The sequence below is a fragment of the Anomalospiza imberbis genome, chromosome Z (assembly GCF_031753505.1).
Source record: "Anomalospiza imberbis isolate Cuckoo-Finch-1a 21T00152 chromosome Z, ASM3175350v1, whole genome shotgun sequence".
In the NCBI taxonomy this organism is placed as follows: Eukaryota; Metazoa; Chordata; class Aves; order Passeriformes; family Viduidae; genus Anomalospiza; species Anomalospiza imberbis.
Window position 1 is genome coordinate 58,070,840 of NC_089721.1, and position 144,179 is coordinate 58,215,018.

The 144,179-nt window shown below is 42.2% G+C and overlaps 1 protein-coding gene and 2 long non-coding RNA genes across 3 annotated transcripts; 2 read left to right on the plus strand and 1 right to left on the minus strand.

Annotated features, from left to right (window-relative positions):
* Window positions 1-55,033: 55,033 nt before the first annotated feature.
* LOC137465168 (uncharacterized) lies at window positions 55,034-84,170 on the plus strand. The gene is made up of 3 exons (XR_010994581.1): window positions 55,034-55,186; window positions 55,550-55,709; window positions 83,015-84,170. It is a non-coding gene; the product is annotated as an uncharacterized lncRNA (long non-coding RNA).
* Window positions 84,171-87,500: 3,330 nt separating this feature from the next.
* Window positions 87,501-91,651, plus strand: LOC137465167 (uncharacterized). The gene is made up of 2 exons (XR_010994580.1): window positions 87,501-87,883; window positions 91,111-91,651. It is a non-coding gene; the product is annotated as an uncharacterized lncRNA (long non-coding RNA).
* Window positions 91,156-113,694, minus strand: CORO2A (coronin 2A). The gene is made up of 12 exons (XM_068176985.1): window positions 113,473-113,694; window positions 108,264-108,380; window positions 103,378-103,527; window positions 102,683-102,862; window positions 101,754-101,870; window positions 99,457-99,561; window positions 98,984-99,080; window positions 97,202-97,314; window positions 96,020-96,110; window positions 95,119-95,390; window positions 92,137-92,428; window positions 91,156-91,812 (listed from the first exon to the last, which is right to left on the minus strand). The coding sequence occupies exons 1-11, from the start codon at window positions 113,671-113,673 to the stop codon at window positions 92,297-92,299; spliced, it is 1,575 nt and encodes a 524-aa protein (XP_068033086.1). The 5' UTR covers window positions 113,674-113,694; the 3' UTR covers window positions 91,156-91,812; window positions 92,137-92,296.
* Window positions 113,695-144,179: the final 30,485 nt, after the last annotated feature.

Here is a 144,179-nt window from a genome sequence, read left to right on the forward strand (position 1 = left end):
CTGTGACTGCCGCACATTCTGCCTGCAGACGAAATTATGCAAACACGCCTGAGAGATAGCACAGCAATGATTTCTATATACATATTTTATACACACACACACACACACACACATATATATATGAAAATATAAAATACCAATATTCATTTGATTGTAAAAAGCACTGTGTTATGTAACCTGGATCCAAATGTAGAGAGAGAAAGTGGAAGGAATCCACAAACCTTGTGGAATTTTTATTTATTTATTTATTTGAAATTTCAACTGTCATTGAAATTTCTCATACACTTTGCCTTCAGCTGAAACTGTTTTGTATTTTATATACAAATTTTTGCCATTGTTATTCAATTCTTGACTTCAGAGCCCTGTAAATAGATGTTCAATAATAAATATTTCTTTTGTTGTTGTTCATGTTGCTTGAAAATTAGTACACCATCAGCCTGTTTCTCTGATGTTCCACACCTGTATAAACACCTCAAGATACTGCAAGGCAAAATCTAACACCCAGAACCTTAGTGATATGGAGATTCTTTGTTTCCATTTATTTCTTTGAAAATAGTTTATTAATACTTAGGGATATTGGTTCTTACTGTACTGATTTGAATCCAGACTAATTTTCAAGTGATTCATGTAATTCCTTTTTTTTAACTTTTTGGTTTGTTATTTTTATTAAACTATAAGATACAGCTCATGAAGAGATTAAATGAATGCAAGAGAATTACAAATCTTGTTCAAATTTCTCAAATGTGCCAAAGTGAACTTAGAAATGTAATTTGTGCAGGATCTCCTCTCAGCTTTCCACACAGGCTCACATTAATATAAGAACCCCTGTATTCACCTGACAGTGTTCTGTGTTGTTACCATACTCTTTGTTAGATCTATTACAACTGAGTAATCCTAAAAAACAGGTCAGACAGGAGTCTATTTGAAAATAACTAGTATGGAAGTTATAAATAAGATTTGTTGATGCTTATAAAGAAGCATCAGATTTCAAAATAAAAAAAATGTTATGTTAATTTAAATGAATATCATAATCTATATGCAAGAAAACACAACTGAGATGATGTTAGAAATTCTTATCAGTCTAGAAATTTTGTCAAATCCTTTGTCACAGTGTGATCCTTTCTTTTTCTAGTAAGGATCAAGGTTCCACTTTCACTGGACCTCATATAATCAGAAACACATCTGGAGAATTTGCAGCATGGAAATAAGAAAAACGAAAACCAACAGAATTTTCCTTGCTTCCTTGGAACAGCTCTTTGACATTAAACTGTATTTTTTTTTGTATACTGTTCACCCCCAAATTCACCTGTAGACTTCCTTTGGAAATTGAATGAACTCTGGATCTGTCACCCTGCAGCACTGCCTCATTCTGCCACCTTCACAGACATTTACACCGAGACACCTGCTCAGTGAAGGCTGTTAGATAGTAACTGGCTCATAGTAATCTATAGTCATTCACGCTCTGCCAGATGGCAGCGTCAAAGCCATAGTGAAAATAAACCTTTTAAACTGAAAAGTTACTTCCCCTCCAGAGCTAGTGATTATTTTTCAGAGACCTTGAGGCATGTGTCTTAATTTAAAGATGTGCAGTGCCCAGGGATTTGGTAGTGAAAGATATCAGTCGTAAATCACAAGTCCAAACCCTTTCACAGGGCTACTGCCAGACTTGCATCGTGATCCAGAGAGTGTTTCACAACCAGGCAGATGAACACTGATGCTCCCAATGCACAGGCCAATGCTCAAAGTGAAGGAGAGAAGCAACAGTGTTTACTTTTCTTGCTGTGCAGGATGCTGCATCAAAGCAGGCAGTTGTTGCCTACAGTCTACACAGCTGTGCCCCACATCTAAAAAGAACAAAAACAAAGTAATCCAGCTTTTTTTTCTGTTGGTTAAATGGTCTGTGTGATTCAGGGAAAGGATAGCACTGTGTCTGTGCCAAACTATCTTCTTTGTCATGAGATGCATGAAGATGCAGCTTGTCTGCAGGGTAAAGTAGTGATGGAAATGTATTCTTGAAGAGCAACATAGTGCTTTGGCTCCAATTTTGATTCCCATTATAAGGTAATGCTGTGGCAATGTTCTGTTAATACAATGCATTTTGGCAGTGTTTTGCTTCATTGCCCTTTTTAATAAAATAGAGGGTAAAATAGTTGTGATAGATCTGCTTAGTGAGTTAACTCAGGTGGCAGTCTTATTTCCCATATCCTGATCACAGAAGAGCCCTCTTGACCAGACCTTGCACCTGCTTGTACTTTGTGACTTCTTCTGTTCCCTGAAAGACAATCTGATCTGCATTGCAGATGATTCTTTAATCCCCAAGTCCTACTGGAGCATAACATTGCAAACAGCTGGCTTGAGAGCTACAGGCTGTTCTGCATGATTTGAGGCTGTGAATACACATCATCTCCTAGTTACAAGTGTGTCTACAGGTTGCTGCCCCTCTGCCACCCCTTCTTTGTGTCACTGCCTTCCTGCTCAAACAAAATTCTTAAACAGGAAAGAGACAGGTCAAAGCAACTCTGAAGAAAAATACTAGATTGTACAATAGCAGTTGATTTCCTTACCCACTTTTTCTGCCTCAAACCAATTCATAAAGTCATTTACTGAACCTAATTAGCAAATTACTTGGTAGGTATCCCTAGTGCAAGGCTTTATTTAAAAATCAGACATACGTGGGCAAAATCAGCAGCCATTTATCAATCAGTTATCTCTCTAGAAAGAGAATGTAGGGCTATGACTGTCCTCCAAATTTTATTATCTTGTCTTTCCTCTGAAATTGAGTTAGACCACTGAAGGTGAGGACTGCTTATCTTTGTCACATATCAGCCCTATTTTTCAGCCAGGCTGCCACTCTCGCAGCCCTGAAAGCAGTATAGCAAAAGATTCTCATGTTTTTTTAGAAATCTTGCATAAGAATGAAATCCATCTTTTGACTCCCTGGTTCTCTCACACATGGTCAAAATATAAGAGAAGGAAAATCAGCTCAGAGATTTTGTATGGGTCACTTAGCAACCAAGTAGTGAGCACAGAATCAGTTTCCATCTGGGACCAAACACCAGGTGTCGAAGAAGAAACGTAAAGAGAAAGATCCTTTCAAATTTGTGGTAGCTTTGGTAAAAAAACGTTGCAGTGTTTTCCTGAGATGAATGAGGGAAGCTTCTTCTTTACTTTAAACTTGAGTTAGATACTGAAATGAGTCCCAGCAGAAAGAACAAAGTGCTATCAAATAAAGAAGTTTCTATACCAACAGGAAATTTCTGCTGGTTGCAATGGCTGGGGAGTTTAGATTAAGGTCTTTTTTTCTGAGAGTCACAGTATTTGTTCTTAATCTTGTCTTTTTTGGGCTCACAAGTGCAGCCTCTGATTGGAGGAAAAAAAAACAGAGAAAACAAATATGGTTAGTAAGATGGATAATAGCAAATAAGAAGTGAGAAACATTGTGCAAGAAAGATATCACTCAAAGGAGCTCCTGCGAGCTCTGAGAGATACAGGTCTTCTTTACCCATCCCTGCCTCACTGCACTCCTGCTTTTGTAGTTAATTAACTTCTCTAACCACTGAAATTTCACATTAGCAATTCACTTAATATCAAGTGAAGTGTGTGAGTGGTGCTGCTGAGAGGGGCACAATACCAGAGGTTGCTCAATCACACTGAAAGGTTGTTTTAATATGCTGCTTGTTTACACTTCCATAATTGCCTACAAATGGCTACAGCAAGTGGACTCTAGCGCTAGCTTTTTGGGACACCCTGGATGAATCAAACATCCATCAGCTCTGCAAAAAAAAATTAGATGCTATTGCTGCAGAGTGACCCTTTTAGTTCACTAGATCCTTGAAGAAAGTTGATGCATGTGATCTGATTCAAATGCATGTCACAATTTTTGAAGATCCACATATCTCTTACTCTGTTGAGAAACAAGAGAAGAGGCACTAAAAGAAAAAGATACATTTAATTCTGTTTTACCAATATATCATCATCATTTTTAAGCAGCTCTCTGAGTAATCTGAGTAATTTCATAATCTAAAAAGCTTATTTTAATGCATGGAGCCTTTGAAATTATTTCCCTTTAGGGAATAACCTTTATTTTTCTAGGAAAAAAATAAAGGAAAAATGTTCTCTTTTTTTTCTAAAATAAAAACCTGGTTTTCTTTTTTTTACCCTGTGATATTATGTTCAGCTGCACTCTACATCCATAATACCCTTGATAAAACATTTATTTCTGAATTTATTAATATATTTCATTTGATACTTCCTAAAAAAGAGAAGAAAAATGGAGACAAAAATGTATTCAGAGAAATTAATGTTAGGGAAAGGCATTTAATTAATATTTTTCAACTTTAATGATACAGAGCCAGTTGAAATTCAGGTAGCAACAGAAAATTATATCTGCCTCACATTATTATCTCCAAGCATAACTTTTATAATTGTGATTGCTGGGAATGTAATTATTAAATCCAGAGATCTCATCACCATATCTGAATGAATGTATTAGGCTGCCAACTTTAAATATTTTTAGTTTTATAATATCCTGCCAACAAATTCAGTTTCTGTAAATATGGTCAAAAACCTCACAGACAACTGTGAGTTATAAAGCCTGAAAAGACTTATAGGATTACTTGTAGCTTAAATCTAGATTTTTATAATTCTGACTTCAAAGGATTTCATGGATTATAGAAAACTATTTTTAATCAAACCACCAAATCCCACTTATTGAGAGATTTCTCCACCATTATCAGACCACTCAGGATTTACCCCAATTATTTAAAAATATAAGTGTTTCCTTAAAATTAGTTTTAAATCTGTAGTGCCATAATTAGCATGGATCCTCAAAACACAGGTGAAATACTCAATGTATATGCTGTCTGCAAAAGATCACTCATCATCACCTAATGCAAACTACTCATCTGAATCCTGAAAAGGGAACTCAAAGGAAAAGTTTGCACTAGCTTTCTCTGGGCATTAGCTTAGGCATTACCTACATCTGTAGGGTGCTTCAGTTTAAGAAATATTACTTTAAACACCATCTACACCAGAACTGCCATTCTTTGGAACTGGATTGGTAACTTTTGTTATTTGTCAAACAAACTAAGTTTGTTTCCAGCTAAAAGTTCTTCTCGGAAGATACATCTTGGCATCTTCATGTTATTCATTCTGTAACATCAAAACTTCCAAAGTGAGATGTCCTCATGTCTTCCCCACAACAGAAAGGCTAACACATAGGTAGCAGAATTCTCTAGGAAATAATAAAAAAGCCACAGATGAGTAATTTTGACTAGGTTTTCTTCTTTCAAGTAAAATCTAGCTATGTTTTGAAACCAGCACCTCTTCCAAAATGTCAATTCCGAACACTGACTTTTCAGGTCCTTTTCCTAGTTTTTTCACTTCCCCATATCTTCATCCATGTAAAAACTTTTGAATCAGCTGAGGTCACTGCAAAACTGTTTCTCAGCAAAAGACAGCTGCCTGCATTTTTTTTGTGGTTCTTTACTAAATCACACATCAGCTTGATAAGTGTTTCTCATTATCTGTCCCAACACAACTGCTTGCACAGTTCAGTAGAGAGAGATCATTCTGTGTATATTTCCCACCTTTGTACAGAGAGTTTTATTTTATATCCAGTAAAGAAAGTGCTGGCAGATCATTTTATATGGTAATCCAAATAAACCTCATCAGTTCCTGTTGGGTTGTGCATGTGCTCTCCCACACCTCTTCTCCCTTGTAAACAGAGAAGGAACAATGCAATCTGGTTCAGGTAACTTTAGCCAGTCACTCTGAGCTAACTCCAGATGGTATTTCTTCTACTAAAAATAGATTGGATTCAGTGCCCCGTGGGATCAACAATTAATCCAAAAGAATACTTGCTAGGGGAAGAAAGAGTAGAATATTTATTTGACATAGGTATGATCAAGAGGTCTGAGGCCAGGGGGATAGCCAAGATCTCACAGTGGCCAATTCAGCTTCTTGCGCAGTCAAAACTCCTTTGTTTCAGTTTTGCAGCCTCTGCAGCAGACATGATAGTTACTCACTGCAACTATTTTACAGGTCCACTCTGAGAATAATCAATAGCTGTAAAGTCCTTTGAAAATCAAAATAGCCATGAGAAAACTAGGGGCCAGGATGACAAACAGACCTTTTCAAATACAGTGTTGTAGCTGAATGTATTCCCGCTGAACCTGGTGGCATTTTTATTTTCTGCCCCAAATCCATTTCAAGGAGCCCAAGCAATTATTATCATGTAACTGTGGCACTGAGACCAATGGCATGACATAGCTGAATTTGGCCCAGTGTGTAAAATCCTGGAGAAGACCTCTAAAACTATGCACAAATCCTATTCTATCAATGTTATCTTGCCATTACAGGCACAACCTGAAGTCTTACATCTGCTGAGCTCATGTTTTACAGTCTCTCCCTGCCTGGACTCAAAACAGTAAATTATGCAGCCTTCTTTGGCTGTGGCTTGGAGGATGCCTCGTTGTATGTTGCCCCACCATCTAAGAGCCCACGTAAGAATGTTACACAACACTGCACAAGAGGTGGCAAGCTGACTAGCAAGTCATAACCCAAAATGTATGGAGTGTTATGCCATCAAACAGACATTGAGGAGTTCGGCCTGCCTGCTCTGTATTGTGAATGCACAGGTCTGCAATTATCAATACCAGTAAAGACACAGCACCAGGTGAGAACTGTTTGCTGCTTGGACTGACTCACAGCTGCAGCACTGGACACTACATTTGAAAGCCAAACGATGAAGGCCTGACCCAAAGATAGCATCTAAAAAGCATTGGATGGATCCTTGAAGCAAGGTAGAACTCTCTCTTTGCTCCTTGCTCCTGTGACTCAGTGCTGCTCAGCATCCTTCCAGGAGTGCTCCTCACTGCTCCCTTGACCCCAATCACATTCATTAACTGACCAAGACTCAAGCTGTAAGTAACAAACTTCCTTTTTTCTAAAGCAATGCCTTTTGAACTGAATAGCACAACACACATAATATGTGCAGCTATGCCTCCCATCCATGTTTCCCTTTCCCTCCCTTTTGGCTTAACAAGGCTGAGCCCAGTGCTTTTTGTCATATGGGATCCGATCCCATTGGATCGGATGAAGGATTGAAGGTCTCAGAGGAAAAAGAAAGAAAGAGATACTTTTAACTTTAGTCCTCTGACATCACACTTATAACTGTAATGAAATTTTTGTCTGTTAGGATAACAGGGCAGCGTTTTAATTTAGAACATTAGTCACACAGTTTAGGTGACAAAACAGTGAACAAATTGTATTTTGCAGAAGAAACAAGGGGATTAGACAACTGCTACCAGTGAAATAAATTCTAGCTATTATTTCCAGATATCAGATTTAACACAGGTAAGGAAGTCCTTGACCACTCATAGGTAAACTATTTTATCACTGTATCCCTGTAAAATGAAAAAGGTTTCTTGCTGCAATTAAATTCCCCATCTCAAAGCCTAACCAAACAGTGCATTACATTGGCAATGTAAGGAAACTGGTCTCTGATTATCCATGAAAATAATTTGGCTCATGGTAGCACTTTTAGGAGCCCTCCTGCAAACAGTTTGCCAGCTGCTGACATGCCATATGCACTGAGAAAATTAGCCTAATTGCTTTGTCTGCAGCTGATATAATTCCCAGTTAGTATATGTGGGTTTGTGGAATGCATGTGTAATTTAGGCTATGAGGATAGATGTGAGCACAAGATATTTATTTGGCCAGGCTGACACCTGAGACTCTTGCTCCTTCTGCAAACCAAGTCTGTTAACCTTAAGCCTGTTCTACTGCCCCAGCAAGACTCGGGCTACATGTGATCTTAAGAGCCTGGGTCTTTGTCACACTATGACCCATTTGGCAAAAGATTACACCGCCTCAGCAAAAGCCCTGCAACACAAATTCTGCACAGTGCTCACTCCAGATACTGTAGCAAGCCCGAAGGTGACCTTGATTCCTTTTTCATTTACTCACTAAGAATTCATTATACAAGGTATTGGTATGCAGGAAACTGTTCCTATGTACTGAGGAACACAAGAGCTTTATTAACATTTTTCAAATAAAAATCTGTGTTGTAACACAGGACTTAGCTAAGAAATATACAGAACAAGATATACAATGTCCAATATGTATTTCCTTGGTGAACGAATAAGCAATTATTGAATACTATGAAAGCATTACAAATGCTACAAGTGACCCTACAGGACCAGTGAATTTGTTTTCAAGGGATGCAAACTACTACTTGTGAATGGTCCCAATCTCCCTTCAGTGGAGGATCTCTGTAAGAAGAGGTTCTGTCTTTTGACATTGCACAAACCTTCTCCTTCTTCTGACCTCTTCATTCAGCCAGTGACTCAGCCTGATATCAGTCGGCAAACACTTACCCGATGAGATTGTCCTGCTGTGATAATTAAAAATCATCAAGTGCTTTTTGTAAGTGGAGGTTTGTTTCCTGGCTAAATTGCACTTCAGGTAATGGCACTCTTAAATCACCTTAAATCACCTCCCTGGCTCAAACAGAAGAGTTTCATCCCAGGCATAGTTTCAACTGGAGATAGACACCTTCACTTTCTCTTCTGCTGGGATCATCAGCATATTCAGCCTTACACAATGTAGAATTTCCCCTCAAAGGCTGCAGAATTTCAAGCCACCTGGCTCCAATCCCGTTTCACAGCTTGTGTATTAATTAATGAGACCCTGTTACTCAGGCCAGACACTGACGGGTTGGGGCTGGCACTGTGGTGATCCAAAGCTGCGTGGTCTGCAGGAAAGTTGAGTCAGGCGACCAGGGAGATAATTTTTTTCTTCTTAAACATACCGGAAATGGTGCTGTAATGACTACTTTAAACTAACTTAGAAGGCTGCAAAGTACGTGCCAGAATAAGGTGATATGATTAGCCCTAACTTCCTGCCACTAGCTGCAAAGTATTCTGGTAAGAAGGAAAGGTAGGATTTAATCTCACGGTCTTTCACTGGGTTGCTACAGAGGCCCCCAGTAGCAGTGTTACAAGCAGTGTGAAGGCCTGGAGAGTTATTGCCCATATTCATTTTGACAGAACACAAGACGGTAGCCGTAGCAGGCTCTGCCATCAACATCAGCTAGCTGCTGTAAGACACCAGGCTGTTTAACTGTTGCTTGACACAACAGGGATGCTGGGACTCTGAGGTTTTTTATGGTCTCTAGTAATAAGCACATTGCAATTGCTCAAAGCCATCCCTATTCCTGTGCCACCAGATCGTCTCTGTTCATCTTAATTTCTGACTTTTCTTTGTCTGGTATCTTTTTCTGTCTTCCTTGCCAATCTTCTGCTATGACATACTTTTTCCTCAACAGCCCTAGGATTTTGTGCTTCTGGTCCTCCTCTGCTATGTCCCACATCTACTTCATTTCGTCTCTCAACATTAAGACTTCCATTAACCGCACTAAATTTTTCCTGGGTGTTAGCATAGGAAGCACTTCAAAACACAAGGCAATACATTCACTTCTACAAAGACAGGTCCAGAGAATGCACACAGCAATAAGTGTGGTGTCTCAGTACGAATAGCAGAGAACAATTGCATCGACATCCATGGAGAGGATCCTAGTCATCCTCTTGTTGCAGAAAGCAAGTCGACCTACTCCAGGAGCTGGTGTCCAGGACCACTTCAGGCAGACCTTACAGTAGCTTGTCTGGAATTGCAGATGTGGAAATAACAGCCCTTTGTGTTGAACTTCATGACCAACACTGGATACATGGGATACATACAAGCCCTCCCAGCTGCCCCACTGATACATAAAAACCACAACCAACCATCTCTCTATGCCCGCTTTTAGATCTAATGATGAGTCATTCTTAGAGTGGATTGTCAGCAAAAAGCTGAAGGTGTAGTAGTCTCACCACTGACTTTTAGCACCAAAGTGAATGGCACTTTCTAAACAATTTTGTGCCAGATGAAATAAATCTAAGCAATTTGTCTTTTCAATGTCACCTTCTTTCTTTGTTGCTGACTACTTTTACTATCCTGCTTCATAAAGCCCAGGCAAAAGGATTACAGAATCACAGAATACACTGAGTTGAAAGGGACCCACAAGGATCATCAAGTGCAAGTCTTGACCCTCAGCAGGATCATCCTCAAGAGTCACACCAGGTGCTGAAGAGTATTTTCCAAGAAAATGCAGAATTATTTCATTTGATCCTGCTCTCCCCATGCCACAGAATTACTTCCTTTGCCAGTAGTCTGGAGTGCTTTGGGCCCAAAATCTCTGAAGGAAAGCATCAGAGCAGTCTGCCATGGAAAACACAAAGGTCATATGTCAAAATATCATGGAGGAATGTGAGACTTCAGCAGGAGAGAACAGTGCTGCTCCTTTTACAAGACCCACATCAGATCACCTCGTGTAAACAAAGCCAGCAAGGGTTTTCAGAAGGCAAACATACCTGTTATTCACTTCATGTGGGATGCAGGTGTTTTCCACCAAAGCTATACCTGCAAGGTCTTTTCTTATCTGGTGGAAGGGAACGAAACCCAAATGGTGTTTTAACTGTGAGATGCAGCATTTCTTTCATCTTCTCCCAAGTAATATTGCTTTCTGATTTATGTCCCATATATTAAATAATTTACAACCAAGGGACCTGCTGGGCTTGCTGACACTCATCTTTTTGCCAGGCTCATAGCACAGAATATTTGAGTTTCTTTTTTTCTTTGTATTACTCTAAAGAGAAAGGGATTTGATCCAGTTAAAGAAGTACTGTGGTTTCCTGCTTGAGCTTTCATTTGTTTGGGTATTTTGTTGCTGTTTTTTTATTGTAATTAGGGATACACAGTTTATATTGCCTTTAATCACAGCATATGCACTCTGTAATTACTCTGTAAATACATGCATATGAATTGTTTATATGTGTGGAGGTGGGAGAGCAAGAAAGTGGAGGTAATTATGTGTATAGGGAAATGTAATGATTAATTATCTGGAGTACATAATCTTACCAAGAGGCTTGATAAAGTGCAAGCGCAACTGTCTCTCCTGTGTGTTAATTACTTAAAGAGAGTTTGATCCAGCTGTTTCTACTCATGGAAATTCCCATTCCAGTCTATCTGAAGGGGAGTTCATAGGCTGAAACCTGTGAGTGCTGTCCCTGAGCAAACAAATCACAACCATATACATTCACCCTAAAATGTGTGAAGCTGCTATTAGGTCATGGGGCTGGTTATGCATTTAGCCCAGTTTAACCTTTCAGTCTTGCATCAACAAGGAAGAAATGAGGTGCGTTATCACTGCAGTTTGTCAGATTCAGGGGAATCTGACAAAGATTCACACAGAATCTCTTCTCTCACAGAAGAGAGCTGTTCACACTTGAAGAGATCTAAACCAGGACGTCTGAGTAAGCACATTTGTCATTGGTCTCTGTAACAACTAGGTACGTGAAAGAAATTTGCTTTTTGCATCAATGACAGAGGGAACTGAGCCAGATTTTCACACCCTTCATCAAGGCAGTTTTCCAAAAGAGCTCCATAAACAGTGAGCTGCTTTTTTTGTTCTTGAGTTCAATGCATTAGCAAATAGTACTTTGCCAAAAATTGCAGCATGACTTAAGTTTGGCAAATTTCAAGGGAAATGCCACTGTGTTGATGAACCAGGTACCACTACCCTCAGGACCTGGTGGCCAGTCGAGCAGTATGGCTCATCATGGTGTGGAGGTGCTGCTTTGCATCAGGGAGCAGAGAAGAAGCAAAGAACCCTTAAACTCCCTGACTCTAATAAGTTTGTGCTGGCCAGGCATGGCATGATGATACCAAACTGACATATATGATTTCTTACTACACACAAACTAGTACAGGTCTTTCCTTTGTGTTTAGCTAATTTTAGCACAAAAGTCTTTCTTTTCTAGTGTTGTGAAAAACACATTTAATGAGTCCCCAAATTGGGCTCTCAAGCAGCAGTACCTTTCTCTTTCTCATTCTTGCTCTCTCCAGAGGCCTCAATTTGCCACCAGTTGTGGTGACAAGCAGAGTTGATACAAGCATGCTCTGTTGTGAGCAGGGGAAGTCCCAGCTTAGATCATCACATTCATAACTCTTGCTTCTGACTTTGGGGTCAATAAATGTCTATTCATGATGGCCTTTTTCTCCTTTAACTACAGGCCTCCTCTCCAGATCTCTTCTCCAGAGGTACTGGTTCTGACACAGCTGCCATGGTAAGCCTGACCTGTCTGCATGCACGTGTTTCCTCACAATTCTCTGTTTTTCCTCTTAGTGACCAAGCCCATCTATCATTTCTTGCATGAACAGACTACATGAGAAATTATGTTTTAAATGTTCTCTTTGGTTACTGCAGACCTGGACCTGTGGAGATGCAAGTGTGAACAGCACAACTTTTCCTAATGCTCTGCTCCTGTATATTCATTCAACATTCCAATAAAATAATTCCAATAAAGCGAAACAGCCTAGCAGGAAAATAATTGTAATGGGACTTGTCGTGCTCAAGGACAGATGTAAGAACTTGAATTCTGCACCAAGGACATGCTTCTGCACCAAGGACATGCTTCTGCTTCACTGCAACAGTCTGATTCAGGAAACGGGATATAGATACTCATCTTTCTAACATCAGTTCGGATATAAGTGTTTTTATGAAAATATCATTGCTTACTTTGCCTGACTGAATGCAGTTCTGATTTTACAGGGAGCTTATTGGATTGCAATTATCCCATTTTGTTGAGTTTCACTCCATTTCTTTCTTAGAACATTCCAACCTGTGCTCTTACAGTTCATGTAGCAGGACACAGTGTAATCATTGTCTGCTTAAAATTATCTCGACATGTAACTGAGATAATTTTTTTTTTATTATTATTACAAGCCCAAGCATCAGTTAATTCCAGTCCATTGATTAATGGATCACAGAGAAGATATCCCAAGAATGTTTATTGTTGTGGCATGTTTGGGGGGACCCTCTGGGGTGTCCCCAGGGGGCCCCTTAAGCTGTGAGTTCGCTGGTAGCAGCAGGCAGGTAAGGAGATTCCACACAGCTTCTGAGGGTGCTCATTAGATGAGGGTTTATTGGGGGTCCTACCCCCGGGAGGCAGCATGGTTTCTGAGGCAAAATACTTTCCCAGACACCATTTTAGGTTATCACTCAGAACCTACTGAGGACAGCATAAACCCAAAAGCTATTCTGGTCCAGCAGTCTAATACTATCTGAACACTCGCTATTCAAGAAATAATTGAAAACTGCTTCTCGTTGGATCTACCCTTGTGACCTGACAGGCCCCTGCTTTCTAAAACTGCAAACAGGACAGACAATCTGCAATATGAACACACACTTGAACTAGAAAAGCATAATTGTAAAAACTACTTCATGGGGATGGAGGGGAAATGGAGAGAAGACAGGTATGGGATAAGAATGATAAAAAGGTTAGAGGGTTTTAGGATAAAAGTTCTAGCTGACGAGCTCTTTTCAGCTAGAACAAGTGGATAAGGATTGGGAACTGGGGAGGTTACAGGGAGCCAGGGACTCTGTGAAAGAAAAATATTTTCAGGGTACCCTGCGCCCTCAAGCGGTTTGCTCCCGATGAACTAGCCAAAATTCTCGGAACTCACCCCCGGTTGGGGTGAGCCCGGGATGGTGGAAAAGTCTCTCCTCCAACCCATGTCTCCAAAGAAAGACTCAGTAGTCTTCAGTCGTCCGGTCTCAAGGTAGTTTATTGTATGTTATCTAAAAGATTTCTCCCTGAGCTGCTGCGGTCCGTTCAGCAGTCAGGCAAGGGCACACTCCGACACCCAGGGGGCTGGTGCCCTCTTTTATATCATACATTACGTATCAGATGTTTACAGTTTTTCCCCAATGCCTATCACCTATATTGAATAGTGACTTTCTACTCTAAACCAATCTGTGAGTGCCAACATCACCAAGAACATGGAGGTTAGGAAGAAGAAGGAAAAAGGACAGGGCACACCCAAGTCCCTCCATCTTAGAACCTCTGACCCCCATGTACAAAACTCAGACCCCTCTGTACAAGGCCTAAAACCCCCCTGTACAGCACTCAAAAATTCTTCCTTTCACTTTGTGACTACTTCTACTATAATATCTAAACTTTTGTGATTTCTTGTTCTTCCTGCAAGGTTGGTAAATTGTTCCATGGATCAGGTTCAAAGCCACAGGGGTCTGCGGCTGCATTCCAGGGTCTCAAATGCTTCTGACCTGGGCCCGGAACATCCAAGAGTGTCCAAGGGACATTCTGGGTTCCGACACAAAATAAGGAAAATAAAGGGTATGGATTGCAGAGAAGGATATCATCCTGCTCTCGAAATAACAGGAAAAGGAGATCATGAAGTACAATTTATAATTCAACTAAATATACAAGGCTGTTAAAACTGTAATTACAAAATTATTTTAGCTTTGGGTTTTGGTTTCCCAGGAGATGTTGTGGTGTGTTTTTGTTATATTATTGTTTTCTTTAAGTGGTTTTGTACCCCCACCTCCCCTGAGGCATTAGTTCAGTCCCTGCTGTCAGTCCTCCCTAATTCCCACCCCTTGTTCCAGAGGATTCCCTGTCATTTACGTATCCCTCAATGCCCCATTGATTTAGTTAAACTGTTCCACTCCCCTCGAACTCCCTATTAGTTTAAAAATTGTAATCCCCGCCTTATGTTCCTCCCCTGTTATTGGTTCTCTGTTATTGGAACTCTGTTATTGGTTCCTAGTCCCAAGCTCCACCCTAGTCCTGTCCCTTAAAATCCACTGCCCTGTCTGTGTTGGGGTCCTTGCCTCTGCTGTATATTCAAGTTATGGATGCTTTTTGTTTCGCTGTTTTGGCACAATAAACGATCCTCCGATAAGCAAGCAAGGCCCATCTTGTTTTTTCCATGTTGATCGCTCGGCAACTGCTTAGGAGATTCGGGGTCCCAGGGGAGACGTCGCACCCCCTTCTGTTGCTCACACCCAGCATGCCACTATGTGCTATTGCTGCACCACAACAGTTTATAAAAGAGTGTCAAGTTAATTACAGCTGAAGCTACATTAATCCTTATAATTTCATTCAACTTCTAAACGAAAAGGAACACTTCAATGTCTTGGTCAAGCTGTACTGCAATATTGTCCTATCTTTCCATAATTTCTTACCTTTCTTGTAGCAGAGAATAGGTATAAAATTATAGTCTAAGGCTTCTGCAATTCTTAGTTGCTCTTCATTATATTGAGGGTAGTCTCTTTTTCAATGTTTCTTCCTTCTTTACAATCCATTCTGTAAGTCAATGACATGAATATTGGAAACATCAATAATTATTAAAAATTTGATAGCAATGCTATTTCCCTTTTTCACAGTGTTAGAGAATTCATTTATCTTAATGGTGTTGGTGGCATCCAGAACAATCTCAATCAATAGGCAGAATCTAATTTCACAGCTCTGATCCCTCCACAGCCAGATTGTCTCAGCTGCAGTGACACCTATCAAAACAGTGTAAGGTCCAACCCTCAGTCAAATGCTGTTTTAATGAAATCAAGCAGAGCACAACTTTTTCATGCTCCCACTTCTAAAAAGAGCTACAGAAACAGGCACATCTCTGAAAAAAAAAAACAGTTCTATTGATACAGGACTCAATGTAAATCAGTGAACTTTGGCTCAGCCTTGGCAGTATTGAAAAAAAAATGCTGCACGTTCATAGTTTGATGTGACAGTTGATAGCTCCATTACTTCACTCATGCTAAGTACATGTCTTGACACTGCAAGGGACTTGGCCACAGTAACTACCATATGCAAAATGTCCAAATGCCTAAGAAACAGACTATCCAAAAAATAGTGTTACAGATAAATATAGACTAAATTTTACTTTACTTTTCTATAAAAAATTGCTTACTGCCATCCTTGCAAAATAGGTGATGATTCACAGTATCTCTGCCATTATTTAAGTTAGAGGACTCAAACACAGCACAGTTGTTAAGGCTTTAGGTATGAAAGACAGTAGAACTAATTCCAGAACATGGAAAATCCAAATAACTTGTACAAACATGAGATCTTTCAAATTAAATTTAGCAAATTTAGCTTCATCAAGCACTTTCTTCCACTCCCAGAAGAGTGCACTAACTAAATATGTGGTGATGGTCTATAGACGTGGCTCCTGATTTTCCAAGTTCCCCTTCCCCATCCAGAGAGCACAGGAAGATCAGCTCACAGAGTAAAGAGGTATTAGATACAAAAGTTCTTCCAGCTTTTTGGGACTACAGAATTGCATTGCACAAATCAAAGTATAAGCTTTAATTGTGTAAGCCCAAGTGAAAGCTTGTTTAAAGAGACATCATAAGAGTTCCAAATTCTTAAATAATCAGCAGGAACTTACTTGATATTAATAATCCATAGGTAAATAATGACCAAAATGACAAAAACTTCAGTGAAGTTGATGTCCTGGCTTCCAACATTAAAGGAGGTTTTTCATACCTTCAAGGGTTTTTCATACCTTCAAGTGGTTCCTTACTGCTGTAGCATTAACAATTAGCATCACTTTTTAAAGAAACTTGGGTTATTTGATGCATTCTGTACCTCCATCTGACTAGCAATAACTCAATACATAATTCAAAGAATGTCAGGAGCATTAATAGTACTGCAGAAATGTTGAGGATACCACAGTAGTCAGACACACTAGAAAAAAAATAGAGACCTCTAAAGTGGAAAACCATGAAGACTTTTGTCCCACAGCTCCTTCAGGGGGCAAAAGAAATGCTGATCAGTCCCATTTTTACAAAAACTGCCCATTAAGGAGCAACTCCAGCATTATGGGGAGCCACACCAATCTCTGGGGTAAAACCAATCTTTCCAGAGTTACACCACCCAACTCTGCACACACCTACTTCTAGTTATGGATCACTGCTTTATGTGCAAAAGTCAAAACTAAGATTTGCCACTCTCACTGCTATTTTACATGTTGTTATCCCATTTATTGATAAAGGAAAATTAACCAGAATCACAGTATTTTTCTGTCAAAACTAGTCTACTTCATGACACCTTGTGGTTGGGCCACTGTCTTTAAAAGAAGCAGAGAGTAAACATTCCCGCATCCTCTTTCCTCAAGTATAAATGCTTACAGACGGTGGGGGTAACCAAGAACAGTGTCCAGTCCTATCACATCTCACAGTTCTGAGATATTTAGAAAGTGTTTCTATAAAATGCTCTTTTCCCACTGGTTTCACTGGGTTTGCACTGATAAACACTAACCCACATCCTGGCCATCTGTTCAAAGGAGCAAAGTACAAGAGTTTCACGATGTATTTTAATCTGCTCTGTGATCATATTGTATTATTGAAACATGATAACCTGGAGAAAAAAATATAAAATATAAAATATAAAAACATAGAATAGAAGGCAAATAAGCATTGCGTTCCACTGCTGAGTAAGTGTAACTCAATTAGAATATACATGAAATAAAAATTTCAGTTCCTAAAAGCAACTTGTTTTAATTCAGAGTTGCAAGAAATTCCAATACCCAGTGCAGAATATTTGTGAGCATTCTCACTACTGAATAAATTAAAGGTACTAACATATCAGATCAAGGAACAAATATTGTAAAATATAAAATTATGTCAAGGAAGTAGAAGCCCATTAAATAGAAATTATTAGAAGTACAGTTCCAACCTTGAGCACTGTTTAACAGAAAATTTTTCTTCTTTTGGAAAAGGTATAGACATCAGAATAGGTTGCCCAGAGAGGTGATGGAGTCCCCATGCCTGGAGATGTTTAAGAGGCATCTGGATCTGGTGCTGGGTGATGTGGTTTAGTGGTTCAGGGCTTACAGTGGCAGTGCAAGATGAACAGTTGGACTGGATAATCTTAGAGGTCTCTTCCAACCTTGGTTCTGTAGTCACAGCTTACTTTGGGATCCTTGCTGTCTTTCAAATTTCTTTCATTCAGTTTTAAAGCATCCTTTGACTTTGATGGCCTTTGAATCAAGACTCACAAGCTGCAGGCACTGTAATTAAATGCCTCCACTTTATAACTGGCATGACTATTAGTGAATCAAATGAAGTTAAGTCTGCAGAGCATGTCTGCAGTAAAACAAGTCTGGAGCAGATCTTAGACTTACTACAAAGCATCTCTGCAGTTGAAAAATTCCAAGCTTTTTTCTGTGATAAAAATCACTATAGATATTCATGATGTTATACTTTTTCAGAATGTGAGTAATTGTGATAATGACTGGACTAAGGCCTCGATTTAGTTCTGCCCTCTTTTACTGTTCTATTACAAAAGTGTCAGCACCAGGACCCAGGACATTTATGCATTGCCAGCCTGGATTTTGGAAAGGGGAAATGAGGCAGACTGGGGCAATTGTTGGTGCTTTTGGCCAAGGCAGTACTCCATTATTTGAAATCAGACACATTAGCATCAATGAAACTCTGCAGTTATGGCCTGTAGCTCAGTTTGAGAAGATTCACCCTGGCCCTCTTTCACATCTGCTTTAGCAGCAGAAGTGGAGAGAAACATACTGCAGCATTTCATCTCTTGTGTTTGGTACTCCGCTCTGCAGCCAGAACCCTGCACTAGGTAACACTTAAAGGGGAAGATGCCTGAATGAGTTTTTGAGCTGTTTATGGGATGCTAGAGAAAAAAAATATTGAAGCATCTACTACAAGCTGTTGTTAAATATCTTACTGCAACATGCTCAGATTTGTCTTTCAGTGAAAACTTAAATAACAATTGTTAATGTGCGTTTGAATCTTGGATGCTGAGAATTTTAAACTTTCTGTACTGAAAGGCACAGACTTGGAAGAAAACACTGCATTTGACCTGAGGCTGTGGAGAAGATTTACAAAATTGATTAATAGCACTGGGATTAAGGGTGTGTATTTGGCTAGAAGTGTGTAACGTCACAGGGTGGAAAACTTAAGAGTTTAGGTTTTTAGAATATAGTAATAAATATGAAGCAATTTGGAGGTTTTAGGGTAGAGGCAGGTTGTTCTTCTTCTCCTTCCTTCTTCTTCATGGGTTTGGGTGGTATCTTGTAATTGGGCAGAAAAGTCCGCATTGCACGTCTAAAGGGATTAGTTATTGGGTTAAAAGGGAAAATAATCTAGGTGTCACTTCTTAATTGGGTAGTTTAGTTTTAGTTCAGCCTTAAAAGACCTTGAAACTGTACATCTGGGGACATTTTTGTGCTGTTTTCCTGCACGCAAGGTCTGGTGCAGATGGCATGCTGAAATTTTGATAAGCTAACATTAAAACAAGAAGCTGAAGACCAAATATGTCCTGTGCGGCTCCTTTTCCTGACACAGAACCACTCCACGAGGGCTTCCCCCATTAGGTGAGCCCCCAGGGAGAAGTCTAACATGGGGCCAGCGAATCGATAATTGTACTTTGTGGAATGACAGCCACACTCTGCAAGAACATCATGCCCCACAGGGCCTCAGCACTGCAGTGCACTACACATGCACAGGTGGAAGGCTCTGTGAACAAACTGAAAACGCCACAGAAGCAGGAGCAGCCTTTGAGAACAGAGCATCTGATATGGGCAAATAAGCAAAGCCATGAAATGAGGTGGGTGAGCAATCACAGGTGCCACAATAACAAAGTAGTGGAGCAACCGATCAGTGTCCATCCCCTCTTGGCTGAGCTCTGGTTGTCATTTCCCTGCTGTCCTCCCCAGCCTGTGGTTTGCTTCCCACATGGATGAGTAATCTAGCTTCAGTGGGGTTGGAGAGGTTGCTCACCCCAGCACCTCCTCATCCTGGTAACTCGGATAGTGCTTTGACCTGCAGGAGCAAAATATCTAGAGCCCACTTGCTGAGGAGAAGGATTTCATTGCATGGGAAAAGAAGTCATGGAAACCTCATATGGAAATACACCATGGACAGGAACCTAGCACCAATCTTTTAAAATAGGCTGTATCTCAGGTTTATTTTCTAACTTAGAGGAAGGATATTTGTGTGAATTATTGTGCATCCATACTTGAATGCAACATTCTATGTACAGCTGCCAAAATTTAGAAAATATTTAATTATTCTTTAACATCTTGCCTTTTTTTATGTTCCTTTGCACAACAGTTGCTGCCTAAGCAAAAAGCTGGTTTGGGGGTTTTTAAATGTGCTTTGGGGGAAGAGTCTCCAAAGCAACATTCATGTGACAGAATTACTAGAACTGCCTGACAATCTTTGAATTCATGCCATTTCAATTAAAATGGTTTAAAAAAACCCATCATTTACACAGGAGCCTTGTTCATTGTAGCCATAACACAAAAGAAACATCCACCATGTTAATTAAATAAGAGAGAGGGGAAAAGAGAAAGTAGAAGTTAGGAACTAATTAGCATAACATAGATAATGGGTGAAAGAACCCCTAGAAATATAAGACAGGAGAAAAGTAGGTTTTGCTAAGGACAGGATGAAGAATAATATTTTATTCCCTGCTAAAAATACATTCTTGGCCATTATCATATTTAGCCTTTTTCAAAAGTGAAAAGTAAATATAGATTTTTCTATTCCTCCATGGATTTACAGGATTTTGGGGGAAAGATGAATGGGAGCTGCTAAGAGAGCTCTGTAAAAAGCAACAATTTAATATTTTTTTTAAAAAAAGAAAAGCCTTTGCATGCAAAATAAATAAATCTTACTGGTCTTACATACATACATAATTCAGCAACCATGAGACTGCTGTTTGACCAAGGATCTTGGCTGGTTGGCTACCCACTGCTTCAAGGTGTATTATGAGGGACTCTGTCCCAAACCTACCCACAAACACTTTGTATCATCAGACCAGAGAACCCCAAGCTGCTGCCTTCTGGAAAGCTGTGCTGCACCTTTAGTGTGATTGGCATCGGTTTAACTAACTGGTCTAACCACATGACTGAACAGATACGGTGGGCCCATTCTTAAAAGCTGCTATTTTTTATGTGTCTTTTATGTGATATTTCATGCATGTTTATTTAGTAGCTCATTTGGATACTGGCCAATAATCTGCAGGTACACTGAGATTTTGATTTATTCTAAGGCAGGGCATTTGACAGGATAGAGAGGTGTATTGTACACCATGTTGTGTTACCAATAAAACCAGCACACCACCTAAATTTAATATATAGTATTAGACACACTATCATTTTTCCTGCATCTGTTTCTTCAGCAGTTTGAGGAGTTAACAGGCAAATTAGGCTATAGAGCTGATCCCTCTGCTCAAAGGAGCAGAGCGCTTTGACTTGTTTTGACAATGGTTTGGTTCATTTTATCTCATCTCAGTAGGGAATAAAGTTCTCTGCAGAAGGGAAGACATAACAGGAAATCACAGCCAGGATTATAAGCACCAGTTTATGGAGGGGAAATGATTAATTCTTGTCATTTCTCTTGAACCTACTTGTTTCTGAGATGGGGAGTAGGCTCTGAGTAGAAGCTGCATGGGAGACAGGCAGGAGCTGGAGCCATAGTCCCCAAAACCTGCATCAATTACAGCACAACCGTTGATCAAAAAATACAACTGTCCTGAGCAGTGATTGCCATTACATTTGCAGCTGACATTTTATGAGCTGTTCCTGCTTCAACTCAAGAATTAGCTTGAGAGTCAGCTGCATCCCACAGAGCAATGTGTTAATCACTAGCACTGTAACTACAATAAAGGGGACGTTCACTGCCTTTAGCGTATGAGTTGTCTCCACTGTGCTTCATTCATTAGGATCAGCATCTTCTGATTAGCTGCAGGGACACCCCCTGGAATCACATTAATCCTGTCAATTCAGTCAGTCTCTGCTGCTCTGCAGGATATGGCTGCAATCTGCAGGATCACAGAGATGCTCTTCTGCTTAAGTTCAGCATGGGTCTCAAGGCAAAAGCTGCAAACACCTTCCCACATGTGCTCTGTGAGGAAAGCTGCACAGAGATCTAGCAGGGCCTTCAGCCACACGAGTAGCATCTCAGCAGGTGGGTGGCAGGACAGAGGGGATGTCACTCAGGAGCTGGAATGGTCATGGCAGAATGCAGTATCAGCAGCCTTCCACTGAGATCACTCCTGTAACCAGTCACCTTGGGTCCGCTCACTTGGTTCCCGAGGTGAAGAGCAGGCGCACCCACACACCAAGGAGGACTGCAGTATTCAGGCATGAGTGCTTGCAATAACCACCCCAGTGGAGGTCCCACCAGTATCAGTCCTGTGTGGAGGGAGGTCCTGTCTTCATCCCTTTGGGCACTCAAAGAGGAGATGCTGCACAGACACCCTCTGCCTATCCTGACCTGCCCTGAGAGGTGGCTATCTGGGACTGCCTTACTGCCTTCACAAGGTGTCTAAGGATAAGCTGCTCTTTTCATCTCCACATCTCTGAGGAGGTGCTCCAAGACCACCATGATAAGTAAATAGATGGCTAAATGACATCTGTTAAAGTAAATTAACAAGAAACAATAGCTGGGTGGGAAAGATTTCCTTGGCAGTTTTCTTTTTTTGCCTCTGTTCAGCTGTGGGCAGCATGAGCTGGGACTTGTATTGATTGTTATGCTTGTAATTTAGCATAAATGCAAATGCAGGTTGAAACCCAGCATGTTCTGTTTATAGAAACCATGAAGAGAAAAGGAAATTGCTATAAATTAATTGTTCATGTCTCTACAGGCATTGAGATGGGGATTCTGATTTATTTTAGCAGTGGCAGAGAGAGGCAGTAACAACAAAACAACATTTATTTGAAGAAGGACTGACTAGGAGCCTGCCATGAGTAGCAAAAGTTTTTTAACTCAGGAAGTAAAATAAGAGATCCAGAATATTGTCAACAGATAACAACATAGAAAAAATTTGCAAACATAACATGAGAGAAGCCACACATTTCATACCAAAGGTTCATCTACTTCAGGACCCTGACTCCAGCCCAACTGCAAGCTGAATCCCAGAAAAGATTGAGCACAAGGCAAGTACACCTAGCACTTTCCTCAAAAACTCAACCACACCTTCATTTGCAGCACTGGAATCTTTCTGAGCCTACTGCAGATACGTCTTTTATACACCTTTGTTGACCTGATTTCCACACATCTGAGATCAAACATCACGTGTGGTTTCAGACACCTGCTAGCCCAGCACTTCTGATTCAAGCAGTTCTTTCAAAGAAAGCTCAGATTTATTTAAGGCAGAAGGGTTGTCTCCTCTCCACAAATTACTTAGACCAGTGATCTCATTTCTCTCCATGACTGGCAGATTAGTACTTAAACAAGAGAGGAACTGAAAGCATTTTTTAACTAAGATGCACAACTTCAAAATCCATTCCTACCCTTAAAAAGGTATTATGTGGATGTTCAGTCTTTTAAATTTACTTGAGTTTTTCAGAATTAATACTTTTACAGAATTTTCTTAGCAGAAGAAAAAAAAATTTGATTTGCATTGGTTTATTACAGTTAAGTTCTTTCAGAACTGCAGAGCCATTATGAATATGGAAAAGGAAACTGATTTTATTTAATTTGTATATCAACAATTGAATTATGAAACAAAAGGTGAAATTCAGACTCAGCAGTTTCACATATGAGACTAATAGTAAAATTAAAACCAAGTAAAAAACATTAATACATTCAAGGTTTTGGGGGACTTTCATTTTAGTACAGTATTCAAACTTACTGGATGCAATGAAGGAAAAATACTTCTCTTTCTGGGCAATTTTGCCCTGGTTTTTGTGGTCTTGTTCCAAAATCATCACACTGGTCTCATCCCTTGCATTCTGTCACAAAAACAATTGATCTCTAAGTTAACTCCCACCGGGAAAACCAAAGCAAAGTTCACAGACCAAAGCCCACAGCAAGAGCAGAAATTAAAAAAAAAAAAAAAAACTTCTTGTGACTCTCTGTACCACTGCAGGGGCATTTTTTAGTAGCAGCAGAGAAGGGAGGTCCAGTGCAAAAATAATGTCGCTGTCCTTACACTTAGAAGCATGCCAAGCTGGCACACTACTGCTCTGCTGAGAACAGCTTGGGAAGGGTGGTGGGTTCCCATATCTCTCAGGGGACAAATTGCCTTTGGAAGCACCAAACAGTTCCTACGTGGCTGAATTTCTGTCACTTTGGTGTGATGCTTTCAAAAGCTCCCTTAATACAAAAATGTAAGTGGATAGTAAGACGAGTGACAGCAAAGCAAGGTGACATGAGTCGTTGGTCAAACCTGCATGGCTTTGGAGAGTTAGTGCTTGTTTCCAGAAGGAGGAGATGTGTGTGTCATGGATGCCCAAGTCACAGAGGGTATTCACAACTTCCCCAGGTATGCCTGGAACTCTGGCAGAGGCACTGCATAAAATTGCAGTGCTTTACCCAAAAGGAAAAAAAAAAAAATCTAAGACCTACACAAACTGCAGGCACAGTATGAAACTCCAAAGCCCATAATCCTCTCCCTGAGAGAAATGAAGCACAAGCTAAGTCCTCATAGCATAAATACAGCGCCAGACGCCCACAGCCTGCCACCTGTACTCCTTAGCTGTTCCATTTCACTGCAGTCTGCACTGCTGCAGCTCTTCAATCATCATAGTATAATCAATCCTGAGCCTTTTGTAAAGCCACAGTTCTAGGAGTCAGAATAGAAGAATGAGTTCCCACTTTTGGAAAAACAAAGGCTTCCAACCTCCCATGATGTTGAGAAAGAAATCAAAACCATGAACCAGGAAATGCAAAAATAGCTAAAATACATGTATTTATTTTTCAGTCTCAGAACTGAAGCTCACAAGTTTTGACTAGTCCACAAACTGCCACATAATTGTGTTTGTTGCAGAAATTTCCCTCAGGCTCATCTGGCATAATCTTTCAAATGTCTATGGCATTGATTTACTTTTTAGAAGTTTATTCTATAGAAAGAGCTAAGAAACAGGTGTAAAGACAGAAGTAAAGCTATTTTCAAATTTCTAAAGATGTTTATAGTGGAAGAGTAATTTACTTGAAAAGAACCTACAGGAAAAAATGGGAACTCTTTTACTCCCATCATTATGTCAGCAGCTGAAATGTAGATTTGATTTCCCATCTACCCTTTGAAGACTTTCATAATGTTAACCAATCATATCTGTCCTCTTGAACAACTAGGTACCACTTTTCTGTTTGCAGGGATGGGGATGGGGACAGCAACCCCCAGGGTTGCCAAAGCTCCCACCATGCTATTTACCTGGAGTCCAGTTAGCAAGAGGGGATGAACCCACGACCTCAGGAGGAGAGAACAGAAAAGTAATGAAGGAACTTCCAAGTGTGATTTTTCCTGTGCCAGATTTTCTAACCTAAAGGCTGCAGAGTCTCCTGGTGTTGTTGCTGGAGACAGAGTAGATATCTCCACTGGGCCAGATTGCTGAGCTTGGACTTGGGAGAGTTGGTCCTCACACATCACTGTAATGCTCCATGGCTGGGTCACCAATGCCAAGCCAAACTTGGTGACACAACTTCCCTGTGTCACCAGCTTCCCTGTGAAGCTGGAACAGCCAGTCCACAAAACGTAAGGAGTGCAAATTAGCACCTGTAACACAGCAGATAAAATCTGCTGCACTAATACAAGCAGACTTTAACTCCATTACCAGGAGACCTGGGACATAGACTGCCCTGGACCAAAGAGATAATGTAGCTTGAACAGAGCAAACAGAGTCCTCTGCTCTGTGCATGGTCCATGCATTAAGGGCAGGTTATAATAGCAGAAATAAAGGGCAGAGCAGCTCCTTCCTGAGAGTCAAAGGTAGGGATTAATGTGGGGTTTGGGGATAACCAGAACTCAGAGTTGGTTATGCAGCACTGAGAACTTAGTAATATCTTCTCATTTCTTACTGGAATCACTATACCCATTTGTTTGTTTAGGAACACTGATTCTGTCTCTTTTAGGTGAAATCTGGGGATGGATCATATATTCTAAACCATATTTTGCTTCCCTTGATGACACCTGTCAGTTACTCAACAGCTGACAGCAAATGTTGTTCTATTGATTTATTTTTCTAACACTACAGATCATGCCAGAAGATGGATGTGAGCCTCTTATACTAAAAACATTTTTTAAAGCAGAAAAAAAAAACCCACACAAAAAACACAAACTACTAAGCAAAGCTTGCTTCCTCCTTTCCCCTAAGGTAAATGGATAGTTGCAAAAAACCTTTTTTTTTCCCTTGGTTAAAGCTTGCCATCTGGTGGAATGAGACCAAATCAGCTACTCTGCTGTGGGAGGAAAATAGGGGAAAACACCCTTTTTCTTAGAGAAAAAACTGTCTGGTATTGCTATAAGACAGAAGCTGAATCAATCAGATACAGCTGACCTTGTCTGCCTGCAAAGCTAAATATGGAGTTGAAGAATGAATGTTGGCACACCAGTAGATTTAGAACTTTGACAGCATAAGAGCTTTATTTAATTTGATCAGCTCACACAAGAAGTTTTTAGATTGTGCTCAGCAAAGACACACTGCCATTCTCTCATAAAAATTTTGAAAGCTAACATTATTTATGTTGTATAAATTATGTTTTATTATTTCAAATTGAATGAAAGAAAATCTCTTGTGGCCAGATAAATATTATCATTTATTCTTGAATTAGCCCTTCAGGAAGATTCTTGCCAGCCAACATCTTTTCTTATGAGAAAAGGTAGGACAGAGAAAGTGCAAGAGGTAAGGGGGCAGAAGATAAAGAGTAAAAGGGAAGGAAATAGAGGGAAGTGGAGGAGGAGAGGAGCAGGGAGAGGAGGAGGGAAGGGGGAGAAAAAGGCAAGGGGTGGGACAAAACGGAAGGAGAAAGGGAAGGGAATGGAAGAGATGGGGGGAGAGAGGGGGAAAGAAAGCAGATCCTTCATATGAATTTCAATTTGATAGTACTAGTGATAGTCCTAGTAACTTGAAGAAGCTGAAAAAATGGTTATGGAACTGCCAAGGAAATGCGATCATCTTTCCATTGCTGTTCTTCAGCCTTTAAAAAGAGCAGATAAAATACACTTATGCAGGGATACTCTACATTTATCTTTCCCTCAGTTTCCCTCAGAATAGGTGCAATTTATAATTAAACTGAGGTTAATATGACAAGATCTACTTTTAAAGCAAGAAGAAAAATGCTTTTGAATCTAAGAGGCTTTTTCCTATCTCCTGTATTTGAGCAAAGCAATGATGATAGCTTTAATTACCATTTATTCCTCCTCACACTCCTGTGAAGAAATGGGAACAGCAGGTGAAGGACTTTCTACCAAGTTCTGGGGCATGAAACCTTATCCTTCTAGAAGGAAGATATTCTTCTTCTAAAGTGAGATCCTGTTTCTGCTGAAGCCAAGACCAGGAATTTCTAGTAGGATCACAAGGAAACAGTCTGTTTTGCAGCACTGCGAGACACCAAACACCCTCCTTCCTTCCCTGTTCTTCACCCTAATCACATTTTGGGTTATCAGCTAAAACTATATATATATGTGTATTATTTATGGGATTAAGAGCAAACAGTCTTCTCAATTCCTCTCCTGCAGTCTCTCTTGCTATTTTTTCTCATAATGGATAGAGGTAGATGCAGAGGAGAAGAGCAGAGACCATGAGAGACTCCTTTTCTCCTGCCATCCTCCTTTGGTGCAACAGCCAAAAGCATATTTAAACCCTCTCAGTTGAAACAGCTGTGGAAACACGGGATGTTTTGCACTCTGCCCCCACCTCTGGCTCAGAGAGCAGCTATGGTCATGACTGCTGCTCATTTACATTTGCCTCAGAGCCCCAGGGTGAATTACAGTGTGATACAAAAGTAAGCCACCATAGTAAATAGGTCTCTGGATCTGCTCCTCAGAGTGTGTACCTGTGTGTTGGCTTAATTCATTTATTTTCATGACAAGTGCCTGTGACAAAACACTATTTTCCTTCCCTTTTCTAAATTCCTGAAAGTGCTACTCTTCAGCAGAACTCCCCAGGAACATCAGACAAAGTCCAGAAACCCCACCTCCCACACCTCTTTTCAAGATGGTGCAGTCCTCTTCCTGATCAGGATGTTTAACCCCCAAAATACCTCGCCACTTTCTTAACTCAGAGTTGCCGTGTGATGCTTGCCCTCAAGGTTTCCAGGCACAGAAATACTACTGCCTGAAGGTAGTGGGTAAGAAGTAGATCATCTCAGTTTATCCTCTCATTATTATGCTCTATGTGACTCAGACATTTCTCTTTGGTAGCAGTCAAGCCAGAGCATTAGGTAGTCAGTAGCATCGTGATTCCACTATTGCAAGGAATGAATAGATATATTGTGCTGTTGTGTGGGATGCAAACACTAAATACAGTCCTTTGTGTGTAAAAGCATCATGTGAAATCATTGCACCCGGTATTGAATAGCACAAAATACTGGTCTAACAACATTTCTTTTCTGTCTTGCTACCTACATGCCTAGTGGTCAGGGAATTTTTTAATCTGTTGTAATTTTAGTTCTGCTGGTCTGCCCCATTTTTGTCTCTTTCTCTAGGGTAGGTTAGTGGGGAGTTTAACCCCACCAGCTAGTGAGCTTTTTGCTTTGCTGAATCCCTCACCATCCTCAGTGCCAATGATTCCAGCTGTGAACCAATCTAGATTAGCTCAATGTGGGAGAATACAGAGTACCCTGGAACTAGGAACCACAGAAAATGATGAGTTGGAAGGGGCCCACAAGGATCATCAAGTCCAGCTCCTGGCCCTGCACAGCACCATCCCCAAGAATCACAGCATGTGCCCAAGAGTATTGTCCAAACACCACTTGAGCTCTGTTTGTCTTGGTACAGTGACCACTTCCCTGAGGAGCCTGTTCCAGTGCTCAAACCTCCCTCTGGGTGATGAACCTTTTCCTGATATCCAACCTAAACATCCCCTGACACAACTTCAGGCTACTCCCTCAGGTCCTGTCACCGTCATCCCAGAGAAGAGACCTGTGCCTGCCCCTTCTCTTTACCTCATGATGAAGTTGTAACTGCAGTGAGGTCTCCCCTCAGTCTCCTCCAGGCTGAACAGACCGAGTGACCTCAGGTGCTCCCCACAAGGCTTCCCCTCAAGGTCCTTCACCACTGTCTTAGCCCTGCTTTGGACACTCTCTAATTGCTTAATATTTTTCTATATTGTGCTATCCAGAACTGCCCCCAGCACTCAAGGTGAGGCTGCCCCAGTACAGAGCTGAGCGGGACAATCATGTCTTCATTGAAGACTTCCTACTGACACCTTGCCACCAATATAACATCCAAGAAAAGGAAAGGGCAAATTATATTTACTACGGTAACAGCCTCAAATTTATATAGCGAAATAAAATTACTTACCATGTAACAAATCTGATAGAAGAGAGATTTACTTTTGTAACTTCAAGGTAAATTTGTCCTTTATCTGTGAGCAAAGGAGGATGTTTTAATGGTTTACAAACTAAACCTGCTGGGAAAAATATGAGTGCTACTGGCTTTTAGTTTTCTATTATTGCATTGTTGCAGAAACTTCAGGCTACATGAAAAATCAGGAATTACTAGAGACAAAGAGTCAAAATTATTTTTTAACTAATGGAAAACCATTGAAATATAAATGGTTTCAAATTGAAACAGGCAATTGGATGAGATACAGATTTATTAATAACTGGCAAAAGCAGTATTGTAGCTCTCCAAAACAACAAGCTAAATAACAATGTTAATAAAGTTCCAATATAAATGACATCTAAATGTGATAACAGCACCAGAGAATCACACGATGACAGAATGGTTGAATTTGGAAGGGACCACTGTATGCCATTTGGCCCAGCCTCCTGGTTAAGAAGAATCAGCTATACATGTTGCCAAGGACAGAGTCCAGAAAACTTCAAAAACTGGATATTTCAAAAGTCTCCAAGGATGCACAAACTCTTGGAGCAACGTTTGACAGTGCTTTGTCACCCCACAGTGGAAAAATGTTCAGAGGGAGCCTCCTGTATTTCAGGTTCTGCCCACTGCCTCTATCCTGTCACTGGGTACTGCTGGACAGAGACTGATTCCATCTTTTTTGTATCCTCCCCTCAAGTACTTACATCCATTAAAAATATCCATCCTTGAGACTTCTTTTCTGTAGGTTATACAGTTGCAGCTTTCTCATTCACCCTAGTCATTGAAAATTATTGTCCCCAAATGGAAAATTCCTAATAAACTTTTCAAGGACACATAACCCTTGCTTTTGAAGTTTAGTTCTACAAAGCCTCAGAGTTTTGATGTCAATGAGACACACAATTCACAGGCATGTGACCTCTCTCAAAGTTTAGAAATTTCAAAGTCTGTCCATATCTTTAGCCACCTTACTCCTTTTCAAATTTGTATCTGGAACACTAAAAATTTTGTAACAGAAAATTACGTAAACAAGTGTTGTCAAGCAAATGTTAAAAGGTGCTTGAATCAGTACTTGAATTGAGATAGACAGCATGATAATAATGAAAGAAAAAACTTTACAATATTATTTCTGTGACAGCTCAAAGAACATTCCACAGATCTCTTGAGCAATCTACAGGGTGACTGATTGCTCTTCTCACAGGCACAACCAAAAACTGTGTGGTTCTTATCCTTGTGTTGTTCCCAAGGTTTAACAGCCTGGCCTTGCTAGAAGTATACACGCACAGAGAACCCCAAAAGGGGCAGAACTCCCTTATTTTTAAGCCTTTTGCTTTTCCAAGGCTGTCTCCATCCAGGGAAGGGCTGCACATCCTTTCCAAAGTAAGTCTCTCCTTACTTTTGAGGTTCAGAGATTTTCCACCCTCCCTTGAGCCAAGAAGAGTAATTAAAGCATGATCTAACTGTGACACGCACAGAGGCACAGACATGCTGATCACACAGTAGATGCTGTTGAGTAAAGGCTGCTCTGGGTTACACCCACTACCTGTGGCAGCAGCTCTCTGGCCACAGAGGGCAACACATAACTTTCCCAGGCATTGTTCTGGGAAACATCTGTGAGAAGATCAGAGAAAAGAATGAGAAGCATTTCGTATCTTCACTTGCTGCATATGTTGTTGTGAACACGTGGAATGTGTTATGGAGATTTGTTTACCAAAGGGTCGTTTCTTAATTGACCAATGGTGATGGTGTTTGGACTGGAGGACAAATTAAGTCTACCTGTATTGTGTCTATAAAAGCAATGGGTTTCTTAATAATGATAATATAATAAAGAGATTGACCAGCCTTCTGTGAATCATGGAGTCAATGCTAATTTTTACCCGTTTGGGGATCGCCTTCAATGACAGCTACAGGGCTGCTTTCTCAGCTCAGATAGCAGACAACATGAACTACAAGCAATACTTCCTTTCCCATTTGAGCCTGTAGTCTGGAGTAATCTCTAGGCCTGGCTTGTAGATCTGCAGACTCCAGAGCAGAACAGCTGTGACACCAAAAGTAGGCCAACTTTCACCCATGCCTCTGCTTCCAAGGCCAGATCAGCAAATGCAAAGCTAATTCGCTAAAATGATGAACAACACGTCTCCAAATATGCTTTAAAAATAAAATTACATTAGCATGACAGTTCAAAGACATTTCTCCCTACAGTTATCCGTCTTAATTTTTACATATATAATATATATACAAAAATATTAAAAAAAAAAATATATATATATATATATAATGTGTGTGTGTATGATACTCTGCTATAAAATCAGACCCTCTGAAATCACAGAGGCAAAAGAAGTTGTTCATGGAGTCAAACACAGTCTTAATATATTGAAGTACTGCTCTAAGTAAAAAGACCAAGGATGCCTTTTAAATGATGCAAAAGTAAGCAGGAGGGAAAAGAGGACAAGGGAGAGTGAAGGCAGCTCTCTTCAATGATATAAGAAGGCACATCAGAAGAAGAAAATTCTGTCTAGCCATACAAGTAAATAAAATATTTAAAATTAAGCTAATTATTTAGGTCCAGAAGATCAGCACAGACAAGAAAAATAGACATAATGATTCTATAATTAATTATGTCACATGTATTTACCAAGTGATTCTTTTTCTTGTTTTGGATTTCTAAAGACTTCTTGTTGCCACTGCCTCTAGCTTACAGTGTCATTTGTAATAATTTCTTGCTCCCATTTGATTGCCATGTGACAGAGCTTTTTCTGAAAACAGTTTAATAATTAGTCACTGAAGAGTGTGGGAGGGTTCCCCATCTCAGGAACACATGAAAGGTGAGAAGGTTAACCTTTATGGGAAAAAATAGTGTCATTATCTAAAACAGCAAGAGATTTCTCAGTATAAACCCTTCTCTTATTCCTCCCAAACCCACCAGCAGGGAAAAACGCTAATTTTTTTCTCTCCTTCCCCACCTGACACACAGTGTTTCTACATATGAAACAAAGTGCTTAGATGCATCTATGGATGCTGAATTTGCTTGATTTAGCTGCTGGGTGAAAACTTGAGCATAGCCTAGAGTCCAGCTATTCACCAGTAAGCACTGTGTCGATAGATTAGTTATCCTAAGATTCCTCATCTTCACTGTCACTGATAAGGCCTGACTGATTATTATTTTCCAAAGTTGTTCACCCTGGAGGATGCAGACCGTGACTTAGAGAATAGAGGCAGCATGAGGGGGCTGAAGGAGCTCGGAGGATGGCAGCATCCACAGTCAGAGGAAGCTCCCTGTTTGGTCAGAGATTTGGAAGATAAACAGGGAGAGAAGGGAGGTCAGTTAATCAGCTGGCTGAGATGCAGGCATGGATCTCCAATTAACACTGTGTATACAGGCACATTATACAGGAGCAACAAGAATTATTTTGTGTGCCTTATACCTCAACCTCGTTGATGCCTGGCACCCTCACCCTTTCCTCACCCATTCTTCACAGTGCCCACACAGTGCCACCATGCTGTGGATGTTGATATAGTGTCCAGGTTGAAGGAATATAGACTGGGAGTTTCGCCTCTGAACTGAAAATCAACCCATCAAAGCAGTGAGACAGAGCAAGAGCTAGTTTGGGTATTTTAAAAAAGGGTCTTGCTTCTACCAGGCGAGCATGCTATGGAAAATACCTCCTATATCTGCAGGAAATAATTTCTGGTTTTAATGATAAAATTAGTTAGAAAAACTTACTCTTACACAGACAACCCTGTGACCCCAAGAGGCCAGAGAAACACAATGGACATCAAAAGAAAATTATTCACCTGACGGTTCCTGTTCCTCTTCTCTTAAAAAAATGACCCCATTTTTGCATCACTACAATCTCAAAAATACCTCGTGCATTTTATCACAAGGTTCCAAATATATGGCCTGTCATTTACAGTGACGATCTCAGGCAAGATGGTGATAACCATGCTCTTAGCACCTTCTCTCAGTGATGTCAGCAGAAACTTCTCTATGCCCTTAGTCCTCATGGAAGGAGACCTGTGATCTGCTGTCAGCACATCTGGCTCTTCTACTCACATATTAAGTGTCCTGTGCTGGACACTTTTTTATTACCTTTTGGTAATAAAATGTGAATACAGGTGGGCATCATATCCTTGCAGCTGTATAGATATAAAAATATGAACTTTCTCCCTGCTGTAGGTGGATATCAAATCCTACTTCATTATATCCAAGTACTACCAAACCCAAGGATTTAAGAATGAAAATGCTATATAATACTATAGCTACAATATCTTATAAACCCTAACTTTATTGACTCAGCTGTCAAAAATGTAAACACATTCATTAATGGGGGAGATCATTGGACCAATGTTCAAAATGCAAATCATCAAAATAAAATCACTCCATTTTAGTGAAAGGCATAGGTTTACACCATGTTAAAAATGAGAGAAACATTTCTCTGTCTAACGCTACCCTCTAGATAACATCACTTCATGCATTGATCCCTGCCTGCACCTCAGAGCTTTCACTTGAACGGCAGTACACTCTGCAGGCACATCTGAGATTAATCCTTCAAGCAATGAGGAAATTAGGACTCCATGATGCCCCTATATATTTTGCTTGAAGCTTAATTAAAGGTTAAGAAGAAAATGAAACATTTATCCTGTATATTGGCTGTGCTTCTCCTTCCTAGGTTATTTCTATATGGTTTGATTTCATTAATAAATTGAGGTGTATGCACTTCATCTCCAGCAACTGGTCCAAGCACTTTTATGAGGAAATGGTTACCTAGTTTCCATAACAGCCCTCCAAACCTTTCACTGAAATATAATAAGCATAAATGGCAATCCATCTTCCAATACCAATGATGTTCCCAGACTGATCACAGGGATCAGTATTTGGAAGCAGATGATTGTATTTCCAGGCTGCCCTTCACAATGACAAGGTTGTGAAGGAAAGGGGCAGTTATCAGACATGTACAGAAAAGTGGACTGAAAATAACCAGCTCTACTTGCAGAAGTAAAATTAGGATTTGGGGGATCATTTCCAAAGTGGTTAAGAAGACTATGTGATTGAGTAAAATAGATTATATGTCTAAATTAGTTGTCTTTTCACCAAGACAGTGTGATTGAGGGATGTGCCCTCCACAGGACATTAGCCTTGGCTAGCTTTTTTTCCTACAGGGAGCACTAGTGTCTCTGGGCACTTGCCCAGTATTACTGGTGAGTCAGGTCCCAGACACTGGAGCAATCCTGTGTCTCCTCAGAAAGTAAACCTAAACTATATTACATAGACAGCAAGGCCTGCTCTTAAATATCTTTCACATGCCTCGGTAAAGCCCCTTGCTGGCTTAAAATGTGACCTTGGTGTGAACCGAGGTAAATTTTGGTAGTCATTATTTAATAATTTTAAAGAGGGACCAGAAACAGTGGGCTGCAGGATCTGGGGAGAGTTTCTATCCCAGCCCAGTGGAGATGGAGCAGGTAAGTTCCCAGGGCCAAGGTGATTTCCTCACAGACCCACCAAAGCAGGCAACATTCCTCCTTCTGCATCACTGATGAAAAAGTATTAAATATAGGTTATAAACCAATCCCTGGACACCTCAGCCAGGAATGGTCAACTGGATAACATGCCAACAGTTTAATTTTCTCAATTTTAAAGAGTTTCTTCTAAGTTAAGTTCATTCAACATACACTGATTTTGAGAAATGCTGATCTTTTTATATGGGTATAATGCAGGAATGAGAAAAATGTCTTAAGGAAGTATAAGAATATTATGTCATTATATTTCTGACTGTAAAAATTAGTCTATTTCATATATTGTATTCCTTTTTGACTCTGCCACCCCAAAACATTCCCCCTGACTGTTTTGAGATATGGGTCCTTCTTACATAGCTTACTACATTTTCCCCAGCCTCCTCTCTTTTTACTAAATGTTATTTGTTGCTCTTAAAAGGACAAAGGCAGATGATCACATTTTTTTATTATTGCCCCATGTCCTTAAAAGTAAGAAATTCTGTTTCTCTGTAGAGCTCTGCACAGAGTGTTTGCAGCAAATTATGAAACCTAGTTTATAATTGGCTTTTCCCACAAACTCTCTTTTGGGAAAGATTGCTGCCAGCTTTATAAGTCTGTGCTGATTTTGGATAAAACTTCTCCAGTTCATGACTTCTCATATAAATCATGCAACATGCAGACAGCTTGTACAATTTTACCAGAGATAAGCAGGAATATTTTCAAAAAAATTATATTGCATTTAAATAAGTTACTTTCTGGAAGACAAGTATTTTTCAGTGACCTATTCATTGCAAGAAAGTCCACCTTTAGATCCTCTTGCTGCTGTCAACTTCAGACATAGAAAAATCTGTGTACTTATACATCAGTCTCAATAAAGGAAAATGAGCTCAGACTTTTGCCTTCCTTGTGGGCATCTTCATTTGAAATTCTCTCTGGAAATTGCATTAGTTTTCATATGAGAAGGTCCCTATAATTTGCCTAATTATCAGCCTGACAGTTTTACATGGAGCTTATATGCAGAAAATGAAAGGAATGATGAGGCAAATTCATGAAAGAGTTTTTATTTCCCCTGACAGAAATATCATCTCCACCTGATTTGCATGTTAACATTACACATCACACTTCAAATCCTATTAGTGGAAATATATCCACTCTCATCTATTTCCATGAAAACAGAAAACAAGGATTGGCATTTGTTCATCTTGTTCCAGCAAAGCAGTTCCAAAAAGAGTGAATTTGGGTCAGACTAAGATATTGCTTGTCATAGAAAAATTCAGCCTTCTTAAATCACAGTTAAAAGAGAAACATGATTGCATTTCTGCATCTTAAAAAAAAAAAAAAAAAAATACATGGGACACTCTAGGACTTACAGGCAGATAATTGCCTTTTTTGGACATGTCTCAGTCAGAGCCTGAAACACAGAAACAATTGGGTCTTGCTAATAAGCTGTTGCCACATCTAGGTGGCCATTTCTTAACCAGATTTGTAAGAGTGCTTTTCAATACGCAACCATTGTCAGTATTCAAATTTTCAAGAAGGCTGATGTATTGTAAAGCTGTAGGACCTTCTGAGGCTCCTGTGCACAAGACTAATGAATAGTATCCTGAATAAACACAAGTTACTTGGAAAATTCTCCAGTCACCCCCATCTTAATTTCTCCCTCTTTAAAATCCACAGTATGCTCATCCACACATGAAGCGTTTGAGCACTTCCATTGAAGAAGAGAGTGCAAGTGCAGAGGTCTGTACTACTGATCCCTTGATACTCATTGACAGCACACTTACAAATCTATAAACAATTGATTCAGTCACAGTATCAAGGCTAATGGGCTGTTTTCATTACGGTTCTTAATCTAGAAACAGACAAACATCTTGTATAACCCAGGACCAGAAATGGCATGGACTCTTCTTCAATAAACATTACCCATTTTATTTTAACTGAGTACTATATGGCCGGAAGATGCACAGAAATTAAGAACTTAAAAGTCTATATTCTGAGCTATAAAAGAAAAAGGAATAGCATGAAGGGCCATGTAACGACACGTAGTTGAAATTATTTGGCTTCTCAACTTCTGTACTGCCTCGTGTGCTCTGTTTAAAGTGCTGTGTATGTCACTTCAACACTATCATTTTTATAGGTAACCAAGACACAATGGAAGAATTTGCTTCCATATACAATACAAGGTGAAGATTTCAGCTATACAGTCAACAGTTTTCAGATTTCCTGATTTTTTGTGTGCTTAACTATAAAGCTTATTCAAATACATATATTTTACAGAGAATATGATACACATTCTATCTTATATTTTACTCTTTTCTGTAACAGAAATTTACAGTCAGTTATTTTAAACATAGAGTATGTATTTAATAGAAAAGGGATTACAGATAACTTCTGTTTTTTTACATAGAAGGCACTAGCAACATTCAGTATCTCAAACCAAAAATTTCAAGCCAACTCAACAATAATACTTTAAACATAATATACTTCATTTACATTCTTCCTTGAGGGAGTTAGAAACACAAATACAATCTTAATTAAGACAGATTTAGTTTTATAACTAAACGTGTCTGCAAAGTGTCACTTGAGAAAATGTAGGCAAGTGTCATTACCCAGAGCCATCTATTGTGCTAGAGAATAACTCAAAAAAACTACAAGCTTGAATTATATACAGCATCACATAATTGCTGTTGTTACTGCACTTACAGTGGGAGCATGGAAAGTGCTGATGCCAGTTTATATTCAGTACCCAAAACTGTTACAAAGAGAGCCTAAAACAAGTTTAATGAATACTTTCAGAAAACTGTTTCTGTTTTATATCCAAATAAAAGGGTAAAAGGAAGGTAATTTAACCATAATCCGTACCATAACTTCTGTCTCTGAAAATAGTTATACATATGTACTGTTTGACTTCTTGTCTCAATAATTAATCCTAACATCATTGTTTGTTTTGTATGTAGTTTACCGCATATTATTTGGTCACATCCAGAGTACAAAGAACTTTTGCTATGATGAGTTGAAGTAAAGCAGATACCACGTAAATAATATTCTGAGAAACACAAAGAAGCAAATTATCAGGCTACAAAAGCTAGCTCGTGCAAAACAGCAATATTTCTTTAGTTCTAGTCAAGTTCTGACCACGTTGCAATAAGAAATGCACAGCCATTAGTGTATCCAGCCATTCTATAGGCATCGCATATAAAAAGACTACTGTGATTATTTGCAATTTTTTCATTTCACTCTTCAAAGCTTCACTTTGCTTTAAAGATCAACTGGTTTCATTGGGTATTAATAAAACTGATATTTTATGATAAATGAAGCTTGTTTTCCTGTTCCCCATCTCTGCTCAGAAATCTTGACAAAGTGGCACATATCAAGAGCAGCAATGTTCATTTAGATTGGGATGTTCAGATCTCAAGTGAACCTTCACAAACAAGTCTCAGGTGAGCCTTCATAAATAAACCTTTTTTCTACATATGTTCAGCACACAAGTGCTGTTCATTAAAATTTACCTGTATTCAATAATTTATGTTTGGTATTCATTATTGTGCAGCATTCCCTGGAAAAAGGCCTGGAGTCTGCAGAATCTCACCAAACGCCTACCACAACATATTCCTGGCACTAGAAAATGCTTTTCTAAGTTTACACACTGAAAACCTAGTTAAAATCAAAGCACTAAAATTTCAGCTTTCTGAAGAAATTAGTGTTTCACAGGACAGAAGACTTGTTCAGTGATACAAATTAGCTGATGGGAACTAGGCATCTTCAGGCAAGTATAACATCCCCTTACAGGAATTTCAGTTTCAGGTTCCTATAAGAAATAAAGCTGGCAGGTCCTAGAGTCATTGTTAGGAAAAGGCTTCTGTGGTCACAGCAGACTTCTCAGGAAGCAGAAACATTTCTGATGAAGAGGGGAAGATCATAAAATTGTAGAATTATAAAAGAGTTTGAGTCAGAAGGAACTATTAAAGATCATTTTGTCCAAAACCCTTGCAGTGAGCAGGGATATCTTCAGCTTGATCATGCTGCTCGGAGCCCTGTCCAATCTGTCTTTGAATGTGTTCAGGAATGGGTCTACTACCTCTCTGGGAAACCAGCTCCACTGCTTTACCACACTCATAAAAAAAAAAAAAAATAGTTTAAATTAACATAAACTTACTACCCCTTGTTCTGTCACTACAGGCCAAAAAGTCTGTATCCATCTTTCTTGTAAGCTGCCTTTGAAAGGCAGAAATAAGATCTCCCCAGAGCCTTCTCTTCCATCCTCTACCATGCTCTCTGAGGCAGGGAGGAGCACACCCCAGAGGCATCAGTTTCCTCTTTGTATACTGCCTGCACTGATCTGATAAGACTGATCTTTTGAATGTGCCCAGGAAAAAATGGAGCTCCTGCTGCAGCACAATGACATTTTAATGAGCTGGTTTAAAGTTGTTTTTATTATAAACACATGGGAGGATAAAGCTCTCAGCTTTATCATAAATCCACACAGTTCAAGGGGAAAAAGGTGACTCTCCCACCAGTGCCTCTGTACATCATACTGAGCCTCACCCTCTGATCTGCCTGCGAAGTGAATTGCGCTGGTGCTGCCATTAGAGGAAACCTTGCTAGCAAGTCCTGCCACAGCAGGATCAAGTGCCTGTTACAGACCTCCTACCAGGCAGGTATTCATCATTCAAACACAACAACCTACAACAGACTTTTAAATGGGTGAGGGAAAAGCTGCTTCACTAATCTACAAATTGCACAGAAGAGAAGAATGACCTACTGGCAATTGGTTGTAACTAATTAAGTAACCTGAACAGAGAGGCTACTAATGATAGTCAGTTGCTAAATAGCTACAACTGTTAATTGTAAAAGTTTCTGGAGACTTTTGACATGATCTCTGGCAGGCTATATATGCAAAGGCACCTGTATGAATAAATTAATTGTAGCTTTGCTGCATCCAGAAAGAAAATGGATAGGAAAAATGCAATGTAGCTTAAAAATGAAAATGTGATTATCAGGACTAAATTAATCCTTCTAAAAGGTACAAAGTCAGACAAAAGACTTGATCAGCAGAAACCTGACAAAATGGGAGCAAGTGTTAGAGCACTTAAGAATGCTCCATTTAGTAAAAGGTGCCTTAAGAATGATAAGTGAATCACCTTCAGTTACCGAGTATGGTCCCCTATAGCTATCTCCAATAGCAAAACAGTGGTTCAAGCTCTACAAACCTACCAACAATTCACTGGGGGAAAAATACATAATATTAAAATTAATTTTTAACAGCCAAATTCTGTTTGAAAACAAAGAAAAACAAAATTAAAAACTAGGTACAATGATAACTCTATCTGTTTTCTCCTGGGTGTCTTTCTGCACTAATTAGACATGCTACCAACATGCATCTAAATCCAATTTCTGATACAACAATAGCAAGAGATTTAGTACAATGGACATGGATCATAGCCCAGTTGTCACTTGGACTAAATCTTTTTGCAGCAGGCGCTATAGTACATAAACACCCTTAGAAAGTGTCACCTTTAAAAAGAGTCCGAATCTTGTCTGCTTTCAATATTTCATACGGTCATTATTTGATACATCACCAGTCTTCTCCATATGGATTTTTTTATCTCTCAGGTATTCTGGAAATGCATCAATTTCTGTTTGATCTTGCTGCTTTAACAGATTGTGTTTTCTGCAACATTTCATTCAGTTGACCATGACTACATTTTTGAGCTCAGATAATTGCGTTCTTCAAACTTGGCTTATCTAGCGGCCTCAATATCAATTTAAACATCAAACCAAGTTAAAATTTAATTACAACTCAGGTTCAAAACATGTCATTGCAACTTTCAACATAGAAGAAATTCTAGCCTATGCTTCACAGTATATAGTCTAACCTGTCACATAATAATAGAGAGAAATCTATGGAGGACACAGCATTGCAGACCTTGTTAGCCATAGAAAAAAGGCACTAAATGGAATTGACCAGATGTAGTCTCTTGACATTCCCTTGGAGGACTGAATTATCTAACATGAAGGAATCTAAAGCCAAAAACCAAAGATGAGAGTGTGTTACTTTTGTTTCATCGCTTTCTTGCTTCTTGTCACCACTGAACATGGTTTACACTGTACCTGATATATTGGTTGGATATTTACACTAGCATTAGGGTCCTAAAGCAGTTCATGCTTCTGAATTGCTCAGAAACCTAACAGTTCACATTTCAACTAACACCCTAACTTCAAATAACCATTATTTTGAACTTCTGCCAAAACCCCTAAAGTTTTACTATTAGACAGACACTGAATCTCCTATTACTTCCTTGCCTCCTAAAGCGCGTGATATTTTATTTTAGTGTTCCCATTACATGTACATATATGGTCAACTATCATCTTCTCTGAGGTAGCACGACTCTGGTAAAGTTACAGGTGCTATTGCTCTTTCTATAACTAAGAATGATAGCCTCCAACTCTTTAAAGATTTGCATGGTTTTCATAGATCCTTTTATGCCATTTGTCGGTGGCAAATGTTTCTCCTCTCAGGTAAAGAGCTTGTATTCTCCATCATTCAGGAAGAATTTCTTCAATAAAAGCATGGTCAGGCATTGGAATGGACTGCCCAGTGAGGTAGTGAAATCACTCCTGGAGGAGTTTGAGGAATGACTGGATATGACACTATGTGCTGTGGTCTAGATGTCAAGGTGGTTTTGGCCAAAGGTTGGACTCAATGACCTTGAAGATATTTTCCAACCATAATGATTCCATAAATCTATGATTTGAAGAAGTTAAGGGGTCGTGACATGAGATGAGTATTTGATATCATGCAAATTTGCTTTTGTCACATGCAGACTGTCTGCTGCAATCCAGTGAGTTGTCCTGAGGATCAGAATTAACAGATTGTTCTTCCAAGCAATTAACATAAACACTTTTCAATGTAGTGGAAAGACAATACAGCTCTGGTCTTAACTCTGACAGATAAAGTAACTTTTCCTTCCTGAAAGCATCTTTTGTATGCTTACAATTAAGTGGTGGTTTATGTAAGACATCTGAGAATATATTCACGATACCATCTCAGCTTTTATTAGAATATCATCTATGTATGGAGGTCATCCTGAGCAGAAGCTAGAAATTATCTTAGAATGAGATATGGTGATTTTTTTTTTTTAAATTGCAATTGTTATAGGCTGCAATAGTTTTATTTGCATATGTGACTCTGGAGGTGATTTGTCACATTGAAGCTGATCCCCTATCCTATATTGTAGTTTTCAGTCAATGTAATTGTACTGGCCTCCTGGTTCTTGACTGTAGCAGGCAGAGGCCCTGCAAGGCCTCCCTGGCAGTCACTCGCCTAAGAGAAGAAATGCCTAGTCACGATGACTGGACCAAAGAAGACCCTCTTCCGTCTTCGGACCCTTGTAATCGCTCTGTAAGACTATAGGTCATATTCACCCTGACCCTGGCTATTGGACAATTTCCAACACCCCTGTACCCTATATATAACCCCCATTTCTGCACAGTTCAGCAAAAGAGCTGTCACTGTACCCCTTCACAGGAGCTGCAAATAAACACACCACTGTGGAACAGCATACAGCCTTCTCCTCTCTCTTCCCCGCATCTGCTGAGGCACTTAGTGAGCAAAAAGCTGAAATCACTTAAGAGCTGAATTCATCAAAGAGCTGATCTCACTTAGCAGCTGCTCGCTAAGATTGCCTGTGGCTGGGAGCTGAGCCTGAGGAACCTGGACAGGTTGTGCCCATCAGCCCAGCGCTATCCGGGACACCTACGGCTGCCCGGGGTCGGACGGACCCTGGGACCCCAGGCTGCATTACTTGACCAAGTAAATAACAGCATGAGACTGTACAATCCAAAATCTGTGTGAGGATACTGAGAAAATGCCATGTTACTGTATAAAACTGGGTTTGCTCCAAATCTATTTGCTCTGGAATAATCTTGTTTGTATCATAAAGAGTCATAAGTAATTTGCAACACTGAATGTGGAATTAAATACTCTCTCTCTGTGACTTGATTATTCCATTTGAACTAGCAGGAGCAAGGTTTGGGATTGGTCCTATCCAGCACAGCGACCAGGAATTACTGGTAAGACAGAAGAGCTGGATTATTTGGCATGGAGAAGGCCTTGTGCTGATGCCTGGAAACTCACAGGACTTCTTGTGGCTAAGAAGAGCTGGCAGGTTACTGCACCACCTGGCACATCCAGCCAGGCTGCCTGAAAAGGCACAGCCTAAACAGCAGAAAGATGAGACACCCACACCAGCCTAACCTTTGACTTCTGGCACCTCCACACCATCCTCAGCAAAGCTGCTGAGGACAGACAGTACCACTCACTGTGCACCAGCAAGTCCATTCTGCAAATCATCTAAACATAGGCAATAACACAATAAATTGCCCTGTGAGCAACCCAGAAACTGATTTCCAGCAGATTTGATTGTTGTAGCTGACAGTTTTAGCTGAAATATACAGAGAACGTGCTCTGACTGAATCCCACTCTGCCATGCTTCATTAGGCACCTCTAGCATGGAGAAGCCAAAACTGAGGAATTAGGCCCCAGCAGCTTGGGCAATTGGCCCATGCCTATATCCAATGTATTTGTCTTGGCCTATAGTAGTGCTTGCCTTCAAATAGTTTTTTTTCTTTTCACAAGGTGATCAATGATGTGTTCTCATTTACTAAACTAGCTTACTACTATTATAATTAGACAAATCTGGTGTCTTTGGCTACACCTATACCTGTAACCTAAAGAGGAACAGAGAATAGGCTTAAGGGATGGCACATGTACATTGATATTGTTCAACTATTACAACATTATCTGGCACTTTTTTTTTTCTGGTGGCAACCACCCCCTACCTGGCAAAGTTTGAGCATCATTTTGGGAAGAAGCAGTTCCAAAACATAGTAAAGGGACAAAGAAAAGAAAGTTTAACCATGTGAACATGAGTTTTAGCCTGGTTAAATTATAATTTAAAACTGACATTTTTAAAATAATTACCCTTTCAAATTAAACAAAAACTCTCAAGAGGTTGAACTCACACAGACTCTCACAAGTTCATCTGGTAATATAAGCATTAAATTCCTGACATTTAAAAACAGATCAAAAGACTAGAAACACTTCTTGGCAACCCCCTATTAAGGTGTGTGTTTATTCTAATAAAAATGATCCAAGTTATCTGTGTTTCAGGCAGCCATCACACACTATTCCCAGATTTACAGATCAAAATTACTAGCTTCAATACTTAAATGAATAATTGAAGTAAACAATTTTTTCTTCTACAGTTTCTTTTATTTGTAGTCCTTACTATCTTCATTTCATGAATGGAAAATGTAGGGAAAGAGAAATGTCATCCCAGAATTATCCAGTAAATGAGATAACTGAATTTAGGGTATGCTTCCATTCTTTAGATGTTTACTTTCTCTTACTTTGCCTTCTCTAGGACCTGGTAATTTTTCACTTCTTTGACTACTAATTCCATTTTTTGTGGGTTTAACTTCCTGCCATTTGAGCAACCAATGTTGTTAAACAGGAAATTACTTTTCCTGGTTTTTAGCTCCAAGTTTTTCATGTCTCCCTAAGCACTGAGAAAGGCTTAATTTGTCTCTAAATTTATATGCACTTTCCAGTTACATAAACCAGTGTAACAAAGTATACCCCTCTTAACAAACCTCTCTTCTGGCCTTATCTCAGCAGTGCTACCAGCCTAACAGAAAGCCTAGTCAACGCCAGAATGTGCAGATATCAGCACTGAAGATAGGACTAGACAAAACACCAACACCCTTGGCACAGGACCCAGACACTGGGACTGAACCCAGACTTGCTGAAGGCCACAGAAGATTTCTGTCCTATTGTCAAGAATCCAGCCCAGACTACAGTCTGCATTCTTAACCTCAGGGATATTTGCTGTTCAGTGTTGAAGGATGAGAATAACCCCTCATCACTCAAGAATATTTGCAGAGTTTTTCTCAGTACACTTTTATGAAGAGAAGTGTTCTAAGTGTTAGACATCTGAGAGAGCTTGATCTATTCCTTCTGTAGCCAAGTAGAAACACTTTGGCTCACATTAGAAAGTTCATTTTTAAAACAACTGACCAGAGGCACAGTAGCTGCATCAGGTAAGGCTGTAAAAGTTGGAAGGCCAGATAAATGTGAGCAAATTTTTGCAAGACTTTGGCTTCATTCTCATCCTTTTTCTTTTTGAGTCATACTTTCCAGCTGTCTTGTTGACACCCAGCAGAGTGGAAGAACGGGTTTTAGCAGCATGGAACAAAGAGTAAGAAAGTCAATACTGACCTTGTAAAGATTCACAGTTGCTGCCTCTGAGCGTATAATTGTACTTGCCAGCAATATCTATCTGGTTCATAATCTTGAAAAGTCCATTTTTAGAGATTTTAGGTCTGTCTTAAAAGGTACTTAATAAATGTATGAGGTATTATCTTCCAGAACATGATGCAGAACAACCTCATCATTGATTTTTCCACTACTGTTCCTTTCTGTTCAAACAACTGTACAGATAAAAGTAGCTTAACTGCTACTCAAGTCAGCTGGGGAGAAAAGTTCAACTTTACTTTCCACATCCAGTAGTACAGGGCGCCTTTTTCATCCTTATTCCTTTACCTTATATTTGAATATACTCAGTTACCCATCCTGTCCTGGGATTAGTCACACTCCTCAGGCCTTGTTTACTTCATAGGAGAGCACTGCTTTTAGATTCTGGAAATGAGCTAGCATATAAAAAAGTCAAAAAAATTTTGGCAGTCATCTTCCTAAGGGTCTCTAACGATGTTTCACCTAGGTTCTTGACCTCAGCGATCACTAGCAATTATGTTAGAAAGATGTACCCAGCAATAAAATCTCACAGAGCACAACAAACATCTCAGTTATACATAAGCATCAGTTATATATAAGCTTGTCAAGACTAATGGCAAAAAAAGAAGGCATGAAGAGTAGGTGACACTCCATATGTGACTACCAGAAGAAACACAGATCTCTCCCAGGACACAACTTCCAGCAGCAAAATCAAGAGAAGAGCCATTTCTGTCACTACCACCAACCCATTGCTCCTGATAAGCCTACAGACCCTGCAATCAGCACATCTGCAAGGTGGCTAGAAAGCTGTGGAACATCACAGCAAGAACAGACATGTCAAACATATTTCACACAAGGAAAAATAGACAGTGAGCAGCAATTTGATGTAAGATTTATGAAGGATGATGTAAGCATGAACCTGAACCAAAGGACTGTTTCTTAATAACTGATGATTTATAAAGGATATAAAAGCAATATGCAAAAGTAAACTTGATGTGTCCTATCAAAAGCAACCACGGAGATCTGATAAGAACTTGACAGTAAGTGCTCCTTGCCCTCACTGTCCAGACCACATGCTGGGTTTGCAAATGCAAAGCAGGAAGGCTGGAGCAAATGGCTCCACAGCCACACAGAGCCTGTTCCTTATAAACAGAGAAGAGCTCCTTATGCACAGAGAAGAATAGTATTGACTTCTCTCCATCCCTGTGGGGGCTCAGTTCCAAAGGATCTGAGCCAAAGAACAGGTCTTGAGGGACCTCACAAGTTTTCTCTGCAGCCAACTCATAAATTTCAGGAAGGCATCCTGGCTCCTTTAATCTGCTCTGCTACATAAGGAAAAATATTGGAGCACAAAATACGTTGTCTAAATTCTCTTTGGTAATCTTTTCTTGCCTACAGAAGGGAACATGTGGTGTTGAGACCTGTACTTGCTTGAGTTATCACCTGGCAACAATCACAACAGAAAATCCCCTGCATCATCCAGCTTTGGCACTGCTAGCCTGGAGGGAATTTTGTCAATGAGAGCAATGAATCTGAGATTAATTGACATACAGGTACAGCTTAACTGATTCTGGGAATGCATACTGCCAGAGACAGTCCCATTAAGTCCTGCACTGAAATTAAATTAGAATGTGCACATTTAGTGTGTAGGCTACAATTATTCTGTATGTATCATTGTGCATAGTTAAATAATGATGTTCAGCAATCAAAAAGATTATTTTTCCTCCAAGGTATCTCCCAGAACTATTTTTATACTGACCATGGTGGACTACTCTAGATAGGGTAGAACCAGTCTGGGTAAAATACTCCTCAATTCTGTTTTTTTCTGTCAAGTTGCAACTAAAATGCCTCACAAATTTCCATGCAACCTGAGGTAATAATCTTACTCAATGTCAGTAACTTCATAAAAGCAAGCCTCTGCCAATGCCCTTATCATTTATGTTGTGGAAGAAAGCCTGGAAGAGGCTGTATTTAGCTGTTTTGTGCATAAAAACATCAGTTCCAGAAATATACAGTGATAGATGAGTCTTTGGTTTCTGCAACTGACATATGTGTACCCACTGGAGCTTCCAAAGACAGTAGTCTTTGCTTAGTTTAGTTCTAGCATGTTTCTGTCTGCACTGGATTACTATGGTCATGTTTGGAGACTGACATTATGAGACCATGGCTCATCAACTTTGGCCTCTCTGCACTGCAACTATCACTTGAAATAGACAAACAATCCCCAAAAGTCACCTCAGGATATGGACTAGTAATGCAAGGAGCAAAAATGCCAGAAGCCAGACTCGAAGATGCTACCTCTTTAGTAGAGCTTCAGGGGAAGTCTAGATCAAAAGAAAAATATATTTTTTAAAAAATTAAAAAAAAAAAAAGGAGGGTGGGGGAAGGGAAAGGAGGAAATTCCTGGGGATGGTTGTACAGAATTGGAAAATGTCTTTTAACAGCGGCAAATAGAAATAAGCAAACGAGCAAATAAAATGGGTTTGTGTGACAACCCTTGATGCTTTCCAGATAGTTTACAGAATAGAAGTCCACACCTCCATCTGCATCAGATAAATGTGCTCTGTATCTATTCTCACCACCTCTATCCTATTGAAAGTCCTTAAGCTTAAGAGAATTTCCAATCTCCTTGAGGACTCATTGGTTTTACAGGAAAGGCAGGCATGAAAACAAAAGTGAAATTTGCTGTGCTCTATGTTTTTTCTTTGTAGGTTGTTGCCCAAGGTTTTGGGCATTCTTAAGTTCTTGTATGGCCTGAAGTTCCTTCTCACCAGCCCCTCAGAGGGTGCTGGGCTTCCCCTCTCTCTTGGTCTCAGTGGTGCTTTGCAGAATATTTACTTGTCGACAGGTCGGCCGTGGCGGGCCCAAGCTCTGGCCAGGCTTTCCCTCTTGGGCACAGGCTGTGAAGCAGGCTACACATCCTCCAACCACTCCTCCATCTATGCCTGCATGTACTTCCTGGGGCTGCTACCCAGACCTCACTGCGAAATAACTAGCCCTATGCTTCCAATCCTTGGCAGGAGCAGGCACCAGGCAGGGAGGGAGCCCTGGCTGCACACAGTAACTCAACAGCCCCTCAGACCAGAGGGCTGTTTATTACCACTATTTACTCAGAAAGAAATATAAGTTCCAGAGATGAAGAAGGTGGGATTTTTCTTCCTGAGATACAATTCTTTTGTTAAGAGATTTTATGGTGATGTGTAGCTTGTTATTAGGGGCTGTGTCTTAGCCCTTTGCAGCTGAAGGTAAAATACCTTTCCAGGCTTGTACACCTCTGCGCTGTGTGTGCCTCTATGAGAAGATAATCTGTTGAAGCCAGCTTCCCTTGGACAGTTTTGTGTTACAATTCAGCACCACAAGAACACCCCAACGATCTCTCATGTAACTTGCTTGTCACAAAGTCCCTTTCTTCCAGCCCACAAAAAACTCAAATCCAATCCCATCTGCAGGGTTGGTTTCCTCTGCTCAGACTGAAGGGACTCTGGTTTCAGGTTCATTTGACTCTCCAGTGATGTCTTCACCAACTATCACTGTGAGGAAGTTGTTGGATGACTTACAGGTCCCTCAACGGTTTCTTCCATCTTGCCAGCCTCTCCCCTCTGGACATGCATCTCTACAAAATGAATCAAGCAACAGAGAAAGAAAGGACTCACTCCTATTGAGTCATGTACATGTCTGGACGTATATTCTTTATTTTACATTTATTTTCTGGCCCTGAGAATGCTTCTTTCTTTGTGCTGATGTCACCAGCTCACAGGACAGCACATGAAAAAGGAGACTGAAATGGAGCTGGCTCCCTTCTCCTCTGTGCACCCTGGCTGAAAGATACCATGCACAGACTGAGGCTTACCTGCCAGCATAGCCAATGGGAAGATGTGAATTAAATGAATATTTGGAGATGAACAAGATAATGACCAAACCACTGCACCTATTCCTTATAACCAAAAGTATTTCAGTGTCACTGGCCCACTGAAGGCACATTGCCTTTATGTTAAAGATTAAAAATAATTTGTGACAGTCCAAAACAAACAAGCCTCAAGTCAAAAGACTGCTCTGTGCTGTCTGAGCCTGGAGATGAATTGAAGTGTCTGCTCCGGCAATACCACACAATTGTCTGCCCTAATCCATATTTACCACCAGCAGTTTCATCTCATTCATCCTGGTGGAAACCAGCTGTTTCAGGAACCAACAAGCAATTCTTTCAGCCTTTCCTCATAGGAGAGGTGCTCTATCCCTCTGATCATTTTGGTGTCCCTTCTCCAGACTCACTCCAGCAGGTCCATGACCTTCCTGTGCTGGGACTCCAGAGCTGGATGCAGGGTTCCAAGTGGGCTCTCACCAGAGCAGAGCAGAGGGGCAGAATCCCCTCCCTCCCCTGCTGCCCACGCTGCTTTGGATGCAGCCCAGGACAGGTTTGGCTTTCTGGGCTGGGAGTGCCCATGGCTGGGTCATGTCCAGCCTCTCACCCACCAGCACCCCCAAGGCCTTCTCACAGGGCTGCTCTCCCCCTGTTCATCCCCAGCCTGTGCTGCTGCTGGGGGTTGTCCTGACCCAGGTGCAACACCTTGAACTTGGTCTTGTTAAACCTCATGGGATTCCTGTTCCCTTCTTGAGCTTGTGCAGGACTTGACTCTCAAGCACAGGGAGAACTACCTGCCTCCAGTTCAGCACCCATTATACATCAGCAGCTTGTACAATTCTCTGTGTGGCAGATACGCAGCTGTTTTGCAGAGAACACAGCAGAGCAACATCTACATTTTGCCAGCTCGGTAGCAGTAAAATCAAATTAACAACTGAGAAGGAACATTAATTCAGGTTTTTCAAAATAAGACTTTTGCTGGAAGCCACAACAACCACCAGTTCAAATCCTCATTTTAGCAGGTAAAATTCCTGCCTGAAGAGATTGAGCTGTGTAAACCAGATTGGTTTTTTTCTTTTTAAAATTGTATTAAACTAATTTCTCAATTTTCCCATAAAAATTATTAAATGTTATTGCTTGTCAATTTTATTTAAGATTTTTTTCATTCTGTATTTACCCACCACATATCTTTCCATCATTCTTTCCCTTGAGGTCTCAATTATTCTCAAGTACTAGGTCATTAACATTATTACTTATGTTCCAATAGCAGTACAGATAAGTTCAGTCTTGCTTTCTCCTATTGGACATCTGAATGATCACATTAAATAAATAAATGCTTACCAAGGGCTCCTCTCTTCCTCACCTTTCTTGCTGTTTGCACTACCTTATGAACGTTTATGAGACCTGATGTGATATTAGATGTAGTTTCACATTGAAAAAGAAAACAATGCAGGATAGGAAGAAGCTTGCTTATAGACTGTATTAAAGAATGTAATGGCCCTGTCCCTAGAGAAGCAGGATCTCTGCATCTTGCCCATGGCACACATAAGATTTTAGGAACTGCTGCCTTATACTGGAAATAGACAGGCAATTAATGATGGCCCATTTCTGCAATACATATGCAAGCTCTTAGCAAACCATTGTCTGTGCTCCCGAATGCACCTAATGTGTGAAATGTTCTGCCATGTCACTTCTCTTTGGGTACTTCCTAGAAAGACTTCCTGACATTTTCTTTGGACACAAAGGACATATAAATTACCTCTTCTTCCTGACTGCATAGTGAGAAAAGCACAGGTGCCTAAAACAAAAATGTACCTTCAAAAATGATCTTTTCACCGACTTTCCCCAACACTGTTGAAGTGCAGAGAGCTGTGCTGTGTATTATTACAGCTCTCTTCCTCTACTTCCATTCCCCCACTTTTTATTGGCTTCTAGTCTTTGAATTATAGGAGCCTGAAAAAAGCCCAGCCTAGATCAGGGCTGTGTTTTGCAGGATGGTGTACAAATAACTTAGAGGAGACACTCCAGCAGATACTCTCCACTCTCAGCATCTCAAAATTACACTGAACATTTACAGAACAAGGGGGAAATATCACCATCCTTTTGTCAAAAAAGCTATCAGTCACAGGTAATGCAATTTGTGGGAGCACTGAAGACTGAACCTCAGGCAGAATTTCACCATCATGTTAAGTGGGCATTGCTATTTCTCAACAGCATAAACAGCTTTGCATCTGCCTTTAACCTGACTGCTTGGCTTGGTAGCCTTTCAGCCCTCCACCTCCTCAAGACAGAACAAACAACTGAAACACAGGATGTTCTACCTGAACATGAGGAAGAACTTTACAGTGAGGATGACTGAACACTAAAAGAGGCTGCCTAGAGATCTTGTGGAGTCTCCTTCTCTGGAGATACTCAAAAGCTGCCTGGATACAATCCTGAGTAACATGCTCTGTGGAACCTTCCTTGAGCAGAGATGTTGGACTAAACAGCCTCTACTGGCCCTGTCCAAAATTACCCATTGTGTGATTCTGTGAATCTCTGATTTTTGCACCTCAGAGAGAAGCAAGTCCCATGTAAAGCTAAGAGGCCAAAGCAAAGAAATATTTAGTCTGCTTCACTTCTCTGGGGAGATCCACCAAGCAACTACACAATTGCTTTCAATGGTATGAGAGAAGAGAGAAGGAAAAGGTAGCCAAGGGCAAAACTGTGTTTTCTGAGACAGTACCAGTTAATGCCCGTTTGTGACCTGCAAGATGGCCAAGATATCCTGTTTCTAAGCCAGGAGACAATTTTTGTAATGCAAAGGAACATGAATTCTGACTTGCCTTCCTGGTATGCCTGCAACATGGTACGGCAAACCAGCTCCTCCTTCCTCCGTAAATGAAGTACCTGTAGGAGCAAAGTACTGTAGCCCAGGGGAGAGCTGCTGATGACTGATTAGTTTTGATTAATTTGCATAAGCTAATAAGTAAATGGAGTGCCCACTAACACAATGAACACACTGCATTCCACCGTGCAGTAGCCCTGATGTCTTTGCACAGGAATGTTCTGTTACACAGGACTCCAAGGTATTATCACAGTGTTACCAATAAAAAATATCAGGAGGCATACTTGTAAAGATGTGGTCCTTCAAAATCATCAGAAAGAAATTTACAATCCAAATAAGAGGGAAAAAAGGAAGGGATAAAACAGAGAAGAGTTATTTGAAACAATTGTGTTGCCTGGTATCAGCCATCCAAGATCCTCTCTGTGTGTCTTGGGCACCTCAAAAGGATGCTACAACCAGCCCCGATCTTCATCTAAAGTCATTTAGGCTTACAGGTATCAAAGCAGCCCTGTCCCTTCTTCCAAAATGTAGTCCTCAGGATTGTATAAAATGACTACCAAAAATATTATTTCACATGCCTGCTGCAAAATTATGTTTCTGTCCTGGGTCTCATCACACTATATGTCAATGCAGTGCAAGACATCTGCTGCTGGGCTCGATGCCAAGTTCACAAGACTCAGTATGACACCAAAGTTGTGAAAGATGCAATTATGGAGCTATAACAATTTCATTTTCTGGATCCTGAATCCTTCTATCTCTTCAGAACCAGTGGGGACAATGGCTTTTTCTGCTAACATACTGCTTTGGAAAGGTGCCTATCCTGTATTGGCTGGCATGAGTTCTGAGTTTGCTCCTTTTCATTTCTTTTCTCTTTATCCCTACCACTTCCCCATTTAAAGCACAAAAACAATTCAGAAGAAATAAGCAGTGTGTATGCTGTGCATGGAAAATATAGAGTGTCTTTGCCAAGCTCTAGGATGAAATCAGTAATTTATGCAGTGAAAACTGGGTCAACAGTCCCTCATATCAGTGGACAGATATTTTTCCATCATCTTGAGTGGGCTTTACAAATGATTAGTGAACATGTACATTGGGAGAAACAAGAACACTTCATGCCCCAGGCACTACCCAAAAGATCCTGCAGACTCCTGCTGAGGAGGTGGTTCAGGGACAATTTTCATAAGTCAAAAGAATCAGCTGAAATCCATGAGCATCCAGCACTTTGCTGAATTTGTATGCAAAAAATTGCCAGTAGATTATTATTATATCTTTTTTTTTCATTTTTATCCCTCCATTTTAGTAGCCTTCCCTCAGGATTTACAGTCATATAAACAAAATCACCTCTTTCACTGACCTTATCCTTCCAATCCCTCTCCAACTGCTCACTTTAGTGCCAGTGTAATTATCTCCCCAAAATAAATAGAGAAATAGTACAGGGAGGCATGCAGAGAAGCCATTTTGAAGTCTTGTCTGAGCCTGTTAGTGTTCTGCAAAATACCTCTGAAATGAAAGACATTCAATAATACTGCAATTCAGAGAAGAAGAGATCAATCAAGCTGCATAAATCTCTCCTTTCCTTCCTACTGCACTCGTGCTTTTTGAGACAGGACACTCTGACTGGTGTGTTATAAGCCTTTGGGGCTTGGTTTATGTGTCAGCTTTTCTACAAATGAGTCCATTCACAAAGCTGTAAGAAGGAGTTACTGGATTGTGTGTTGAGTTTCATACAGACTGCCTAGGAGACAGACAGGACTCAAACATTAAATTTAGGGGAAACAAGGCCATCCCAAAGACCAACAAAGTGGCCATAAAAGGGACCTAACCATAATCATGTCTTCTAATTTGTAAAATTGTCTCATTCCTGTCAGTTCAGAGCTCAAGAACACACATTTATGAAAGACAGGTCTCAAAACTAAAGGGTTGGTAGAAACTTGAGCAATAATATGAGCTTACCACCCTAAAGCACGTTTTAGTTCAGAGGCATAGGATGCTCTTCAGATGCTGCTTGAATAGTGGCTAATTTACAGCCAAAGCTTAAACCAACATCTGCCATCTGGGATGTTTAACTCTGCTGGGAACCTGAGAAACAAGAAAAGCCATGTTAGTCTCAACATGCCTCTATTACATTTTTCTTTTGAATCTTACTGCTATAATATCTGTAACCTGTGTCTCTGGCTTTTATCTTTTCCTGAGAAAGATAAATAATAATACTGTTGAAGCAGCATCATCATTAGCCTTACAAAAATATCTAACATGCAAGCACTCTTGACACTATGCTACCATGATGTATTTTTATGATGACTTGAGAAGTGCAATGACTCTGTCTGAGAACAAAATTTTCAGTGTTACTGCTCCCCACGAAGATGACATGATCCTCTTCCTTCATAATAGCAGTGGGAAGAACAGCCACAAGAAAAATGCATTTAATTTTGCTGTGGAAGTGAATTTCTAAACTGATTCTTTTATCCAGAAATTAAAAACAAACAGTTAAAAAGAGAAAATGCTCATCTTGCAGTCTCAGGACAACTTAGCAAAAGTACAATTTTATAGAAGTTGTTATCCTGCCTTTGGCCTCAGGCATATTTAGACCAATAACTTGCTCAATACAGATGAATGCTAAGAAACTAACTTCTAACATACACTGTGATAAAATAATTTTCCACTAAGGAAAGGCCTTTTAACCCCATCCAGTTAAATTTAACTCTCTTCCTACACTTCAGAAATTTCTAGAGAGAAGCTGCCAAAGATCATCAATATAACAAGCAAAAAAGTCTAATTTTTCTAAAAACTTATGTGTTTATGAACTCACAAGTTTTCATTTGTTAGTTATCTTTCAAAAAGAAACTATGTTTCTGTTCAGTTTTAAATATATGGTGTTCAATACCATGGAACATCATAGTGGTGAACACTGCTGCATTCAGCTGGGGCCAGTCACCAGTGGTGTCCCTCAGGGGTCTGTGCTGGGGCCAGTCCTGTTCAATATTTTTACTGACAACGTGGATGAGGATATTGAGTCTTTCATTAGCAGATTTGCAGATGACACAAAGCTGGGATTGTGTGTTGATCTGTTGGAGGGTAGGAGGGCTCTGCAAAGGGACCTGGAATGGTTGGATGATGGGCAGAATCTAACAGGATGGAGTTTAATAAGTCCAAGTGCCAAGTCCTGCATTTTGGCTACAATAACCCCCTGCAGTGCTACAGGCTGGGGACGGTGTGGCTGGACAGTGCCCAGGCAGAAAGGGACCTGGGGGTAGTGGCTGACAGCCGGCTGAACATGAGCCAGCAGTGTGCCCTGGTGGCCAAGAAGGCCAATGGCATCCTGGCCAGTATCAGGAATAGTGTGGCCAGCAGGAGCAGAGAGGTCATCCTTCCCCTGTACTCAGGTGAGGCCACACCTTGAGTGTGTCCAGTTCTGGCCCCTCAGTTTGGGAAGGACATTGAGACACCTGAGCATGTCCAGAGGAGGGCAAAGAGGCTGGTGAGGGGCTTGGAACACCAACCCTGTGAGGAACAGCTGAGGGAGCTGAGGGTGTTTAGCCTGGAGAAAAGGAGACTCAGAGGTGACCTTATCACTCTCTACAGCTCCCTGAAAGGTGGCTGTAGTCAGGTGGGGTTGGTCTCTTTCTCCAGGGAGCAACTGACAGAACCAGAGGGCACAGTCTCAAGCTGCACCAAGGGAAATATAGGTCGGATATTAGGAAAACGTTTTTCACAGAAAGGGTGATAAAGTATTGGAATGGTCTGCCTGGGGAAATGATGGAGTCACTATCTCTGGATGTGTTTAAGAAAAAACTGGACGTGGCACATAGTGGCATGGTTTAGCTGAGGTGTCAGGGAACGGGTTGGACTTGATGATCTTCAAGGTCTCTTCCAACCTAATCATTCTGTGAATTCTGTGAAGTCTTATTTGTCTTCTCTTTCAGCTACACAGCTGTAGTCTCCAGATGGAAGCTTGGAGAGCAAGGATCCACCACCACCATACTTTTTAACAGACTGCAGCATCCCTAGATTAGGTGGTCTGCAAAAACTATAATAAAGAGGCTTTCCACAATACTTTAAGCTATGCTGCTCCAGAAGGTGCAGGTAAGGAGTCATCTCATGTGGTCTTTTACATCTTCTTCAAAAATCCTGAAGTTGCTAGAGAAACAAAATACTACAGCTTCACCCTTCAGTGAATTTCAGAATAACTCATATAAAATTATAAAAATAAAATACATTCACACTGATCTACCTATTTAAACTTGAGCATTTTATAAATCAATTAAAAAACAGCCCAATTCTAACCCTAGATCTGCGACTGGTCAGAGATAGATTAGCCTAGATAGATTTCCACGAAACGTGAAATATAAAAATGATAGTAATTCAAGAGACTAATTGTGATGCAGCAATTCTTTAGTTTTTGCAATGTGGGTTATAACAAAAGTGATAAAGCAGTGATGTTACACGCTCTGTAGTGCCCATTTAACACTATCAGTTATTAATACTTTGTAAAAGTCTATCTAAAACATACACTTACACATTTTAGTGGGATGTAGTGACCTAACCCCTTTGAGGGTCTGGTGTACTGGTTGCAGAAACTGATTTCCACTGTTCTGCAATAAATCAAAATTACTTCCTGGTCATATGTTTGATCTTAAAGAATGGATATATGAATCTGCTCTTTTCTTATTATCTCTACTTAATCCATAAATGGATCTGTTAGGGATGTGGCAACAAATTTCAGCTCTTTCCCCAGTAGAAGTTATAGATCCCTGGTGCTTTGCTGCATTTCTCAGAAGCTTCAGACTCTGCTTTCTACTGATATGCTCCTAGTGAATTAATGCTTCTTCAGTGGAAAAGAAATAAAGAAGTAAATTAGCTAAACTTTTTTATTAATATTCTGCTTGTGTCTCCAAGAGAGAACAAATAAGGTGCTGGACAGAAGACAGAAATAAATATAGCAGGGTTTTACAGCATTAGTAAAGCACTCTGTTTATCTCAGCTGAAGGGACAAACACTGGCAATGTCTCTAAACTGGGAAAATTGGAGAACATAAAAAGTGCATCAGGATTGTAATTTGCGACTATATCGTTGGTGGAAGATAATGCTCTGTGAAAACAGGAACCAAAAATGGTTTTCTTCTGTTCTTGTGGATTAGCTGTGAGGAATTACTCATTAATCATGAAAGATACAGAACACAGGCATTTTGTGAAACAGAGTCATTTGTTTTGTAAGAGCATGCTTTTGATGAAAGTCAGTTGCATTCAAATGGTGTTACAATATTTTGTACCAGTGGAGGATTTATCCCATCCTTTTTACAGTTTTTTCTCTTTTTTCTTATTATAGTAATTTTCCTTTTTTCCTCTTTTTATTTTTTTTTCTTTTTTTTTTTTTTAATATGTTATTCAGCATGTTCCACCTGCACAGGTATTCTATCCATTCCATCAATTCACAGGTATTCCATCCTTCTTACAATTATTTTAGTGCATCTATGTATTTTCACTGTGCTTTGTTGAGGTTTATTCTTCCTTATATATTTGGTCCTGACTTGTAAATTGCCACAGAAAGATTAGGAGCTGTTTAGAGGTTCAGTGTCATCAGCCTTGAGTTGGAGTCAGCTGCACTACAGTGTGAAGTAGGGACGAGTATTTCCTTTTCTTAATATGTAGAGCAAATCTGGCAGGAAAGGCCTTCATCTCTCAGCCACAGACAAGTTGCAAACTGCATTCAGGATCTTTGCCTTAAAGCCCAACTAGCCCATCTAAAATATCAAGTGCCACATATTGGGCTCTGACTGATATTTGAAGGAAGAGAACTGGCAGAGCATTAGGAGTGCAAAGCTTTTCTACAAGTGGCCCTAGTAATCCTATGAACTCACCTTCTTCTTGAGTTGGCCTAATGATTTTGTGTTCTCTTTATCTAGAAACAATTGTGTGCGTGGTTTGGCTTCTTTACTGACCCATACCATTGAAAGCTTGTAGGTACTTCAGTACAGCAATGCTTATAGAGGTGTCCCCACAGATACTTTGCAATATGAATAGATGCATACACCACACATTTAACAGACAGTAGGAGGCTGAGGTCTAGGCACCAGAGATGTTGCTAATCCAGTAGACGTGTGGAGAATCCAGCTGGTGAGTTAGGAAAAAACAATGAGATATTGACAGCAGGCTTGGGAAAAGTTATGGCTCATTCCAACTTAGCACATAAAAAAACTTCTGCACTTAAGCAGGACTGGAACTTCTACTGTTGAGGAACAATTTTTTTGACCCTTGCAACACCAAAAGTAATATAACCATTTCAAAACCAGCAACTGTTTCAAAGCACTACGCTGACCTGCAGCTGCCTCTCAACTCTTTTGCTTAACAAAAGATGAAATTCTTCCTCTTTCCTACCTATTATAAAAATCTCACCTCTTTTTGTCCCACCTTATATGAGAATTTCTCTCCATGACCTGACCAGTTTATAACCGCAGAATACATGAATTTCCACAGTTCATGACATACAGAGAAAATATTTTGCAAAACAGAGAACTGAGCTTACAAAACATTTTATCTTACTCATGTACTTTAATATTCAGCCTCTAAACCACCTTAGCTATATGAATGCTGGGAAATGGCATATCTGGGAATTTTTAGGGGCCAAATTCTGCAGTCAGCCACTACAATGTAAAAGGTATGCGCAGATGACCTCTCCTGGACTAATACAGCCACAATCCCATGAAGATCTTTATTGTTGCAGTATTTCATTCCCTCTAGAACTGGTCTGCCACACAATGCACAGTTCTTCCAGCTGCCTTGAATAAGCTGTATGCACAATGCTTGCTGCTTATTACTTTCCATAATCTTCTTCTTTTTGTCACGGGCAATGAAGCAATGAACCTGCAGTGTCTTTCCTAAGTGTTTTATAAAGATACAGCACAGTGTCACAATTACAGTAAGCAAGGGGGGAAAATTCTGTGAGTGCACATATTATATTGCCTACAACAGCTTGCAGAATTATCAGTTCTGTCAATTTTCTTTCACTGCCTCCTCCTTCATCTCTTCATTAAGTCAGTGAGCTTCTTATGACCCTCTCCACCCTTCTGCTATGAATAAATGGCAAACCTCTTCAAAAGCTTGGTACTGAAAAAGTCTGTTTTCTCAAACACTAATGTTCATGTAACCTGCTGGGCTATGTTTTGTAGAAATAATGATGAAATATTCATGCGAGCATGATGACAACAAATAAATGGAGCAAAGAGAGCCACAAAGCAAGACAAGAGGTCATTTATCACATTCTTCTAGGCCAAAAAATGAAATAACAAGCAGCCTTCTGAAGCCTGCTGAGTGAAGCATGAGCCCTCAGTTAGGCCTATCAATATCAGACTCATCTCTATTGCCACAGCAAATCAATCTGCTGGCCTCTGCTTGTTTCTTACTATGATAGCTAGCACTGTAAAATCTCCTGGGTATACCAAAACAGATAGACTTTGCACTGTGAAAAAGTCTCTGTCTAGATAAGACTGAATAATAAGATATGTAGCCAAACTGATAGTACAAAACCAAAATATGAATGAAAAAAATATTGCCATGGAAATTACTCAGAAATCAAGATAACAGCCATTGCATCTTTGGCAAAGTCTCAAAGGAGAGGAGTGGCTAGTTTCAGAAAGATATTCAAAAGTTTATTCACCCATACTTCCTTCAGTTTTGGGCAAGCAAAAAAAAAAAAAAAAGTCAACAGGGTATTTTTTCCTAGAAATTGATAAAATTTCACAGTTGCCAGAGAAAAAAATGTTGGACTCCAGTTTTACATATTGATTTCCAGTCTCTCAAAGCAGATTGAAAGGACTGAGCAATGAGGACAGTAACAGTTTTGCAATGGCATTACAAAGGTGTAAATGACTTTAAGCAAAGACCATGTCACCTGACATGCAGACCACAGGGAGCAGGTTGCCCTTGTCTTCCCTACTGCAAAGTCACAACATTTTGATCATGGATTTGATTCATCCCATTTACTGCCTAAAATGATAAAATGTTTTAGTAAAGCAAAGACTGAAAACTCCATCTACTGCATAATCACAGCTGTGTTGATGTGATACCTTCAATTGCACTTTTAAAAACAATTTTCTATTGTTCTCTGCTTCATAAAGCCATAGAGCATTTCCCAGAGCACTGGTGGGAAATGGGGGCCCCAGAAGGCCCCTTATTCATCACCTGCACAGAGCAGTAGCTCAGCTCTAGGTTTGCAGCCTCCAAGAGTGGAGACCACAGGGCACACAGGGCAGCTCCTCCAGGGCTTGGCTGTTATCTTGGGAAAGCAAAAGTAGTTTCTTGCATGCAGCCAAGAACTGCAATGAGGAGCTTGTCCCTGTGTCATTGATCCCCTCTCCATCAGCACTGAAGTTCTGCTGGGCACCCTGAGGCTCCAGATGAACTTAGCCCAGACCCACAGCCTTGGTGTCACCTACAAACCTGACAGAGTGCTCTTGTGATTTCCCCTGTTCACCACTGGAAACAGTAACCAGAAAAGGCCCCAGAGGAGATCCTGAAAGACTTCACAGGGCATGAGCCTCTAGGCAGATTTGGCCCAGTGACCACCACCTCTCATCTGGCCAGTCAAGCAGGTGTTTATCCACCCAGACTCTAATCTCTAGCATGGATTCTAGGAGCTTGTGGGATACTGTTGGAAATCTTGTCAAAGTTATACTTCATGTTCTTCCCTTGTCCACAAACACTTTATCACACAAGGTAACCAGCTCTCTCAGACCTGATTCACCCCTGGTCAATGGCACTGGTGATCCCAGTCACCTTCTCTTTCATGCAGCAAGGGATATGCTCCAACTGAAAGCATGCCATGATTGTCTCACTAAGCAAAGTAAGACCTGACTGCCCTGAAGTTCCCCAAGTCATCTTTCCTCTCCTTTTTTGAAGACAGGTCTGATATTTGCCTTTCTTCAGTTGCTATGATTCTTCCCAAACTCTCCACAGCCTTACAAAAATTCTTGAGGGTGACCTTACACAGCCATAGGCCAGCTCTCTCAGCAGCCTTAGGTGCAGCCTTTGAAGTTCCATAGCCTTGTAGGTGTTGAGTCTGTGCAAGTAATCTCTGACTCAACCTTCTTCCACTTGCTGGTTGTTCTCACCCTCCTTAACTTCTGTCTCTGGGAGTCCACCAGCAAAGAGTGATGAAAAGAGAGTTCTGAGCACCTCTGTTTTTATCTATGCCTATTTTCATAAAAACTGACTGCTTCATTTAGCCCATATTTTCCTTGTTTAGCCTTTCAGTGTTGATGGAGAGGCATGACTTACAAGATTGGTTTTTGATATTCATTTTGCCCAAGATGAAACAGAAATGACTGCTGTAAAAATAAAGAACAACAAAATCATTGGTATTATCTCTCAATGACAAGTTCTAGATTATGCTGAGAGTCCATCATGTGCTTACATTACACAACAATTACACTGGAAGTGTCCCTTCAAGCTGCTCTTTAATGAACAAGTAATCAATTTTCCTATAAAGAAATTACTCCTGCAAATTTACAGTTTATCTAAAAGGAAACTGCTTTCCCATTTTCATTCTTTTCCCTTATTTTCATTCCATACAGCAGTTTATCATATCATACCTTTCTTTCAATTGAGATCCCTGGAGATGTTTTACCAGGAGATTACCATATTTAGAGTTGATGGTCCTAGGAAAACACATCAATGTAACATTTTTGAAAGGCCAAGTTGTTTCCTGTTGTCCCTTAGGAGACAATATCACTTCGTCCTATCGTTGTTTAAATGTACCAAGAGCTTTTTGGCGCTGTGCCGGAACAGAGCTGTCAAGATTGTAAATTCAAGTTATAACCCAAGGAGTGTTCACAATTTTATCTTATCCTGAGCTGCCTAACATCAAAAGAAATATTGAGAGCACAACCAGCCTTCTGCATCCCTGAAATATGCAGCTGCAGAAGCCTCTGATTTAAAGGAGTTGAAAGTACAGCAGCTGTTTTAGGAAAAGTTATAAATTAAACTGCTCCTTGCAGTCACAAGCCAAGCTAAGTCCATGTGGTAAGACTTTGTGTCAAAAGGAACCACTTTAAAAACCAGAAATGGAGACATACGCATAAAAAACATACTCTTACAGAGGACACTGCAGCACTGAGTTCCTTGTTGCTGCCATTCCTCCTCTTCAAGCATCAGTGGGCTGAAGCCATATGATGCTATCAATGCTTTTTGTAATCCAAACTCATGGAGATGGAACTGGCATAGACATCTAGTAAACTGAGCCCAAACCTCTTGAAAACTTAGCAAGCCTTCTAAAGTCTCAGTTCATAGCTTGACCTATTTAATGGAAAGAAAATTTGAATCATACTTAGAGTAGCCATACTTAGATGCCATTGCCTTTTGCAATGATTTTGTGTTGTACAACTTACTGTCCATCATTCCTCATAAAAAATCACTCTTTTAATCACAATTTTCACATCCCAAAGGCTTGAACCTACAGTAACTGATAATCATCCTAAAAGTAATTAAAAGCATAGAGAACTGACCTCTGGATAACAATTCCATTCTGGGGCATACACAGTTTTGAAAAGTGATTTTGGTCCCCTGCTGAATAGCAACTACTCAGAATCTTCTTATAAACACAGAAATGCACTAAAATGTATTACTTTAAATTCGATTTTCAGGTTATCCAATTCAAGTATGCATGTCTTTGACTGGGACACAGGCCCAGCTTGGAAAAGTCCCAAAGGCAGGACTCTGTCTAAATTTTTCATGTCAGATAGCTCTGAGTGAGATAGATGAGGGATATAAATACATTGTCTGTATTTCATATTTTCAGTCTTACTGCACTGCTCTTGAGAGGCAGTATCTCCCAGTCTTTTCTCCTTCCCTACATTAACATGAAATAATATGCAGCAGAGAAACATCATTTGGTCATAAACCTACTGCCTGATTCTACTACTCCCTGTGTATTGTAGCATGTAAAATATATGTGATTAGGAACCAACTAACTTCATGTGGGTTTTGCAAATGATGTAATGACAAAGGCACAGGCATATAATCTAAAACATTCCTCATGAGTTTCCAAAAGCCATATGGGGGTGTGTGCCAGTTACTACAGTGCTGGGGTTATCTAAGGTTCCTCAAAGGTGTGGTGTGGACAAGAGTGTTGACACTCACCTCTCACCCCTCCCGTAAGCATGACAGGAATCTCCACAGGACATCATGGAAGAAATGTCCTGGCACTGGTACTCCCTGGACTACCAGTGGTACTGGCAAAACTTTTGGTTTCACCAAAAGGTCTTCCAGGGCTTCAGCCTCTGCAGTTAAACCCAATGCTCACTGTTTCCAAAGGAACTGGGATTTTGTGACTACCCAGTACTGCACTGTGAGTCCTGCTGACCCCACAGCCTAATATAATAATAATATGGTGTATGGGAAAGAATCTGCAAGCTGTGCAGGGCTGGCCCACATCTGCGTTCACCATCTGCTATCTGCTATCCTGTGGTGTGGTTGTGCATCTCACATGGTACATCTCCACCATCCTGCTCCCAGAGAGCTGGGCCCACCCATGCTCCACACAGCAGATTTCTGACATCTCTACAAGTGCATTTCTACAAGGGATTTCCTTTTCAAGGATTCTGTCAAAGAGTCTGAATGTATTGTAGTGTCAAAACCGGTGCCTTAAGGTTTTGTTATGAGGAAGAGTTCATGGTCAGTGATAGGCACTGTTTCCAGAGATGCTCACTGTTCTCATACTTCAATGACTCCAAGAAGTTAGGACTGTTTAGTGGGTCTCTGATTAAGCATAAAAGCACACTTATAAATAATGGATTTAAGTTCCACAAGTACCGATGCTTCTGACTTCTTTCATCTCTTTGAATTCTTTATTCCTGAAGCTCTGACACTTTCAGCACAAAACTTTCAGCATTATCATATACTGCTGCCACATTTACAACTTATACAACTTCATACACAATGAATAGAAGGTAAGTTGTAAGCAGCTATATCAATGATAAGCATGTTTTTGATGTATGCTCTGCTGTTTACTGTGTCATAAGGACATAGAAAAAAAAAAAACTGTATGGCTATAAGGCCATTCAGTACACTTAAAGTAACTGTACAATAGACAATATTGCCCAAGTCTCTATTAATCACATTGAAAACCTTCATACACTCTAAGATCTTAATTTAAAGGAGAAAAAACCAAAAAGCTATGTTTTTAAATGATGTTTGAATTATTTAAATGATCTTTTGATTTTATTGGAACCAAACATAAAAATACACTAGTTCTTAGGTAGTGCCAGACCAGTACTTTTTAAAGATAATATGCTTTGTCTCTCATTCATTCACAAGTTTCATGTAGAGATGAAAAAGACATATTTCAGCTCCAGAGAGATTAGTGGAAGGTGTGCAGGTCCACGGCCCTGTGTCAGGTCCCTCTCTTCAGTCAGTTTATCATCATATTTCTGCTGAGTTGACAATAGGACTGTGATCCCAGCAAGTAGGTCTGCACAATGCTAACACAGAATAATGGTAGCAGTGTATCTGGAATGCAAAGCATGGTATTAAGATTTCCCAATCTGTCCCCCTCCCAGTAGTTCTATACATTGAAGCAATCCTGAACATACTTAAAATAAACACATTTAAGAAAATGTCATAGGGCTTCACCAGGTTGGTGGGTGACTAGACTGGACAAATTATAAGCTTTTGCAACTGTTCTTTACCATTCCTGTTAGAATGATGAATCAGTAAGCAAACCCCATACTTAAATGATGTCTGGGTAAATGCATGTCCTCTAGAAATTAAAATGCAAGATCAAAATAGCATTTATTGTTCTTTTATAAAAATAAAGAGGTAGCAGAAGTATACAAATCCAGTGCCACAAAATGCATCAGTTGTTTTAGAATACAAAAATTATCAGTAGCTCTGAAAACATCAGGACACAAAGTTGAAAATGGGATCGTAAATCAAATAACTAGTTTCACAGAACTTTTCAAGTTGGAAACATGACTATCTTAAATTATGTCTCATGGTTAACTTTTTTCTTCTTTATGTCTCATAAATCAAATTAAAAAAAAAAAACACCAAAAATACAGATTAATGACAATATACCCCTGATGCCAGACTCACTATAATAGAAAGAAATTATAAAACCACAAACAGAACTAGTTTTCACACATGTTAAAATATGAAAAAGCTTCACATTACAAACATGCCCTATACTGGACATTACTGACTCTTCTGACAGGCAGATCACAATTTAAGCTCCATATCAGTTCAACTTATGGAGTTTCAGTGAGTGAAGCCAGCCACTGTAGGTTTTTTCAAAGCCCTATTAGTTTGACTTACTTCAGATGAAGCACTGACTTAAAATCAGACCACGAAGAGAGGAGCCCTTCTCCAGCAGCGAAGTTCTGGCTGAGGTCTCTAGCTGGGCAGTGCAAGCCACTCAAGAGGTCATGGAACAGCTCTTCTGTACAAGCTCCAGGACAGGGTACACACTACACTGCTCAGGACCACTCACATCTAAATTCCTGCTCTCAAAAAATAGCAAAACTAGACCCCAGCCCAAGGATGATGCAGATCTTCACAGCCAGATAACTCTTTGCATGCTTCAGTTATTTGGGAGAGAGCTGATCACAGAATCACAGAATGGTTTGGGTTGGAAGGGACCTTTAAAGGTCATTTAATACAAAATCCCTGCAATAAGGAGAGGCATTTTCAACTAGATCAGGGTGTTCAGAGCCCCTTCCCAATTGGCCTTGAACACTTCCAAGGATACAGCACTGACCATCGACCACCTCTCTGGGCAGCTTGCGCCAGTATTTCACCACCCTCATGATAAAAAATTTCTCCCTTAAATCTAGTCTGGGTCCTCTTTTAGTTTTAGAACCATTACCCCTTGTCCAACCAGGCTGTGCTAAAAAGTATGTCTCTCTCTTTGCTATATGCCCACTTTAAGTTTACTGAAAGACCATAATAAGCTCTCTCCAGAGAGAGAGAAGAGAGACCTCTTTTCCAGGCTGAACAAGCCCAACTCTCTCAGTCTGTCCACACAGAGGATGTGTTCCATTCCTCTCATCATTTCTGTCTCCCTCCTTGGGGCACACTAGAAAGGATATACATCTTTCTTGTGCTGAGGGCCCCAGAGCTGGACACAGGACTTCAGGATTGGGGGTCTCACAAGGGCAGAGTAGAGGGGGAGAATTCCCCCCTGACCTCCTGGCCATCCTTAGTTTGTTGCAGCCCAGAATGTGGCTGGCATTCTGGGCTGTGAGTACACCTTGCTGGGTCATGTCCAGTTTAAATTCTGATATTTACTTCAGTCTGATTACACTTCAAAGTAAATCAGAAAATATGGCATATGAGAAAAAATCATTCCTTTTAGAATACCCATTTCAAGGAGCTTATTTTCTCAGTCTGGTCTGCACACTCTATAAGGCCTACAGACTAAGCACACCTGAAAAAAAAAGGTAATTAAGAGGAACAAGCCTATATTTGTCATCATAAATTCAGTATATTGTTATCTACATCTTCAATCGCCCTATACTTCAGGGGTCTGAAAACTGAAGGAGGTTGAAAAACAGTGCTTTTACTGACCTGATTGAACTTCATGAGGAAGACTTGACTTGCTCAAGAATCCCCATTTTCCATGTCTTATACCACAGGAATCTCCCTTTCAGCTGGAGGATCTGTCACACCCATGAAGTTGTAAATATCTTTTGCCACCCACATGCTGGAACACAACTCAAGCCACTCAGCCCTCAAAAAACAGGAAGAAAACTTCCTCCACAGAGTACCTGGACCTGTTCCAGCTGGACTCCCTAGTAAGAAACCATGGTGGACCAAGTCGTGGGAAGGTCCTCAGCAAGACAATGCCTGTTTAGAGCCTTATTAGCAATTCCTCTCTAACCATACTTCACTTCAGCCACTGAACTGAGATAATAAATTTGGAACCATACACTTCCTTATCACAGCTCACCTTTGAAATTGTCTTCCTCTTTGGACTGACTTCAAGGCAAAAAAAATGCTTCAGACCTAATTTGGATATTTTGACCCCTTTCCTAGTGTCAGGATTTATGGATCTAAACAATGGTCTGATCTGTGCCATCTCTGCAAACTGTGCTGACTGGCCCCTGCTCACACCATAGATACATATTTTAAGGGAAGGGGAAGGTGAAATTATTAACTGACCAAGATCTGTGTCATGTTTTGACAATGCGCTCACTTAGTGTGCATCTTACAAAAATAGTGTGCTCAGACAGTAGTCCCTGTAAAGGAAACATGGGCTTTCACTGTTCATGCTCTGCTGACTCTGGATATTCAGCATTGTAAATTCATCTCACAGCCACTCAGCTTACGTGAAGCCTGATCAGAAAGCAAACAAAAGCCTTGCTCTTCACTTCAGCAGACTTCCAGTTGGGCTGTTTCACTGCTCTGTTTGTGCTCCTGGACCAAAATGTCATACAGCACCTTTCAGGCCAGAGTGAATGTTTTTATTGCAGTGCTATATAATCTGGAGGAACAAGTTCTATAATGAAACACTGACAGTGACCCTTAACTAAAATACAGCTTTAGATGCTGCTACTGCTCTGACTTAACAAGTCTCCTATCAGCTTCACAGCAATAAAGAAGAAAAAGCCAAGTATCATGGTGCTGTCAGGGAGCATTTCACTCATGTCCTGCACATAGTACTTTTATTCAACCTATCTTTGCCAGATTTTAAACTCTGTTTCACACCCTTTCTGAATACTGCTGCTGTTGTCATGGCACTGTAACTTCACTTACTCCTTGAGCTACACCAGCCATTAGATTTATGTCATCATTAATTTGCCTCTCTGCATACAGCTCATAGACTGATTTATAGCTTTAAATAATCTCTGGTCATCAGCATCTACATTCAGGTCAACTCTACTCCACATGTAAATCACAGATAAGTCTGGCCTCTCCCACTGTCCTAAGTAACTGCTCTGCATCTCTGCACTGACTTCAAACAGCTCTGAGTGGCCAAGCCCTGAAGAGGTCTCACCTTCCCCATTTCTGACACAGGCTTTGCTATTGCACTCACCTGAAAAGGAGAGTGTTGTGCAGATTTAGGAAAATTATCCCCAGACTGGATCTCAAGGCTCAAGCCTATAATTCAGCACACTGCCTGTGTTTGTCCATTATGCAGCAGGAATAAAGCATTACAGAGAAAGTAGCCTTTGAAAACACTGGATGTTTCAAGTACCTCCTGCCAGCCAGCCCTCATTGCTGATCCATCATTTCACAGATGAAGCACTGCAGAGAGCTGTCAGTATTGCTGTCACTATGATGAATGAGGCAACCAGCTACAACTTTCTCAAAAAATATATTGAGCCCATCTATTGTCAGCATTTATAAAATCCCTCTCCCCAAGCACTCACATGCAGCTACCACTTTACCAGTTGCTTTGTTTATTTGAACTTGCTGGAGGGGTTCTTGGAGTAAACAGTTTATGGTTAGAAGTACTGGGAGTGGCACACAGATAAGAAAGTAGACATAAGCTTTTTTGACAGTCATTGAGCCACAGAGAAAGATGCTCAGAGACCACATTCTCGGCCATTTTAGCCATTGCAAACTATATTCTATTTTACCCAGTAATCACACCTTCCATTGCAAAACATGTTAACTAAGGAATTACATACATTACTGGGTTTTCTAAACTCCTCATCATTGTGGTATCTGTTTCAATGATTTCTTAAACTATTGTTTCCACAGTAGGATAGGTTTAAAGCTTTTCCACTACTTTATCATCCACTACTCTCCTGTGTCCAGTTGTGGAATGTTTAGCAAGCTGGAAGAATACACTGATCCCAGTTCAAAACAAGGGAGTTTCCAAGCTGAAAATAATTTGACCCTGGGGGAAATTATACATATGTTTTCCCTGGTCCTAATTTCCTCTACACACCTGGTTTTGATTATAACTGAATAAGGAATCCTGCCTTAGATCTTTGGTCTTACTCACCATGACCATTTTTATAGCCTTTGCAGAAAAGAAAATCATCTGTGTCTCTGCCCACTCACTTACTAGTTTGTGGGGTATATGTGTATCCTTTTACAGTTTTATGGTATTATCAAGTGACAAAATAATGCACTGATAAATTCATTGGCATGGCTGAAATATTGACATCTTTCAAGTTTATGTGAAGAGAATATTTTTTTACAGTAAAAGTCTTATAAAATTACTTTTTGCATATGCTTGTCCCTGAAAGTTTGTTGCAAGACAAATACAGGAAACCAGAGGATCAAACCCAAGCAGCATGGGTTTAGAAAAGGCAGGTCCTGCCTGACCAACCTGATCTCCTTTTATGACCAGGTGACCTACCTAGATGTCTAGGTTTGGAAAGACAGATGTCTGCTAAGGAAGGCAGGAGCCTCCTCTGAAATGGAAAAATGTAGACCCCTTCCCTCTGAATTGTTATAAATTTGAAATTAAAGGGGGCTCTCAGGCAAAAATATGGGAGCAGGAATAACAGTTCTTTATTAGGGAAGAAAAAATTTTAAAATGAACTAAACTATGCAGTGAACCCAAACAACACTGACAGAGTCAGAATACAACTTGACACCCTGTTGGACAGGGTGTTGGTAGCAGTTTAATTGGAATTGTGGCTTCAGTCCTCCTGGAGTGTCAGGTATGATTTTGTTGGAGTAGTGATCCTGTAGAAAAGGGTGTAGTCTTCCTCTGAAGAGGCAGTGGAAGAGACTCTGGGAAATCCAGCACAGAAATAAGCTGTGTTGGTGGGCCAGAATCTCAAGACTATATGCACGTAGGAATGCTTGGTTCCTCCCACTGGGTGGAGCATCTCAGGATGGATGTTACAGTTTTTATCAGTCATGCAGTGACACTCACTGGCCCATTATCAACAGATGTCTCCCCTGAGGGAGGACTGATTGTGGAATAGATAAGGAAAAACTGCCCACTTAACGCAAGACAACTGCCATACAGATGGCAAATAGAATACATCTTGCTTTTCAATACGGGACACTAGAGAATGAGGGAAAGGCTGGGGATGTTTTCTACCTGATGTTCAGCAAAGCCTTCAACACCATCTCCATGGCATTTTCCTGGAAAAGCTGGCAGCCCATGGCTTGGACAGGAGCACTCTTTGCTGGGTTAGAAACTGGCTGTACAGTCAGGCCCGGAGAATGGAGGTGAATGGTGTCACATCCAACCAGGGGCTGGTCACTAGTGGTGTTCCTCAGGAATTAATATTTGGCCCAATCCTGTTAAAAATCTTTATTGATGATCTGTATGAGATCGACTGTACTCAGCATAATTCACTGATGACAGCAACCTGTGTGGGAATGTTGACCTGCTGGAGGGCAGGAAGGCTCTGCAGAGGGATCTGAACAGGCTGGATCAATGGGCCAAGGGCAAAGGTGTGAGGTTCAATAAGGCCAAGTGTCAGGTCCTGCCCTTGGGTCACAACAGCTCCATGCAGTGTTACAGGCCGGGGCAGAGTGGCTGAAAATCTGCCCTGGAAAAGAGGACTTGGAAGTGCTGGTCAACAATGCCTGCACAGAATCCAGGAAAGTGCCCTGGTGGCCAAGAAGTCCAGTGGCACCCTGGCCTGTATCCACAATAGTGTGGCCAGCAGGACCAGGGCACTGCTTGTCTGCCTGCACTTAGCACTGGCAAGGATGTATCTCTAGTTCTGTGTCCAATTCTGGGTACCTCAATTCAGGAAAGACCTGGAGATGCTGGAGCATGTTCAGAGACAGGCAGTGGAGCTGGAGAAGGGTCCAGAGAGTAAAAGCTAACAGAGGAAGCTGAGACAGCGGGATTTGTTCAGCCTGGAGTAAAGGAGGCTCATGGAAGACCTTTTTTGTTTCTGCAACTACCCGAGAGGAGGCTGTAGCCAGGTGAAAGTTGGTCTCTTCTCCCAGATGGCCAGTGATAGGACAAAAGAACACCACACCAAGCCATAAAGGTTCAGGTTATGCCTGAATTTTTTCACAGAAGGAGTTGTCAAGCATTGGAAAAGGCTGCCCAGAGAGGCAGTGGAGTTACCATCCCTTAAAATGTTCAAGAAAGGACAAGATACAGCACTTAGCACTATGGATTTTTTTGAAATGGTGATTTTTGGTGAAAAGTTAGCCTTGACTGTCTTTGAAGTTTTGCATCCTTAATGATTCTATGATCCTACGACATTCTGTTCAGGTAAGCACAGTAAGCACATATTTATTACGTCCGTTTATAAATAATAGCTTCAGAAACAAAACTGAAATAATTTAGTGATATAATTCCAACTACAGAGTAATATTTTGTTGCATAATCCTAGAAGCTCTATAGCAAATTTCAGGTCGCTTAACTCCTCTGTTATGATCTCTCACAGCTGCTTTCAGATGCAGCCATTATCCACAAGTACAGAATGTGATGTATTTTGTCTTTGCTATGGTTATATGTAAGACAGAAAAAGAGGAAACTGATCAACAGAAGGCTTGATTTTCTGGTACTGAAGATAATCAAATTATAACAATACTAGTAGCTAGCCTTCATTACTCATCAGTTTGGTGGTTTTTAAGAGAGATTTGTTGAACTTCTGCTCCCCTGTATCACAGTACTGAATACTTTGTTGGCAAATGCCTCTGTTTCTGGAGATGAGACATGAGGGTGACAGCTACCCCTGCTCAGGCATGTCTCTAAGTCACTCCTTCCTGCCCTGCTTCAGACTACATTTATGTCCTCATCCAAGCAGAATCAAACTTTGTAGCTGGAAGCAGGAAGATGTATGGGGCCATCCTTCGTGAAGGAAGGAAAAGAAAAATGTAGCTACTTTTTTTTGATGCTCAGAAGGGTATGAAAAGGACTGGATCAATGGGCCAAGGACAAATACGTTTACTGGATCAATAAAATACTGGATCCATAGGCAAATACAACCCAGAAACCCAAAACTCTGATCTACCTGTATATGAGATCTGCTGTGCTCAGGCTGGGATCAGTGTCACTTTGTTTCAATTTGCTCTAGTCTACCTGTCCCTCACCCTCAGCAAGCAGGTGGAAAACACACCCGCTATTCTCCTACCTCTGCAACTGCTGCTGATAGCCAAGGGTCACTATATCTTACACAGCTCTTGCAAGAATTGCCAGAACTTCTCCAAAGGCATCCCTACAACAATAAATTAGGCCTTTTCATAACACTGAGAAAAAAAAAACTGATGTCACAAGCAAAGCACTAATGATGAATACCTGCCATGCAGCTGAAATGAGGCCACAGGAATGAATGCCCCAGAAGGTGTTCTAAGAAAATTACAAAAGCCAATTAGTGCTGCACACGTCTTTTCACAGGGTTTTACAAACCTGAAGTACATAAAGTGCCTTACTCTGACAGTTGAGCATCAATAGTGTCTTTGTCCTCCATAACCTCCTTTGAGATACAGAAAGAAAACTTCTCCAGTTTTAAGATTCCAGACACATTAAGGCCAAGAATGATCTCTTTAAATGATGCCTTCGATGAATCACTTAGGATCACTGTGACACTATGTTCAGGGTCCTTACACTATGCACTAATTTCACCATTTTTTAAAAACAGCTTTTCCTACCCAAGACAAAACCCTCCTTCCTTAGAAGCAGGCTGCTCCTTCACTGACTGCATAGTTTGGTCTGGAGCCAAATGTATGCACACCAAATGCCTCCAGCTAAAGATGAAACCCCATACCAGATACTGGCCCAAAAGCACACATCTATTGGGACAGCAGAATAGAAAGCAGTGATATGGCATGATCCAACCTGTTTATTCATCGTCATTTCTCCTCAGCAAACACTCTGCCAATTCTCCAGAATAAAACCTGCACAAGAGGCTTGTAAGGTCTCTCCCCACAGGTGGAAGATTAACATTTTTCTAAGAAAAGTTTAGCTAATTTTCCAGGCACTGATATATTAAATGCCCCTGTGCCTTTTTAAATGTTCTGAGCCTGACAGTTACCATGTATACCTCATCCACCTGTTGGCAGTCACAAGCCATTTTCTCTTCTGGCACACAGCTTGGGTTTTCTTCTTCAAGTCTATGGTCTATGGTCGTCATCTCCACAGAAGTTTGAAAAGTACCAGCACCACTACAACTCCTAAATAAGCTCAAGCTTGTTTAGGTGCTGTCTGTTCTACTGATGCCGAGGAAAGAATGCTCACAGCTCCTCCGTGAGGCCACTGACTTCTGCACTGGTTGCAGTGTGAATGCTGGCATTCAGGCCCTGGCCCAGTGCTCCTTCACAGCAGTAAGAGGAGCCAACTGCACCCTCTTCTACCTCATCCCTTGACACTTTGTCTGTAGACCTGTTAGGAATTCTGTGCTTTTCAAAGGAATTTTCTTAGCATATTTTTTGCTTTTCACACTTAAGATTACTCCTTCCTTTTTTTTCATTATTTTATCTGCCTTACACTCGCAGTTTCCAAGCTTGCAGTGATAGCTGTGACATATGAGGAACCTCTTCAAGAGTTAATAAGCAATCCACCATTGTCTTGAGTGGCAAGACTATATAATTTAATAATACTCCAACAGGTACCCTTTTCTGCATTTTTCTTATGGAACTTCAGAAAAAATTTTACTGTGCTGGTGCATTAGGAGCTCTCCATAAAAGTATCCAATTGTTTTCTCTGAGCACAGTGGCTATTGTGTATACAAGACAGAAAAGTAATTACAACCTATATACAACACACAATGGTGTGTTTTTTTCTCTCATTTCTTACCAAAAGGTTGGCAACAAAAAGTTTCTGAGCTTAAAACAAGGAGAGCTGACATTCCCTTCAGTGTTTTGTACGTGCACTTTCACCGAAATTTACATCTAATTTATGTGCTTCTTTAAATCTCACTTTTCCTCACTATGCATAACCAAAACTGTGGTAAAGAGAACACCAGAAGTTTGTCAAACAATCTGGCTAAAGGCACAAACCCTTTTAGCATGCAGAAAAAGCCACAGAAGAGTTGCCTTTCCCCAGCACTGCACCAACTCCATCTGTCTGTGGCTACTTGCCACTGGCTTACACAAACAGCATATTTCCACAAGGCCCATTATAGCCAGATCTGCCTCTTTTCACTGCATGTCTTCTCCTATATCCTGTGTACTTGCACTTGCTCTGTAACTCAGCCCTTCATGTCACCAGCACAATATTCACAATACTCCCAGCCCCTGAGTAATATGACTTAGAAGACATCTTATGTATCCCACTTTACCACCCATCCCAACCTTACAACTTCACCAAAACATGAAGCAGTAAGGAGTAACAAATAAATGTTTTGATTGGTATCTACACTGTGTTTCCTATTTTTCTTTTGATGGTCAGTCTCTCAATGGGCTTGTGAAAGTGTACTGTAAGGCTAGTGAATAGGAATGGATAGTGAATAGGAATACATAAATATTGTTGCAAGAGTAGATTATGCTTCACATTTCAAAGAAAAAGTCCATATAACAGCTATCATCTTATCACAAGGAGTCTGCAGTTTAAGACTGTTTATTGTGTCTTACAGAGGAAAGAATATCATATGGAATATTACAGAATCATCTGGACAGAAGGTCCTTATGTCAGCCCTGTCCCCATCAAAATGACCCTTCTCTTGTTGCTACTGCTATCACTCTTGCACAGTACTAGATATCCATCACTACAGAGGAAATCAGTGAGGCCTGAAGATGTGCAGTTACTGATGCTAATATCAACACGAAAGAGTATAGGTGCTATGACTTAATTCAGCCAATTTGTTTTGCTCTAGTGCAAAGTCATGCACACTAACTACTGCCCAGGTTCAGGATTCAAATTCCACTTAAAGAAGTTAGAGCTTTATGATCCCAGAAAGTAGAAAGCACATTTTCTCTGCTTGTTGGGACAAAGACAAAACCTATCAGAAGATGTAGGAATTTCTGAGATGAAGAAAGTATTCACCTTTCCCTCACAAATGCCCTGCATTTCTGTACAAAGCCCTCACTCACCTGGCCAAAAGGAGGACAGAAGTGTAGGAACCCCCTGCTTGATGTTTTAGACCATTTTGTTCCTCCTAAAACATAATTAAGCCTTCCTGAAAGATCTTTAATCAAAGGGTCAGCTGCAGTTATTTTCTTGAGATCAGCCAACAGCTAGCAACAGTCTAAGTAGTTAGCCCATCAAATATGGTATTTTATTTTCCCTTTAAGCTGTAGGGAAACAGGCCTGGACAGTGGTCAGAGCTGTGATCAGAAGTAAAGGGTATTTGGGATTCACACAACCAGATGCCATTCTGCTTTAAAGAAAAGTAAATTAAAATGCATACCTTCCAGGCTTTTTTGAAAGAACAAAACAAAACAAAGCAAAAAACTAAAAACAAGCAAATAAACGAAAATACAAAACTTCTTGTTGGTGCCTGCTTTGGTAACAATGTAAATATGATCAGCTGCACACTGAAAGAAGTCTACTACTGAAGTACCTATGCACACATCAGCAGCAGTGTGTTAGTGCATGTGCATGTGAGAACCATGACAGTAAAATACGTCTGTATGCCTATATTTGTATAGATTAGTTACCCATTGCACAACCTGCTGTACTGAAGCAGAATGAGGATAAAGGGAAACTGAGTTGAGATGATGAGATTGAGATGAGATGAGATGAGATGAGATGAGATGAGATGAGATGAGGTGAATTACCTCATCAGCCGCACCTAAGAGAGACAGAGAGATTGTTCAGAAAGGTTCTCACGACAAGGGTGAAGACAATGGAGGCCTCATACTCCCTACAAGTGTCCAAGCCAGTGTCACATAGAGGAGTACCACAGACTCAGTGCCTTCCCTGAGGCAAGAACTGCAAGGACCTGGGCTGCTAAGGACTACCAGAGTAGCCTAAGGCTGATGGGAGTGGCAAAGATCAGCCTGAGCATAGTGAGTTAGCAATGAAGGGATAGGAGTAAGAGGGCAGATTACCAATCCTTGAAGAAGCATCCTAGCAAACTAGCCCCAGACTGGTGTTAATGGCTCAGCTCCAGTATCTATGAAAGTATGTAAATAATTCCTGAATAAGGAATTCCCTGAAGTAGGTAACCACAAAGGCAGCCAAGTGCTGAACTGAAGCGTGTGCTTTGTTCACAGGCACAGTGGCTATTTAAGCCTTTCTTCCCTTCTGTCCTACAGCATCATTACAAATTAGATTCCTTACCCTGAAACTGCAACAATAAAAGCCTTTGCTTTGCAATGTTATCCCAAAGAAGATGCAGAGAAATGGATAGTGACACCTTCAGCTGCAGAGCTAATCCATCATAATGCGCCATAGCTCCCACAAATTGCTGCCCTGACAGATAATGGCAGGTGTTTCCAATTGTTCCCAGATGGCTAATACGTAGCAGTGGTTTGTAACCTGTCTACGCTGGACCACCACAGCTGAGTCTTTTGAATATTGATGGATGCTCTTTTTGATCCAGAACACTGAACGTGTTTAATAGAGGAGTATTGCCACCAAAATCATTCCCTTCCTTTCTTTTTCCCCACATCCCCAATTTACAGGTCAGAAGCAAAATCAAGCTTTATGAAACCTGTTTTCCTCATTTTATGAAGATATATTTGTGCCTTCATCTGACAGCTCAGTTGAAATATTCTGTTCTATGCCAACAGAAAGGATAGTTCTGCCTAGTAACAGGAAGTACACAAATGAAATTATTCACATACCCTTCCCAGAAAGTATATAAGCTCTCTTTGTAATGGAGTACACATCTCCTGATTTCACTGTCTCAAATCTAAGATCTATCTATTCTCTGAAAAATAATGACATAGTGTTTATTTTTTTAGGAGAAACTTCTTAATTTAATATTTAAGAAAGCCACAACTGTACAGAAAGTAGCCAACCATTATTGACACTTCGCACTGTGTTAGTCATAGTAGTGTCTTTCTGTCATGGGTGAACACAATTTCATTTTCAAGTTCTCCCAAATAAACTTTCAAAATTATTTATAACAAAACAAACACTCCAAATACTAAAGTATGCCTGTGTTTGCATACATGTACTGGTGTATATACTTACGTTTATATATGTGTTATAGACACTTTAAGAGCCCAATCTTCCATCAAACTCCAGCAGATGGAGTTGAACTTCTGCTTTGTTATTCATTCTCCCCTCTTTAGAAGCCATATTGCCTAATAGTACTGAATTTCCCTCATGTTCTATGTTCCTTTTTAGCTCCCCTTCCACATTAATTGCCCTTGGTATTGTTAACAGTATTCTCACTGATCTTTTCCTCACTCAATGATTTAAAGGCTGAAGGGACTTCTATTTTTTTTTTTTTTTCTGATCTTCCACATTACCCAACCCAGGAAAACCTCACCCAGGTATTTTTAAAAGAGACACTGTAACTCACATTTGGCTAAAATTTTATCCAATAAGCACTCCTTCATAATCCAAGAATGTCACAGGTCAAAGAATTCACCACAGCGTTACTGTGATAGTGTCCTTGAGGCATCAGTATTTTAGAACTGAAAGAGAAGACTCAATTCCATCCTGCTCCTTCCTACCTTCAATTTCTGTCAGCACTTCATAATTTTTCTCCAGCATTTTTAAATATTTGTAGCATGTACTTTTTTTTTTTTTTTTTTTTTTTTTTTTATATGCAACTATGTATATTTCAGGAAACTTATGTGCAGCAGGGAAAGAGAAGACTTTCTGTCAGTACTAAAAATTCAAGTAAGAGGCCTCATTATGAGGAAGAGAACCCATCCTATGGTACTCTCTACTTAGTTCATTCTCATATTCTTTTCCAGGGAACAAGATACCAAGGAATCTAATCATTTTCTAAACTGCAAATTAAAGTAAAGTTTGAGCCAGGTAGGCTCTCACCCTACCTGGTTCATGAATGGTTGAGAAAAAATAGCTGGACAACTGTTCATTGATTTCCAGTAATTAAGACAGCTAAATTTCCAGTTGTTGTAATTTAACATAGCACAGTAACCTAACCTAAAAAAAAAAATAATTCACTTGCTAGCTCTTAATGACACAATTTTGAAGACTGACCTCATATTCCTCCTCAGGCACATTTTTATTTCAAGGTGTTCATAAAATACTTTTATGAAGATGCATGAAATACTACACATAAACAGAAAACCTAATCTGAAAAATATGAGGTGAAAAGAATGTAGCAGCTCTACAGAAAGGGAGGCCAGGCTTATAGTGAACATATTGAGCATGATTCCATTCATCTCTATAGGTAAAATATAATTATACAGGCATTCAGAAACATGGCTACAGCCAAGATAACCTTTGAATGCATCCTTGTGCTCTGGGAGCCTGTGTACAGTGTTGCTTCACAAGATTTGAACAGAACCATTTAAAATAACCCAGAGGATCAGTGAGACGAATCAGAAGAGAATGAACTGAGGGCAATTTCACTGAGGGACTTAGTGTCCAGCAAGGCAAAGTGTTATCACAGAATAAAAAGGAATAGTGTACTCTACAGTTCCACGAAATAGGACAAAAAGTAACAGCCCAAATTTACAGAAAGGAAAATCCAGACAAGACATTAGTGTAAATCCTGTTGAGGGTAAAAATGGAAAAGAATTGGCACAGATTACCTGAAGATGACACATATCATCACTGGAGGTTTTAATAGGCCAGACAAACATCTGCCAGAATGGTGTGGGTGCATTTAATCCTGCCTCAGGCAGAGACATGGACTGATGGCCCCTTTAGTCCTTTCAGTTTTCCTCTATACATAACTGGAATCAAAAGTCAGCTAAGGAAGAAACACTGGAGTCAACCACACTTACTCTCCCAAGTGAGTTCCAGATCATATCTGCTTGAATACATTTGTATGTTTGTATAGCAAAACCCTTCTGTACAGAAAACTTATAAAGCATTTCACATGGTGGCAAAGTACAGCTGTAAATGCAAATACAAGTAATAGGTAGAGAAAGATTATAATATAGCCCCAAGGTATCATCTGGAGTTCTATCTACTTAGTTTATTGACAAAAGTTGAGCTACTTTAAATTTTCATTGAAATGTCCTGTGACCTTAACTGCAAATAAGCTGTGTTCTTACAATTTGGAATATCATTTTCAATCATTAAGGTTCAAGAGCTGAAATTTAATGTGGTTTTAATGTGTTTTTTTTTTTTTTTTGATGGGCAAACCACCACAGTAATCTTGCCACTGTCTCACTATTCCTAAAAAACAGTAGGAAGATACAAGGAATGATGAAGAAGGGGATGAACTCAACACAGAACTGTGCAAAATAGATTCCATCACTTAGGAAATGCAGGAAGTGAGAATAAACTCAATTTAACTTACAAAAACTCTAATTGGCATTTCCTCACAGATTTCACAGATTCAGGCTAAAAACTGGTTTAGCTCTACTGCAAAATGCTATGTTGACACACAACATATGAAACTCTGTCCTGCTGATTTTATGTGGATTCACTTAAATGCATTTAGTCTATTGGTGATAACCACAAGTCATTCTACAGTGTCACCTCCCTGATAGCTATACTTAAATATGTTTCATCACTTTTGCCATTTGTCATCAAGATGAACCAGTGATGGCTATGTAAGAGAGCAGAGAAAGTCATTAGGCAACACATCAGCAGGACTAAAAGCCACAGGGCTGATTTTATCGGTCTGCATACATTCTCTCGTTGTTTAGTAGTAGCAGTGAGAATACAGCTGTGGTTTGGCTGACAAACCATTAACTGGCAGCTCATGGTAGCCCTGCACTTTCTATTCAAACCTAATCACAGATGCTAGCTAGCATCAGTGCTAACAGTTCTGCAGACTTGCTTCCATGTACTAAGTACTAGTGCTGGGAGACCACACCTCCACATATTGTCCACACATTGTCCTGACAACAGTTAAGGTACGATTCTCTCGCATTCTCAGTCCTAAATTATATAACCAGTCTTGGGTCCAAATAAGCTGATAATAGTTCAATGACTTCATGTTGTGCCTCCACTTGTTACTTGACACTCATTTGCATGATTTTATGCATGATAACAGGAACATGTACAATCTGTTGGGATACAAATGCTTTATTTAATGTTGAGCATATAGACTAAAAACAATATAGTTAACAATTGAAACATACCATCATCACTGAGCAGATGTAAGAAAGAAGCCCCTTCTCCAAAGACAAATATTAGCTACAAGGGCACCAGCTGTTAAATTATCTCAGCATGTACTTACAAAAACTGAATAATACAACTATAACTATAGAATTACTCTCAATAAGTGTTTTTTAAAGAAACTGAGGCATTTACAACATCTAAGTTTGAAGTGCCAGAGTGTTCATTTAAGTAAATTCTTGTGGGTAGGAAAACACTCCTCCTTTCTGATTTCTGGCAATGGTTTATAGCATAAAGCTGCAAATGAAGAAATCCATTTTTTAATATGGCACTTATTGCTCCCCAGAAAGGCTCATGCACTTAACATAAAATCAAATTAAACCCAAGTACATTACTAAAATAACTCAATTAATATAAATTATTTCCTATGTCAGAAAATTAGTGTGATCTCAGGTGCTCCTATTCTATGGTAAACAGTTCAATTATACTTACACATTTTCATACAAATCACCATTGTAAGAAAATTCTAAAAGCAAAGATAGACGGCATTTGTATGCTCTGATATTTTGTTGTTTTGTTAAAGTCTAAATATCTCAATTTTCACACCTCATTGTTTATTGTCACTAGAGAAGACCACTTTCATCTTTTCATCTTCATATTGGAATATGCTCCAAACTATTTGCTTGGACTTACAATACGTGAAACAATAGTTCCCTCTTCTGGACTGAGGGCAGAGAAATCTCTGCAGGACGGAATTCCGGTTAATGTTCACTGGAGGTGTGGGTTTTCTTTCATAATCGAAGAACCTTACAATAAAACAAAAAACCCTGAAGTCTACACACAAAGAAGTCAAGCACATAAAGAAAGAGAGGTGTAGAAATCAATGAAGTATTGGATTGTGGGGCTTTGCATTCGATTTCACCTAAAGGCAATGATAGCTGCAACAGATGTAAGTAAGGATCTGTCACCATTTTGATAGCAAAACATAAAGTCTCTGGAATGCATTGATTCCCAGACTCCCAGGGTTTTTTAAAAGTGGTACAAATCACTGATCTGGAAGGAGGAATTTATTTTAAACAAGTGTTTAATTCAAGGTCTTGCACTTTTGGACCGGAGCATCGATTACATAATCAAAGATCAGCTACTACATACTAAATTTTAAAAAGTAACCACCCATTGAAAGAAGATGGATAGAGGAGGTAAGGTTAAAAAAAACCTCAAGGTCCCAGATTCACAGAACAAAACATGCCCTCAAAGACACCAATTGTTATGCCCACCTTGAACAAAGCATCAGGAAGCAAATTTGTGAAGGGGCACAAGCACATAAAACTAACTTTTATTCTCTCACAAGGGTTTTTCTGTGAAAAGCAGTCCAGTACAGCAAAGTACCAGTATGGAAGAGCTGAAACACTCTGGGTTACCTGCAGCTGGAGACAAATGAACAAAGGGTACCAAATTCTCCTCTGGAACAACACTTTCAAGGAAGTTCACACCACAAGCCTTGATTCACAGACCTCCATGCCTCTTGCCTTGTCTGGCAAGAAGAGTCTGGGAAAAAAACTGCTGGTCTCTGCAGGACAGGGCCTGTATTTGAACCATGGCAACTGTTACTCTTGATCAAAATATCCCTGAACAGAAGTTGCTCAAAATACCCCCTTTTTGAAACAAGAGCCACCCTGAAAGGCGTGAGACTCTGCAGTGGTTCACATGGTGGTGGGAGAGTGGAAACTCTAATTCCCAAGTCCAGCTCTAGAGGTGTAATACAGATCAGTCTGTCTTCACCATCAGGAAATTTTATTGAGCACTCTGTGAACTTTGAGTGGTCCCACTGGATCAGAAAACTTACCCAGAGCCTGGGCATACTCCAGTAAGACAGGCAGAAAAGACCAATAAGCTTAATTTCCATTTCTTCAGGGCCCAATTGGGTTAATAATTGACTGCAAAAAACCACAGTGAATTTTACCATGGAACTGGGTGGTGGCCTTTCTTCTCTGATGTCTAAAAGATACTATTCCAAGAGCCACATACTCCCAAAATTAGTAATCCAATGCTTACTGTTGCAACAAGTAATAAAAACTCCTCTCCACATATACAAAGGAGCCTGCAGCTAAAACAGTCCTGTGAGAGAAACATCTTCTATAGCAACATGGTCATCTTTAGGTAGCTGAAAGGGCTGAATATTTGGTATACTGACCTACTCCTCTCTGGTATTGAATTCAAATGAATAGCCAAACAATTCTGCTGCATTTGTCTTCCAGTGAGGAGAGAAGCACGTTTTGAGCCAGCTGTTTATTTGTATGTTCTTTTGATGAAAGGATCTCAGACACCTGTTCCATGACTGTAAGATCCATGTTTTCATGATCCATGTTTTCCATGTTTTGCTTCCTTCGAGTGATCATTTGAACTAAAACTAAGGTTTCTTCTTTCTGTATGATACACTTCCGCTGGTTGCATCTGATGTTCATTGTATCTATGATTAAGGAAAAAAATATTTTTCAAGCCTTTTTTTTTACTTCCAGAGCTTTTCAAAACTTTCTAAAGAAGTGTTACAGCCCTCTAGGCATAAGGGTCAGGGACAAAAGCACTCTAAGAACCTGAGTATGAACTGCTATGATCCACTTCTGTGGCCCTAAAAACAAGGTCCCCAGATGGGCCATACACTTAAGAGCTGGACTCTGAGATCTTTGTGGGTCCCTTTCAACTCAAAATATTCTGTGATATGGCAATTATATCCCTTTTCACCACTCCTCTCAGACAAAAGGCAAGCATTCTCATCTGTCCCTCGCTTTTTCAGTGTGCCTCCTGGCTTGAAAAGGAGTGCACTTTTAACTTTACCACCAGCAAAAGCAATTGTGGGTTTATGAGCAGAAAAAATTTATGGATGTAGAAAAATGTGACAGACTTCAAATCAGAGTAACTAAGCCTTAGGAAAACACTTACAGTCCCTCCCTTGAATCTGTTTTCAACCACTTTCAGAATCAATAGAAATTAAAATCAGTTCCTTATTTTGCACCTTGCTGCAAATGCTGCTACTTCTACCACTTTTCCAGCTGGGACAAAGCATCTTGTGCCCTTGTTCATGAAAATAGTGCTTGAGCAGAATTTCATTTAAATCTTCCCTAAGAAGCTGCCTCACAAATCACAATGTATGTATTAAACATACTTTTTGTAAAAGGCTCAGGTAAACGCACATGAAAAAAGTCTGTAGGAACATCTTTTAGAAAATTGAAGAATCTATAGTCCCAGGCCCTGGCAAAAAAATGTACCTAAACATTTTGCATCACAATCAGACACACTGTAACTGACCTAGAAATTAAGCTTTCCAGATTGCATTAAGTCAAAGAAGCTGATGTGTTCTGTAAAGGCTATCAGTAGGAAGTAAGGTTTGATTCAAAACACATTACCTTCACTTTTAGGTAATTCTACCCTACAGACTACCCCTCAGGTTTACTCACCAGTATTTTTTGTTCCTTGCTCAAATTTGTTCACATCAAGTCCTGCAGAGATATGAAATCAGTGCAAAGATTTAAGTTTGGCCTGTAAAACACACAGACCTGAAGCTGAAGTAAAGTACTGATGGTATTTTCCCATAGACCTTGCAAGATCTGATGAAATATACCCACATGAGTCAAGACAGTCAAAATATAAAGCATCAAATCCAACACAAAGTAGAAGCCCTGTGTCTCACTCTAATACAGAGGGAAGAATATGAGGCAACTTTCAAAGCAGATGAAGGCCCAAGCTCTCTACTGTTAAAGGAAATAAAAGTATGCTGCCTCTATCCACTTCTAATGCCCCTCACATATGCTATCCATAGCTCATTACTAAGCACTGAGAAATACAAAAAAACACAGATAACTCTTTCTGCTATTAAACACCTTCCTCTGAGAATCCTAAAGGGGTGTTTATGGTGGGATCAGAGTTACTGGATGTGCACATTTCTACTGAAGATAAAACATGCTAAAACAACAGGAGAGAAAATCAGAAGAGGAAACAATCTTCATTATCATATGCATTCACTTTAAGAACCTGCTTAAACAGATTATTGTGCATCATTTTTTCACAAACAAAGATTGGGAGAGAACTGGGTATAATGTTTGCCATGTTGTGACACAAAAAATTAAACTCATAATTTTTTTTCCTCTAATTCTCTGCAAAGATCTTACTCATGAGAGAGTACTTTGCTGACAGAAGCAGCAATTGCCAGTAGCTCAGAGGTGCAGAATTTTAAGTGTGGTAGCTCTAACCATATAGTCCCAGTCCCAGCATCGTGAGGACCAACAGAAAGGGGTTTCCTAGGTGCGTGTGAGCCACTTAAAACAACTGGAAGGAAGTCACAAGTGATAGACAGAGGACAGTGCTGTCCGCTACAGGGGTCAGAAGCCCTACATGTGCTGATCAGATTTATCATTTAGGGAGGTTTGCTGCTTGTGTGGGGCTTTTGTTGAGAATATTGTGCAAAGGCTACCAAGGCTCACCTGGCTTTCTAATATGCAGTGGTGCCTTTTCACCTGCGTACCAAAGACACCACCAAGGGCAACCTGAGAATTATCAAGTGTAACTAGCAGGCTAGAGGGGTGTGGCAAGCACATTTCTCTCTCTCTCATGATTTTTCATTGAGGTGCACAGAGAGAAATGAAAGAGAAAACTATTTCTGCTCCTTGTTTTTCTCTTGTGGAATGTGTTTGGAGAATTGTTTACCTGGAGTGATCCCTTGGTTGGATCACTGTGGATTGTTTGCGCCTGATGGCCAATATATAGTATATTAATGTATTATAGCATAATTATAATAGGGAAATAATTCAGCCTTCTGAACTGGAGTTAGAAATCATCATCCTTCCCATTGGGTTCGCCGACATCAACAAGTGGTGACGCCGAACACTGGATGAAGAACAAGGACCTGGATCGGTCCGAAGCCGTGATTTAACACAAGAAAGGAGGTGAACCCTCTTGAAAAGGCATGTCCAACATCCCTGTGAGGGATAGGGGAGGTACACTGTGGGAACCCTCTCTATAGGACCAGGTGCAGCCCCGAGCAGTTGCCGTAACCAGACGCCTCTGCCTGCCTTTGAAAAGGTACTGATTTTGGATTACAATACTGCCCTGACCTGGGGTGGACTTTAATCTTGGGAAGAAATGTCTGAAGATCTGGATACTGGTTTGTATTGTGTAGATGTCCTTATACTTACCGTCTGGAAAGGTTTGGCTCAGAACTATGGAATTTATACCCCTGATGATGATTTATTGGAGTTTCTTGAATATGCAGACAGTCGTGTTTTTTTCAGGGATCTGGGTTTTTCCCTGAATCCAGAAGCTTGGAGATCCCTGTATTTCATCATCAGGCAAAGCATCAGGCGAGATCTCCGAGCGTTTCAATACATGAGAGTTTATTCAGAGCTTCTTCCGATAGTCCAGAAATGGACCCCTTTCCCAAAAGTCCAGTCGTGTGAGACCCCCTCCTCCCCTCGGAGGGGGCGGGCCCGCTCCCGACCCCGGCGGACGCGGAGACACTGCCTCCCTCGCCGGTCCGCCCGCCCGCAGCCGTGCCTCCTCCTCCTCCTGCCCATTCGGAGCTGGGAGACACACCCGCCGCTGAGAGCCAGCCTGAAGCCACTTCGGCAGGGGCGGAGACACCGCCCGCGCCGGCTCCCGCGCCAGCCCCGCTCGCCGCGCCCGCCCCTGCCTCGGAGTCGGCGGCCGCGCCTCCTGCAGCGACAGCGGCGCCTCCGGCTCCGCCCGTCATCGCTGCCGCGGCGGCGGCCGCGCTCCCCGCACCGGCAGCCGGTCCCTCCACGGCAGCCGGTCCCGCTGCGCCGGCCACCGCGGCGGCCCCGCCCGCCGGCCCGGAGCCTGTTCGTGGTGCGAGCGGTGAGGTTGAAGAAAGAGCCACCCACCACTCCGGCGGCGGCGGCCGATCCCTCCACGGCGGCAGCCGGACCCCCAGCGCCGCAGCCGGCAATTGATCCATCGGCAGCAAGACCTGTGGCGCCAGCCAAGGACCTCCCCGTGCCGGCTCCGCCGCCGTCGTCTGTGACGCCCGCCTTGCCGCTCCGCCCGCCCGCGCCGGCCCCGCCGGTCCCGGCTGCCCCGCCGCCTCCCGCGGCTTTCGCCGGGTCCCCAGGCGCTGCCACCAGCAGCAGCAGCGAGCAGCAGCAGCCGGGGGCCGCGCTGGAGCGGACCCCGCCGCCTCCAATCAGCCCGGGGTCCCCTCCCGGCCTGTTCCCTGGTGCTGGCGCTCCTCGGCAGCTCCTTGCAGCTGCCGCGAAAGTGGAAGTTATGAAGTTTAGTGCCTTTCTGGGGAACAGAGTTTTTCTTGGTCCCATTCTTGCTTGGGTGGGGGATTCTCACCAATACTCAAGGCCCCTCGTCCCTCCCGCTCCCGTTTGGGGGGCGGGGGGGATGAGTTCTGGGAATGCTGCCGCTGGTCTTGTGCCCGGAGAGCGTGGGGGTGCTGCTGCCAGGGGTCAGAGAGCTGCGTGCCGGCCCAGCCGTGCCGCAAGTCCTGAGAATCAGCATTTCTCTGGGGAAAGCACCTTCTCTGCTGAGCCCTGGGGCAGTTCTTGTGTGCTGCTCTCGTTTGAGGTGCGGGATGAACAAAATGCTGGAGGAGTTGCCGTGATGCTGGCCGCATGGTGGGGGCGGGCTGTGAAGATGAAGACCCCGCCTCGCCGGCCGGGCTGGGGTCATTGGGGCCATCCACCAGGGCCCGGGCCCCCGCCCCGCTGGCTGGGTTTGGGTCGTTTGACCTGGCCCCCAGGGCCACCAGCTCCGCAGGGTCCTAAAACCCGCTGCTGCTGGGCATTCAGCATTCAGGGAAAAAAAAATTCATTTAAATTAGATTTAAGATTAATTAAATAGAGGTGGTTGAAAAGACAAAAAACAAGAAAAAAAGTGGTTGATTTAAGAGTTTTGGCCATGGCATTTCAGATGTTTTTTCAGGCTTTTTTTAAATTTGGTGATGGTATGAAAGGTATGTTTGCATGGTTGACGATCAGCCCAGAGTTGGTTTTATCAGTTGTTGCAGCCTCTGGGATGACATTCAGTGTTTTAGTGTTTGATAATTATATGATGTCGCATTTGGTTTTTGTTTATAGGTTTTTTTATTGTTATTTGGACTTTTCTTCAGTTGTTTTGTTTCAGGATTCAGCAGTTTTCTGTTTCAGCGCTGAGAAGGACTTTTGAGGATGTCAAGATCAACGTTTCCAGTCAATGGACACCTCCTGAGAATCAGCTGCTTGGACTTGGAAATTTGAGCATTCTTTTCCTTGTTGTTTGGGTTTTTGTATTGTAAGCTTTGTTTTAGAGATTTGATAGATGGTTTGCAGGTAAAGGATCTCTTTGAACATTCCACATCAGTATTTGATTTGGCTTTTGATTGATAACTAGAAAATTGATAAGGGGACCTCTTGAGATGTGTTTGCTGTCTTTTGCAGGTTCCTGCAGAAGAATTGCAGATGCAGTTTTTTTATTTTATTTTTTTTTTATTTATACTAAAACGGTGATATGTGGCAAGCACATTTCTCTCAGGATTTTTCATTGAGGTGAACAGAGAGGAATGAAAGAGAAAACAATTTCTATTTCTGCTCCTTGTTTTTCTCTTGTGGAATGTGTTTGGAGAATTGTTTACCTGGAGTGATCCCTTGGTTGGATCACTGTGGATTGTTTGAGCCTGATGGCCAATCAGATCCGCCTGTGTCTGGACTCTCACGAACAGGGTCACGAGTTGTGAGTGAGTTAGATATGATAGTTAGAGAGAGTAGCATGTAGTTTTTAGTATCTTCTTCTATATAGTATATTAATGTATTATGGCATTATTATAATAAAGAAGTCATTCAGCGTTCTGAACTGGAGTTAGAAGTCATCATCCTTCCCACTGGGTTTGCTGACATCAACAGCAGAGGGGAACTGCTGAAGAGTGTGGGCACCCAAGTAGTTTTCTCCACTGTGCCCAAAGGGGACTCACCAGAAACTGTCCATGAAACACTGGTTACAGAGGTGCTGTTCATAGCAGACTTCTGATTCCCACAAGCACAGCAGCCATGGTGATAATCTGAAGAACATTACCAGGTTCTAAGAAGAGGGAAAGCTCACAGAGGATAACGGATATTGTTGAGGTAGATAAGTAGATACGTGCTGTATACCAGATTAGGGAGGCTCAAAATAGGGAGGAGCAGATTAAGGTATGCTTCAACATCCTGTATGTACACAGGTTTGTGGAGCCAGATGGGTTTGACCCAAGTGTGCTGAGGCAGGTGAAGGCCAGTGGCATTGCAAGGCCACTCTCAGTGTTCTTTGACAGGTGGATCTGAGTGGGAAAAGTTGCAAATTACTCTCAGCCCTGTCTTCTAACTATGTAAGGAAGAAGATGAATGAACTACAGCCTCATGCAATCCTTTAGAAGATGTTGTACAAAATCCTCTTGGAGAGCATTTCTAAAGGAATGAAGAATCAGAAGGTGCTCAGGAGTAGTCAGCCTGGATTTCTGAGCAGAAAACCAAGAAACTGTTTACAAAACAAATCCAAAGCTGTTGAACCTCTCCCTTAGTGACCTGCAGAACGGGACAGCAAAGACTCAAGCAAGTTTAGAGAGCGTATAAAAGTGGAAGGAGTGGAAGGTGCAGTAGACAGCTGTGCTGCACTTTGGGGGGACCTCAACAGGTGAAATGCAGAGCTGGACAGGGAGAAATGTGATAAAGCACAGCAATTGCACCATCCTGCAGGTAAGGAGGAATATCTCCATGCAGTGGCAGATGCTGGGGACTTGTGAAGTTGACAAGAAGCTTTGTAGAGAAGTGCTGCAAGGTCCTGCTGGACAGTAAGCTGAGTTTGTGCCAGCAGCACTGGCCTCTTGCAAAAAATGACCAACACTATCTTCAGCTGTATTTAGAAGTGCATTAAGAGCGGCTCAGGGGAATTTGTCCTTCCTGTACCCTCAGTGCTGGTGAGGCCATGTGAGGAGTGCCAAGTCCCATCCTGGGCTCCCCAGCACAGACAAGTTGTAGACAGACCACAGTGGCTCCAGCACAAGCTCAGAGATCCTGCTCTGAAATAGTGCTGCAGAATGTCCAAGAGGCAATTCCTGATACTGCAACTTCACTTCAGTGCCCCCCTGCAGCTCGCAGCCACCCTGTCCTAGGGATGGATGCTACCCAGTCCAAGACAACAAGGGTGATCTGCTGTTTCCCACTGCAGAGCAAACAACAGCCATCATCTCCATGTTCTCCTCTGCTTGCAGCTCCTTGAGCACACCAAGGGTACAGCCTTCCTTCAGCCAGCCTGAAGGAGAGAAATAAAATGAGAATGACAACTACTGTCAATGTTTTATTCTGCAGTTGACAGCTGGCCTAGAGTAGAGGGTGAAGATGTGAAGTGTTGTGTTTCCAAATCCAGCAGGCAAGCTAACACTGCAGGACTGTGTTTTACTCTGTTTTTGAGGTTAAGCAGCCATAATACCAGAGTTGCAAAGGCACTGCAGGCTCTTCCTCTGTCTTCCACACTAATCTGCCTGCTGCTGCCTTCTTCTAGGCTTTGGTCTGAGCAGTGAGACTATATCAGCCCCTGAGGAGCGCCACAGTGCCTGCCCAGGCACTCTTACCAGCACAAGGTTCCTTACAAGACCAGGAGGTCACAGTGTCCTGATGACATGGCAGATGCACTAATTTCTCAGCACAGTCTTCCTTCAGTAATTTCCACCTTTGTTTCTCCTTACACTGGCCTAAAATATGTTACAAAAAACATTTAAAATTACATCTTAAATGCAGCCATGACCATTTCCATGCCCAAAGCTGTAACAGATCAACAAACCGCTACAGTGAATGACAGCTCCAAGGACATGAGCACAGGCGACGGTTCTTCAGATTTTCACCACAGCTACCATGCCCTTGGGAATCGGAACAAAACAAAGCAAAACAAAAACATAAAAATTACCTTTAGAGAGAGCTACAGACATGAGCTGGCTTCAGACCACACATTTTTTCATGGTGACTGGAGATACCCAGCATCATGACATTAAGCATAATGGGAATTTTGCTAGTATTGTGACCTAGCTGGAGGTTGTAGCTGCTATCTTGTGCTTTGTCTGTGCTGCTTCAGTCTGCTAAATCAAAATTCTGTCTTCAAATAAGTAAATTTGGTAATAACACATTAGACCCTCCTCATATGGAATATCTAAAAGAGCCAGGTCAGAGTTGTACTGCACAAGAGAAGAGCCAGGACTGCAAGACAGCAGCAAACCACACAGAATGCATCTCCAACAGGACTGAGTTTACTCAAGGCAACACACACAGCAATTCAGAACAATGTGCAATGGCCACCCCTTTGTGGCATCAAGGGCAACTGGGAAAGGTGTAAAAAAAAAAAAGGGCCATCTGCATAAGTCTGTGTACAACCCACCTACTAATGTAAGGCCACAGCTTGACACAAGCAAAAGAGACGATAGGTGACATTCTTTTCTGACCTTGATTGAGCTTACGTTTCAGTCACTTCAAAAACACAATAATAAAACAACAATCTTGCAGGTATAAAAATGTAAATCTCTATATTTATTATTCAGTTATATTTGCTTTTCATTGCACAGATTTGGTTTTTATCCCCATGTTCAACAGTTTTTTACAAAGCTTTCAGGAGTTTTGAAACTGTTAGAATGATCACTCAATACTATTTAGGCACAGATCATGAATGCATAACTCCATTTACTCAAGGTTTTTTTCCAGTGAAAGATTAGTGGTTGCAGTTAAGCTCCAAATTTAAATACATTTCACAGTCCACATTTTTACAGGCATACTTTCTAAAAAATAAGTTTTGATTAAATTAAATTAAGTCTCACTAAAATGTAAATAAAAGCAACTTCTTTTCCATAAATGCTGAAATCAAAAGAGCCCAAGGATAAGAACCATAGTTCTTATGTGTACCCCTGTGTATTTCTATGCTAGTCAGTCACAGAATAAGAAACAGACCTCAAGAGGAAGTCCCCATGAAAAACTACTTTACTTTGGAAATAATTTAAATAATTTATTTTGTGTTAAAAAATAAGAAAAAAAAATTGCAACCAATAAAACACATCTGGTGACAAGGATGTGTCCTAGACATATCCCCTGGACCTTGTTGATTCCATGATTTCTATGTGCCACAATAGAGGTGCACAGTTGCAGGTTAAACAGTGTTTGCTTGCTCTGCCTGGGTTTGAGACATCTCTGTAAGGTCCAGCATTGAGCCAGAGAGCTGGTGCTGAAGGGCACAGATCAGTGTGGCTACCAGGCTGAGGAAGGCTGAGCAGCCTGGGAGGATGCAGGAGGCTGGGCCACATAGCTGGCAAGAGAGAACCTGCAGCTGTAGACAGCTGCAGGAATGGGACAAGGTGCTGGCACCTGGGAGTGAAGGAAGCAGCAGCTATAGTCATTAAGGACAAGAGATACTCTAGCAATCCTGGAGGGATGTTCATGACTGGCCAGAGCCCTGTGATCTTACTGTGGTTAACACAACACTTCTAGCACCATTGCTGAAATGCCTGCAGTGGGCTTGGGGTCCAACTCCCCACTCATTCTTTTAAACCCTCTTAGCAAATTCCCCCACTGTCAACACTGTGCAGCTTTAAATGTTCTCAATCTCTGCTGACCCCCAGTTGACTGCAGCTGGTCTTTGGCAGAAGAAGGGAAATAAGGGCACTAAATCACAGGACACAGAGATTCTTCAGCTTCTCTGGTAAGAACTAGCCCATACCATGACCTTTTTAAAGTAGGACATCCAACACTGATTCTTCCTATCACAAGAGTGCTGGCCCTTGGAATCCCCAGTGCAGCCCCCAGAGCAGGACTATCCCCAGCACCAGGTCAGGGCAGCCACAGCTTTCCTGAACCACCTGGGGGCAGGGCCAAGCTGTGAGGCGAGAGAGGTGCATAAGGATCACTTTGGAGTTAGAGGTGCCTCTGAAGCTCAGCAGAGTAGACTCCTTGGGCAAGGGGACAGCAGCCACAGGAGCCCCATTGCTGGTCCCCAGGACAAGAAAAGAAGCTGGTAGCTGCCTTCAGTCTCCCATTCTCCTGTCATGTGGAGGGCCAGCAAAACAGGTCATTCCTAGAGCTTAACATGTAGCTTCTCCAGGACCAGAAGAACAAGATTTTCCAAAGTCTCTCACTAGCATTAATACACAAGCTTCTGACATTGGTGAGCAGGCAAGCAAGGGGAGCCTGAAGAAGCGCAGCAAGTCTATTAAAAACTGTCTGGTGATGATTTGTGGATATTCTCAGTTCAGTCAGAGAGAAAAAGAGAGGTTTTCTAACCAGGCAAGAGCCTGGGAGACAGTTGGGAAAGAACGTAAATAATTCTCTAATCTATCTTGCCGTTCACATTGTTTATAGATATATTCTGCCACCGTGCGTCATTCACTGCACACCAATGGTGTGAGATGTTTTTACTCTAAGACCAACGAAATTAATCCGCACGATGCTCCCTATAAATAGAGTGGTGCATTTGAAATAAATTAGAAGTGTTCATTCTCTTGCCTTCACTTGGAGTCATTTTCATTCCTGTCCTGCTCTACGGTGAAATCGATTAGGGAAATGTGACCACCACAAGCCAGGGAAGTCCATGCTGCCTGTAATACCAATTTTACCCCCATTAAAAAACCTAGGAGGAGTTATCTGCAGGAACTGGAGTCTCCCCCTGTGTCCAGGGGTACAAAGAGCTGTAGGCCAGCAACCTCAGTAGTTGCCTGTGTCCATGCAGAGGTTTCTGAGCTCCAGCTCCAGCTGTTTAATTCGGATATCTCTCTGGATTACGAATTCACGTAGTCGACGGATTTCTTCCTGTTGCCGGTAATACATCTGTAAAAGCTGTAAGAAAACACACATTTCATTTACTTTACACTAAGAAAGCATAGGCTTAACCTGACAACGCCACCAGAGTTGTCACATCATTTCCAAGAAAAACATCTAAGGAGGAGACCTTCAACCAGCAGACAACATCAGCAGTTGTTCACTAGATTGGGCTGTGACTGCATGTGTTTCACAGAAAGTATTTGGAGTCTAAATTCCTGGGTCTGCCACATATCCTTCTCTGACCTTGGACAAGTCCTTTTTCTTCTTCCAGTTGGGACTAGCATTGTCTTTCACTACGCATGCAGCAGAGCACTCAGCTCTGCAAGGGCTGGTTCTGTAACCTTGGGGTGCCAGCTCAGAAGCGTGTGGAAAAATATCCTTTTTCACTCCACAGGGAAATTTAGATGTGGAAATTCCTTTCCTATCACGATGCAGATGCTAAATTCTTGCAGAGATGAAAGGAGACAGGTAGAGGAAGAAAATGATTCCAAGGTTCCCTACAGCAAACACACCATGTAGTTGAAAATGTCCCCGAGCTGCCAACAGTGGGAAGCTGACAAATCACAGAGATGCACCACTGTGCCAGCTTTGATTATTATACAGAGAGGTGTTTTTCCATTACTAAAGACAGATCATGGACCTGCCAGAATCTTTTCTACAGCCTTTCCCAGATGCGTGCTGCAACCAACAGCCAACCTCAACAGCACTGCACTAACAAGCTGTCCCTCAGCAGTGAGCTGCAGATGCAGACTCTTTCCCATGTCAGGGTCCACAGTACAGTCAGGCAGTTAAGACTACATGGATGCACCAGGAGTACACCCAGTCCTTTCACATAAATCCCTGCTGCCTCACCAGGCTTGCTGACTATGGTTCTCATCAAAGGGTTATCCTGTATAAACCCCCTTCTCTTCTCCAAAACCTGGAGTGTTGTAGTATGTTTTGTTTAAATTCATGTCTGCCCCCTGTTCTCCTTAATCCCCTCCTCTCCCAAGATGCCAATCTTCCCAAGGCCTTCCCTAACGCCCTCCATTCCAAGTTGTCAGTCCTCCCCTTTCCCACCCCTTTCTCCAGAATGTTCCTTGTCAGTCCTCCCTATCCCTACCCTTCCTTCCAGAGTGTTCCCTGTCTATGTTGTTATACTTGACACCCCATTCGTTACTTTGTGTTATTCCCCTCCCCTGTTTTCCTGATAGGTTTGTAAACTATTTGCCCCACCTTAGACTCCTCCCTTACCACATCCTTATTGGTTCACTTTCCTAGACCACTCGACCTAAGTTACTGTATAAAATTTCTGTTAAACCCCCCCCCCCCCCCCCGAGCTTGTTCTTGGGGGTCTTGGGGCTCCACCTTGTCCATCTGATAAATACACTCTGGTTTACCCCAAGACCCGTGTTGTCTTCATCTGTCCCTGCACCAAACCTGCCGATAACTGGGATTGGAGAGCTCGCAAGGGGACAGTCACTCCCCTGGCTCCCCACCGCCCAGCACACCACACTCGGCACACTGCTACACTGGAGATCACAAGGACCTCCTTGTGCCCAGCCAGTCACCAGGCAGGTCTGTCCCACAAGAATGCCTAGGAAGTGAGAATGCTGACTGCCCCCTCCTTTCCAGACCCCCTCAGCTGGGGTGCTGCTAGGCCATATTTCTGCTTCCCTTGTGGCAGTCAGGGCAGGCAGAGCTTTTGCCACAAAGAACAAAGTGTTTGCACTGACTCAGGCCTGCAAAATAAATCCTCCCTGAATTGCCACCATGTGAGAACACAGGGCATAGGGAATATTTCTCTGTCTGCTCTTGGGAGTCCTGACCCCCAGAGAAGCACTGACTTTGACCCTCTGGTATAGACAGCGCACAAAACTTTAGATAAGATAATAATAAACAGGAAGCTGAAGACAGAAAAAGTCCTGTGCGCCTCCTTTTCCTGACACAGAGCTGCTCCAGGAGGGTTTCCCCCCTCCCAGGGAGGGGCCCAACAGGAGGCCCAGAAACCAGTACTGTTATGAACATCAATATGGTTGGAGCTGTTAAAGCATTTAGAGCTTAGGTTAATAAATGTTAAATCCTTGTTGTACCCCTCACTGTTAACTCCCTTGTATATGCCCCTGTTATATTCCCCCACTGTTATCTCCCTTACATACACCTTGGTTGTACTCCCTCTTACCTGTACCCTTATTGGATCCTTCAGGTATCGCCTCTGCTGCTCCCTAAAATGGTGACCGGAAACATTCCCAGGAATATGCAAATCAAGAAAAGCTCAAGAAAACCCAACAAAAGACCCTAGAAACAACGAGCCAACTTAAAATTTGGAAAACTAAGTGACTGGACCTACTGGGGAGAAGTTACTCTACCTCTCCAACGGGGTTTTAGAAGTCCATAACCAGAACCTAAGTGGAACCAGACTAGAATGAGGACTCCGGCCAACGAGCCAGAAATTGTCTTCCTAGGCACGCACATGAGGACGGAAGCCCCAGCTCTGCTGTGAAGCAGAACTGATCACCTCCTCCTCTGCGTCGCAAAAGGGAGCAGCAGTGGTGTGCACATGACCCCTCGGGCCCCCACCCAGAGCTAATCACTTTAATAAAGGCATCAAAAGGGAGCTGGTCTCCTGGCCCATTTATCTCAGATTCCACCATGTGAATGGCATTCTTTCATCATCTGGCTTTGAGCTTCCCCTGTAGCTCCAACTTCACCCCAGGCATTCTTACCTCATTTTCAGTTTTTGGTGGTGGACACTCAAATATGTCAAAGCCATTGGAGAGGCATATTTGCTTATCTTCTGGCAGACTCTCCTCTGCTTTCAGCCTTTTTCTGCCATGTTCAATCTCTCTTGGCTTCTGCTTGTCCTCCAGTGATATCCTTCCTTGTGCTCCCGGTTGCTGGTTCAGGTTAGTAGCTTCCATGAAGGGCTCTGGCTCAAGAAACTGTGGTAGGGACTTCACAGCTTCAGAGCCTGGTCTCAAGGATACCAAGAGAGGCCCTGGGGAGGGAGGAGATAAATGAGCACTCCCAAGCCACACTCAAAAATCAGGTGTAAGCAATTAATTCTAACAGCCAGCTTCAACCAGTTCATTCAGAGATAAACGTGGAGGCACCTGACCGGAGCAGCTTCCAGAATTTACAGCCAACAAATTTTTTTAGCTTCCAGCCATATTTACTATGTCTCTCCTTTACCTTCTTTCCTCTTTCTCTTGCAGGTAATAGGCCAGAGAGCTGGCAGCAGCTTACCCAAGCCCGGGGGAGTGTCACAAATGACATATTTAGTCAGAAGGCTAATTGGCATAAGCACCTCTCGTCTTTACTGAACCACTTCTTTTTAAACACTGGTCCAATACTGGACCTGATTGGTCATTTAATCAATACCTTTCACCTGATTTGCTAAGTAACAAGCTGCCAATTTAAACAATCTTATAAGAAAAACAAGAAAACAGATAATAGAAAAACACCACCTGCAGGTTGTTGTTAATAATTTGCTATCATTGTTTATCTCTAGCTCCCTAAAGTCTCCCAGGCTGATTCTGGGAAAACTTATCTAGCTTTCTCACTCTCTGACCAGGCTATGGCATCCACAGGGGAACTGAAGGTCTGGAGAGCTCTCCATGCGCTGACCTTTGTTAATCCCAGTGAGCCATTCTTCTGCTGTCAGTGCCGGCTGGGCTGCTGCAGTCAGGGGGTAGATATCTGCCTGGTATGATTCCGACTGGAAGCAAACAAAAGTCCAGAGTAACTATGTCAGTGAGATTTTGACTTAAAGAGGTCATACTGGATTGTGGTGGAGAAATGAACTTATTCCCCTTCAGCACAGAGAGTGTCATGAGCACACACCAGCATGACATAAAGTCTTTTCACCTGCTCTTGACCTCTCTGCTCCTCCGCTCAACTCAGAAGAATTGTATCTGATTTTAATTCATGCTGGTAAGGTCTTCAGACTGGGGGAGGTTGACATAGGCTAACTCAACTCCCATGAAATCATGTTCCTGAAGATGAATACGTGGATACAAAGGATGGACAAGGCACAAAGCATCAGCTTATTATCAACTGACAAAAACTGGCCAAGGAGATAAAGCTGGAGGAACACACCTGCTTGGGAGTTGCAGTAAGCATTAGTTCTCCTGTATCTCTGAATTCAAGGAACTCGTACCCTCTTTTTATATTCTACTTTCTGGAAGTACAGAGCACACTACTGACATTTCCCATGTACTGTACATTTCCCATGCCCACACAATCACACAGGAGCTACCTTGGCTAGCTACAGATTCAAGGTCTATTTTTTTTTCTAATGACATCAGCTCTGAGACTTACTCCTACATCACCTTCAGTGCAATGGGTTATGCCTTACATGCTGCAGAACAGCTGTCTGTAACACAACTCCACCCAATGGGTAAAGACCCATGAATTCATAGTTCCTGTTTTACCAGGGTGATTCTCCTTGCTTCCACAAAGAGATTGTTATGCCACCCAACACCAGCTCCAACTCTTCTCCCTCTCTTGTCATTACGTCAAACAGATTCTATTGGAGAAATTTACAGACAGCTAGCAGACCTGGCAGCATGTCTTGAAAGTAAGATATTAGACAGAGACCTAACTCCTGAGTAACTTTTGAGTTAGTCAGACAGGGTTTGTTGGCAGGGCTGCCCCAGAAACAGGCCAGCGACATCCCCCATGCCAGGAGAGAGAAAATCTCTTGTTCTACCTACTCTCCTGTCCCCAAGAGTCGCAGAGAGGAGATAGTGCCCTCATTTTTTCAGTGATATTTGCCTCTGATAAGAACATGATCTGAGGTTGACTTACCCGTCGAGGCACAATCATGGAAATGGGCTCAATCAGGTTTTTAGTTGGAATCAGTTTGTAGAAACGGAAGATTTCACAAGCTGCCACATCAAGACCTCTCTTTGGCATCATTCCTGGGCAAGAGCATGAAATAAATGGAGTATAAATCTCCTTAGGAAAGTTAATATCATCAGCCATGTGAAAAGGGTCTTCAAAAATTGAGAGGAATCATAGCATCAGCACCACATCAGCATGGTTTGAGGTCTGCATCCAAAACTGGCTCAGTGGCACAAATGACTAGACTAAATAATTTATTTTCTGTCAGATCATGTTGTTACATACATGTGTGGTTTTCATGCTAAGCCTCCTATTCCTTGTTCATTCTAATAGGCTCCAAATATAGTGAAATACCTTCTAGGCAAGTGTCCTCCCCCAGTGCTGTCCCAAAACAGAAATGAGAATGAGAAGGGTATGAACATCAGTTCTGTCCATTTGTGTTTTAGGGACTGGCTAAGCCACACAAGGTCTCTAAGTACCTGATAACCTCAGTGGTTTTCTCTCTCATTAGCTTGTACAGTTCAAAACTATATCCACATCAATTCCCTTTAAAAAAGAGATTCCCTATGCTCGTAGACCTTGCTTCATTGGCGCACAAGCTTAGTTTTCTACTAATACCCAGTAACTTCATTAGGCAGTAGATTCTACGTGAAGGCCTGTTGCTCCTTACATTATGACTTCATCTAAAAGTGAATCTAAACTCCACTCCTCCACGCAGTATTTTGTTTTGGTAATATGGAAAAGGAATTTTTGTACAATAACCTTAGCATTGCTTGATTAGCTCAATAAAGCAGGTTAGGGAAGACTTGATTCACTTAAGCTTTTTAAAAACACCTGTATACTTACTTTGCATGAAAATATTTTTAAAGAGACTATGACAACGAGAAATAAAGATGTTGTACCAGAAGGATTATAAAAACTGAATAATGAGGAGATTCTTACAGTTAAGTTTTAAATAATATATTCCTTTTAATTTTTTAAGGCAACCTGCAGGCACAAAATTCAGTGCTGCCAAATATCCGTACCAATGTTCTCTAAGAGCAGGAGTGACCACAGGTAGTGTGGAGGGGCGTTAATGATCCTAGAAACATGTAGAGGAATATGACTCAGAGTTGACCAGAGAAGGTTCAAGAAAGGGTTAACAATAAGGTCTGAGGGCTGAAAGCTAAATTCTGTGACTTGAATTAGTTAAACAGTGGGTAGTACACAGACAGGTTAATAAGCAAGGGTCGCCAAGGGAGGAGAGGTGACCTAATCACAATAGATCTATTTCTAAATAGGAAAAAAGAAGTAAAAAAGAAGGCAGACAAGCAATAAAGACTGAAGGCATTAAGCTGTGAAGCATCTGTTACCAGAGAAATCACAGAGTGAGAATGATGAAAGTAGATCTCAAAGACAAAAATCTTGAAGCAGATTGACAAATGGCAAGGAGCATTCTCCACCTTTAAATCCATACTATCCTCCTTTCCACCTTGACCAGGAGTGTGAGAGGAGATGTAGCAGTGACTGGTAAAACTGCCCATCCCATGCTAGTCAGAAGGGCCCTTTCCAAGCTCTGACCCTGTAATACCACCTGTCATATTTGGGTGAACTGCAGCAAGCTGACTGTAAGTGCCTGTAAACCTGTGTGGAGGAATTTGACCCATTCTCTTTTCTAAACAGTATTTTGGATAGTCCTAGACTCTGGCAGCCTCTAAAATGAAGAAACCACAATCCTGTTATAACATTAGACATTCCACCACTCACCAATTCCCTTCTGTGGTAAGTGAGAACGATATTCCATCAGGTAGTGCAGGTATGGTTTCTCAGGACTTATCTCATAGTACCGTATGTTTCCATCACCCTAAAGACAAAGAAAATCAACATCAGCCAGATCCTGCTGTTCAGCATGACAGTCTGAGAAGAATTCCTGGCCCCAAGAAGCCATGCAGGATCAACAATGAACCAAATGTTTATCCTCAAATTCCTATACAGGAATGTTTATCCTCAAATTCCTATACAGGAATGAGGACCCAGCTGTGTACCTCTCCACAATAAACACGGCACATATGTGAACGTGGTAAATGTGGCCTGATGACGAAGCACCCTCTGGCCCCACTCCATCTGCTCATATCCTTAGGTTAACATGCTTCAGGAGCATCTTTGACCTCAGTCTGTCACAACACAGGCTGACAGCAGAATCAAACAGGCCTGCACTTGCTGATGTGGAAAGCACTTACCTTTCCCACCACATAAAGCATGCATGTGTCAGAGTCATAGATGGGAAACAGTAGTCCCGAGGAGCCATCCAGATCCTCCTCCAGTAAAGGCACAGAAAGGTCATTCTGGGCAGGACACAGGAAAAAGAGTCAGCTGCAATCACCTGTCAGTCACCTCAAGTCCAGGACACCTCACCTGAACCCCACCTGGCAGTGGCATGTGAGCACAGCTCTGTAATGACCCACAGCCCTGAGCAGGGGCCATGCACAGACTGCTGCAAAGCTCTGTGGGTGAGAAATGGGTGCTCTGTCCCAGGCCTTGACTGAAGTTCCTACCACTATAACACCTCAGGCATCTGATGGCATTTCAGGGTAGATAAGTAAGAAACATTGCCTGCCTCTACATGGGCCAGACCACAGGAGATGAAGGAGCCTTCAGGGTACACCTGCACCACGGTTGTAAAATTCACGCTGAATTTTATTCACATTCTCTCAAAATCTCTAGTCTAGGCAATACTTTCACAATAGTGCACTACCCACAAGAGCAGTCTGCATCAGCCAAGCAGTCTCAGTATTGCACAATGGGGAGGTGCCTGCTGCATGGACAGAACCTCCCACTGGCCTTTTGCAGGTAAGCCACATAGGAGGACACAGCACACCACTCCATATGCAAAACTTGCATGTCTTGTACAAAGCTATTTCTGCACTGCTGAGGGGAATGATTTTAGGAGGACTGACAGAGCAGATTCTGGTATCCTATGGCTGTCCATGTGGCAATTCTCACATAAACTTGTATTTAGCATAGGGTTAACACACATATTTTCCTGCAGAACTGACCAGCTGCAGGCTGCAGTAAGCCAGAGCTTCTGTTTAGATGCAAAGATGGGTGTGGACACAAGAAAGAGGCCTGCTGGGCAGGCTCTGTGCCAATCCCTGTTCCTAAGGAGGCTTTATATTCACAGATCTTCCCACTGTGAAACCAAGCATGTCAAACCCTGACATGACACCAATGAAGTGTCACAGCACTGCTTAGCACTGTAGAAAGCCTTCAGACAGCAGCATAGTGCTTTGCCTCTCACGTGTGTAAAGAAGCCACATCCAAACATAGCTGAAACATAGCAAATCATAGGCCTAGTCTACTAGCTTTGTCTGGTAACAAAACATGACAGCACTACAAAGAGACAAAAGATTGTGCTGCATGGTGGTTGATGCAGAGGGACATATTTAGATGCTGACAAAGTAAAAACATCTCATTGCATATGAAAGGGTAAATGAGAGCAGGGTTTCATAAGGCTAGCAGCCATCCTGACAGGAGATCAGATGTCTTGGAAATGACCAATTAAGCACTACCTCAGTACTCTACCATCAGGAATCATCAGAAATCAAAAACACCTGACACACTTTTCTTCTTTGACGGCTTCATCTGAGTATGCTGTGTCTAGAGTTTATTTCTCTTTCCAGGACCAGTTTGCCCTTAAGACCAGTAAGAGCCATGTTAAGTCAGAGCTACAGTAACCATGAGGTCCTTCTTGTAATGGGTTGTTTTGGTTTAACTCAGTCAGCAACTAAGTACCATGCAGCCCTTTGTTCACTTCCCCTTGGTAGGATGGGGAAGAGAATCAGAAAAAGGTGAACCCATGGTTGAGATACAAACAGTTCAATAATTGGGAAAAAAAACAAAATACAAAACAATAACAGTTGTAATGAAAATAAAAGAGAGAGAGAGGGATAAAACTCAAGAAGAATAAGTGATGGACAACACAACCACTCACCACTCGCTGACCAATGCCCAACCAGTCCCTGAGTAGCAATCCATGGCTCCTGGCCAAGTCCCCCCAGTTGAGCATGACGTTCTATGGTATAGAATATCCCTTTGGCCAGTTCAGATCAGCTGTCCTGGATATCCTCCCTCCCGGTTTCTCGTGCACCTGCACACTGGCAGAGCATGAGACACTGAAAAGTCTTTGACTTAGGGTAAGCACTACTTAGCAACACCTCAAAATGTCAGTGTGCTTTCAACACTAAATCCAAAACACAATCTTGTGCCAGCTACTAAGAAAATTAATTTTATCCCAGCCAAAACCAGGACATGGGCACAGCATTCACTTTGTTCTCTTAAGCTTCTATATTGAAAACTTCTCCAGAAACTCAGTTGTGTCTCACAACAGTAAGATCTATCACCCTTCAGGAATCTGACAGATCACTTCTGAATTGCTGTTATAAATCAATCCTTGTGTATGTGGCAGGTGGAAAGTTAAAGTGACAGCAAAAGAGAGAAAACTAAAGCTGGTATGGTTAAGATTTTTGGTCCAACTCACTTGATCCCATAATGCAATTTGCCTATTATTCCACCGAGACGTTCCAGTAGAAAACAGCATTTTCATGTTTCCAAGGAATAAGACTTTATTGACTCTGTGAGACTTGTAGCTTCCTTCCTGGGAAAGAGAAAGGACATTGCATGAGTAAGACATCTGTTGCAACATTTCATCTTACCTGATAACTCTCATTCACTCACATCTGAAAGATCTGCTCAGCCCATCTGAACAATGGTGAGCAGGATTTCACAGGCATCTGAAAACAGTGGCCTAAACTCTTCAGGATCATTCCCAAAAGCTCAACCACACCAGAGAATATTCTGAGTTGAAAGGGACACACAAAGATCATCAAGTCCAACTCTAAAGCGAATGGCTCATATGGGTATTAAACCCACAATCCTGGTATTATTAGCACTCTGCTCTGACCTGCTGAGCCAATCTCACCTCCCTAACTATTGATTCACATATTTGCAAGACAGCAGTCTTTAGTAGTTCCAGGCAGGACTTTCTGTGTACACAAACCTATGCAAATAGCTACAAAATGCAGCCAGCTGCACCTAGCCAACAAAATCCAGGCAACAAGAACAACCATTGGGACATTTGTCATTGGGACAAACATACACTTGCATCCACCTGTCCACCTGATCTCTACATTCCCTCCCATGATGTCCCTCAGAGGGCTGCAGGAGGTATCTATGAAAACAATACAATCCAAGTAAGGTTTCAAGGAGCAAGGAACATGGTATCAAGATACAAAATCCCTGTTTTCAACAATGACAGCAAGCATTTAATGGAAAGTAGAAAGGAACAGCACCATATGGTGCCTTGGGCAATGCAGATGCATCATCTTTTATGGCAATGAAGCTACCCAGGAGAGGAAACACTCCAAGAGATGAGATTAGATGGACCATAAACCTCTGAACCCAACCTACCTGTAGGACTGTTCCAGCACGAGGGTCTATCACACGTATTTTTCTGTCCCTGCAAGCAGTGGCAAGGAGACTGCCATCTGTGTTGAATGACATGGAGAGGACTACATCTTTGTGAGCATCAAGAATCTTCACTGGCTTTGAAAGAACAGTGTCCATGACATCAAGGTTCCAGATCATTATCTGGAGCAAAAATAATAAAAAAATCAGCCCTTTGCTGCCCCACACCAGGGACTTTGTGTACTCTATTCACTTCTTCATCTTTTCTCTACATGTATAGGTTTTACCATCATAAGTTATTGTTCTCCAGCACTTAAAATAATTCCTGATACTAACAGCAATGTATCAGTGTCAGCTAAGAATGTCCAATATTTGAATTTCCTTTGAAACCACATTTTATACATAAAAATAGACAACACCAGTGCGTATATATGCAGTAGCACAAAGAAAAGTGGATGGCATCTTATGCTGTATCCAATTCAGTAAATGAGAAGTGCAGAGTAGACTGAAGTTCATCAGAAGACTGGAAAGTTAGACAGTCCTTTTGAACTTATAACAATATCCTTTTGCCTTTGGTTCACCATGGAATTTCTCCCTGAAGAAAGCTTCCGAACTCTTTAGTGCCATCTTACAGCTTGAAATTAAAATAAATTTCAAAACATCAAGCCAAACAGGGTGTCCTAGGAACACAGACCCACCTTGTAGTCATAGCCAGAGCTGAAGAGGATGTTATCAGCTGTGGGATGCCATTCAATCAGACCGACTCTTCGAGCATGCCCAAGAAGTTCTTTCTTCGGAGTGGTAATGTTTCTTTTTAGCAACTGATTGGGGATGTCCCAGATTTTAACCTGAATGGCACAGCATGGGTCTTTGTGAGATTCCTGAGAAGGAGCTAATTTGGAATTTACCCATAGCAATTAACTGCCTTGCAATTACTATTCCCTTTGTAGTGAATAGGAATGCACCTGGCTTTTTTGAACACCTGTCCTTGTCATTTGTATCTTTACTATTCTGTGGACCTGAAGACTCCTCTTTATGTTCTGTCTTCAGACAGCAGTCCTACCAGAGTTTCTTTAAATTTGGCAATCCAACCCTTAGACCTGTCAGCACAATTATGAAAAGTTATTCCCAAGGGGAAGAAATCTTGTAGACCTTGCCTCTTGACACATTTTGAGCAGGAGCCAGCAAATCTGAGTCCCAAAAGATACTATAATTCTACGTTTCTATGGTATTATAGCAGTGATTGATCCAAGCTCAATCCTGTCCTACTCAACTGGCCCTCCTCACCCTGGTCCTGAGGATCCATTCAGTGTCACTTGGCAGAAGAACTGAGAACTCCTCTGGTCAGGTGACAGCTATAGTAATGTGTGTCACAGAAAGCTGCACCAGTCTGGACTCTTTGCAAATGACACAGCCATTTGTCAAAGTTCACAGAACACCACGCAGATGGCCTCAAAGCAGACACCCTGAGTAGAGACACTGGGCAGCACTGCACTGAAGCCACTCAGCACTGGGAGCATGCTGTCTTGTAACAGGCCCAGCTACAGCTCTGGGTCCTTCTAGAAGGATGCTGCATGAAGACAAAAATGCTCTGTCCTCCTGTGGTGGAAAAAACAATAGCAGAAACCACCAAAAGGGGCTGAACCTACACGGGTATAAAAGGAGTTTTTCTCACCCTAGGGTTTTTCTTAACCCTAGAAACACAACTATTTAGATGATTAATCCTTTGGCTCAATGAAAATTACTATGCGTGTGTCATAATTTTTCTATTTCTTAGCCTGAAGCAAAAGCAAAATGCTCTTTGGAATATAGTTTGTGGAAATCAGCCACAGCGGCCCAAGTCTCCTATTGTTTGGTTGATGAGGATCACTCCTTTCTAAGACAAGTAAGAAGCAGACACAGATTCTGGGACCTCCTGGAAAACATCATAAGCACCCTTCTCAGCAGTGTTTATCCCAATAAGGAATCAAGCCCACCAGAAACGTAACAGCTGTAGAGTCCAGCAGTATCTACATGAACTTCTACAGTAGTTACAGAAAACATCTCACTTTACAATCAGACTAACTGATTCCTTACAGTTTCAACAGCTGTCACTAAGGGAATGGGGCTGAGAGACAAGAAAAGGGAAAAATAGGTTGTGTTCATGCTGACAAAAACTGCCTAGAAAGAACCATCCACTCCTCGTGCTGTAAAATGGTTGGTGATAAAAGCAGAGAAAAGCGCCTGGCTGGAATCTCAGGCTGCATTAAATAGCAGAAATTGCCAGATCTTTAGTGTGCAGAACAAGCAGGTCTTGGACTCAGGCCTGCAGAGCAAGCAGGGACAATCCAAGAATGAACAAGCTGTCTAACCCTGCTACATCTTGAAGAAAGCCTGATAAAATGAAGTAAAAGACAGAGTTACCCCTCTAACCAGAGGGCAGCAGATCTTCAACAAGTTGAACTCTTCATGTCTGATGATTTGCCAAGAAGAATATAGGGAGTAAGAGGATAAGATCAAACTCTCAGCCCCTAGGCATTTGCATAGGCCTCAGCCCTAAGCCTGCCTGAAACAGCAGCGAGAACTGGAACTGGCTGTTCACAGAGAACATACAATCCTTCCCATGCCCAAAAGTACCATTCTACATAGCTCCAGCTATGCACCACAAAAGATAGCTGTAGTGCTGCCAGATGAAAAATTGTCTGCACCTGGCAGGCTAACACAATGCCTATTCTTCAAAAACTACTGGCCTGTGGAACTGCACAATGCCCATTCTGTAAGAAGAAGAATTGGAAAGCAACCAGCCCAGTTGTGCCAGCTTTTACCACTTGACTAGGCAGTTGAGTATGATTTTGAGAGGGATGACCAGGGATGACCAAAGAGATACCCAGGACAGAAGAACACATGTGTAACAGAGAGAGAAAATACGTTACTGATTTGAGGGAAATTATTATTATATGTATGTTTATTCAGGGAAAAATCAGTGACTATGTACATAAAATATAGTATCTAAACTGGAGTTTCTTTTGTAGTCAGCATGCATGATATTTCAGAGGAGATATCCCCTCATGCACCCAGTGAAATAATGTCTGCTTCTTAATGCTGCGTTAGTGTTAAGGAATTTTTATTTTTACCGATTTTTGGTAACAGTGGTACCACCAAAGCAAGCTCCAGAAAGCCTGGTTAACGGTCAAAAGACCTCTGAGAAATGTGGGAGAAGTGAAATTTCCATTATCTACTCAGAAGGTTGTAGCTTTCCTCAAAGGGAGGATCAGCCCAGTAAGCAATTAGATGCATCCTTGCACACAAGTCTTACTTGCACAGTGGCTTACTAATGCTCAGACACAGAAGAGAGCACCAGGCTTTTAACAACAGACTGGAAGGAAGGTTTTTCCTCTTATGTTCAGCCCAGTGGAAGTGGTGGACACCTCTGTGACCCCCAAAAAACCTTTCTCAAACTTCTCTTAAAACAGAGGAAATAATGCTGTCAAGACGTTTCAACAGTATGTCCAACCTGAGCTCTCCAGAACAGGCCAGGTTAAGTAAGATGCTGACCCCACAGAACAAGTCCAACAGCAGACAAGAGATGAGAAGGAAGCAGTAACACAGCAAACCTGAGGAGAGCTTGAAAGAAAATAATTTGTTCAGTCTCTGGCTGCCCTTCAACTGCATAGCATGAAGGCACAGAGAAGATGGAGCCAAACTCTTTGAAAATACACAAGGAGAGCATCAAAGGCAGTGGCTGTATGTGGCAATGTGGCAATGCCTGGAGATCAGAGGCATCCAATTTTCCCTAGAAGGATACTCAACACCTGGAAGAAGGACCTAGTGAGGCCACAGGATCTGTAGGCTTAGAGATCTTCTCAACTCATCTGAACAAGGCTTGGAGCAATCCAATTCTTTGAGTAGGGCATGGACAAAGTGACATCCAAGGTCCAGCTATGAGGCATAAGGAAAGATAGTCACACCAAGAAACACAGTCTGCTGTCCTTGGTACTTAGCAGGCAGGGAGGAGATGTCTCTACACCATGTCACAGTGCAGATGACCCCAAAGATACCATTTCCTGGTGCTAGGATGAGGATGGGAGAGTAGTAAAAATAGAGTACAGTCACAGACAGACAGACTTCTTGGAACAACTTTTGGTACTGAGACCTGTGACATGCTCTGTGTTTCCATTCTTTAGTCTGAGGAATGATCCAGTGTCAAGTTTCTGGAGAAAACCAGAAAGGAAAGCTGGGGATAGTGTATCCAGTTTTGCACCCCCCAATGCAAGAAAGATGCTAGGAGTCTGCAGCACTTTACCCTGTGAGTAGAAGCTGGGGGAGAAATAGAGTCAGGCTCTGTCTTGAAATGCACATTAGGAGGACAGGATAGAGCAGTCATTAGCTACACTGGAAGGAAAAAAATTCCCCATAGGAGGAGTCAAGAACAGGAACAGGTGCTCTGCCTAGAGAGGTGGTGAAAGAAACCTCCCCTTCAACACAAACGCTTCTGTGATTCTGTAACTGCAGTGGGATGTTTTGAAGATTGTGTTCATTTCTCATATGAGGCTGAAAAGAGTGAACAAGGTGGTGCCCTCTGCCATAAGTAAGTCATACCATGCCGTACTTCCTGAGACAGCATGAAAACCTGACATACAGGTTGGAAGCTACAATAAAATCTTTACCATCAGTCCAGAAACTGAAAAAAGCCTTAAAAAAAAAAAAAAAAAAGCCAGAGGAATATCCAAACAAGGAAAGACAAGTCACTAAACAGGAAAGACGGTCAAAAAAGCTTATAATCAAGAGTGACTTTTTGGCAGAACTAAAATGGCAGAGCACGTGAACCAAGCCAGGGCTGGAGAAAATAACAGGAGAAACGTCCCTGATGCTCTATGGCAGAGTGAGAATAAACCCAGTAGGATCTCATGTGGGATCTCTGGAAAAAAAAGCATGGCAGTTAGTCAGATGTCCTCACTATCAAAGATGCCAACATCACACTTTTACAAGACCTTTTGAAAGTGATCTTCCAGTAGGGACATATGAGCTAAATTGTCCCTTACAAACATGACTTCAATCTTTCAAATGCTACAGTGTCTGCATCTTAATCACACTATCTTCAGCCAAAGCACCCACTGCAGAACTGTATGATGCATATTCCTCACCACAACTGATCCAGCATGAGTTAACAGAGCAACCGAGTGCAGGAACAAGATCAAACTTGCTCTGCAGAGAATTAATCTGAAAGAGCTAGTCCAGATAATCTTGTGTTGAAGTTTTTTTAATGTAAAGACAGAGTTTCAAAGAGATTAAACTTTAATAGCCATTCCATTTTAAACTCATATTTTGTTTTCATCACACAGACACAACAAAAAAAGGCACCAGCCCCTACAAAATGCATCTTCCTCATTACACTGATTTGGTATATCATCTGGAAGGCATCACGCAGGTCTGAACTCAGGAGAAGGAAAGGAATCTTACTCTTTCCTGACTTCTTAAATAAAAATATGCATGCTTTCACATTTCACATCATTTCACATTCATGAGCTTTTGGTTTCTTTCAACTTCATTCTCCAAAAAGTACATTAGCCAGGTACTAACACAGAATACAAGGTGGTAAACTTACTGTGGCATCTTCTGAACATGAAGCTATTACAAAGTCATTGAATGGATTCCACTTGATGTCCAGAACATTTCCTTTGTGCCCACATACTTTGGGATAATGTGGGTCAAGCTTGCCTGTCTGGAAAAAAAAAATATCATCAAACCTAAGGTGAGCCATGGAATTACAGGACATTTTCAAGGCAGCTCCAGAAAGAAACTTCTTTCTGCTTGTTGTCTTCCAAATGCCCTGTGTGGTCTCTGTCTGTTAAGGATGGGTTTTTGCTGTCCCTGTTAGTCAAGTCTTGATGATACCACCATAAAGGAAAGAAAGACTGCCAGGCCTTCCTAAGAACATGCTGCTGTGAAAAAATTCCCATGCAGGCCTGCACATTTGGAAGACAGCATTAGGTTCAGACACCAAATCATAATTTGGAGAAGAAACACCTATGAATAAGATGAATCTTCGATGTTTTGTAAAGATCTTTTGATGGGGGGAAAAGCAACAGCAAACTCTGCCTCAGAAGACATTTCCTACAAGAAGCAAAAAAAAAAATTATTTAGGTTTTGGGTCTAGCAAAAAGGTATTTGTGACACAAATTACAAATTTTTTCTTTTGGCAAGCTGTTTCTCTCTGATGGTGTTCAAATCCAGCCCTTCACCAAATTCAGTCAGCATTCTGGACTCTCAAAAAAAAACCCCAAAACCATGCCATGTTTAGGTGGCATCTGCACTGCATCTGGACAAATCCCGCACCAAGTGCCCTAAGGTGTATTGAGAGCCTTGTGCCAGATGGGGGCTGTATTGCATTGAACAAACCCACACTGCCGGCACGGTCTCTGCTGTAGCGTCAAGTCTGAATATTTAAATGGTAGAAAGGGTGGTGGTGATTTTATTAGCATTGAAGTTACGCTTGCTTCCCTCCATAAGAAGAAGGAAAAGTTTGGGGAGCCCCTTGACCCACCCTAGGCATCAGCTCAAGAGCAAAAGTCAATCACCTAAGAGGGAGACATAATGGCAAGCTGGTGGTGCTTACCAGCTTACTGCTTCCTACCTGGAAGAATTGTGGACCGCAATGATTGCAAATGTGTGCTCTCCTAGAAAGCAGACACTTCTGTAAGTGTACTACTCCCTACACCTCTCCAGAGGTGGGCCTTAGGAGAGCAGAGCCGAGGGGAACCACTGCTGCCCCTAACCCGGCTGTGGATAGGACATAATTTTCCCAGCTTTTAAATGTTGGGGGGGTTTTGCAATTTTGAATACAGAACAGGATACCAGTGTGTAACTATTTTGGCTTCACTGGAAAGTTTGTTGCATAAACTGGGACTAACCTGCTTTAAACTGAACATCCAAAGGGCTTTGAAATGTAAAAGACTGTGGTTTTTAAACTACAGTCTAAAACAATTCCCTTTTATAACAGTGACAATGCAAAGAGATTTGGGAAGGCAGAAGAGAGATAAAAGGCCTTTAATAAAAAGCACTCCTCCACCCACAGTGTCCTTTAGTAGGCTTCAGAGCTTGGTTTCAAGATGACAACTAAAAGGGGTGGACAGCTGGATCCACAGGGATCCCTTGATCCCTAAGGGAATTCTGTCTCCTCCCAGAGCTAGTTGTCTGTCTGCTCCCCACTCCATTTTGGGAGACTACCAGGCTGTCCGAAGCCCAGATTGCCTGACCCATCCTTCAGAGCTCTCTTACCCCACTCCCACTTCCCCAGCAGGCTTAGGAAAAGGACCCCTTGTTCTCCCAGCCACCAGTCTCACCTGCCCCATTGCTAGCCCTGGGACAAGAGCAGAACTCACCACACATTAACCCCCAAGAGCCAACAAACATACATGACGTAAAGCTAGAGCTGCTGATCTCAGATGCACATCTGCATGTGGAAGTGAAGATCTTCATTGCTGGAAGAAATTTCATTCTACAGCTCAAAAACTATTTCAGTAACTAGATGTGCTGTCATTCCATGAAGTGGTACCTGACTTCCACAGTTGCCTGCAGAGCTTGAAAATGAGCAGTTTTTCAACCACTCCCTTTCTAAAATTCTAGCATTTTGGAAAAGCTTGGAGCTCACTGACAAAAATCACTTCTAGTGGAACATCTGTCAAAACTCTCCAAGCAGATTTGTGCAGGCTAGATTACTGTGAGGTCGGTCAGCCCCACCTCTGCCCCGAAAGGGCACCAGCACAGCACTCACATACGTGTCAGTTACCCAAGGCCAGAGGAGTCATCATCAGTTTCATTTTACAGCCCATGTTCCCAGAGAGAAGGGAAGGGGAGTTTATGTCTATGAAGCTTGCACAGCCACAGATAGCCTCCTTTTCACATCTGGTGCTGACTCATTGAAAGACTGGAGATTGCAGACCTGGGCATAAATAGTCTCCTGTCTCTTGGGACCTTGTTCTCACAGGTTTTTTTTTGGTGCAGAGGAGAGACAGATGCGGTCTCAACATAGTCTGGTTGTCAGGACAGGAAAAAGGCAGGACTTAATCTCTCAAAGGAAGGCCACAAAATTTCCCTCCCAGTCAAGATCTTTCTTTGGCATGCTGTGCATGCACTTCCCCCACACCCAGGCCACACTGTGATCTCTCAGTTGATCTCTCAGAAAGCAGCTGATCTCTCAGTTGCAGTCACTGAGCTCATGTCTCCTTGAACTTGTAAGATTTACAGTCAGTCAGCCTGTTCTGGGCACCAGGCAGCCCCTGTGGCCACAGCCCCTTCCCTCTCTGTTGAGATGTGCTGCCCTTCCACCCAGCTGGTTTCAATGGCACATATTCACCAGGATGTCACTGACACACCCTGCAACAGACCATTTCCAAAGTGATGGCAAATATTCAACTAATTTCTTATAAGGCTGAATGCAAAGGCCTGCTGAAAGGATGGTATCTAGGGCAAAGAACTCATTCTTTACATAACCTCCACTGTCCCTAGCCCTACCCCAGCCCCAGGCTCTTGGAGAAGACTGGTGCAGAAGGAAAGAAGTGGTATTTATTCAAGAAGAGATGAGAGACCTTGGTGTCTGTGACTCAGCAGGAGAGGAGTACAACAAACAAGCACAGAGGTGGTTAAACAGAGCAAAGCTGAGGCGTCATTCAAGGTCATCATTAGACAGGCAGCCCCCCTAGCAGCAACGCATGGAGAATGAACTAAAAATTGCATTGGAGAGAGGGACAAGAACAGCTCCCTGAACAGGTTGTTTATCCTCTTCACCAATTGTAGCTCTCCCTGTCCTGGCTACTTTCTCTTGCTTTGACCAAACGTTGTCCTGGCTCTTGGTCTCTTGGGCTCTTCCTCCACACTTTGTCCCACTTGGGATGTGTCTGCTTCCTGTGAATCCAGTGAAAAATAATCACAGTCAGCTGTCCACTGTAAGAGGGCAGTACTGTCCCAGACATGTCTCCAGAACAGGCTGCCTTTGTGCCCTGGCAGCCGAGGCCACAAGCCAGGTGTCCAGTACACTGTCTGCCATGGCTCACCTTCATAGCAATAGATGGCAGTCACAAAAAAACACACCATCAGAAGCACAAGTCAAAAGTTTCTGCTTTGCACCAGATGGTACCACTTTGGAAGTGTATCAGACAAAACAAAATAGCAGGTCCTGACTCAGGGAATCCCTTTCTTTGGAAGGCTGAGGCTGCTTTACCCCCAGCATAGGTCAGGAACCCATATTCAGAGAACAGCTGTGTGAAGCACCTAATTTCTCTGATCCACAACCAAAGATTAACCCTCAAGGGACCATCTCCTGTCCATAGCTCCATTTTGAAGCCATTAATTCTTCCAGACTCATCAGCATCCAGAACGGTGAGCTCCACATCTGAACTGCAGCAGCATTTACATCTGCTGCTAAAAGTCTGCTCCCTGGTCCCTTCACCAAACAAATCAAAAAGAGTTGCTCCTTAAACTTCTTCTCCTCACAGCTTTATACATCTTGCCTTTTTTCCCAGACTGACTGGGACCTGACCTGCAAAGTCTTTCCTCATATGAAAGTGCTTTCGTATTTTCAATTACATACTTTAATTATCTTTTTCTGTATCTTTTTTAGTTCTACCATGCCTTTGATTTCTGCATGCAATATTTCAAAACTGGGTGGAGTATCTGAGCAGGTGTAAGAAGGAAAAATTACTACAAAGACTAGCCAAGCTGAGAAGAGGTGAGAAGACAGAAAAATTAATAGTAAGCAGTACAAGCACCTTCAGCTACGTTGGCCAACACTTTGAGAGCTTAGTCCCACACCACGTCCCATAGTCAACAGCTGTCTGCCTACAGATGCAGTTCTGTGATAAAGACAAGTTGTTGAGCCTCAACAGACCATCATTGCGGGGGCAGAAGTGAATCATTCAAGAAAAACAGGGTAGTGGGTAATTTTAGAAGGACGGTCTCTAAACAGCAACTGCATTGAAGGAATGAATTAACAAAGTCCAGAAGGGCCAGAAACTGTGTTAGGTTCTTCAAGCACAACCAGTTCACTTTCATCCTTAGCAAATATATATTGAAAAAGTGGCATTGCAATAACACCATCAATTAACTTTTAATTAAAGGCTGAACTTTTGCCTTTCATCTGTTCTGTCCTGATTCCAGACAGATCATAATCTCATATTGAAGTTAATCCACAACAGTGCATGCCTAATTTTACTGAAGCAATAAACATCAGACGGCCAGCTTCTCCCTCTCACCAGATCCTAAGTCATGAAAACTCATATACATGGCATTTGTTTCTGAAAGGGAAGTCTTCACAGCATCACTGCTTGAAGTTTAAGAGCTTCATTGCCTGATAACTGTGTTTCCATTCTTTCACAAAGGAGATGGTAGAATAAAACATACCATATTCTCCTTTGGTCACAGCTGAATCCATGTCACTAAAGCATCTTTTTGGTTTTGCCTCCTTTATCCACTAAATACTTTTTGATTTGCAGTTTCTCCCAGAAGACAACATCTGAAGATAAACATCTGAACAGGAGATAAACATCTGAACAGCATATTCTGCTGATTATACAAGAAAGGCAAATGAGTTGTAAAATGAAGCAAGGTGTTAAAAATCTGCAAGCAGCAATGCAAGACATATAAATACACACATGCCAGGAGTCACCTGCTAGGGCAACTGGGGCCTTTTCTATAATTTTGCAATTTGAACAACAGCATTAACTGACTATCCTCTGCAGTCTAGCTCCCTAGAAAGCCTGTCCCTCCTCCAGCCTCTTGACGTGCTCTCGAAAGCCTGCTTGCCCTGGGGAGCTCACCTGCTTGATGGGAATGACGAGGAAGGCGCCGCCACCCGCGCACTCGGTCACCACTGCGATGAAGCTGGGGTTCACAGCGCAGAAGTGGTTGTCGTGGACATTGAGGGTGATGGGCACACAGTCGTAGCACTTTTCCTTGCTGGCGGCTTTGCCAAACACGTGGCGGAACTTGGAGCTGTGGTATTGTGGGTGCCACGACATCTGCGAGGAGAGAAACACAACATCCCAAGGCATAAGGACAGGCCATCCTGGCAAGGCTTGCAGAACCCCACTCCCCTCTTCACACCACAGGCTCACCCTCCCCAGTTGGGCTGCTCACACCAAGCCTCAGCCAGCAAGCTGTAGATGCGTTTTTTCTGGTGTTCACCCCTTTGCCATAACCCTGTTGCACATCTCTGATGGAGAGAGAAGAGTGCAGGGAAGAAGTGATAGCTCTCAGCATCACCAGTCAGCTGGGCTGTGTATGTGCCAGCAGTCCCTATTGCTGGGACAGGGCCACATCGCGCAAGTTTAAGAGGATATGAATTCTGGTACGATAGAGTTCAGAAAGCATGAAAAATACAACATCTTGCGCATGGAAAGCATGAAAGATGGTGAGTGAACAAGCCAGTCTGGATGCATGCTTTCTTTAACCCTCAGGTGGTTTAGGACCAAAACTTACTCTAAATTTTGTTCACATGAACAGAAAAAAGAAGTTTGACAGATCATAGGAATAGTTACAGTCACCTGTTGGTGTTTTTTCCACAGACAATTATGTTCTGCGTGTCTGGTTTATAACTGCACTACAGCCCTCTGACAGACAGCATTTTAAATGGTGTCTAAATGACACATAAAGCATGCTAAACACAAGAATCCCTTCTCACAGAGAGCAGTGAGGCTTAATGGAACTGATTTAACTGATTTCATAAAATCGTAGAGTCACAGAGTCATAGAACGGTTTGGGTTGGAAGGGACCTTGAAAATCATCTAGTTCCAACCCCCCTGACACAGGCAGTGACACTTCCAACTAGACCAAGTTTCTCAAGGCCTTATCCAAACCAGCTTCGAACACTGTCAGGGATGGGGCATCCATAGCTTTTCTGTGCAACCTGTTCCAGTATCTCACCACCCTCACAGTAAAGAATTTCTTCCTAGGATCTAATCTAAGCTTCCCCTCTTTCAGTTTGTCTGCATTAGTCCTTGTCCTACCACTGCACTTCCTGATGAAGACACATTCTCCATCTTCCCTGTAGAACCCTTCAGATACTAGAAGATTGCTATAAAGGTTTCCATGCAGTCTTCTTTTCTCCAGGCTGAACAGCCCTAATTTTCTCAGCCTGTCTTCATAGGGCAGGTGTTCCAGTCCTTTTAGCAATTTCATAGCCCTCCTCTGGACTTGCTCCAGCAGTTCCATATCATTGTTATGTTGGGGGCACCAAAACTGTATGCACTGTTCCAGGTGAGGTCTCACAAGAGCAGAGAAGTACAATCCTGTCCTTCAACTGGCTATTTTCAAATAGGAAACTATCAGATTTGGTCAGAGAAGCTAATTAAGACTATTAAATCCAGATTCCACAAGATTTAGAGAGTAAAATGCATACAGTGAATGTAGTGAGGAGATCCTACTGCCCAAATGAAAAGAAATGCAGAAATGAAAAGAAAGGCAGGAAGATTATGGGTGAAAGGACACCTCACATAACAGCTGGGAATATAGGCAAATACTAGCAAAGGGCATGATTTTGCCCCACACTGAAGTATTTAATGTGCATTTGGTGAACAGTATTATCAGTGATGCTGGATCAACAATACTCCAATTTGACAAGGTAACCCAACCAAGTAGCTTTTGAGCTACAGCAAGGCCTAGACAGCTCGCTCACATGGTTGATGGGTTCAGGGAAGCATGCATGCACTCAATGGCAGGAAGCCAAGTGCATCATCACCTGACAAACAGAGGTCTAAGCAATTTTATACCAAAATGTCCATGTTGTTGGCATAGTACTGCATCCTCTTGGGATGTCTATTAAAGGCTAAGGAACCATATGGCTCGATAGTGGGCAGTCAAACTGGAGCTTTACAAACTCTCATCAATACAAAGTTCCACAAAGCTCACCTTCTGTGTCACATTGGGAGATTTGGGCTGTGAACAGTACTACGACACAAGTTCTATCCTATTTCCTGCCTCCTCCCAGTTCCACTGACACAGCTTAGAGCCAACCCCACCTTGGACAAATACACATGCCTGTAAGAGTCCTGGCAGATCACCAGTTCCTTTCATAGTTCATCTTTGTTGCTCTCTTTTACCTTAGCATGTTTTACCTATGTTAACCCTGATGTGTCCATATTTTTAGCTGTATAAATCTCTTCCACAGAAATATTAGGTGCAAAAGGTATTTTATACAGTAAGAGCTACCTGTGCCAAACAAAAACAAAGAAATGCAAGTTATTTGAAAAAGAAAGCAGCAATCCTGAAAGCTGATACTGGAAGAAGGGATGTTCACAGGCAGAAAGCAAGTTGAGGTTATATGCAACTGGCTACCTCCCCAAACAGCCCCAGAGGTGCAGTGTTCTCAAACAGTTTCAATGCTCATTACAGTTTTAGTGGTTAGGTTTACTCACACCAGGAGGGGGGGGGGGAATGACTGTATTGCCCAGATGCAGCAGTATGCAGCAGTTGCTTCTTACAGCAACTGCTGTAAGTTCCAAAAGGAACTAAATTACCTGGCTGCAAGGTAATTCTAGCAACACTGCTTTCGAGTTTGGAGAGAGTGTGTGGTCTGAAGTTTCAAGCCTCTTCTGGAGAAAGGAGTCACCAAGTACACAGGAGCAATTATTGAGAAAGCCAGGACTCTTCACCTAGAGAAGCTCAGAAGTATCTTATCAATGCATACTAATACCTCAGTATTAGAGCAGTAGTAGAGAAGACAGAATCAGACTCTACTCAGCAGTGCCCAGCAATTGGACAAGAAGCACTGGGTACAAACTGAAACTCAGAATACTCCATTTATATGCAATGAAACACCTTTTCTCTGTGAGGGTTGTCCAACACTGGCACTGGTTACCCAAAACATTATGGAGTCTCCATCCTTGGAGGCATGGTCCTGAGCAACTTTTCTAGTTAACCCTGCTTTGAGAAGGATTGGACTAGATCATCTCAAGGGATCACTTCCAATCTCAACTGTTCTATGATCCTGTGATTTTAGGGCCTCTGGATCTCTCTTGTACTGCCCTAAAAATGCCACTGCCAACATACCAAGATGCACACCCATACAAGGCAGACTTTCAACCCCATAAACCTGAAGTGTGCCTTAGAGGCTCAGCTTTCTCACCTGTTCCTCTGACAGGAAGTGATGACAACACATTTCTTCCTCGTTCATAAAAACTGCTGTTTGGACAGGCAACCATTTTCAAAACAGTTCAAAGAGTAACTTAGAGTAACTATAAGGAATGGGGGGAAGGGAGGAAAAGTGACCAAAAAATATACCAATATTTTGTCAGTAAGATAGGATTGCTTTTACATTGCAATAACAGGCACTATCATCTCCAAATAATTAAAGGCATATTTGTGCATTTTATAACGTCTGAAAATCTAATGTTTTGCCCAGTCCCTTAACAATAAGCTTTCCCTGAATGTTTTTTGGACTAAAAAGCTAAAGCATTAGCTTACTCCCTGCACTGGAGAGTTGGCCCCAGTGTAGAGGGTTTCTCCTTGCACAGCCATGTTTGAGCTGTGTGAGCCCATATGACAGAGCCCAAGGACCTGAAAATCCTGTGTCTGCAGCATTGGGTAAGGCCTGAAGCCAGAGCTGAGGGACCCCCAGCTCACCTCACTGCTTGTGGGACAGCAAGATGCCAGGGTGCCCACAGCAGGGGCATGCAGACCGCCCATACACATTGGGCAGCATACATGGACAGAAGATTTTGAGAGGCTGCTGGAACTGAGATCTGGGTCCTCTTTCTGGTCAAAGAGGCAGAAGACCTCCCTCACTTGCTGCTCAGGCCTCTGGTGCCAGCACATAGACTGATCCTTAACTGACAAAAGGATAAAAGTGACTGTTGAAGGGATCACTTACCATCTGCCAGGGTAGCACAGAGCCCTTTGCATCCTGGAGAAAGAAGGAAGGCAGCACCTCCTTTGCAATTCAGGAATCAGCCTCCTGCCTTCCCTCGTCATCATCCTGACCTAATTCTCAGTATTGCTAGCCTCCCTGTGTGGCAGGAGAGAACCGGGATGGAGAGAGACAGTGTAGATTATAGTACTGTTCATGTACTTCTAACCATACAGCTGATGGAAAGACTGTGCTTAGCAATATCCTCTCACTCAGCTCTCAGGGAACAAATCCTAGGACTTTGTGGTTTTCATTACCACCTCTCCCAGCAAAGAACATTAAGTAGACCTTTTCCTGAAGCTGCCAAGAATTCCTAGAGAAGGATACAAAGATCCCTACAAGCACTTCTCAGATCCCTGCTTACCAGGTTGGATACCAGCTTTTTCAGGCTGGACAGTGTTTCCAGGCAGCTTCTGCCTATTGAGATGTGCAACCTTCATGATGCCTCAGGTTTTAGCTTTTATATTTTTCAGATTCTGTTCTGCTGTAGTGTGTAAGTCTAGGCTTCATATTACGGGATATTCTCTCTTCACAGAATACATAGACGAAACAATTCCTTCTCTAGCTGGGGACCCAAGGACAGCTGATCCAGATCCCAGGCCAAAGAGCATAAGCAATGGTGGACTGAAGAGAGAAAACAGGGATAGGACTTCATGGGCTAGAGCTGTAATTGGACAATTAGCTCCAATATGCTAATAGACCAGAACTTATAAATGACCTCGTGACCAGTTGTCCATTTTTGTGGCCATTTTGGGTTGTGCTGCCCAAGGTGGATCTATTGAAGCCTCTTAATAAATACCTTCTTTATTCTTTAGCTCCATCTAGTCTCTGTTCTAGGTCAGACTTCACAAGGCATCACTAGCACTGGAAACACTATCTCATGAAAGAATATGTCCTACTTCAGACAAAATAGAGTAAAATACACCCATTTGCTTCAGAATTCCTCACATCTGGCATGAAGAGAGGAAGCAGCTCCTCTGCCTCTGTAAGTAGGATAATGCAACTATAAGAGATACAGCAAGGACAAACAATTTAAAATTGTTTCTGTAGCCTCTCAGCGTAGGCATTCCTCAGTCTTCACGCCAAAAGAATATTACTACTCTGAGAAGCAGATCTGATTGTGAAGAGAGTCTCAGCTACAGAGCAGAGTAAACTTCATGAAAGCTTGATGCAGCAAATGCAGTCAGCAACAGGTCATGGAAGGAAGAGCAGAAGGGAATCAACCAAGAATCTGTTGCTTGGTTATCTCTTTAATTTTTAAGACAGAGCTCAGCAGTTGGGTCTGAAATTACGAGATAAAAAGCAAAGCCATAGCAAATCTCAGCTCAGTACTCAGAACAGGTGGGAATTTTCTTTCTGGCACCTAAAAGGGTGCCTAGAAAACCACTGAGGTATTTTGATACCCTCAAGCACAGCCTACTCAGCTCTTTGGTGCTTACCAAACATGACCATCAAAATGGCTGTGTGACCTCTAGAAAACAGGCAGTTAAAGACAGAGTCCAATTCCACCACTTGTCTTCAGAAATACAATGCAGTAGCACTGAAGTGACTTTGCTCTGCTTTAGCTCTCACTCTTTTACATGGCTGTTTATGAAAACTTAGCTTTTCATAACTCACCTGCAAAACATGACTGCAAATGTCTTAGCCCTTGCCAAAGGAGTGAGCTCCTAGAAGGGTTGTGAAGCCTAGGGATGTCTGCAGCACTTCAATACATTCTTAGGAGAGCCATGCTGTGGCATATTTACTACTCCTGAGGAAATGTCAGACCAACCAAACAGGCATATGCCTGTACAACTGAACTGAACACGTGCTTCACCATCAGCCAGCATGTTCCCAGTTTTCCTATCGCATCCCACTTACCCTAGGATTACAGATTTGCCTGCACCATTGTATTGGTTTTGCATGGCCTGGTTTTGGTAACAAAGGGCTAGAGGGATGGCTTCTGTGAGAAGGTGCTGGAAGCTTCTTCCAAGCCCAGCAGAGCCAATCCCTGGTGGCTCCAAAGATGGACATGCCACTGGCCAAGACCAGGCCAATTAGAAATTATAGTAACACCTCTGTGATAACATATTTAAGAAGAATTGAAAACAAAAAGGGATTGCAGAGCTGTAATTGCAACCAGAGAAGAGCAGAGAGAGAGCATGTGAGAAGAACAACTCTGCAGACACCAAGGTCAGTGAAGAAGAAGGGTCAGGAGGGGCTCCAGGCACTGCAGCCAAGATTCCCCTGCAGCCTGTGGTGCAGCCCATGGTGAAGCAGCTGTGCTCCTGCAGCCCATGGGTATTCACAGGGATGCAGAGATCCACCTGCACTCCATGGAGGTGCCCATGCTGGAGCAGGTGGATGCCTGGAGGAGGCTGTGACCCTGTGGAGAGGGGCTCTGCCCCCAGGCTGGAGCAGCCTGTCCTTGGAGGACTGCACCCTGTGCAGACTTCCACTCTGTGGAAGAGTGACCCGCACCGCAGCAGTTTGAGGGGGACTGGTGCCCATGAGATGGAGCCACGTCAAAAGCTCATGGAAAAGTCTCCCAATGGGAGGGACCCCAGGTGCAGCAGGAGAACCACTCCTCTTCCTGAGCAGTGGGAGCAGCCTCGGGTGATGAACTGACCATAACCCCCATTCCCTGTTTTACTGCACTGCTGGGGTAGGAAGGAGAGCTGGAAGGACAGAGGGGTGGGGGGAAGGTGTTTTTAATAGTTCATTTTACTTCTTATTATCCTGCTCTGAGTTTGTGAGTAATAAATTCAATTAATATCTCTAAGCTGAGCCTGTTTTGCCTGTGATACTATTTGATGAATGATGACTTCCTGTTCCTTAATCTCAACCCAGGAACCCTTAATTAAATTTTCTTTCTTCTGTGCAGCTGCAGAGAGGAGTGAGTGCCTGGCTTGGTGAGTGCCTGGCATCTACCCCAGGTCAACCCATTACAACCATGCATGATATTTGTGAATTCTGGATGGATATCTTGGTCTTGGAGAAAATAACCACATGGAAAAAAGTGAAATGTGTTTGAAGAAACCCAGACCTATGGTAGCTTAATCCAGATCAAACTGAGAGTCCCCTCTACTCTGGCACCACAGTGTTTTGTGAAAGACTCACAGCAGCAGAGTCAGTCCCAATAGTGTAAAAACTCAAAATTTTGTCAATGCTTTATTCTACCATTTCTCATCTTTGATACCCTTAGTATTTTTGATGTACCTGGCAGTACCAGGAGCAAACCAGGAAATTATTTTTCTTACATCCTGGGAAAGGCCTGAAAGAAGATTGATGGGCACCTTATCTCTTACAAATACCACTTCTTGGGTGCGGCTCCACACACTGCTAGGAGGTGACCTCTCCAGCACACAATCCTGGATTGCTTGTGGTCTGGCACCTTCAGCCCCATCCACAAGCTGATTTCTCTTACTCTGAGCAGAAAATTAATGTGCGAAAGGATGGGAATTATGAAAACACAAGCAAACAAACAAGCAAAAGACCACAACAACAACCAATCACAAAACCAATCCAAAAACCAGAACAAGACACTTGAGCAGAATCAGATCATAATAATAATCTGACGTGGGTTAAAAAGAGCAAAAATGATAGGGGTCACATCACATCTGGAAGGAGGGGAATTGGAGTGTTTTGGCAGCAACAAGATCTCTCACTCTGCTCACCCAGGGAACCACAACTGGGTAGCATGACTGTGTCACCCCAGGAAAGAAGCAGCTATGAAGCAGAGCTCTTCTCATTCCCCTGTGAACATCTCCAGTTATGACAGCACCAGAAGACTTGGGAGCCAGGACTTCCATGCATCCCGCTGCTGACTGCCAGGAAGGTGACCCATTTTCTACTTCCCAGGTGCCCAGAGCAGGACTATCAGGTACCAGGCCCCCACCTGCTAAACAAACGCCAAGGGCTCAGCATCATGACTCTTTCGGAGCCAAGAGTGTCTGCTGCCACCCATCCCAATTCAACAACGAGCTTAGTGTTGATGACAATTTTTGTTGGTGACTTTATACAAGAGGAAAGGCTGAACAACCCCACCATTCACCAACCTGGATGTTCTCCATGTATTTCCTTTCCTTACAGGCATATTCCCTATTCTTAAAATACAAGCAAGAAATTAGGTAGACTGGCTTTGTGCTCTTGGCATGAGTTGTCTGTATTTCCAGGAGAGAAACTATATGAAACAAGTGTGCAGACAAGAGGATGCTGTATACTGCGTGCTCACACTCCACTCCACTAGCCTGCACTGGGATTTCTGTTCAGCTTGTGCTTTGATCACCAGCAACATGAACACTAGACAAAAGACCTCAGCTCTGGGCACTGCTCTTGAGGACGTGCCAGAGAGTTAGAGGAGAATTCAGGGCAGAGCTGTATGAACCAGTGATCAGAGGTGTGAGATCTGCTAAGAAATCCTAAAAACTTTGGGGTGGAGATGAAGGAGGGAAGCCATGACAGTAGACTTCAACAAAGAACAAGCCGGTACAAGGAGGATATAAATCATCTGCTTTCAAGGTCTAGGGGAGACAAGAGAGTCAAAAGATATGTGTTTTAACTGCATCAAAGAAGTTTCCAATTAGGGACCAGCAAAACTTTTATCAGTCATAGGAGTGGGAGAGAGAATGGCATTAATCTCTCCTGGCATTTCCCAGGCAGATTCAATAAAAGCCTACCAATGATTACAGAGCTACAGCTGCTTCTGATTTGGACAGAAAACAAACTAGCAGAGATTGGAGAGAAATCAGATAATAATTTTAATTTCGCATGCAGTAAGTCTGCTATGTCCAGAGTGTGGCAGGGCTATACACCCACTCATCTTGGCTGCATTAACCCACTCAAAAGTGCACCCAGTATCTTAATTTTAAGCAATTTTCAGTTGTAGTACATAATGCCAAAATTTAAATTTTAACATCCAGGGACAAAGCAGCTGAATGCCAAAATTTCAAATTTCAGCATCCAGGGACAAAGCAGCTGAATCAGATATAGCTACTTCAGAACAACCTGGTTCATTATGGTACCAAGAGCTGGGTTGCAATTAAAGCTATTTAGCAATGGCCATGATTCCAACCATTAACTGGCCAGCATAGCTGCTTACAAATATATCACTCTTCGGAGATACTGTTAAGAGTGGTATAATGGTAGATGAAAGCCAAAAGTTTAGTTTCAGTTTGTTTGCTTGATGCAGAGTTTGAGCTGAAACCTTTTCCACTGCATTGTAAAAACAAGTGGGCCCTATTTCCTTGAGGTTAATCTCAGCAATTCTGTGAGACTGCAAAAAGGACTTGTAGAGGGACAAGACCACCCCAACCAGATACAGACCTGAAGATAATGGTGAAGAAAAGGGGTGGCACTTTCAAAAGCAGAGATGACATGTAAAGGAAGGAAATGGATACATAAAAGCATTCAAAGTGGTACAAAATGCCACCTGGAGAACTCAGAGCAGCTGAACAATTCCAGTAGGCACAAGAAATTTCTGCTCTTGGCAAGGCCACATGAAGCTCCTTCAAGAAGGTGTCTGAGATCTCTGGCACCCAAAAATCTTTCAAACTAACCAGGCTGTAAATCATTTTCCTGTTTGCAGAGAGCTGTTCTCGGTGCCCAGAGCTGCCCATGGCCCATCCCAACACCCATCTCCTGAGGGACCGAGCTCCAGACATGAACTACACTCTTTCCATACCTTCTGCACAACAGGGTCCTGGCCACACCGAGCATGCATCCACCCAACACGCATCCATCCAGGCACAAGTCCTTGACCCCTTCTGTTCCCCATGCCAACACCTGCCACTGTTTCACTGATTCAAGTCAGTGAAGGGAAGAGGCTCACAGCTGACTCCAGTGACACAAACAGGCATTCTACTCCATCACCTGTAAGGCATTGAAAGCCTTTTTCACAAGTTTTGTACAAACTAAGCCTGTGTGAGCACAAGATTGCTGCCTGTAGAGCATCACATTAGATGAGTCTTGTGAGTCTTTCACAAGACTGTATTACAGTCTTGGCATGGAAGCAGGGCACAAAAAGGTTGTGTGAATTGCAGAAGCAGCACTCAAGCCAGTGCAGTATTTTTAGTCCAAATAACAGTTTCTAAATTCTAACAGAAAGCTCTCCAGCTCTGTCAGCCTTCAGGTAAGCAACAGGGGGACAGACTGCCTGTCTCTGCTCTTGATCTCTGGATCCTATGGGCCATTCACTAAAGAGCTGGATTTGATAACCCTTGTGGGTGCCTTGCAACTCAGAATATTCTGTGAAATCTGTAAAACACTATTGCAGCAATCAAAGAACAGACAGAGCTCTTCAAGAGACCAGAATCTGGCACAGTATCTCCTGAAGAGACAAACTTGTACCCTTCCCCATCCAAACCCACAATGCTACACTCACACTCTTCAGAGCACCTGGGCTCAGAGCCTCCCAGTTCATAGTGCACAATGGTTCCATTGCACAGCTCCATCATGTGCATGGTACGTGCCCCATGCCAAACAATTGTTTTCTGTTCTCTTGTGCTGCACACCTCTGAGCAGAGTAGAAACACATGCCAATGAATTAATAATGGTTATGTCCGCACACACTCCCACAGCTTCATGCAAGACATGTTCTCCACATGGCCTGTGTGGTATTCCTGCATGAAAGCTGTCCTGACATTGCGAGACACAGGCTGAAATCCAACCAAACCTCTGGAGACCTAGTCCCACTGCACTCCCGGGGAAAGCACATAACATGACAGTCTACCAAAAAAAACCATTTAAGTACTGTTTTCTACTGTTCATAGGCAGGTTTCCAAACTCTGCCTATACCTCTTACTTGCCACTGTAAAAATCACTTCAGATGATCAAGTGATCTTGCCAGACAGGTCGGACTCTCTTTCTCCTGTGTCCTTACTCCCAGGGAATCAAGAGAATTTGATCAAATCAAAAGACCTTTTGAGAGGTCTCAATTCCTTGAAAGTTAGAGGCAATTTGAAAAGCAGAGAGACCAACAGAGAAAAAATAAACTCTGTCTTCATTCCTTCTCTTGTATGCAGGGTCAAAAGAGATAAAAAGGGGAGAAAAGAAGGAATGCAAATGCTAGAAAGGGGATTTTGAAAGTTACAATGAGCACTTTAATCTCAAATGCCATTAAACTTCATTTCCTTTTTACCTTCTCATTTGGAATGCTAAACTTGCATTGCATTGGTACTGCCTCTTCCCTTTCAGCCTAATAATTTTAAAGTGATGTTTCTATGGCTGGAAAACCCATAGGGGCAGCCTTGCAGGTCTTGAGAGAACTGTTTGCAAGCACCCAAGAGATTCAAACTTCCAACCTCATGCAAAAAAAAGCAGATGGAAAGTGGCACAAGGATATATAGCTAGAAAACTCCTGAAAAGACACACATCCTCTTCTCAGTCCTGTACCACCAGTCCATGAAATAAAATCTTTACCTGCACTCAGCTCCAAGTAATAAAATCAATCAGAAATAAGAATCATTGCCATTCCCAGAATCTGCCTAGAACCATTCTTTTCTCTGGTGCCTTCTCTCCTTTTTTCTTGAAATCATCCATCAGTTTCATCCATCTTATCCTTCTCCTCTTCTGCTAAAACCTCCTCCTCTCCACTTTTCTTCCACACCACTTATTCTCTCAAAAACCATTCCTCTCTATCCAAAAATGAATAAGGTAACTTGATGCCTAAAGGTAAGAAGAGTCACTCTGGGAGACTCAAAAAGCCCTTTCAGCTATCTTGTCTCTGCCAATGACAAGTAGACAATGCTTACATCCAGATGACAAGAAAAAGATGAACATGAATTTGGCTTCACTACTGCCTCACACTGAACACCAAGCTATGTATTGGAAATAGGGGATACATTCCCATTCCCAGTACCCCAGGACTTGTAGAAAGGAAACAGTTAAACACATAATTTTAAATAAGGCAATTAATATATCATGAAATACTGCTGGTTTTCTGCCTGAGAGCCAGCCACATGCACTGTAAATTTCATGACATGGTTCCATATGGAGCAAACTGTACAAGAGAGTTTAATAAAAAGTACTTCCCCTCTCCTCACTCTGCTGTCCCCACAAGATATTTATGTTGAAGCAGGAAGATATGTGCTACTTGCTCCCAAACCAGGCTTCTGCATTCTTCACACAGGCACAGGGTCCTGGTTTCAGTATCTCTCTGCTTTAAGCAGACAATTGCCCCCTCTCCTGATCAGAGAGGTGTGATTCTTGCTGCATCTTGCTTCCTGATGAATCTCAGCAGAGGAACATCTGCTAAGCAGGCTGCTCTAAAACTTTCTGCTTTTACTAGCCAGCATCAGGGCACAGGGCACAGCTCTGATGAGGGAAGCAGTGCAGTGCAGTACATACATCCTGCGAGCAAGGTTAATGAGTTTTACAAGTCCTGCAGCAGGCATCTGTAACCTGCATGGAACACACTAGCAAGACTCATACAAGCACCTTCACTGGGATATGGCTGCTTTTAGCAGCTAACTAATCAACTAAGACAACTAAGTCCCAGGTCCACACAGCTGGACTGGGACAGTTTTGGCAAACATAAATACATCACATAATTGTATTTACTCTGAATTATGCTATTAATGCTTCTTTCACAGGGCAAAGGTCTCTCTCCCCAGGACCTGGTACTGCAACCCTGCCCCTGTGGTTAAGCAAGAGAATTAAAAGAGACAGGCATTGAAAAAACAGTGTGCAGAGGTACTTCTCGCTTCCAGACCACTTTAATACCTTCAGCCTCACACAGCTCCAAATGTATTCCTCACCTTTTTTTCTTGCCTTTCTCAGAGAAAGGGCTGCTGGCTGCAACCCTGATAGAAGCAAGTGATCACAAAGCAAGCAAGCATGAGAAAGGTGTCTGTTACGCTAGTCTGGAGTCACTTTTTAGTAAAAGCAATCAGTGCAATTTCCCATCCCATGTGTCCTCATCTGCCACCAGCTATCATGGATATGAAAAGGGCTTCATTAGAAACAGCAAAGTGGGAGACACATCACTCTTGCTAAATCAAGTATTGTAGTAAGGTGTAGTTTTTTTTTCCAGTAGCATTCACTCATCCCAGAAAGGTTGTGGAAGACAGGACAGACCTGTGCAAACACGGACCAGGCTCAGTCAGCCCACCAGAGAACAGTCCAGTCATCATTTGTTCATCCCCACACCAGTATTAGTCCCAGGCGATTTAACCAGACCTCATCCTGATCCCATTCTCCTCTTCTCTCTTTCATCTGAAGCAGGCAGTAAGGGACAGCTTTATCACACATGCAAGTTAACTTTCTGGCTAAAAGAAAGGCCGTCCTCAGTGACATACCAGTATGGCTGCAGCTGTCTCCAGCTGCACCTTACAAACTCCCAGAAGGGAGACTCCCTCACTCTCCTGGTGTCCTGCGCCACCTTCCTTAGGTTGACCAACCCTCACAGACTTCTGCCTACGCTCTCCATGCATGACCTGGAGAGCCAGCAGAGCAGGGAGTACTTTGAGGAGCACCTGCCTCTTGCTTCCAGAGAGGACTCACAAGCAGACAGAGGGATGCCAGTGGGGTGGGGCTTCTGACTTTCTTAATCACAAAGTTACTAATTACATGGGTGTACTCAAACATACCAAGTCCTGTGCACCACCAGGCAGGTGGGGAGGCAGTCCCTGGTTCAGCCTGCAAAGAAACTAGAGGAGATCCCTCAAAATACCAAGGGAATTAATGCACTGCCAGGCTGGTAGAAGAGTGGGTAGAGGCTTTGACAAGACATCCTTTTGCTCCATTGGTCTGAGACAATCCTCATCTCAACCTACTAGCAGCTCTTGCTTCCCCGTGAGGAAGGTCTTTATCATAAAGGCAAATGCTTCTCTCTCCTGTCCTCTCCTGCTCGGTGACAACTTGTTTATAACGAGATCTTCCCATGAGAATGTACATCAACAAATCAAGACCAAGCCTTCAATACAGCCATCCAAACTTTGTGTTGAAAGGGTCATGCTGTCCCTTCTCATTTTAAGCATTCCTTTCCTTAGGTTGTGAAAGCTTTTGGGTAAAGCTGTGTGACATACGCTGCTGTCCCTATGGAGAACTAAGAACTGATCTTGGAGACAAGCACTTAACAAATTATCTGTTCCAACACCTGGCAATGGTACTCCATGGACCATCTTCCAGTATTCTGGTACTGAGAAGACTGCTTACTGTTGCACTAGGAAGATGCAGGTCACAACAGACCTCCAGCTTTCCAGCTCCTTTCTTAAAGGAAATGTGAAACTTTTATTTTGCCCTGAGAAGGCAGAAAGTATAAATACTAACTGTTACTCTGTTGCATCTCCAGAAGTTGTTCCAAGAACAAATGAGGAAGTTCATTGCAAAGGAGCACTAGAAAAAGAAGCAGGGACACTGAAAAGACTGAGGCACTGAATGCATTCTTCACCTCCATCTTTACTGCTAAGATCAGCCTTCAGGCACCCTGGAGCCTGAGAGATCCAGAAAATTTAAAGTAAGGAAGACTGACTCTTTTTGGATGAAGATCAGGTCAGGGAACATTTAAACAGACTGGATATGGACAAGAGCCTGATGGAATGGACCCAGAGGAGCTGCAGAAGCTGGCCCTTGTTCCTGCAAGATAACTCCTGGTTTTCTTTGAAAGCTTATGGCAATGGGGTATCATCCCTGAGGACTGGAAGACTGTAAGTGTCATCCATAACTTCAAAAGGGCAAGACAGAGGATCTAGGGTCCTCAGCCTGAGCTTGATCAGAGAGTTAAATGTAAAAAGGAACTCTTAGACTCTGAGGGTGGTCACACACTCTGCCTGTCTCAGACATGGGTTGCTGAGAGAGGCTGTGGAGTCTCAAAACCCAACTAGACAAAAGCCTTGAACCTGCTCTGAGATGGCAGCTGGACTAGGTGAAGTCCAGAGGTACTTCCACCCTCAATGATGCTGTGACCCTGTGAGATCTCCACTGATCTCTTGGGCGAGGATCCTGAACAGGTACAGTGAAAGTAGATCAGAACTTTCTGTGTGCATTCAGGGTGAAGAATATGGGAGATATCCCTGTTACACAACACTGCCTGCAAGAAACTTGTCATATGGGCCATGCTAAGAGGAAGGAAAACAAGCAGCAACTCAAACAGATGACGTAAAGCAACAAAAATAGCTGGACCACAGTGCAAACTCCCTCAATCAAGACCAACTAGATGAGGAACAGGCAGGTGAGAAGGATTTCTGGGGAGGCTGGGAAAAGGATAATGACATCAAAGTAATAAAAGTGAGAAAGATGGAGAGTCAGCCCAGCTTTTGTAAACCCTTGCCAGGCTTCACAAGCCAAACTGCATTAAGAAAACCCAAAATCACTATGACATAGTATATTCAGATTCCAGTACTATGATGGTTCCTCACTACAGTATGAGGTTAGCAAGAAGGTCCTCAAATAGGAAGCATAAATTCATGGAACAAAAGCAGATCATCACAGGTCTTGTGAGTCTATCTTTTTTCCTGTCCTTCTCAATCATTTTTTTACATCCTCCCCTAAGGACTTTTTCCCAAAAAATTCTCAAGTAATGGAGAGACCATCAGCATCCCGCTAAACTTAACCCAGCAGATAGCTGCCTTTACAATCATGCAGCTTTTCTCCACTGTCAAAGTTAGATCTTCTTTTGTGCAATCACTGTCCCTTGCTTCTTATTCTATTTAGCCAGATCCCAGGCAAAAGATTCTAACCCTTCTTACTGCAGCAAGCTTTCCTCCACAGCTGACACACAGCTTCCCTGTCTTCCCCAGTTTTTACCTCATTCTTCTTCTGTCAGACATGTTTTCTGAACAGCTGACAAATTTCTCTTCCTTGCTTCCACTCTCTTTGGCTCATCTGCATTTTACCAGAGCAACTGCACCAAAAACTGGCAGAATACATCTATTCCACTAACATGCATGGACAGAACCACCCAAGGCTCCCTTTTAAATTTACCAGATATTCTCCAGTTCGTATTTATCATTTTCTTTCTACAGCATGTCACTGGGTCGTGTTGAAATTAAATGCAGTCTTTGGATGCTTTTCTGCAGAACTGCAATGGGTCTGATGGTACTGCATTATCTGGAGACCTGAACCTCTCTCTGCTGAACCATTTCCTAATTTTCCCATGCCATTACTTCCGTTCATCAAGGCAGTTTCAAACCAGAGCCCTGTCATTCTGCAAGCTTCCCCCTCCTCCTAGTTTCCTGTTTATTGTTTATTCCTTTGTCCTAATTGCTAATAAAAATCTGATGTCAGGGAGAACTCTGCAAAATTCTTCCCAATAAATCCTCACATTCTGATACCAAACTGTGTTGTAAGCTCTCCTCTATAATCCTCTCACCACATTTACATATACCTGACCACAGACAGATGTATATAGTGCATATTCCCTTATCTTAATTGTGTGGGATAACTTTTTACTGAAGTCAAGATAAATGATCCCACATCCGTAGGGCTTACCACCCTCTGGAAGATGAAATCAGAGGGTTGACAGGTTGGTTTCACTATGCTCAGGCTGCCTTTTTCATCTCATTATTTCTCTCATGTGTTTCACTTTTTCTTGCTGTTCTGATGTTCTCCTTATAGAGAGGCTCAAGCCTCCCTGTGTCTAGAGTCCAGGAACTTCCTCCATCCTCTGTAGACAACTCAAAGACATCGTGTTAATTGCTCTGAGTTAATTTCAGACAACTCTTCATGTGTGCTGCAGCTCACACTGACTGGGGTCCCCACACATCTTCCATGAGCACTGTCCAACATCACCTGCCCCACTGTAGTCCAAAGTACCACTCATCCCTTCTTGCTGTTACAGGGGAATGTATCCAGGCTTGGGGAGGGCTCTGCACTGAAGAATCCAGTGTGGCTGGAAGCTGTGACCCCTACCAGACTGGACTGCACTGCTGAGCTATCACAGGGCATCCCTTAGGCAGCAACTCCCTGGCTAAGCAACCACTATCCCAAGAACCCACTGGGATCCCCAGACTGGGCTGCATGCAGGACATTAAAGTGCTTGTTGTTCACAGCCTACCAGGGGTGCAATTCCTCAGGATCTCCAAGCTTCTGTTCTCCTGGGGCTCTGGTTTTTCCAACACACAAGACTAAGCTCCATGTCCAGCACAGGAAGCATCATTCACAGAAAGCCTTAACTGCAGCAGGAGAAGACCTCCTGTCTCACCTGTGACTGGACATCTGGAGCAACACCCAGGAGCCCAGATTCAGAATCTGTGAGCCAGAGAACTGTCACAGCCTGCCTCCTTGGGCTGCACAAAGGCCTCCAGGAGGCCTGTCACAGCCTGCCTCCTTGGGCTGCACAAAGTCTTACTGCTTTTACTATGGAAAGTCAAGCCTGCAGCACTGTGCAACCTGGCAGTTCCCTGCAGGACAGGCAGCCTCACACTTCTGCCTACACTGGGTATAACTCTGCACACCAACAAATGTCCCTGTGCAGACATGGTTTTCTAAAGGTAAGATGGGGATGAAAGCATCTTCTCCTTTCCCCTGTAAGAAGTACCTCTTTTAGATTAGTTTCTGCATGTCAAGGAGGACCAGCAATACTGGTGTGATTGTATTAATTTAATTACAGGCTTTAGCTTGTGCTGAAAATGTATTCCCACATAAACAGGCCCAGTGGTAGTAACAAGATAAGCAAAGATGTCTGTCCTTTGCAGTACATGAAAAGCAGCAGTTCTAGAAATCCAGAGAGCAAGTATAGCTCACACTTTACAGCTCAGCAGACAACACTATCATTGCCATTTTTGTTTCTTCTTCCCATAGCTCTTTAATTTCAAAATAGGAGTTGTCTTTTTCTGCCCAGGAAAGAGGTGGGGAATGAATTGCTCCCTGAGAACACTCTTCAGAACATTTATGCATTATCTTTGCAAGTAATCCGTCATACACGTCCTAAGTCCAGCATGTCTGACTGTTGTCCTTCGACAGTCACTTCCCTGCACCCAGCAGCACAATCTGAGCATGGCCATGAGCACACAGAAGCCGTGCCATACGCTGGCAATCCACTTGCCCTGGTGTGTCCCTTTGCCACACCCATGTTATAGGCTAGTTTGCTGGCTCCCACCCTCATCCAGGCAATATTTTTAATTTAATTTAATGCTCTCAGGTTTACATTTTTGAGTTTGCTTTTTTTTTTTTCCAGAAATCCACCCACACGTTTCCATTTTCAAAGACGGAATACAAGTACACCCTTAAAGAGGCAACCCTGAAGGCAAACAGAGGAATTTCAAACAGAGGAATTGTTATTTACAATTTTTAAAAAACACACATAAGAAACAGTTTCCTGGTTTATCACAGTATGTGTTGAGTTGATGCTTCAAGACAAAATCAGAGCCCTCAGAATTTCATCACCAGACACTACCTTCTGGCTCAGATGCCAAATAAGAACACACCATTTCATTTCTGGATTTGCTTTCCACAAGCCTATCACAGCAAATGGTTTGTGAGCCTCTCAGCTTAAGCTGGATTCCCCTCAAAGCCATGAACGCTCTCCTAGGCATATCTGCAATACAGTAGGTGATACACCCCTAGACAGACCTTGCCATTCAAATTCCACTTCTGTGCTATAACACTATCAAGGGGAAATTACCAGTAATAAATTCCTTTGGAACCAAAGTCAACCAGACCATATGATTATAAAGCAACCCATAGCTTTAAATACCATCTGCACGTGTCATCTCAAACAACACTACAAGCTCAGAGGCTACAGCTTTATTGTTACAAGAGAAATAAACAACACTGATTTGGTGGCTTTCACCTCTTGGTTCATGACTTGGTTGCACCTAATGCAGGGCAGGTGGAGTCTGCATTGAGGCCATGTCTCTTTCACAACTGCGGTCTGAGAAGTAAAATCCTGGAGAAGCAAATGTTGCCTTGGAGGTGAAGTTTATCAGTTCAGAGTCCCCACACAGAGAACCTAACCATCAGACCATGGTCTTGAACATGGCAATTGACAGCCAGCTGTTAAAAGTCAGCAAAGAGAGCTGCAGAAAAGCACATATTCCCAGGTCGGCTTCTGTGTACTCAGTGCCCAGAACAGGATCTCAGGAAGTCCAGTCAGTCACAAGCATACACACTGCAGTTTTGTCCCCATGTGCTGCAGTTTCGCCTCTTCACACAAAAACGGGGCCCATGTATCACAGCACTACATCCTTAACCCTTCATGAGGTCTTCCACTGCAGCCAGTATGCAGAAGCACAGGACCTGTGTCCCATAGACCTGCTGCTGCTGGGTGCCCCAGCAGTGTGTACAGCAGTGGGAATCTAATGGGTAAGGCTGTTGAATATGCATTAATGGAGAATCCAAAGTGGGACACTTACGGCAGACACTTGAGCCGGGATAGGGAAGCAGTTGAAGCTGGTGCCACAAGAAAACTGAGTTACTCATGAAGTCTTGCAAACAGGGCCAGCCTAGCAAGCAGTTTTGTATGAATAATGCATTCAAAAAAAAAAAAAAAAAGAAAGCTGTGAATAGTTTTATAGTTTTTGTAAACAAGAAAGGAGGTGGAGAACCATTAACTAAGTGATGTCACATTCCTCGATTTGCTTTATCAATCTCAGTATTCAAAAAAAAAAGCTTAAGAGCAGTCCAGGCTCTCTAGCGAATCAACAAAACCACACAAAGGACCGTACCACTCCTCACAGCCTCCAGGCTGTACATTAGCTTTTAGCAACGGTATCTACCACATGAATAATGCAGCACGTCTTCCAGAGCATCTGTACTCCAATCAATCCACAGCAGCAAATAAAAACCTTTCAGCACGCCTTTCTATCAGGCAGCAGGACCTTTTTACAGCTGCTCAGAGGCATATCCTTGGAAAAACAACCCTATCTGCAACCAAAGCTGGAAGCTTTTAAATCGGCCAGCTGGGAACCAGCCTTTTAAATCAGCCATCCTGCGATGGGCCTCGATTTTATCAATTGCCTTTCTTTGTCTTTTGTTCCATAAGGATACACACCCACTGTTCCGGGGCTCAGATTAAGGGAGCTCAGACTAAGGTTTCAGTCAGCTTTCAGAAATAGACACGTGTCTCTTCCCAAAAGCAGCTCAGAGCCTGCAGCTGGCCCTTCCCAAGAGGGACATGGTGGCCTCACTGGACACACAGCCTGCATATACACCACATCCTTCTCCTGCACTGTAAAGCAGCTTTATAATGAAGAAGGGTCAAAGAGCCTTCACCAAAGCAAGCATCAGTCAGATGCTCCAATCTGTATTTTCAGAAGCAGAACAGGTGATGGAAAGAGGTGCTATTGTCTATGTCCATCACCAATGCTGGTTTGAGCATTGCTCCTCTGCAGAAGCACAAAGGTCCCCTCTCCTGGGAAGCCCACCAGGAGTTATGGGAACTGCTTCTGTCACCACAGGGAGCAGCACATCATACAGGCAACTGGCTACCTGAGGAAGGGCATGCCACTTATGCAGATGGACCAGGATCCACAGAAGCAGTGAGGGACAAAATCACAGCAGCAAGCAAGATCTCAAAGAACAATATATTCTAGAGATGTTGTCTCTCATCAGAAAACCCAGCTGTAAATTACACTCCAAAATATTTGCAGCTCTCCAGCATGGCACAGGTACTTAAATATGGTACCCTGGCAAGTTGGTTGTGGAAAACAAACAGCTCTAGAATAAACATTGCACAAGTAGAGAGGACATGAAGTAGGAAGGTGAAGGAGTCACTCAAAACTAAAAAAATGGGTTGATTTCGTCATCCACAAAACAGGAATTTCTCTGAGAGTGCACAGCAGCCCCTCTTGCCCCTTATTTTTGGCGCACACTGGCCAGGGCAGGACTTGAGGTCTCATGCGAGTCCTTGCAGGAGACATGTCAGCCCTTCCCCCACACTGGCGGTAGGTCAAAGCTTACGCAGAGGGTGCCGCGTGGACACAGCCTCAGGAGATGCAGTGAGACAGGTGAGACAGTGGCTTTTCCACTGATACAGGCATCTTCTGCTCAGACTGTAAGCAACAGGGTATTTCAATACTTTTGCATACCCCTGTTATTGGCTTAGGCCAGGGAAGACAAACATTGCATAGAGACCCAGCCTGTACTGAACAGAAAGACTCCAGAAACCCACTGCAGCCATGCACCCCACAAATATCATGACCAGCTGGTACCACATTGCTTGTCTCAGAGCATGTTTCTAATGATGGAACCCAAGGCTACCCAACTAGGGCCAAATTCATGCCAAGGTCCCAAGCTTGGCAAAATGCACATTGTGCAGATTTTTTTACTTTAGAAGATACACCAAGTGTTGTGATCCTCAAAATAATTTTAAGCACCTATGTCCAGGGGCAGGCAAGGGCTGCCTAGAGTGAGTGAAATAAGACCACTCTTCACAAGACAAGGTTCTGTGGCCTTCCTTGATGAGTTTTCCAGCTACACTTGTGTTCAGTCACAGATTTAACCACAGTGCACTCCCCAAGGCAGGCAGCAGCACCAAATGGCATCCAGCATAATAACAGCCTCATGGTGATACCTGTCCATGTTATTGCCACATCCCCACTGCCCAGTACTTCTGTGCTCTTCTGCCATGCTGGTAAAGCACGGAGTTGGTCAGGAGAGTACATGTGCCTCATAAAAGTAGCTCAGCCAGGTTATTTTTAACTCAGCACAGTCAGCAACAATGGTGAGGAACAGTGAAGAAAGCAAAGAGAAAAACTGGCAGAAACAACAACCTCAGGCAGCTCTGAAGAGGCTCAAGCTCTCCTGTCACCTGATCTGGTGACTATAAGACTATATTTTGGGTAGAGCCTCTCAGAACATTTTGAAGTGCACATCATGAAGTACTGACTGAATTGTCACCTGTTCTTTATTTTATTGCTGTGGTCACTTCCAATCTTGACACCAAATGTGTACTTGAGCCTCCCTGGGACAAGTGAGAGAAGCAAAGAGAAATTACAACACTAAATCACACAGAACCACATGAAAACCTCAGGCCAGAAGGCACTTCTGGAGATCCTGAGTCAGTCCTGTCCTCAGCCCACATCAAAGTTCACTACAAAGGGAAGTCAGGTTACTTAGACTGTCCAGCTGAGTTTGAAAGACTGATGACGATGGAGACTGATGACGATGGAGATGCCATCAGCCTCCTTGGAAAATGTGCCTATCTGGAGTCTTGTGGAGAAGCTCAGGCTGCAGTTGCCCTGCAGATTTACCCAGATGACTCTGGTCAAACTTGCTGCCTACCAGGACCCTTGTTGCTTTCACAAGAGCTGCTCCTTTCACTGCAGGAAGAGGCTGCACATCAGGGCAGAAGTTGACTTTTATCTTTATTAAATTTCATGGGGGGCTGGTTTTACATTTGTTGTAGGCATAAAGCAGTCTGGAGCCTCCAGCATGCTTAGAAACCCCAGGAGCTGGGAAGTACCCATGGAGGGTCTGTTGCCAGACACTGGACTTCCCTGCAGTGGCCTGACAAGCATTACTCTTCCCATAAGCAACCAAAGTGGTTCACCCTGGTGCAAGGGAGCCTGAGGCACCATCACTCTTACTCCACTGTCATCAGCACCTGGTGTTCTGCTTCTTGAAGGTTCACACCACTCACTCAGTCACAGGGAGTAAAATATCACGGATCACCCCCAGTCACAGGAGAAGTTTCTTTATTAATAGTTTTAAGCCAACATCAGCTATAAATCAAGCTGAAGCATATGGACCACCCTTCAGTGGTGTGAAGGCACTTGTGCTCAGTCAGTGCAAAGTCAGTTTGTACATCCCAGGAGGCACAGGGGAATACTCCAGGAATGATTCCACACTCAGTGGTAACACTTTTTTTTGGTAGTTTAACCTGTCCCTTCACCACTCACTTTTCTGCCTCATGAGGTGCCATACTCTGCAAGTTCTAACAGAAAGAAACATGGTGAGTTGAGGACATAAATGCCTTCAGTCAACATGGCCTTTACAAGATATCATAGTGGATCAGGGGAATGTGGAGACTAGCAAAAGCCAAAACAACTCCAAACCTCAGCTCAGTTTCATTAGGCTTATCAGAGCTCTCAGGAAGGGAAGGAGGCAGTATTACCAATGCATAGGATGGGGCAATGCCAGCCTTTGGAGGATAAGCCCCACCTTCCTCTGATTCGCCTCTAGCTTTCCAGGATAGCCTGTGTACAGAAAGATAAAGTTAACCTGCCTGCATTCTCCAGAGACAATACCCTCTTTCACTTTGCTGGTTACCTGGGCAGCAAAGAAAATATTATTGCTTATCAACTTCCTTGTGAGTACTAATGTGCTTCTGAATTCAACAAGAGGGCAAATTCCACCTTGGAGACCTTTTATATGCTGGCAAGATCCTGCTTCATTACAAAAGAAAAGCAAATAAAACAATCCTAGTTCAAAGAACAATAAAAACTGGAAGCCTCTTCTGCCCACCCCCCCACCTCCCCTTGCAAAAACTGAACTTAAAAAGAAAGTTATAAACTTTCAGGGACATTGCCACATTTCTTGTCAGAAGGGCAACCTTGAAAAACTCGTAATCAGACACTCTGCAAAGCTCAGTAGTTTCTCCTGAAACCAGAACACCATGCTTTCACTCTCCTTTTTCACAGAAAGAAGTTTCCTGCTATTCAAGGCCAAGCTGGCTTCTGGGTTTCAGAAACCGAAGTTCAGCTCCCCATCAAAATTATGCAGCTGGGTTCAGTAACCTGCCATGTTCTCTGGGAAGACAAGGACACTTGGTCCCACCTGTCTTTATTGTGAGGTCTGCAGACATCTGGCAGAGTGGGTGTCTCTTCTAAAGGCTACTGTACAGAAGGCTTTCATTGCAGCAAAAGCTTTCCTTCAGCATCACTGGTTCAAGGGTTCAAGACTGTTCATCTTCAGGGAATCCTAAAATCTTGGTTACGTGCCCACAGGAGTCCAAGTGTGGGCTAGCCAGATTTCCTCTCAAACCTCTTCTGCCTACTTGAGCAGTTGTGGCTGCGACCAGAACACAGATACATGAGAAAACCTGAGGTGTCCAGCAGGATGGTGAGACAATGGAAATACAACCAGTGCAGATGTTTCTCCTGAGTTCTGTCAAGGTTTGGAGGTTACACACTTCACTTGAATGTCTCGATATACAGCCCTTACATCTAATGTGATGCCATGTACTGCATTCCCCCATGACTGAAGCTGTGTACACACGATTGAATGTGATGAGATCCTGGCCAGTGACACCAAGTCTGTATCTCATCTCTGAAACTGCCTGAGGAAATGAAAACTGCTAAAGAGTTTGGGGGCCACTAACCAAGCTCCTATTTGTCTGGAAAGGAAAGCACAACCATGCAAGGGCACAGTGTAGGAGACCCCACCTCTGTGGTCTCCAGTTAAGCCTCACAGTCAACCTACCTATAGCTCTAAATCAGGACAGATGTGGAGCCTTCAAAATCCCTAAGGATGATGGCTTCCACCTGCCTGACCCCACTGACCTCCTGGGGATGAAGTTTTCTCTAATGTCTGACCTACTTCCCTCCAGCTGCAGCTTGCAGTCTTGGTCTCCTTGTTACATTGTCAGTGCCAAGAAGAGTCTGACTCTGTAACTGCCCTCCCAGAAGTTGTATCATTCTGTTAGCAAATGGGCTTGGCAGAAAATGACACAGATACCTACTACCATAGACCAGAGAAGAACCATCTGAGAGTTTCCCAGACCTGATCCAGAATTAGAGGGAAATGGTCTCTGTCCTTCTGAGGGCAATGACAGCAGGACTTTGTTCCTTGAACAAGGAATAAAAGGCTTGTTCCTTGAAGAAAGGCAGCAGGTAGCATCAGAGGTATTCTCTGAAACCCATAGCTGCATAATTCTTCCACCTTCCTTACAGCATCATCTGCATGCAAAAAATAGTGAGGGGCCCACACAGAAGAGAAGTGTGGGAAACTCTCCCATACCCATGCAGTGCCTGTGGAATTATGATTCAAGTTGAGGCTTTTCTCTTTGAGTGGCTGATTAAGTCAGAATTGATATCTGTCTGTTCTCCAGAAAACTTCTAATATACTTTTGAGCTCTTTAAAAGCATGTGCCACTTATAGGAAGCATGACAAGCCAGCAAGAGAGTGGCAAATGCAGTTGTCACAGGCACAACAGCCAGTGCTTTCTTACACCACATCATAGAATCATATAATATGCTGAGTTGGAAAGGATTCAACCAGATTACTGAAATACAACTCCTGTGTCTGCATAGGATATCCCCAAGAGTCACTCCATGTGAGAGAATTGTCCAAACACTTCTTGAACCCTGTTGTCGCAGGCCCCCAGCTGGGTAATAATTAGCATTGACTCTATGTTTCTCAGAAGGTTGATCTATGACTTTATTGTACTATACTTATTAAGAAACTCATCGCCCTTACAGTCACGACACAGGTGGACCCAATTGGTCCTTCAATCTAAACACCACCACCATTGGCCAATTAAGAAAATACATATTGGTAAACAAATCTCCATAACACACTCTACATGTTCACAACAACAGGTGCAGCAAGTGAAGATAAGGATTGTTTATCATTCTGTTGTCTGATCTTCTCACAGCCTTCCCCAGGACAACGCCTGGGAAAGTTGTGTTTCTCTCTGTGGCCAGAGAGCTGCTGCCACAGAACTCTGTCAGGCTTGTGCTGTGTTGGAACCCAGGGCACAGGGAATATTTCCCCACCTGTCTTGACAAGTCCCAATTCCCAGGAAAGCACTGCTTTTAACCTTCATCCATGGAGAAGGCTTCCAAGACTTTGGGATGAATTGAAATCTATGACTGTGTGAAATAGATAATAGTATAGTTCATCACAGGGTGAAAAATTTAGAGGTTTGGGTTTTTCATATGCGGGTAGATAGAAGACAAAATGGACGATTTTGGGCATTGTCTGGTCTCCTTCTTCTTCTTCACCTACTCCATCTTCTGCTGCGTTGGTGGCACAGGGTGATTGGTTGGAAGAGCCACAATGCAGGCAAATAATTAGTTATTGGTAGATAAGTAGAAATAAGGTACATTTTAAGAGTTAATTGGATAAAACAGCTTTAAAAGACCTTGAAACTGTACATCTTGTGACCTTTTTTGCTCTTTTCTCCTTGTGCACTAAGTCTGCTGTAGATGGCACACAGAACTTCTGATAAGATAAAAATAAACAGCAACCTGAAGACAGAAAAAGTCCCGCTCTCACACCTGGCACAGAACCTTTTATTAGGGGTCTCCCACGCAGGGGCCTCAAGGGGTCTCGCACAGAGCTGTAACCACTTCCCTGGGGAGCCTGTTCCAGTGCCCAGCCACCCTCAAGGGGAAGAACCTTTTCCTGATATCCAACCTAAACCTTCCCTAAATCAGTTTCAGGCCTTTCCTTCAAGTCCCGTCACTGGCCACTGGTGAGACACAAGAGTGTAGATATTAGTGTCCAGCCCTCCTCTTCCCCTCCACAAAGAAGTTGTAACTGCAGTGAGGTCTCCGTTCAGTCTCCTCCAGGCTGAACAGACCAAGTGACCTCAGCTGCTCCTCATATGGCTTCCCCTCAAGGCCCTTCACCATCTTCAGGCCTCCTCTGGACACTCTCCAATAGCTCAATGTCTTTTTTCCATTGTGTCACCCTGAACTTCCCCCAGCACTGGAGGTGAGACCGCCCCAGTGCAGAGCAGAGCAGGACAATCCCTCCCTTGCCTGGCTGTGATGCTGTGCCTGATGCCCCCCCAGGACATGAGTGGCCCTCCTGGTTGCCAGGGCACTGCTGACTCAAGTTCAGCTTGCCACTGACCAGGACCCCCAGGTCCCATTCCGTGGTGCTGCTCTCCCATCTCTTGTCCTCCGTCTATACACACATCCAGGGCTGCCTCATCCTAAGTGCACAATCCAACACTTCTCCTCATTAAACTTCATACTGTTAGTGTTTGCCCAGCCCTCTATTTTATCAGAGTTTCTCCACAGGGCCTCTGTGTCCTCAAGGGAATCAACAGTTCCTGCAATTTAGTGTCATTGACAAATTTGCTTAGTATTCCTTTCAGTCTTGCACCCAAGTTGTTAATGAAGATGTTGAAGAGCCAAGGGCCAAGGATGGAGCCCTGTGGAAGCCCTTTAGGAACAGGTCTCCAGTTTGATGTCACCCCATTATAAGTATGGTACCCTATGTATCATAAATTTTAAAATTCATCATTTAGAGCATCAGTAGCAGGTTGAGTTTTTCTTTTTGGTTTTCAGTCTGGCTTTGATTGATGCTGACTAAGTGGGAAGACTACCCATGCTTTCCCTGCCAGGGAAAAGAGATTCTGTGCCAATTCATTCATACCTGCTGGGCTTGGCAAATATACAGTTTCTGGAAACCACTGCCATCACTCTGAGACAATTCCATCAGTGCAAGTACAAAAGTATTGTTTGGTTCAGACTTGGAGCATGGGTTTGGAGCCAATCTCTTTATTGCCGCCATTCACTGCACACAGATGCATTGAAAAAACATCTTGGAACGTGCAGACATGATTCCCTCCAGCTGAAATTAAAATCATTCCAGGATCAGGACCCAGTATTTTCCATCTGCTATGGAAGCAGCTGAGTCAAATTAAAACATCCAAAATGCCTGTGGATGTAAAAAGTCCTGGTACCACCTCTTTCAGTCTCCAGATCTGCTTTTCTTGAGCTATAGATGTTACAGTTAGCAGAGAGATGAGTCACTGTGCACAGACATCCCTCTCTGTTGGACCTTCAGCCTTACCTGTCTTCATATAGACTATTTTCTTTACCTCCTCTCCTCCAAGTACTGCATTCTTATATTGCTTACAGGTGCTCCTCAATCTCTGATCATTTGATTCAGCACCACTGCTCTTCTCTGTGACCTGTCTCATTCTTCACACCTCTCCATCTTCACACCTCCCAGGAATGAAGATCAGCCTCTCCTCCCACATGGTGGTAGTTTAATTCCTTCCAGGCTCTTCCCATATCTCCGCCAGTATGAGTTTTGATCATCTTCCAACTTTGTCCCAACGCACCAGCCTTCTCTTCAACCCTTCCAGCCAGGAGCACCCCTGGAAGTGCCTCCATTTCCCAGCAGACCTCCCTGCTACAGGCTCTCTCTCCTTCTACCACTGCTGCTTTCTATGCCAGCCTATTTCTCCAGCATAGCTGATATCCACGCTGACAAACGGATCTTTTCTATGTCTTTGAGTCAGCTCTGGGCATCTGTGCCTCAGTGACTTTTTGAGCCAAAGGCTCATCTGTCTGTTTAGCCAGCCCTAATGGATTTTCCGCCTGCAGATTCATCTAATAGCTTTTCTTGAACCACATCCCCAACATCCTGTGTCAATGCGTTCCACTGTTTATCTGTATCCTGTAGTTCCTGGGCAATGATAAACAGAGGAACAATCACTCCCTATCTGAACTCTCCATCCCATCATAATACCATATGTGAAAAGCTGTATGTCATATCCCATTTCAGAAATACCTTTTCCAAGCTAAACAGTTGTCCTTCTCTGTATTCCCTTCTGCACTTCCAGGTCCTCAATGAGCTGCAGGTCATTGAAGACCTGCACAAGTCATTGAAGACCCAGTTGCATTATAGATTGATCCAGACAATTTGGGTTTGTTTTTTTTTTTTTTTTTTTTTTAATCAGTACAGTAGGAAGGAGTTTAAAAAAAATAAAGAAAACCGAGAAAGGTAGCACAGCCCTTAAAATCTGGCTGTGAATTAAAGCAGAATTCTGAATTCCTGACATAATGCAGGCCAGGCAGCTGGGGATGCTATTTCCATGCCTTAGGCAGCAAAAACAAAGACTGTCTGTGTGAAGAGTGAGAAATAAAGCACTGGGTAGGACACAGTGGGCCTCACTGCAGCTATCTGAATATGTAGTTTTCTTTGAATATCTTATATGTGTTCATGAAATTGTATTTCTGTCTAGGGCTTTCCAGCACCAGATAGCCTTCAGGATCCAGGAAACTTCTGAAGACTGATCAGAGCCAGTGGAGAGTCAACACTGTGCTCCTAGCTTAGCCAGAGATGACAGCAAGTGGGATGAGTCCCACAGAGGGCTCCCTGAGCAGGCTCAAGGACTGCAGGTGAGTGCTACACCTGCCCTGCATGACACTGTCATGCCAGGGAACTCCAGGCGTAGTAAGGACAGCAGGTAATGACACTGACAGATATGAAAGTTTAAAAAGGGTTAGTTTGGAAACAGCTCAAAATAAAAATCTGGATTTCGTGGGGAAGTCTTGGTTTTCTGCAAGAGTTGAAACCACTTGCAGAATTCCAGACTAATAGAGTAAAACCATTGTGTGGTCATTTGCCTGTACTAGCAGTGGCCAGTGGCACCAGTGGAAGCAGAACCCCACAACGAAAGTTGTATGAAACACTTCTAGTGCTATTAATCTTCCAGACTCACACAACTGAGCTTGACTGCAAAACAGGCAGAAATAAGAGTACAAATGTTGCTATTTTTTTTTAATATATGTAAGGTAAACTGTCATGAAGTCACAGAGAAGTTCATGTTGCAAGTCATGTCAGGGAAGGAAGTATAGGTAAGACATTGTAAAACTCTTCTGAAATATACAGAACCATTCATAAAATAATGACTAGTTTCTCAAAATTGAAAGAAAGAGAAGGAAGAGAAATTGTCACTTCAGTTCCCTCTTTACACATTAAATGCATTTTCTCTATCAGGCTTAAGAAGCCCTGTTCTAGTAACAGTCCACAGACAACTGGACTCCAAATCAAAGGTCTCAAAACAAAGAGATTCCCCAAGCTAAGAGCAAGATAAGCTTTAGGGGTTTTTTTTAACCTCAGGTTAGGTTTTCTTTAAACCTCAGTGATGACCAAAATATACTCAAGGATATCCTTTGATATTTTTTCTTCATTCAGTGCATCAACCTATAAAGCAGATATGTGTGCTGCAGAGAAAGTTAGGAATTCTTAACCACTCATCTGAGTTCAACGTGCATCATGAACATTGGGAAAGAAACATGGAACACAAGGACCAAGATAGATTTTCCAGGTGGATTTTAGCTGTGGGTTTCCTTGCTTTAACTTAGGGAAACTTCTACTCCTAATATCATCACCAGGAGTTTACTTCAAGTATCATGACCAAATCATAGGCAAATTTAGGCTGGGAGGAACCTCAGATGGTCCACAGCACAAACTTCCAGTCAAAATAGAGTCAGCCATTAAGTCAAGCCGGGTTTTTCACAGCCTTGTTCATGTGAATTCTGAAAATCTCCAGAGGTGGAGGTACTAAAGGCAAGAAAACCATCCTGCTAAGCCCCTGTCTGGATAATTATGAACTCAGTCACTCATTACAAACCAATCACAAAAGCAGGTACTGGTCCTACACTGTGCTCTTCTTCCATGAGGATGAATCACTTACCCCTCCCTCTACAGATCTCAAGTCAACACAGCCAATGAAATCTTTCTCCACTTACAGTCAATGTTCAAACTGGCTTAGAGGACTCCTGCCTTCAAATTGTCATCCCTCCAGCAACCATAAAATATAACTCAGGAGAGAAAGTTAGTTGTTGTGTTAGGGAATAAGAATACCACCTTGGGACCCTAAGGGCAAAGCCCAGCAGAACATGCTGAGAGCTTGGAGAGGAGACATGTATGGTCTCTTCTGTGAGATTAAGATGCTTTAGGGGTGACAAGCTGGAGAATAGAAATTTCTGTAGAAGGCCAGGTAGCTGCTGTTTGGCTAATGGCAGACTGAGAGATGTCACCTACTTACAGAGAACACTGCTGTTTGCACTG

Excerpts from the sequence above, each read along its gene's own strand:
- CORO2A (XM_068176985.1), bottom strand. The coding sequence starts at position 113,673 with ATGTCGTGGCACCCACAATACCACAGCTCCAAGTTCCGCCACGTGTTT. Across the intron at positions 97,315-98,983 it reads CTTACCACAGAAGGGAATTG|GAATGATGCCAAAGAGAGGT; the intron begins GTGAGTGGTGGA and ends GCTCTTGCCCAG. Across the intron at positions 92,429-95,118 it reads CACCAAAAACTGAAAATGAG|CTTTTACAGATGTATTACCG; the intron begins GTAAGAATGCCT and ends GTTTTCTTACAG.